The 144,179-nt window shown below is 32.7% G+C and overlaps 7 protein-coding genes, 1 long non-coding RNA gene and 2 pseudogenes across 16 annotated transcripts in view; 4 read left to right on the top strand and 6 right to left on the bottom strand.

The window, feature by feature from the left end:
• LOC144545145 (pollen-specific leucine-rich repeat extensin-like protein 3) overlaps positions 1 to 2,220 on the bottom strand; it is a 2,255-nt gene extending 35 nt beyond the window's left edge. Inside the window, exon 1 of the mRNA XM_078293731.1 lies at positions 1 to 2,220. This exon is cut by the window's left edge and continues 35 nt beyond it. Coding sequence (XP_078149857.1) covers positions 136 to 2,163 — 2,028 coding nt within the window. The 5' untranslated portion in view covers positions 2,164 to 2,220 and the 3' untranslated portion in view covers positions 1 to 135.
• A 13,846-nt stretch (positions 2,221 to 16,066) lies between these two features.
• Positions 16,067 to 23,667, top strand: LOC144544988 (uncharacterized). Its single transcript, XM_078293544.1, has 9 exons — positions 16,067 to 17,112; positions 17,731 to 18,044; positions 19,130 to 20,704; positions 21,726 to 21,916; positions 22,334 to 22,522; positions 22,604 to 22,732; positions 22,819 to 22,943; positions 23,024 to 23,099; positions 23,201 to 23,667. The coding sequence occupies exons 1-9, from the start codon at positions 16,145 to 16,147 to the stop codon at positions 23,384 to 23,386; spliced, it is 3,753 nt and encodes a 1,250-aa protein (XP_078149670.1). The 5' UTR covers positions 16,067 to 16,144; the 3' UTR covers positions 23,387 to 23,667.
• A 7,696-nt stretch (positions 23,668 to 31,363) lies between these two features.
• LOC144544987 (senescence-specific cysteine protease SAG39 pseudogene) lies at positions 31,364 to 32,929 on the top strand (annotated as a pseudogene).
• An 11,043-nt stretch (positions 32,930 to 43,972) lies between these two features.
• On the bottom strand, positions 43,973 to 67,927 carry LOC144544904 (uncharacterized). 4 transcript variants are annotated; one of them, XM_078293451.1, is made up of 8 exons: positions 67,438 to 67,927; positions 51,549 to 53,114; positions 50,796 to 51,043; positions 45,042 to 45,227; positions 44,835 to 44,963; positions 44,620 to 44,750; positions 44,464 to 44,539; positions 43,973 to 44,365 (listed from the first exon to the last, which is right to left on the bottom strand). In XM_078293451.1, the coding sequence occupies exons 1-8, from the start codon at positions 67,925 to 67,927 to the stop codon at positions 44,168 to 44,170; spliced, it is 3,024 nt and encodes a 1,007-aa protein (XP_078149577.1). In that variant the 3' UTR covers positions 43,973 to 44,167. The 4 variants fall into 4 exon arrangements, with proteins under 4 accessions (XP_078149577.1, XP_078149574.1, XP_078149575.1 ...); XM_078293448.1 differs by lacking the exon at positions 67,438 to 67,927 and adding an exon at positions 54,537 to 56,811; XM_078293449.1 differs by lacking the exon at positions 67,438 to 67,927 and adding an exon at positions 54,552 to 56,811 and having other exon boundaries at positions 51,549 to 53,117.
• A 6,382-nt stretch (positions 67,928 to 74,309) lies between these two features.
• On the top strand, positions 74,310 to 76,488 carry LOC144544985 (senescence-specific cysteine protease SAG39 pseudogene; annotated as a pseudogene).
• Positions 76,489 to 78,048: 1,560 nt separating this feature from the next.
• On the bottom strand, positions 78,049 to 129,390 carry LOC144544903 (uncharacterized). The gene is made up of 12 exons (XM_078293447.1): positions 129,236 to 129,390; positions 128,296 to 128,986; positions 107,557 to 107,664; positions 84,131 to 85,428; positions 83,855 to 84,100; positions 80,854 to 82,437; positions 79,716 to 79,954; positions 79,177 to 79,353; positions 78,970 to 79,098; positions 78,755 to 78,885; positions 78,599 to 78,674; positions 78,049 to 78,499 (listed from the first exon to the last, which is right to left on the bottom strand). The coding sequence occupies exons 2-12, from the start codon at positions 128,931 to 128,933 to the stop codon at positions 78,296 to 78,298; spliced, it is 4,830 nt and encodes a 1,609-aa protein (XP_078149573.1). The 5' UTR covers positions 128,934 to 128,986; positions 129,236 to 129,390; the 3' UTR covers positions 78,049 to 78,295.
• LOC144544906 (putative ubiquitin-like-specific protease 1B) lies at positions 99,542 to 101,604 on the bottom strand. The gene is made up of 6 exons (XM_078293452.1): positions 101,204 to 101,604; positions 100,667 to 100,843; positions 100,460 to 100,588; positions 100,240 to 100,370; positions 100,084 to 100,159; positions 99,542 to 99,985 (listed from the first exon to the last, which is right to left on the bottom strand). The coding sequence occupies exons 1-6, from the start codon at positions 101,432 to 101,434 to the stop codon at positions 99,875 to 99,877; spliced, it is 855 nt and encodes a 284-aa protein (XP_078149578.1). The 5' UTR covers positions 101,435 to 101,604; the 3' UTR covers positions 99,542 to 99,874.
• LOC144544762 (zinc finger BED domain-containing protein RICESLEEPER 2-like) lies at positions 103,786 to 107,519 on the bottom strand. Its single transcript, XM_078293323.1, has 4 exons — positions 106,145 to 107,519; positions 104,634 to 105,352; positions 104,037 to 104,321; positions 103,786 to 103,857 (listed from the first exon to the last, which is right to left on the bottom strand). Exons 1-4 carry the CDS (start codon positions 107,517 to 107,519, stop codon positions 103,786 to 103,788), a joined length of 2,451 nt encoding a protein of 816 aa, XP_078149449.1.
• On the top strand, positions 112,946 to 117,863 carry LOC144544761 (senescence-specific cysteine protease SAG39-like). Its single transcript, XM_078293322.1, has 3 exons — positions 112,946 to 113,366; positions 113,917 to 114,511; positions 117,683 to 117,863. Exons 1-3 carry the CDS (start codon positions 112,946 to 112,948, stop codon positions 117,861 to 117,863), a joined length of 1,197 nt encoding a protein of 398 aa, XP_078149448.1.
• Positions 129,391 to 133,069: 3,679 nt separating the features above from the next.
• On the bottom strand, positions 133,070 to 135,213 carry LOC144545177 (uncharacterized). 6 transcript variants are annotated; one of them, XR_013508418.1, is made up of 5 exons: positions 134,582 to 134,856; positions 134,439 to 134,485; positions 133,989 to 134,070; positions 133,465 to 133,507; positions 133,070 to 133,184 (listed from the first exon to the last, which is right to left on the bottom strand). It is a non-coding gene; the product is annotated as an uncharacterized LOC144545177 (long non-coding RNA). The 6 variants fall into 6 exon arrangements; XR_013508415.1 differs by lacking the exon at positions 133,070 to 133,184 and adding exons at positions 134,945 to 135,057; positions 135,166 to 135,213 and having other exon boundaries at positions 133,362 to 134,070; positions 134,582 to 134,742; XR_013508416.1 differs by having other exon boundaries at positions 133,465 to 134,070; positions 134,582 to 134,861.
• Between the last annotated feature and the right edge of the window lie 8,966 nt (positions 135,214 to 144,179).

The following is a 144,179-nucleotide window of genomic DNA, read 5'->3' as shown; positions in this document are numbered from 1 at the left end:
ATCCTTTCTGCCATTACAATTCATTGCTACAAAATCAAGAACAAATTAAAACAATTGCAGCAATAATACAAGAGTTCTAAGAAAACAAAACCCCAAAAAAAAAATTACATGGTACTTTAATTTTACTTAAATTTTCTAATAATTAGGAATTGGTGGGGGTGGTGGCGATGCATATGATATTCCCATCACCGGTGGAAACGGCAATGGTGGCGCATTCTTCGGTGGTTTACCGTCACCACAATCTGAGCCCGGCGGTGATGGGTTTGATCCAGAGCCCGGCGGTGAACTCCACGGCACATTTGGAGTAGGCATTGAGGGGTTATTTGGTGGAGGCGATGAAGGGTGTGGATGTTGATTACCTGGCATCGAAGGGTTGTTATTATAAGGCGGCGGTAAAGTCGGTTGGTTATGGGACTGTGATGGAGGAGTGCCGTAAGAAGGCTGAGGTGGTGGTGCTGCGGTTTGAGGTGATGGTGGGGTACCTGTGCCAGGGTAAGGTTGATCATAAGGTGGTGGTGGGGCCAAGCGACTACCCGGTTCATCACTTGAAGAAGGCGGTGGTGGGGCTTGTACCGACGTTGGTACATTAGGAGGTGAGTACTGGTAATGTGGTGAAGGTAGATATGAACCTGGAGGTAGATATCCAGCAGGAGGTGAGTTCTGGTACGGTGGTGACGTCGGTACAGATGAGCCGGGTGGTGAGTATGGATTTTGAGGTCTCGGTACAGACGAACCGGGCGGTGAGTACGGGTTTTGCGGTGATGGCACCCATGAACTGGGTGGTGAGTATGGGTTTTGAGGTGACGGCTGAGACGAACCGGGCGGTGAGTATGGGTTTTGAGGTGTCGGTACAGATGAACCGGGTGGTGACTTAGGGTTTTGAGGTGTCGGTACAGATGAACTGGGTGGTGAGTTCGGGTTTTGAGGTGTTGGTACAGATGAACCAGGTGGTGAGTACGAGCTCGGTGGTGATGGCACAGATGAACCAGGTGGTGATGGCACAGATGAACCAGGTGGTGCGATTGGATTATGTGGGGCTGGTGTAGGACCCCGCCTAGTAGGCGTGCGTGCACCAGCCTGGCATTTCGCCTTGGCACAATCAAACGGGTGAGCCGCAACAGCAGCACACTGACCCGGTGACCGCTGTACCGGCGCACCTGGGATGCAATTGTACCGGGTATCTGAAGCCGAAGGACAGCTCGGAGGGGCTGAGGTGAAGAAATTGTACGCGTAAGTAAAGTTGCGAAGCCGGGGAAGAGCACAAACTGCAGCTGGTATTGACCCCACCAGCTGGTTGTGGGCCACATCCAACTGTTCAAGATCAGACATGCCAGATATAGAAGCCGGTAAAGGTCCCATCAAATTGTTAAAACTAACATCAAAAACCGTAACCCGGTGCAATAACCCGACTTCCGGTGGAATGCAGCCGGTAAGGTTGTCGTTGATAAGCACGATTTGATTGAGCGTCTCGGCCATGTTACCAATGGAGCTCGGAATACAACCACCCAATTCATTGTTCGCAAGAACCACAACCGAAGCCGGGGAGTTACCGAGGTTTGCCGGGATGGGTTCCCGTAACCTATTCGAGTTCAAAAAGATTGCATCTAAAGGCCGGTTAAATAGTTCATCCGGTATCGGTCCTTCGAACTCGTTAAACCGGAGATCGAGGTACTTCAACGACGGCATTGCAACCAAGGCTTTAGGAAATGAGCCGACAAATCGATTATTACTCAAATCGAGTTCATGTAAAAGATAAAGATGTACGAATGAATCCGGTACGGTGCCACAAAACCGGTTCGAGTTAAGATGCAAAAGGGCCAAATCAGGGAGACCATGCGGGAGATCATCCGGAAGGTACCCGGCTAAGTCGGCATGGTTGAGATCAATGCCAGCTACAACTAACACGGAAGGATCACTCAGGGAAGCAGTGCAGTAAATGCCGGAGTAAGAGCAGACATTGGGTCCCACCCAGTTAGTCGTGACATTGTTCGGGTCGGAAAAAATGGCGGTGTGCTTCCATGTTTGGAGAGCAATGTAAGCAGCTCTGAGACGGGGATTAGGGAAGGTCCAGCTTGGAGGTGGGTTGAAGGAGTTGCCTGTTTGTGCAAATGTCACGTAGGATTGTAGTAGTAGTAAAGTTGATAACAAGAAGAGGAATCTCATTGTAGTAGTAGTATCAAGCTCATTCGAGTAGCAATGGAGGGAAAGAGAAGAGGAGGGAGGAGATGTATTGATTGGGAGAGGTGGGAAATGAAATGAGAAATGGAGAAACGGACAGAGGCACATGAGAGTCACATGGGGAGGTGGGAGATGCTCAAACACTGAAGTAATACAAATGTTGAGATCAAATCAAGACCGTTGGAATACTTTCATATTCATGCATGGAATGATCTGATGGTCTGGATCTGAAGGTAAATTTGAAATACTTCAGGGGATGTGAATTCGGGGTTGCTTGGGGTTCTGCGACTGCAAACTGCAGCTAGCACAGCAGAAGGAGCGTTGTTAATGGGGGTTGGTCGGCTCACTAATCACTTCTCTCAGTGGATTCTCTCCAATGGACTTTTATCAGATTTCATCCATCTGACAGATATATCCGTTCGATTTGAGCCAAGATTTCATCTACACGAATCTTGATGTATATTGGACGGGTATAGAGGCCACTTTTTATAATGTCTGTACAAAGTACTTTGGACGAGAATCCCACACTCCTCACTTCTTCAGTCCTCACTCCTCACTCATTACTCCTACCAATTGGGTTTTTCCAATGGGATTTGTACAGATCTGCATCAAGATTCGTGTCGATGGATATTATAGCGTTTTCAATGTTGATTAATGTTAATTTAATGGAGCTTTGGTTTCAGTAATTTTGTCATATATCAGAATTGCATTCTTTTTATGGGGGTTATTATAATTGTGTTTGATTTTATTATTTATTTAACTATCTACTCAAGTACTCAGGGTGCCTTGAATAGTTAAAATAATTATTTATATTATTATGTTAAAAAAATTTCCAATGTGCACTGGATTAGGTTGTATTTAGTGATAATTGATCCCTCTATTTCCTTATATTAGATATTTTAATGATCTATGTTTTTTTTAACTATTTTATTAAACTTCAATGTAGCATTTATTTGTAAAGAAATTGTTGCTCTTATTTGTAATTTACAATTCATACAAGTGATCAGGTTTGAAATCATTTTAGTCATATCACGTTACGTTCAATATTAACCATTCCCTTTATTTATCTTGATCTAAGAACTCGCTTATTCTTATTTCTCTCTCCTTACTTAAAAATTGTAATTATTGAGTTTAAAAATTATGAAATTCTTAAAATAGTTAAACTTTTTTGTATTACTTTTCATAGATTCTCATGAAGCTTATTGTGATGTTTTTTTACTATTTTTTATTATAGATAGTTTAAAAATTATATTGAATTTTTCAAAAGACTAAAAAATCAAGTAAAGAAAATGTAATTTGGTCCATTAAATGTAAATAAATCAGATCAACAACAATGTTTAATAACCTTATATCAAGTTCAAATTCAAATAAAAACAATCTGAGTTGTTAAATCTGAATCATATGACTAGGAATAGCAAATCTTACATCCATATAATAAATTTGAACATATTTCAATGAATTTAAAAATTGCTCTCGTAAAAATTTATAAACTTGACTTCTGGTTGACGCTACTACCAAAGTTTGATCAATAGAAACAATTTAAAAAAATATTCAATCAATTAAAACTTGCTTTGGGCATTGTAATTTGCTGCAGTATTACAAATAAATGGTGAGCATTTTTAGACATGATATAGTTTGCATTTAATGCACTTCCCCAACCCCCAAATCTTATCCTTTTTTAATTATTTATTTTTTATAACAACTATTTGTGCACACAGGACACAGCTGTTCCTAATTTCCTATACAAGCTATACAGCTAATTAAATTGAAATTTCAATTTAGTTCATGCTGAAATTTAATTTTATTAATTTATATCTCAATTAATTTCATTGTTGTTTTATTATATATTGAGTTTAGAGGACTGAAATAATAATTTTATAACATAAATATAATACAATATTATAAATTAAAAAATATATATATTAGTTCTCGTAATATTTATGACGGAATATTGTAGTCTCAGATCTCAATAAATCTCCAATTTTTATTTAGTAAAGTTTCAAAGGCTGAAGAATGAGACATCATTTGTTTTAATGCGGCATGAATTTTGGCGAGGCTCATAAATCTAAGGCAGATCCGTATAAAATTTGATTCAGTTGTTACTCATACGCACTCTGAATCTCTACTCCTACATTAATTTTTATTATACGAAACTATGACAGTGTCACTAAGCCATATCTTCATGACAAGTTATATATTTTGTACTACTAATTAAGTTTATCTGATCAAAATAGATAAATAAAAACTTTTCATTTAGATCAAACAATTTAATTTTTTTTATTCATATTCAAATTATCAATGAAATAGTAAATAATTAGACTATATTCAAACTATTTGTTCCTAAACTCACAATAGATACACATATCTAGTCTAGTAAGACTGTAAGAGTAAGACCAATAAATTGGGGATAAATTGGGGACATCATATATTTTTCTACATGAATCTACGAGAGCCAATAACATCTAATTAAACCATGAGAGCTGATCAACATCACTAATGATAATTCAAAGCAGCTAACAAAAACCAACAATCACTATCAGGTCCCTCCAGACAAGTAACTCTTTTGCAAATTAATACTATTAATAAAACAAAATTATGAAAGAGATGGTGCAAGATGCACAGTTTTATTTTAGAAAAGAAGTTAATTTTTTTTACAAAATAGAAAGATGACAAATTAGTGCTATTACTTTGTGAATTTGTAAGAAAAATGATTGACCACGTATAGAGATTTTCAATAGTTATTTTATTTTATTTTGAAAAATTTTTACAGAAGTTGTAAAGTTCTGAGGAGGAATCGCATTCTTGACCTTTGAATAACTAATAGTCTTAGAATATTTTTCCTAATCAATCCAATAATTATCTTTAAAGAGAAAAGAGAAAAGGGAGGTCACATGGGGCAAAAAAAAAATAAACACAAGGGAACTCCATTAAATATGTATTTTCTTTATGAATGAGATTTTATGTAATTATTAAATGGATGGTGTTGTGACACATTAAGAAACTGCATCAAATATATATTTTTTTAGAAAATTTATTGAGAAACTTTTTTTATGATAGCCAATAGGCTCTATCCACACACATATTCATACGCTCAATTTTTACGCTATGCAGAATTGAAACATTTGTTCTCTCAGATGAAGACTTATGTCACTATCAACTGCACTAAATAGTGGTGACACTAAGAAGCTTAATATATTTGTTAAATCCATATTCTCTAATTGACAATTTTTTTTTTAGGTTTGGACTGGACCGTTTGATTAGAAATCCAGACCAATCTAATTCAAGCTGGAATGCACATGACTCCTTTAATATATCGATGCAAATGATCTAATCAGATCGTCCAGATTTAAACAAAACTTTTTTTGTACCTTAAGGCTCTGTTCGGCAGTAAAAAGAAAGTTATTATTCACATGAGAAAAAAAAAATTCACTCAGACTGAATTTTTTTTTTCCACGTGAACAGTAAAAATCAGTTCAAAAATTTTTATTCCTATTTCTTGTTGGACTGCCGAACAGGACCTAAGCAAAATAAATTCAAATCTGTTGCAATTCCTTCTATGATATCAAAAAATATCATCATCTTTCTAATCCAGTAAAAAAAATATATTTTCTTAAAGATAAAGTAAGGCTAGTTGCAAATATAGAACTGGAAGGATCCGGTACAACTTTTGAAAGTCACAAGTGGAAGTGGGACAAGCATCATATGAAAAGTGTGTTGTTATGAATTATGATGCGCTTGTTTTGATGATCTAAACCAAGTACTTGAAGAGTGCGTATCCTCTGAGATATCTCATATTTTGCATGACCGACGTGTCCGGTGCCTATTCGGCGATAGCGCAGGGGGCAGTATTATTTGATATTTGAGATTCGTGTAGAAGTATTTGAACGGTTCTGATTTTCCGAAAAGTCACGCAAATTTTGAGATATCGCAGAGGATGAGAATCTGTACTTGAAAGGTGATCCAATCTCCGTACAAAGCAACTTTCAAGGGTGTTTCTCTAAAGTTGCTTTGCTTGTTCAAGAAGGGTTGGTTTTAGGTTTTTTTTTTTTTTTTTTTTCTCCAGTTGTATGAATTTTATATTTTATTAGAGAATTTCAATTGAATTTGTATTGCTTGAATTACATGAGAAAATTAAAAATAATTTTGATAGTATATCTTTTTGTCACAGGTTAGTTTTGATTGATTTTAATTAAATTTATTTTAAATTATACGAATTTATGTAAACAACTCAAATTTGAGAAGTTCAAAAATAATTGTTTTGAACTAAAATAGATAACTTATTATTCATTTTAATTCGTACAAGCATTGGATCTAACATAATCTACCATGTATGTATTATGACATGATTAAATGTGCAGAAGTTACCTGAAAAACTGTGAAAGATATCTAAAATTACAATTTGCATCCGATGAGATAAAAAATTTATTAGATAACCCCCCATTAACTAAAATATTATACATTTGCATCCCATGTTATAAAAAAAATTGTGGGTCCGGATGCTTGATGTGACTAAAGAAAAAATTATTACATGTGATGACACGCTATTAGCAAAGACATTATATTATAAAACAATGAAGACAGAATAATTAACTTTTCCCAAACAAAAGGATAAATCCACAAATGATCTCAAGAAAGGAGAAAAAATGAAAATAATTTTTGTGAACAAGAAATAACAAAATCATTAAGAGTATGTATGCAGATCTCAGTTTTAGCCACAAAAATGTCTTATATGCATACAAATTTTAAGAAACCGGATTAATGATTCGGTTCTAAATTAACTGAATCAATAATTTGGTTTTTCTATGGTATATATTTCATCTTTCTATTTATTTAATAATATTAATGCATTTCTATAAATAAAAAAAATATGAAAGATCTCTATAAGAAGATGCAGTTGTACTTAATTATTTGACATGACAAAGCATTAGGAGACAGATGGTTAGGTACAGTCTCAGTGCTCACTAGTGATAAGTGGTGGTGTTAATAATATATTGGTTGTAGCTAGCTGTTGACAGATTTCAAACCAAGGTTTTGTTTTGGCCTTAATTTGGGAAAATATAAGAGCGTGTTGTTCGTTGGCAAATTGGGAATTGGGAAGGGTGCAAATGGGACAGCACTAGTTTTTCTAATGTAACTTCTTATTTGTCTTTTTTGGTAAAGGTAATATTAATTACACTTGGAATTTTATGGTTAGAAATTAATAAAGAAGTCACGTTATGATCGGATACGTTATAGAATGACTAGATATGTCACGGCATAACTAAGCACGTCATTGCACAATGTGCATAGGTGTCATAATTTGTGTTTCGTATGATTCATTCGTGTGTCATGACTATTTTTGAAAAAAAAAATAATATGGCACATTATATGAACTAGTCTAATCATGCCAAGAAATGACACATTATGTGACCATGTACATGTTTTTACATTTTCTTTATATATTTTTTTTATATTTTTATGATTTTTTCTTTGTTAAACAAACTTAAAAGTTAAAAAAAAAGTTAACATGATTAGATGTAACTACTGTTACAAAAATATAAAAATATGACCAATCACATCATGTTTGATCACTTTGGATATATAAAAATTACTAATATGTCTTAATAAGTCAAAATGCGAATTCAAGAAGTCTTAATATATACCTAAGATGTGTATCTCCAATTTAGGAAAATTAAAGATACAGAGAAAGAAAAAGGTAATTGGTAGAGCTCATTTTTTGGATGATCCAACACAATTTGTAATTAAAATTTAGAGTTTATACTAAACATTGAACTTTGAAAATAATATATGAATCTATGTATAGTATGCATATTATCTGAGAACTAAATTTTAGTTTAGTGTCAAAAACACAGTCTCTATCATTTATTATAATAACAAGGATATTAAATCCATCTGAGTAATCATTTATTATAATAACAAGGATATTAAATAGTTGGATGACTTGATATCTAACTTTACTAAAAAAAATGCATATTACCAATAAAATGAGTTATAATAGAAAGGACAATTAAATAGGTAAATTTGTATGTTTTTGAAGTTTAAAATGATAAATATAACATTATGAAGTTTAGAAGGAGAAATATGTAATTTTTTAAGGAGTATACATGAAATTCTTTTTTTTTTTTCTTAAAAGAATATTGAGCCTTATATTTAAAAACCGGTATAACATGGAAAAATGGGATAAAATTAAAAGGGATGTGTTGGAGAGTCGGTTGGTGGGGTACAATAAGACATACATGCAACATTGCAATCGCCGAAATTTTAGGTTGGAATTAAATAAATGTGAGATTCTGAATGATTGATTGCTTTCTAATTTGAATGGTGAAATGTAGTTATGTTAGGGAGCTAATTAATTAATTAATAAATTCAACTGTTCAAAATAATTGTTAATTTAATTTTAGTTGAAATAACAAAACAATTAAGTTAGTGACTAGTATACAAAATATTTATCCCTTTTTTTTATGAATGAACATATTAAAATAAAAAAAAAAACTATTTATAGAATGAGTAAAATACTATTTGCATTTTTTTTAATTAACGCAAAATATTTATATTACTTTAAAAAAAAAATATAAACACATCTGAAGTATAAATTAAAAAATAGTGCGATAAAGTCAAACGAGGTCATTTCAAAAAAATAATTCTTAATTTACAACTTAAAATGTGGAGACTCGGATACTGTGACTTGAGATCATTAATTTAATTAAATAAGTTTGAAAGACAACCTGGATCATACGCTCTTAAAATAAAATTCAATAGATATATTTACCAAATCCCAAGTCAAGGGTCAGATTTATTTTTTGTGGCTCACGGTTTTATTTCTGTGATTCTGTCTAACAAATTGCTTTATGTATTATTATAATAATAGGACCTTACAATCTATAGAAAAATTGTTCTTTATCCAATTTGAATTCTTAATTTTATGTATTATCATAATGATGATAATAGTTGTAATATTCTAAATTATTCACATTTAATTTTAAATTTTTATCATTTTTTTACAATAAAATCTGTAAAATTTCTGAATTTGAACGTACAAAATAAATAAATTAAGCAGTATTTAATTTGTAATTAATTAAATGCAACTAAAAATATTATAAAGTATTTTTTTGTAAATCGAATTGGTTCTAATTAAAGTAACCCCTTTTTTGAGTTTGCCTAAAATCAAGTCGGATTGAGAAAATAAATCTGATTAAAATTAGACAATTTTAGCATTCATGTTATTTTTTCCTATTAAAACAACTTTAACATTCATACTAATTTGTAATTTATAATTTATAACGGACGACTACGATTAAAACGCAATTTTTTAAGTTATTTTATATGGATCTGAATTTAGAATCTAGAAGCAAGTGGAGTTCTAGCTTACCAAAGTACAAACTACAAAATAGTGTTGTAAATAATAATATGCGTTGGTCAGATGGAATAGTTACCACTGAACAATTAATCGAAAATAATCAATTATAAATTCATAATCGACCAATTAATTGAAAAAAACCGTAATAATTTGATCGCTGCTAATGACTTATTAGTCGATTAATAGATCTATATGGTCGTCAAAGACCAGAACCGGTGCTTCTCGCTCATCTTTTTTCTCTAGGCAAGCTGTGCCGATAAGTCGATTATTTTTACAACACTGGTACAAAGTGAGTCCACATCTTCTGCGTTAACTCAGAAGAGTATCTTTTGAGTTATATATATCAACTGTTCGATTGTAAACGGAGTCCATCCGACCCTCGTCTAAAACATAGGAGTCTTTAATATTAATACGGATTTAATTCGCACGAATTTTAAAACTAATCGGCCAGTCTAGATATATTAACTCAAAAAATTTATTTTTAAGTTAACGCAGAGGATACGAATTCGTACAAAGTAGCACCGATTTAATTTTGATTTATTTATTTTGAATTTGGAATTGGAATTTGCACCGACATGTTATCTATATAGAATAAGTGGGGTTCCAGCAATAATATGAGATTGAGGGGTTGGGTTAGATGGAGGCATGCAATAAATGAGGCTGCATCCAACAGCTGTCTCTACGCGTAAGACACCACTAAAGCTTTTTTTGGCAGCAAGCACCCTCTCTCTCTATTTTTTTTTAAATTTTTTTTTAAATAAAATTTTAAATTTGCACCTCTAACATTTTAAAATATTTTATAATTTCTTCAAATTTCAAATTTCAGATGTTAAAATTTGATGCTTTGAGTTATTAAATAATATTAATATTAATTTTGTTTTTATGAAAATAGATAATTAGAAAAATCAAGTTTAATAATACTAAAAATTTCTAAATTATAAATATTGAGTACAAATATTAAAAACATTAAATTTTCTAAATATCATATAATATACATCCATTTTCTTAAATAGTTGAAAGCTCTTCTAAACTATTTTTGTCCATTTTTTTATCTGTAGCATATAAAAAATAATAATTTAAACTTGTGACGTTACTATGTTGCATAATTTTTACAAGTAATATTTACACGCAGGAATGGGTCCAATTTGAATGACTGAAACACTGTTCGTGTGGGAAAAAAAAATTCACTCTGAGTGAATTATTTTTTCCTCACAAAAAACAGTAAACGAACAGGACCTAAACGTTGTCATTGATATCATTTATGGATGAAATGTTGTCAATGACAATTTATTTATTTATAGATGTTATAGGTAAAAATTTGGCCAAAATAAGAAGTTTGTTAATTTTCTAAAAAAAAGGACATTTTAAGTAACTATAAAAGTTTGGTTAGAGGGCTAATATGGTCTTAAAAATGGTGAACAAAGTGACTTCCTTGTCGCCTTTTTCCCTGGGACAAAGAAAGCAACAGAAAAAAGAAAGAAAGATTTTGCTTTTGACATTGAGATGTCAATTCATGCATATTTTGTTCTGACTTTTGGTTTGTCCTTAACCAACCACAAAATTTAAATATGAAAATAGCAAAGGAATCCTCCGTGCAATTTGACAACCAAATCAGGTGCTTTTTTCAGGCTTTTTTTTCCACAAAAGCCCAAAAACAAGTCCATTGGGAAAAACACAGATTCACAGTATTGATTTGAAATGGAACTATTATTATTTATAATGTTTAAAATTTGGAAGCTGTTTAGTCACAGTTTTTTTTTAATCACAACTATAATTTTTAAAACATGAAAAATATTATTTCTGCCAAAAAGATGATGTTAAACCTGATTTTCTCACTTATTAAGAAATTATCAGGACGAGATGGTGACACATGGCGAGTTTACGGGTGTGGTCGGAATCGATTTTTTCTCTCTTTAAAATGGAAAATAAAATTTTCGTTTTCTAAAATTCTCTGATCGGAACTCAAAGTGAGACTGGAATTGATTTTATTTGAGGAGATTTAGGGAGAAATTTGAATTCATATCACCTAATGTAACAAAATATTTGTGTTTATATCTTGACCGTTGGATCAGAATTTGCACGAATATTAAAGGATTCTGTGCATTTCATTAGTTCAGGTTCTAATTGAACGGTCAGGATCTAAACAAAAATATTCTATCACAGGATATTGACTCTTGAAAAAATAGTAAAAAAATGCACCTCTATTAAATATTAGCACAATCCGGGCCGTATAGACTTGATCAGTGGGCTTAAAGTAATGGAATTAGAATTGCAAATAAATTATTGGGCTTTTCTGTGTTGCTCTATTCATTAACTTTGGTGAATGGAATTAGAATGGTATGGGCCTTTTAGTAATTGTACAGAATTGTATGGGCCTTGTGAATCAAATTACATCCATTTTTACCGACATATAAAAACAGAGGGAGAGAGAGAATTCCTCTGCCATATTTTTGTTTTTTAAAGGAGGAAGAGAGATTCCTTAAAAGGAAGAATTTCATGTATACCCTTCAAAAACTTTGAAATTAAGTACTTCTTCCTCTAAAATTCATAATATAATGTTTAGCTTCCTAAATTTCTAGAACTCACCAATTTACCCAATTTAATGCCTTTTCTGTTAAAACTCTAGATTCATAAAATATCCAATTTACCCTTAAGAGAAATATCAGTTACAGATTGTGAGAAAAATGATTATTTTCTCAATTGTGAGTTGTAACACAAATAAAAATATATGCTTGCATGCTATTGTGTATATGTCACAAAATGCAAGTAGACAAACAAATTATTTGCTCTACCATTTAATGACTGAATATTTTACTTGTACAAATACATATTTTAATTCTTTTAATAAAGGATGAAATGAGTATTTTATAAATATAAAATGAGTTTTAATACAAAAGACAACAAATTGAGTAAACTAGTAAGTTTTTTAAATTTATAAAAGTAAATATGATATTATAAATTAAAAAAGGAAACATATTTAATATTGACGTTTCAAGGATTATACATGAAATTTTCCCTTTTTGAAAAGAGAAAGAGGGGCTTGCTGTCATGTTTTTTCAAAGGGGAGTGCTATTCTACACGCAACAATTCTAATAACGAGCGCTCAGACAAATTTTCCCTGTTTTACCCTCCCTACGCTCTCTTTCTTCAATTAATGCTGATTCTCTCTCTCCCCGATTGACTCATTCCAAAAATGAAAATGCTCAATTTGCACATTGCAGTTTCTTTCTTTTTGATTGATCAATCTGATATTCAATTCTTCATCCACAAATGGAAATAAATCAAATTAAGAAGTAATTTATAACCTAAAACTATATCCTCTATTTACAATACAAAAATCTTGTATATTTTCTTTTAGCACTGTGTACTATCTCATTGTACATCGAAGTATCTAAGCTACTGCCTTTCTACATCCCTTTATACATAATCTTGTGTTTCCTCTTTTACCCTTGTACATTGTCCCTTTATACATCCAAGTATCAAAGCACTACACAATTTAGAATACATATAGTTCGTGGTTTTAATATGCTTCATTGGACTTCTTCAAGCCTCTATTTGTAGCAGCATCTGATACAAGTATGCAGCAAGTAACCGGCTGGTATGCATAAAAGGATTTGTTCTGCAAGTATGTCAAATTGTGCTTGCACTGGTACGCATCCTCGGCATAGCTGTTGATCTCGTAGTGGTTGTAACCGGCTTATGTTAGTGTTTTAGAAGCCATCTTATAAAAGTCAGTTGATAGGACATCAGTTCGCAGAGAGAATACTCCCTGTGTATATCTGAAAAGCCAGAACATAGCATTTTGATTTAGTACCAAAAATATTACCAATAAAACATCCATTTTAAGGATTTCATTGTCTGTAAGATCAGAGACAATCTATGCCAAGAACTCGGTGACGGCAAAATGTCATTATATTTACTGGGCACTAAATATAGTAGTACAATAGTACATGATTATAAAAGCAAACTTAGCCCTTATCTATCAAATTTTCAATATCATTAGTAATTAATATTTTTTATGGATTGAATATAGTATGTTAAGTTTGTCCAGCTAGCCTTGAATATTTAATAAATAAATTGTCTATTGTTGTTAGTTCATTTTGTGTCTGTACTTGATTTGGCTCTCTGAATTTGACTGCGCTGGTAAAATGAAGAAGACATCATTCTTTATTCAATATATCCTTTTGAGTTGACATTGAAAAGTACCAAGACCAGAGAACAAAACTGTAGTTTAGACTAGCATATATCTGAAGGAAAAAAACAATAAGTTCCTAGGATATAAATGACATATCTTACAATGATCTCGTTTTGGCCCATCCAGTTCTAATCAGATGAAAACTTCACCTTGTCGATGCTTTCTCCAATGTAGCGCTCTTTTGAGTGGATTCTTTAGCTGTCGCCTCAACTATTCGAGCTAAATTATCCATCTTTTCTCAAATAAGGTTCTATATATCCAATAAATAAGCTGTTAATTTATCTTGTTTTGAGTGGATTTCAATGTGATTATTTTAATTACAACTGATAGGCAAAGTCTGGGACCACATAGTTAATCACATTTCTTTTACTTGTGAATAATTTATTTTTCCTACATTTTCAAGGAGGAATTGAGTGCATATGCACCAATTTTAGGGTGGATATCAGGTTCCTAACACTTTCAATTTCTGAAATTTGGTATTTAAAATTTCCAATTATTTACTCTGTACGTTGTTAAATAATATACCTAACAAGTATATCATCACAATTGTACCTGTAACATGAGATCAATTTAATGGATTTCTTGGCTTGAACTTATGTGTTATCCCCAAATTAAACTCTGACACTTGTATGAAACTGAAGCACTAACTAAAACCCAAAAATGATGAATGGATATCAAAGTTTCCAGTATCGGCTCAGTACCAGGTGTTAGATGACCTGGCTGGTACCAGAGGCGATTTGGACAAATAAAAAAAAATTGCAATTGGGACCAACTGTGCAGTATAGTCTCAGCAACGATGAGAGAGGAGATGGGTGGGAGAGAGTGGAGAGGAGGTAATCTGTTGAATGGTCTAAATTGTTAATTGTATTTTGGAAGATATGAATTTGAGCAGGAGGTCAAGAAGAGAAGGGGAACTTTTTATTTTCTGTGTTAATTGAAGCGTTAATTGAAGAAAGAGAGTGTTGGAGGGTAAAATTGGAATTAAGTAAAATAAAATTCTCTGAGCGCTCATTATTAGAATTGTTGCGTGTAGAATAGCACTCCCCTTTTTCAAAATAGAGAGCAGCCGCTGCTTAGCTTAAGAGATAGAGATGGAGAGATTGAGATTAAAAAACACAATTTGGACAATTCCTGCCTCCCTCCCTTTTCAAAGGTCAAAAGAGAGAGAAGACAAAGGGTAGGCTTCAAAAAAAGAAGAGAGAAAGAGAAACTCTTGGCAACCAGAGGCTCTGTCAAGCTTTTTGAAAGAAAGAGAGAGAGAGAGAGAGCGGGGCAGCCGTTGCCAAGCTTTTGGAGAGAGAGAGTGTGTGTGTGAGAGAGAGAGATAGATTACTAACACAATGTGTGTGAGAGAGAGGCCGTAGTAACACAATATGTATATACATCGATGATGGCGGAGACTCGCGTTGACCGTCTCTACTACTCCTTTGTGGATCGCCTCTCCTTTGATTACAGTTGTGATGTCAACTCACTCTTAAATTTGATTAGGATTTTTTCTTTCTTTCTGTTTTTGTCAAAACTAAGTGTTGACTTTTGAGCCTTCGCCTGGATCTGATTGTTTTCTCATAATTTTGTAAACTGTGTATGTGAAATCCCAATTGGCAAAAGTGCTTGTTCAAGTTTCACTGTCTATGATGAAATGAGTCACTAATTTGCTTACTTAGAAATACAGAAAAAGAATATTAATATGAAAGGGTAAGTTGTTAGTTTTAGGAGGTATGGTAGTTCTTTTTTTTTTGTTTTTTTTATTTTTTTTATTTTTTTGTTTTTTGTTTTTTTGTTTTTTGTTTTTTGTTTTTTTTGTTTTGTTTTTATCTTTCTTTCTTTCTTTCTAATTTAGTCTTACCATCTGTACCCTTTTATTATTCCTCTCTTTTTAAAATATCTAGTTTACATTTTTTTTTTTTCTAATAAGAGTTAAGATGCTTATCTCCTTTTCTTTTTAATGGTTACAGAACAACCAAGAAGATCTTTTTCTCCAATCAACTCTGCTGCTATAATCTAGATCCGAGGATCAGATAACATTCACAGAGTACAAATCCAAAGCGGTACGTTCCATTAATTTTTTTTTTTTGTTTTTTTTTGTTTTTTTTGTTTTTTTTGTTTTTTTTGTTTTTGTTTTTTTTTGTTTTTTTTGTTTTTTTTGTGTTTTTTTTTTGCTAGTTTATACTGATAATTTGATTCCGTGATATGAATTGTAGTAAAGAAACTTAGATCTAGTGATCAAGAAAGATATGGTGCTTTCCAATGTTCTCTACATACAAATTAGTGTAGTGTATAGCTATATTAATTATTAAATCAAATGTGATTTGTTCACTATAAGTAGCTACTACATATTTTGATTCATAACTTATGGAACAGGTTGCAATTCCATTATCATTTCAAACATCGTGCAAAATAAGATTTCTGATAGTATGTTGAACAAAGGAAAAGAAAAGGTTCAAGAGAGACCGTCAAAGAAAAGGTCTCCTGTCTGGGATGGTTTTACTGAGGTAGAACTGCCTGATGGAAATAAAAAGGCAAAATGTAACAATTGTAAAAGCCTCCTAAGTTGCAATGCCAAGAAACACGGAACGTCTCATCTTCGGCGACATCTCGAATGTTGCCTTGGTACTGAGCCCCCAAAGAAGGATGCAAGAACTACTCCACCATCCTACTCTTCTCAAAACAGAGAGAACCCTTTGGGATATGTCCAACCAACAAACACAGAACCTTCTGGATCCCAAGAGAATAATTTAGGGGAGAACAATTTGGGATATGTCCAACAAACAAACAAAGAAGCTTCTGGAAACAGAGAAAACCAATTAGGATATCCCCAACAAATAGACACAGAACCTTCTGGATCCCAAGAGAATAATTTTGGAGAGAACCATTTGGGACATGTCCAACAAATAAACACAGAACCTTCTGGATCCCAAGAGAATCATTTGAAATATGATCCGAAAAAAAACCAAGAGCTTTTTGTGAAAATGGTAATTGATAACAAAAGCATGTTGGAACATGTGGAGAATCCTTTTCTAGAAGAGTTTGCAAGCTTCCTTCAACCATTGTATAGCCATGTAACTCGGAGGGCTGTTGAGGAAGAGTGTCTCACCTTTTATAAAAATGAGAAAGCCCAGTTGAAAGAGAAAATCACCACGCTAACTTCTAAAGTCAGCCTTAGTGTGGTGCAGTGCGATAATCCAAAAGACCAGAGTAAATATTTATGTGTTTCAGCACATCTTATCGACAATGATTTCAAATTGATCAAAATAATAATTGGGTTTGTGGAGTACAATGAAGAAATGGGATATTATTATGATCGGAGAATCCTGAAGGATTGGGGACTTGGTGAAAAAGTTTTTGCATGCACTAGAAAATATTACATTGAAAGGGAAGAACTGTTTTTCAATCAAAAATTGGACGTGACGTGCATTATGTATGATTTTCGTTCAATAGCTTTTGATATCTGTTACATTGAACTTGGACCAGACATAAATTGTATTAAAACAATGATGAAGGACTTGAATGAAAATTCAGAAAAAATGTGCTATTTCAAACAAATTGCAGCAGAACATACTCTTGATCCTAAATTTGAATTTCTGCTTGATAACAATAAAGAACTGGATACTAATCTCAATATTTTAAATGATGCTTGTACCTATAAAAGTGTTCTTTGCACACTTGGGGACATGAAAGTACGATGGAGCAAAGTGGAGAAAGTTGTTGCCCTTCTAAATAAAATAAATGATGTGGTTGTGAAGCTCTCTTCCCCTGATTTTCCAACATCAAATTTACTTCTAAAATTTGTTTTTGAAATCAGTGATATCCTATCAAAGTCTACTGTTTTATCTGGTAGTACGAAAGATAATATTAATTTACTGGATGATTATTTGATTAATTGTGATAAAATAGTGTTGATTGCTTTCTTGTTGGATCCACGATTTAAGTTCAAATTACTGGAAAGCTACTTTAAAAAATTTGGTGACAACGAACATTTTTAAAAAAAATTCTTATGCAGATTGTGCAATGAACATTATCAAACTGAGGGCACAGAGATAACAGAAATTAATAATTATTGGGAAGGAAGTTCGGTGGACGAGGGGGATGAGAATTTTGATGTGTTGGTGTGGTGGAAGGATAATAAATCAGAATACCCGATTCTTTCTAGGATGGCATGTGATATTCTTGCTATTCCCATTTGTTGCTCACTTACTTCAGACACAGAACCTGTGAAAGAAATTATTGAAGAGATTTTGGATTCTACAGTCGATATAGGGATGTCCAAGGTCTTGATTTGCTGCAACAATTGGTTGAGATCTGGCTGTAATGCTGGTATGGCATCCATATATATACCCTTTTTTTACTTGATTTTCTTGTGATTATATATCTACAAAATTTTCAGGCCCAAATTGTTGCTTCTATTAATAAGTGTTTTTGTAGAATTGCGTACTTGCATTATGTTCTTTTTTTCCTTAATGAATAGTTGATAAAATGAAATATCCCTCAGCAAATTTCATATTCCGTTGTAATTTTGAGCCTGTTTACCCATTACAGTTTCTTGAGGTTTTTTTGTTGATTTGGTTGACCTTTTAGTTGTCCGCGCAAACTAAATTTCCATATTCTGTTGTTAAGAAAAATTAAATTCATTTACTAGCGCTTTGTCTACTAAGTAATCTGCTTTTTATTTTTATTTTTTATATATAGATGTTGATATGATGTTTACTCAATTTACCTGTTATTATTTATCTACAAAATTTGCAGATCCAAATTATAGTTTCAATTAATAAGTTCTTTATAGTATTGTGTACTTGTTTTTTTGACACCTGCTAGCCTATAAAGTTTACTGCAGCTAATTTTGGCTCATATAGTTTCTCCTTCCCTACATGAATGGTAGACAAAATGAGATATCCCTCCACAATCCAGTTTTCTTTTAGATAGTTCCTTTTAGAGAGTTGATAAATAGCACTTTGTTTTTCCCATATCTTAAAATTTTGAGCTTGTTTACAGTTTCCTGAGTTTTGTTATTGAATTTTTCAAATATCTAGTAGTCTGGTCGAAGTCAATTTCCATATTCTGATGTTAAAAGAATTATATTAATTTACTACGGCTTCATATACTGAGTAATATACTAATATGCCTTTTCAGTTCTGTTATCAGAAAATTATTGTTTTCTATTGCACTTTTACTTTACCAGCACAAAGATTTTTTAAGTAGAAATAATAGTTGGCATTGATAATAAGAGAAGAATGAATACAAATATAATAAAAAATAATGAATACTATCATTCTTATGCACTTTGTATACATTGGTTTTTCCTGGAACATAACTTGGAATAAATAGAGTTCTTTTTAGATAATTTGAAATAAACAAAATTGAACACTAAAAAATATTTATATATTATTTGTGATGTGAAGCAGGTAAGTCTGACGTGGTTGGCATAGAAAACATTGAGAAGAGGCATGTCGATCAAGCTTTCCCTGAACACTCGAATAAAAGTAACAGTTGTGTATATGATCAGATAAAATGCCTAGAGTTGCTTGCTAAGCTGGTAATCTCAAGTGAACTTCCATTCGATTTTGTACAGAGTACTTGTTTCATAGAATGGGCAAAAAACCTTCAGCCATTGTACACTCCGGTTGATCTGGCTACTATTAGGTCAAAGTGCCTAGGTTTATATCAAATAGAAAGAGGAAGGTTTAAATATCTCCATGAAAACACCTTTGTAAATTCAGCCCACCTAGAAAGAGTTTCCTTTAGTGTCTACACAGTCACTCAGTATGTCTGTGTTACAGCACACTTTATTGATAAGGACTTTAATTTGGTTAGAAGAATAATTGGTATAAAGGTCATAAGCTATCGGACATCTCCGGAGATAATTGCACAAGTACAAAGATGCATAGACAGTTTGGAGCTTCCTAAAAAGGTACTTGCAGTTACAACTGAAAAATTTAGTAATGAGAATCATGAGAAAATTATAAATTGGATTAGTTATGGTGTTGGGGCAATTAAGTTGGATTGCAATGTGCAGGGGTTCTTCGGTGAACTATTGAGATATATATTGAATGAACTGCATCAAGTATTTGGATCTATTAGGAAGATGATAAAATTCTTTGCTAGAGCTCCTAACGGGATGGATACTATTAATCAAATTGCCATTAACCTTAAAATTAAATCCCCAAAATCATCTCTTCAACTTGATGATGAGAGAAGGTGGGACTCTACATTGAACATGTTATCTGATGCACTTGCATACAAAGATGTTTTTGTTGCATATAAAGGTTATAATAAGAAGTTCCCTTTATTTAGAAATTGGAATAAAGTGGAAAGTGCTATCAAACTTCTGAAACCAATTTATGAAGCAATTATTATTCTATCTTCCTCTCAATATCCCACGTCGAACTTGTTTTTGAAAATTGTTTTTGAAATCCATGATGTGCTGTCACAAGTTGATTTCAATACAAATAATGTTATCGATAAAGGAAAATTCTTAGAGTGTCTGAAGAAAATTTCAGATAGTTATTTGAAAGATTGCAATAGTATACTTCTAGTTGCCTCTCTATTGGATCCTCAATTCAAGTCGACCTACTTGGACCGTTGCTACTTAGAACACATATCTAACATATCTAACATAGAGGAAATTAAAAAATGTATTGGGGATCTTTGCATTAAGTTTGAAATTGAACATCGTCCGGGAATGCTAGAACTTGATAGATACTTGCAGGAAGACCACGTGGAGGTCAGAGATGGTATTTTTGATGTTTTGGCATGGTGGAAGAGTAACCAATCAAATTATCCCCTTCTTTCAAGAATGGCACGTGATATTCTTGCTATCCCTGTTTCTTCACTACCCTTCGAGTGGGCTTTTTCCACTGATTTCATTACGGGATACAATAAATTTTTTAGGTTCAGAAAACTTGGGAATAAATTGGGTCCAAGGACATTGGAAGCTTTGGTGTGCTCTTACAATTGGATGTCAGCTGCAAGCAGTAATGGTAAGCAACCTTCATCCTGTTGTGCTTGTATAATGTTACTTTAAAATCATTCATTTACTTTTAACGTGCAGATAGAGCATAACTATATACTTACCATTTTAGAAAAGATGGTTATTTTCGATAACTATTATCATCTTTATGAAATAAAGATCTGTTCCAACCCAAATGAGAATAAAAGGATCTGCCGGAATTTTTATTCATAGGAAAACCCAAAAAAAATAAAAAAAATAAAAAACAAGAACAGTTGCATGACAATTTTAAAAATAGGAAGGCAGTAATGGGCCATGGTGTACCTGCAGGACGCCATGACACATCTCAACCCTGTGAAAAAAATAAAAAAATAAATTTCGAAAGTAGGACGTCATGGGACAATCCAACAAAGGGAAAAAAAATGTGGGACGCCATGAAACAATCCAACCCAGGAAACAAGTCCTCAACTCTGGAAATGAGAAAAAGAAACAGTTTTTGGATTGAATTGTCTCATGGTGTCCCACTTTTTTTTTTTTTTTTTTTTCAATTCCATTTCTTGGATTGGGTTGCCCCATAGTATCCCGCTTACGAAATTTTTTCTTTTTCACAGTCTTGAATGTGCCATGGCGTCCCGTAGGGACGCTATAGCTCCCTACTGCCTTCCCATTTTTCAAATTCCCACACGACATTTCCTATTTTTAATATATATATTTTTTTTTTGAGAAAGATTTATTTTTTATTTTCCTATGTATAAAAATTGCGGAAGGATCTGTTTACCATTTAGATTCATAGCTTTTTCTTATTTTGGTTGGAACAATTCTCTGTCTCTATTTGTTAAGTCTGGGCCAGTAGTATACATACCAATAATGGATGTTTGAAAATAAAATTTGGTCTATAGTTGGGTTCCTACGATGGAAACATGAATTGTGTGGTTTCCACATTTGATCCAGATTAGTTGATTATTTAACAACACAAACTTTTTGTTAATGCCATAGCTATTCATCCAGTTTAGTTGATTATTGTCCTTTTTTTTCTGATGAATTAAAACAAGGAATATGCGTGCAAAAAGAGGCAGCAAATGACTGTCACATCAGGTCCTTAAGTTTTCTTAAGCATGGTTTGAAGGGAAGGATGTCAGAAGAAATAGTAGCTATTGGTGATACCAGATTGACTGCTGAGAAGATGCAGTGTCTCATCAAGTCAATTGAAGATGATGAAGTTAACAGATGGATTCCTGATGATGTACGTTTGTGTTATGTACAATGAGAAATTTAAATTCCAATCTCAGCAGTGCTTGGTGGGGTCCAGTTCCAAAATTTCTTAGCAATAACAGTTCTAATTTTTCTCATTAATGATGTGCGGTATAGAATATGCCGGGATAATCAAATATTGCACATGCGGGTGTATCCACCCTGTTACCTGTTTTCCATTTCCTTGATTTATGTTTTCACATTTACCAATTCCATAATTCTGGACCAGTTGAAGCAAATTAAGCATAAATTCATTCATGGATAGTTGTATACTTGAATGTTTAATCGACATTCATTCCAAATGGTGACAATATGTGCTGCTAAGCCAATATTTTGCAAACATTTGATTGTTCACTCTCTCAGTTTCAATCATCAGTTGACTCTAACTACAAATGGATACATTTCGCAGGTTATCAACTGCTATATTGGTATAATGAACAATCAAGAAAGTACATCAGGTAAAATCCTAAGACTTAGCACATTCGATAGTCAGCTATTGCTGTTATGGGCATTGCCAATGGAAAAAAGAGAGGAACTTTGTGAACGCACTTTGTCTAACATCGTTGAGAAGGGCAACGGTTTCCTTAAAAATGACCTGGTAATTTTCATTAGTATATGAGCTGTCCTTACAACTTTCACTTCTTACTTGTTGGAACTCACAACCATATAAAATTTGTAGGTGTTCTTGCCAATCCATGAACAAAACCATTGGTTTGTTGGGGTTTTAAATGCTTTTAAGAAGGAATTCCAGATATTGAATTCCTTGAACACAAGGGACGATCCTCATAAAGAAACAATTCAAAAGCTGGTACATCTTTTCTCAAATAAGGATTGCTTGCATATTCTATTATACGATATAATGTTTATCATATATATTTGCATTTTTCTATTTAGTTATTAGGAATCCAATTGTGTATTGATGCTGCACTTGACCCTCAAGGTACTTCACAAGCATGGCGACCAAAGATCAATGATTGGCCTATATCTGTTATTTCGAATTTACCACAACAAAAAGACGGGTATGATATATTACATTATTTTTCATTTGATATCTGTTGAAATTATTTCATTTGATTGTGTTTCCCTATTGGTGTTTTAGATGTTCTTGTGGTCTATTTGCACTCAAGTACATGCAATTATGGGATGGATCAAAGCTTGCTACTGAGTTCACACAGGTGTGCTATTATTCTTAATAATGGTTTATCTTGCAATTTGTATAAAAGAAATAAATTTATTGTTCAATGTACTTATATAAATGATGTATTCAACTTGGCAGAATGAGATTGACTTGTTTAGGAAACAGCTAGTTGGTGAGCTGATCTTTTCAGAGCTCAATGAGAAGAAGAATATTCAAGAAGAAATTAAGAATACAATGTTCTTTACACAAAAACCAACAGAATCAGAAGAATCAGAAGAATCCGAAGAATCTGAAGAATCCAAAGAGTCCGTTGAATTAGCATAACTTGAAGAATTATAATAATTAGAACAATTAGCATAATCACAAGGATCACCAGAATAAAATATCAACAAGAGGTGATATCATTAGTGTCCCAAAACCTCCTCCAAATCATTTGGTTTTGTTTTACTTATTTCAATTTAAACAATAAAATTAATTAGAAAAACTTCTATGTCGTTCTTGTACATATGACCCACACAAGAAGTTTTTGGGGCACAATTATGTGGAACTTATTAATTATTGTAAACTTACCTAGAGACGTGCATGAAATTGTTCTCTTAGTACAAGTTAGTACCTTACAATTACAAGTACAAAGCCCTTTTGATGTGTGAGAAAAAAATTGAAAAAAAAAATAAAAAATATCTACAATTAATTTCACTACATTTTTCGGCAAAAAGTTAGAGAAAATATTATAATTAATTGCTTTCATTAATGAGAATGACCGGCAAACATATCTTTTGAGTAATTGCATTTTTTCATTCAAAAAATAAGGCTTTGAAGCACTAACTTGTATCAAGACCCAATATTATGGGCCTTTAAAACAAAAGACTAGGCCTTAAATTAGTGGAGTAATTAGTAGCCTAACAGATCCAAACGCAAATTAGTGGAGTTATTGCCCCTACTCATTCTATAATTGATATTCTAGAATTAGGTGATATGCTATGGATAGTTAAGTGGCATGTTGTGATATGATTTAAAAAATCTATCTGGTATGTATTAAATAACAAATTCAAATTGTAAAAACCAATTTACTTTACGAGTAATGCGTTTACATGCTAAATATGTAAAATTTTGAATTCATTTAATACAAAGTCAAGCGATAAAAAATGACGAAAAATGAATGCATTAAAATTAACTTATAAATAATCTTCATTTTTTGACAGCTTGATCTTGTGCTAAATGAATTAAAAATTTATAAACCTTGTATGTAAGCATATCACTTGTAAACTAGATCGATTTTAATGGTTTGAATTAGCTGTTTGAAACATCTCCAATAAATTTTGAAGCGATAACATGGCATGCCATTAAACTACCCATAGCACGTTGCTCCTCTGTATAATTAATATTGATACGGTTTCCACGCAAAAGAAACGAAAAACGGTTGTTAATGAAAATCACTTCTTTTAAAAGAAGTTACCTATTGGTTTATGATTACAAAAATTAAATAAAATTCGATTCTGAATTTTATTAAATAAATACAGAAGTACAACTTAGTAAAATTAGTATGTTATCTTGACATTTTACTGTTTAAATAATAACTCGACCATTGTTAGTAGTAGTTGAAATATGCTATATTATTCACATATCACAGTAATAGTCTATAATAGCAGTAATAATAAAAAAAAACACCTCTATTAATTCAATCCAGGTCGTATAGACTTGATCGATGGGCCTTAGAGTATCTACATCCCTGAAACTCTTGGAGTTTCTAATCTGATGTGGCAGTTTCTAAACCAGTTTCAGAGATGCAGATGAGTTTCTTATTTAGCAACTTTGCTCCAAAGTTTCTTAATAATAAACCGTTTATAAACTCTGATGTGGCCAAATAATTTTCTGAAATTTTTCTCTCTTGTAATTTATTTGCTGATGTGGCAATTAAGAAACTCTAATTTTAGTTTCAGGGATGTGAGAATTTAGAAACTTTCAGAGACAAAATTTCTAAAAATTAGTTAATAGTTATTTAGAAACTCCAAGAGTTTCACGGATGTAGATGCTCTTAGGCTTTTCTGCTTTGCTTTATTCATTATAATTGTATGGGTCTTTTTCGGTAATTGTAAATAAATGGAGCAATTAGCGGGCCTTCTATTGGATCAAATTATGTCGTCGGAAGTTAGATATAGTACGTAATCTTATTAAAAAACACAGAGATTCCTCTTCCAACTTCATTTTTTTAAGACAAAGAAAGGGAGAGAAAGAGAGTTCTTTAGGCAGCCACTAGGCCCACTACCAAGTTTTTTGAAAAGAGAGAGAGAGAGCTTGGCAGCTTAGCCAAGTACTTCAAGAGAGAGAGAGAGAGACATAGAGATAGAGAAGCCGCTGCCAGCTTAAACCAGAGAAAAATCAAGATTAAAAAACATACTTTGTTATCATCTCTGCATCCCTCTCTTTGATTGTTGAGGTCAGCTCACTCTTATTTCTCCCTGCGTCTTAATATTAGGATTTTTCTCTTTTCTATTTTGACAAAATTATGTATATGATTTTTCTATTTTCTCATTTATGAGCAGGTTAGTTTTAACCTATTATTATCTTACTTTTATAGCTCTGATTATTTCTTTGTATCATAATATTATAAAATTACAGTTTAATGTGAAAACTTTATTCAAGGGACATAGAAACAGTCCATGTAACAGAACAAGTACGACCAATTGGAAGATCTCTCTTTCCAATCAACTCAGTTGGTCTCATCTAGATCTATGCCCTTTTGCATCAGCATAGATCCGAGGACAAGATTACATTCACTGTACAAATCCAAAGCAGTACGTCCAGTAATCTTTTTTTTTTAATTTTTTTTATGTAATAATAAATAATTTGCTTAAACCTATGATTTCATCTTACTAAATTATCAGACAGCTTTGGAGAATATTCTATCCTTTATAGTTTTCCGTAGTTTTACTTAAACCTATAAAATGCTTGTTGCATTATTAATTTATGAATTAGTTATCCAAACCAAAAGATTTAATATATTCCACTAAAAATGTTTTATGTACATCTTTACAAATTATTATTGAACTACAAGGCACATCGAGTCCATTTCAGTTAACGTCCAACGAAAATGTCATATATTAAAAAAAAAGGGGCACATTTTGTAATTGGCAGTTGGCACAAACTATAGTTGTTTTTTTTTCCTTTTTACAATGTCAAAATATTGATAAAAGAGGCGGCCAATTTGGTTGTTGGCACAAACTATCAATTTCTTGTGCAAATTGGTTTGACAAAGCCTACTTATACATCAGAATTAAGAGTAGAATTAACTAGGGTGTTCTTAAGTTCACCAAGTCACTTGCTGAACTCAAGCCTAAAAGCCGTCAAATCGGTTTCAAATAACTAATTCGAACTGTTGAAATTAATTTTGTATATAATTTTACATCAGAATTACGAGTGATGTGTCTACATATAATTTTTTTAAAAATAATTTTGCATAGAGTCAAGTGGTCAAATACTGCTCAAAAAATAAATGCATTAAAATTAATTTATTAACCTTCTAATTTGACTACCACTTGATTTTATACTAAATTAATTTGAATGTTTAAAATTTTCACATGTAGACGCATCACTCGTAAGGTAGGCGGGTTTCAATAGTTTGGTTTTATCATTTGAAGCCGATTTGATAGGTTTTAAACTTGAGTTCACCAAGCGATTTAGTGTACTTAAAAACACCCTAGTTCTACTCCAGAATTAATATTTTTCTGATGAGGTTGACTATTGGACAGAGTGGCTGCCCTTGCTATATAAATAGAGGTCACAGTAAAGTTGGATATATCAATATATCATCCATTTATCTATCGAAGCGACCTTCACCCACATATAAACATTCGGACGTAAAAGAGCACAAGTAATATGGAGGTAACGATCCGTAATATCAAGGGGCTAAAAATTGAGGAGAAGCTTCCTTTAAGCCAAGAAGGTGGTCTAAGAAAGAAGTCCATAGAGAAGGAAAACAAGAAGGATAAGATCATGGTAACCAAAAAGCAGGCAGAGAGTGAGGGTAAAAAGAAGAAAAACAAAAGGGATAATATCATGGTACACAACAATCGACCCGAGAGTGCATGTGGGGATAACAAGAAGGATAAGATCATGCTACAAAAAAATCAGGCATCGAGTGGAGATAGCAAGAAGAAAATGATGAACAACAATAAGGATAAGATCATGGTACACAACAATCGGGTAGAGAGTAAGAATAACAACAACAAAATGATGAACAACGATACAGATAAGATCATGGTACAAGTACACAGCAATCCGTCAGCGAGTAGCAATAAAGATAAGATCATGTTAAACAATAATCAGGAGGTGCAGGATGTTGAGGTGGTGGAGGAGGAGTGGGTGGAGGATGAGGAGGATGAGGGGGAGGTGGAGGAGGAGCAGGAGGAGGAGATGGAGGAGGAGGAGGTGGAGGAGCAGGAGGAGGACATGGAAGAAGAGGAGATGGAGGAGGAAGATGGGGGATGGGTGAAATTTGCAACTCAGTTTTTTAGTAGTAATTAATTAATGCATGATGACAATATGATCACATATATTTTTTTCTTTTCTTGTAACTTTTGTATGTTCTTGATTTCATGCATGTTTTTGAGTGAATACTATGTTATGTTAACTTTTGTATGCTCTTCATTTCATGCACTGGCTGGTTTCCTCGTAGTGCTTTCTAAGCGCGATCGAGTTTGGTTGTGTAAATGTGAAATTGTATGAATGTATTTGCAGGGGTTTGAGTATTTCACTTTACTTGATATCCGAATTTTAGTTCATCACATTAATAGTTTAATTATTTTAATTAATTTTAGAATGTTTTAATCTTTATAATTTCAATTAAGCTTACGTGATAAAAAGAATGAATGAAAATGAGTTATTTTCAACTATTTTTAAAAAAAAAAAGTTCTAAAAAAATGAAATTTTTTGTTTAGAAGAAAATTTTCTTATAAAAATCATGTTAAACAGTTCAGATTGACTATATAAACTTTTAAAATAACATATTAATCTTTCATATGGATCAATCTGCATATTCATAGTAGCATTACTTGTGAATCTTTAGTATGACCAAACAGTCATTTATGATAAATGATCTGTGTTGTCACATGAGATCTTTTAAATTATTTTAAATAATATTCGCTCTCAAACTGATATTTAATTATTTCTAGACAGTTGATATATATCATCCAACATGATCTCTATATGAAAATATACCCACACTTTTTTTTCTAGAATCATGTGACTTTTTTTTTTCATGCCATATGCTTCGGATGATGATTTTTATTTTGTTTCATTTTCTCATACTATCTCTTAAACTTGGTGTAATAGGGCCAACCGTCATTTGCTTCGGTACGAAAGTCATTAATTTTAATAAAATTATTCTTGAGTTTCGACTTTCGACTCACCACTTTTAATATATGTTTATCTTGAATCATAGATCTACATAGATGGTATTGAAGTTTGCATTTTTATGAAAAATGCAGATTCACCTTTTTAATTTTGTTAGTATTCGTGAATACTAACAATAATAATAATATGTTTCTTGCTTTAGAAAAAAACAATTTGAAAGGAAAAAAAAAAGATGGTGTACACAACCCCACTTAAACCTATGATATTATATCTTACTAAATTCTCTGACGCCATTGGAGAATATTATATGATTGTGTAGTTTTCTCGTAGTGTTGAATTATATTAATTTCTGAATTAGTTATCTAAACCATAAGATTTAATATATTCCCCAATGATGTGCTATGTATATCATAAAAAATAATTAATAACAATAATTTATCTTAAATGACGCTTTCTAAGATTGTTGACTAGGCATATATATTTAAAGTGGGACTCCAACTTGGCTAATGTCGATATATATATATATATATATATATATATATATATATATATATATATATATTATAGAGATAGGCTAATGTGCTTTCGGTAGCATATGGGCTGAAATACACATGGTCCAAATTTGAAATTTCAAAATCCAAACGGTCGATCCGAACCGTTCATCTTATTCTCCATATTAATATCTGCTTGGAGACCAAATTTTACATTTTTCTGAATTTTTTTACTATTTATTAAGTATTTTACAAAATTATTGATCCAACAGTGGCTGTACAAAACAGTAAAACCGTTGAATTAGTGATTTTCAAAGTGGCTTAATAAATAGTAAAAAAATTCAGAAAAATGTAAAATTTGGTCTCCAAGCAGATATTAATATGAAGAATAAGATGAACGGTTCGGATCGACCGTTTGGATTTTGAAATTTCAAATTTGGACCGTGTGTATTTCGGCCCATATGCTACCGAAAGCACATTAGCCTATCTCTAGAAATATATATATATATATATATATATATATATATATATATATATATATATATATAGAACGGCCCATTTAGTTGTTGGCAATTGGCACAAATTATATTTTTTTTTAACACCGTCAAAATAGGTTGTTCACAGTTTGCACAAACAATAAACTATTGACCATATTCTTTGACAAGGCTGGCTATTTGAACAGAGTTGCTGCTCCTGTTATATTTGAGAAAGTTGGAGGTGAAGTCACCGAACTATTTAATACCCTTGTTATTATAATAAATAATTTCTCCTATCTGAAATTCGAACCCATTATCTTCTACATAGAAATTATATGTCTTTGCCACTAGACCAAATGTTAGTTCTTGTTACTCCTGCTATATAAAGAGGGGTTCTAGAAAAGATGGATATATCATTCATCCAACTATCCAAGCGACCTTGACACACATACCCACAAACAAAGTATAGAGTAAAGAGATAATAATATGGAGGAAACGGCCGAGAAGGGAGGAGATGCACCATTGGAACGAAATTATGGAGGGAATGAAGCACTTCAAGTAGGGATCAGGATCTGTGGTCCCGTCAGTAGTTGATCACTTTTGCTTACACATTTTCATAAATGAAGATATTTTTTTTTTTGTAACTAAAAGAAAACATGAATTGACAATGACTCGTGATGCAATCCACCCCAGGATTATAAGATCCTGAACCTTATTTTACTTATCGGTGGGTGTATCTTGATTTTGTCCATTCCATTTTTTTCAGTAGTGTCGTATGAAAACTTGCATACTTGTACAAATCTCGTATATGGGCCTGCCACATGTTTTTCTCAAACCTAAAAAGTGGTAATTAAAACATTTCAAGAGCTATCTTGCTAAATGCTTCTGCAAAATAATCATGTTCTGAGTAAACTACATCATAAGTCCAAATTAAATCATATTGTCACATAATAACAGTTTTGCTCTATGATCCGTAACATTCATCTGTCTAGATTATAATTCGAATAAATATACGTCATAACTACAATCAAAATATGTTGTTCTTTCTATGATATCATAACCACTATCATATCAATTACAGTCGGATTTAAGAAGATGAAAAGTGCGGTGATAGTTTTTTTAGGAACTCAAATGTGATTGATTTGGTATGTTGACGATGGATGGAGTGGCTTAATTTGTTGGAAGTCAATTTTATTATTTTGTTCGGTAGTTCCTCTTCGGAAACACTTTAGTCTAAGACGATAAAATATTAATGTCTGTTGTTTGTCCCTTCGTTAATGGAAGATTAATTTATTATTCCTCTCTTGAGAGCTCCTAAATACAAGCCTGGTTTTGTTCACTTTTTTTTTATTATGTTTCTTGAATAAGTGAATTCAAAGCCTCCTCATGTTTTCAGTTATGCTTGCGGAACTTATAAAACTGACATTGTTGCTTCTTTTAATTAAAAAAATGGTGGAATTAAAGCTTCTCATTGTTTGAGGTTTTGTATATTATTTAATTGGAACAAAATTATTTAACTACAATTATATAGATTAACAAACTACTAGCTGAAAGAAAGCCAATGGGACGCTCGATCTCAAGTAAATTATTCAAAACCATATTGGTACTTGTACATCAGAACAAACATTGATAATGCCAAAAACAATGATCGACCCAACTAAAAAATCATATGCAACTTGATTTGTGCAATGGGTGATTTGACTCGAGTGGTCTTTCATTATTGTACTTTCCAGTGCAGTGTGTTATTTCTAATATCTTTGGTTTGCTCCAAACAAATGAAAAAAAAAATAGTTGTGTTTGAATATAGTTGGATTGTGAATATTTAATAAAAGAAGCAACATGGTTAAGCAGAGACTGTGTGCCATTAACGAAAATGACATGAGGTGGAAACATCTATATAAGTGATTGTTGTTCTATAATCGCTCCAATCTCGCAAGCATATTAAGTCCCCTACTTTCCTAACTCTGTATAATATATTTGTAATGGTTACCTTCCCAACCACTATTCTACCCTTATTTGCTGTTCTACTTCTCTTCGGGGCCCTAGTTTTTGTTGCCGCAGCTGAGGATCCAGTGTTGTCGGCTCATGAGAAATGGATGAGTGATTTTGGACGTGTCTATGGTAGTGACACTGAAAAACAACACCGTTTCGAGGTGTTTAAGGCAAACTTTGAATTTATCGAGTCGACGAACAAGCAACCCGCTATGACATATACTTTGGGCCTCAATGAGTTTGCAGACCTTACTAATGAAGAGTTTGTGATAAAGTACACTGGGTTCAAGAGCCCTAGCGGTCCAAAAAAGGCCACTCCATTGAAGTATGCAAATTTGATCGCAGCTCCTACTTGCGTCAATTGGCGAACTTCTGGTGCTGTAACTCCCGTGAAGGATCAAGGCAATTGCAGTGAGTTAAAGCTAGATTCATGCACTTGTCATGTTTTTACATAATGACTTCACTAATTCAAAACTGAGAATTTGAGATAATGATTGCTTAAATCTTTCAAAAATGTAAACTAGTGAAGGGGACCTCTATCTCTGTAGCTCGTTTGAGTTTTCAGACTACACCAATATGTCTTCTTCTAGATTTAAATCCCAGCTCCTAAAAATAAAATTTAAGGAAGTGACAAGTGCATAACTTCTACAGCTAATTATCAAGTTTTGATCACTTTTGTTTGCAAATTTTCCTAAATGAAGATATTTTTTTTTTGTAACTAAAAGAAACATGAATTGGCAATGACTCGTGATGCATTCCACCCCAGGATTGTAAGATCCCGGACCTTATTTTTCTTATCGGTGGGTGTATCTTGATTTTGTCCATTCCATTTTTTTCAGTTATGTCTTTTGAAAACTTGCATACTTGTATAGATGTAAAGAAACTTCAATATTCTCTGGATGAAATAATGTATCAAAATCATAGACGGAATTAAAAACTTTTACAAATGCTCAAAATGCAGGTAGTTGCTGGGCATTTTCTGCCACCGGCGCAATGGAGGGTATAAACAAAATCAAGACAGGAACATTGTTGAGCTTATCCGAGCAAGAGCTAGTGGACTGTGATTTTCGGTGCTCTGCATGTAATGGAGGATACATGGACTATGCCTTTCAATGGGTGATTTGGAATGGCGGCATAGCGACCGAGTCAGACTACCCTTATACTAGTGGTTCCACTGGTTCAGCGGGCTCCTGCAACTATCCTAAGACCTACCACTATGCAGTTTCACTCTACTCATACCAAGACGTAACGCCTAATTGTGAGTCTTGTCTCAGGAATGCTGCAGCCTATATCTGTTGCCATCGAGGCAAGTGGCTCTGATTTCCGATTCTATAAAAGTGGTATTTTCACGGGGCCATGTGGGACCAATCGAGACCATTGCGCCTTAGTAGTTGGATACGGCCCTTGCTCAACTGGCACACCCTATTGGCTGGTGAAGAATTCATGGGGCACTTCATGGGGGCGAGTCTGGCTACATCCGCATGCAGAGAAATGTCGCTAGCACTGCAGGCCTGTGCGGTATCGCCATGGAGTCCTCCTACGGTCCTACCCTCTAATGTAAATTTGACACGAATAATTTGTTTTGTAAAATTAACACACGTGATCACTTGCTTGTGCATTTAATAATGACATATTATCATTTTTTTTTTTTTGAGTAAGACATATTATCATTTCGTTGTGCTTACTCAGGAGCACAATTTATTTGTTGCATGTATCTTGAATAATAATATACTTCTGTGAATTCAGAAAAACAAATGTTAAATTGGGAGTTCACTTTTGACATATTTCTACTACTAGAAATGGCATGTTAGATCTGATGGTCCCGAAAATTTTACTGTTTTTTACTGTTTACAGAAAAACAGCAATTTTAAAAAATGCTTAATAAATAGTAAAAAATTTTTCCAAAAAATGTAAAATTTGGTCTCCAAGCACATTTCAATATGGATTAAACATCTAACGGTTCGGATCGGTCGTTTAGACTTTCAAAATAAAAATACAGCGTGAAGTAGAAATGTGTTTTACTTCGCAACTCACCGTAGCCCATCTCTCTCTCTCTCTCTATATATATAGGAATATGCTAGCATGGTACGCGTAGCATACCCTCCGTGCAACGGTTCAATATTCGACTTTTCAAAATCCTAACGGTCGATCCGAACCATTCATCTTGTTCTCCATATTAATATGTGTTTGGAGACCAAATTTTACATTTTTTGGAATATTTTTACTATTTTTTTAGATTTATTGAAAATCGCTATTTTCAGCAAATCTGGACCATAAAAAAACAGCGATTTTCAATAAATCTAAAAAAATAGTAAACAAAATTTCAAAAAATGTAAAATTTGGTCTCCAAACACATATTAATATGGAGAACAAGATGAACGGTTCGGATCGACCGTTAGAATTTTGAAAAGTCGAATATTGAGCCGTTGCACATAGGGGAGGTATGCTACGTATGCGTACCATGCTAGCATTGTTAGTTTGTAATAATCTAGAAGTCAATAATACGATAAATTATCATAAAGCTTTGTTCATGAATTGAATGTATATCATTTTGTTGCCTTGAGTATTATTGCATTTATGGATCATTTCGAGTTCATGACTGAAATTGTGAAACTCCATAATATAAATGATATATACTCTTAAAAGGTCACTGACCAAGGTAATTAGCAGGAACACTAATTACCGCTACAAGGTTAGTATGTGGATTAAAAGATGGTTAAGTTTTACAAACCACCTGACACGAGATGTCATTTTAATCACATAGATACATGTTCTAGGAACATGGTATTTGACAGACCCCGAATGAAACATTAAATAGAATTGTGTTCATGTCATTAATGTTTTCATTCAGTGTCAAGTTCTACAGTATGAGGTATTTATCGTTTCCACTAAGAAATATGTATGTGTGAGTGTTATCTAACGCTGTCCGTAAAAAGCAGTCATAATGATAGCATTTCCATATGTATAGCTTAGCTGAGGAAGTGATAGTCTGCCAAGAATACTATTTGTCCCTCGTATCTCTATAGGAGCTATAGCATCACTGGGCCCCTTGGTAGAGTTAGATTATCTGCATGCGGTATAATTACAAGAGTAATTATATTTGATAATCTACTCAAGATCAAGAAAAGATACAGTTAGCAAGGATGACACACATCTACCTTGAAACTGATCTGATAGCTATGAGACAGAAGAACAGACACAAGTAAATTGTTTACTGGATCGTGATATTGTATAGTACATCATCATCTGTGTAATTGGATGGTCATAGTGTATACTGCCAGATGCCTCCTATGATTATAGAAGTTAAAACAGTTTTAACTCTATTTACCAACATAACACAGATCCTATTGGGTCACACCATATAGGAGCTATTCGGAGAATCTTACTGATTAATTATAAATTGATTGTAATTAATATTAAGATGGTTATAATTAATTATACGTGTTATAATTAAATTATATTTGTCATGTTAAAAATGACAAAGCAAAAACTAATGGTTATAATTAGTTATACTTGGTATAATTAATTATAATTAATTGTACGTCATTTAGAATGACAAACAGAAACACTGGTTAGTTTATAAACGTGTTTGACATGTTGCATAAAAATTACCAAACGAAAACCGTAGACGAATATAATTGTACATGACAATTATACATATTTGATTTGGATATTTACTATTCATAATGAGTTTGGGTTAATGGGTTTAGAATCCATTAAACTAATCTAACCAATATGAAGTTGCAAAATCAAATTTGAATGCCAAAATGGCATTTTGGTAATTTTGGCAACTTCGGGGGTATTTCGGTCTTTTGCAAACCTCCTCAAATGCCTATAAATAGAGGGGCATAGGTGAAAGAGAAAACTCACTAATTCATGTGTTAATCTGATTACTTTGTTAATTGGAATTATCTCTTTCTCTGTTTACGGTTTTTTGATCGGTGAATAGTGTTTTACCGAATTTTCGCGGTATTTCAGATTTGGTTTAATTAGCAAATCTGATTAAAATGAATTTTTCGGTGAATAGTGTTTTTGCAGAATACCGCGGTTTATAGTATTTCTGGAAAAAGAAATAAACCGCTCTCTGGTTAGTCCTGGTGGATAACCAATGGAGGTATCACACGTGTGATACTCCGAGTCGATTCCTTCCCTGGTGAGGCTCTACTCGCTCGGTCTGCATTCCAACTGTGATTTGGAAACAAGGTATAAACATGTTATATTAATCTATTTAATTGATAAATAGATTTAATGTTTTAGAAAATCAATTATGGAGTAGATCTGTAAATAGGATTAAACGGATCTTCTTGATTCGTTTAATCCGTAGCTTAAGGTAGATGTAAAAGTTTTGTTTTACTCTTTCCGCACCTTAAGCATATAAATGGGTTTGAACAGTCAAAACCCCAACATAATTAATCAATGGGTTTGAACAGTCAAAACCCCAACATAATTAATCAATGGGTTTGAACAGTCAAAACCCAACAAGCATATTCCTATATGAGTATGAGTGCTATGGGTTGCATAGAGGACTACAGTGCTACGGTTCAATATTCGAGTTTTCAAAATCCTAATGGTCGATCCGAACCGTTCATCTTGTTCTCTATATTAATGAGTTTGGCTAATATAACATTAGTGTCATTTTAGCCTATATAACACCAACTCTAAAACGGTAAATCCAAACTGTTCAAACCGATTTACATTATGAGTGATGCGTTTACATACAATTTTTTTTATATTTTCGAGTTATTTTAGTATTACATAAAGCGGTAAAAATATTGAAAAACTAATGTATTAAAATTAACTTAAAAACTCACACATTTGACCGCTTGACTTAATACTAAATAAATTCGAAAAGTTATAAATTTTGCATGTAAACGCACAACTAGTGAAGTAGATCGGTTTGAACGGTTTGGATTCACTGTTTAAAGTCGATTTGATAGGTTTTAGAGTTAGTGTTATATAGGTTGAAATGATATTGATGTTATACTAGCCAAACTCTATATTAATATGTGTTTGGAGACCAAATTTTATACTATTTTTTTAGATAGGTAGAAAATCACTTAATCTAAAAAATTCTGCACCATTCAGATATTTGATTTTCTACCTATTTAAAAAAAAGTAAAAAAAAAATTTCCAAAAAATATAAAATCTTCTTTACATATTTATAAAAAAATTAGATACGATCTATATTATTTTCTTTACATATTTATAAAAAAATTCTCACTTTTCAATTTTGTTTTTATATAAATCAATAAGTTGAAAATTCAACGTCCATAATTTACCCATATCAATGTATTTTTATAAACACTTGATATCGATCAAAATAATATCGAAATATTATAATTTTTTATATTTAAATCGAAAAAATGATATAAATCTAATATGATGGTTTCCTTTTGATATGTCGCCTTTTTACCAGAATTCATAGCCTCTACATTAACGGAATGTGTGGTAATATATCTGAATCGTTCAATTGAGATCCGCACTAATATTAAAGGGTCCTTTTTTTTTCCACAAAACCTCAAAAACTAGGCCACTGAGGAAAGCACATATCACAGTACTAATTTGTAATGGAACAATTATTTATTATTACAATTCTTAAGCCGTTTAGTCACAAAAAAAATTGAAATAACAATGAAACTTCAGCAGAATGGTTTGTTAAACCTTACAAGGAAGAACTAATTAAAATACAGTCTATTCTATTTTTGATTTTATTGGGACAAGACTGACACATTGATCAGTGATGAGTTTATTGGAATTGATTTTATCTGAGGAGATTTAGGGAGAAATTTAGGCTCAGCTACAGTAATTGTCTATAGCAGCGGATAGAAAAAAAAAAATGCACCTCTATTAAACACAATCAGGGCCGTATATTTGGTTGGTGGGCTTGAAGTAACAGAATTCAAATATTGGGCTTTTCTGCATTTCTCTAATTTTATTAATTTTGGGGAACGAAATTATAAATGTACGGGTCTTTGGTAATTGTTCACTAATTCTGCCCCCATTATGCACACTTACGGTCGCTTTGCACTTTGCGCACAAACTCTTTTTGTTTTCATCATTTTAAACTGTAATAAATAAAAGTAATGCCTTCATATATATTTGATCATTTTTTTTATATAATTGTAATGTATCCTGTTAATTTCTTATAAAATTTTACTACAATTGTGACTAAGTTTTTATTAATAATGCTTTCACCGAGTAAGAGATATGTCTAAAGGTTAATTAGCATAGGCTAACTACTCCTATAAATTAAATATTAATAAAGCAACTACTATAAGAGGAGGGATACACTTATAACATTTATAAGGTACAACATCATACAACAATTCAGTTTTGCGATTTCAAACAGTTGATCCAAACCGTTCAACATTATATCTATATTGAAATATGTTTGGAGATAAAATTTTATATTTTTTTGAAATTCTTTACTATTTATTTTACAAAACTGTTATTTTTTAGTGGTCTAGAATTGTATAAAAATAGCAGTTTTTTAAAATACTTAATAAATTGTAAAAAAATTAAAAAAATGTAAAATTTTATGTCCAAGTATATTTTAATATAGATATTATGTTGAACGGTTTGATCGATTGTTTGGACTTTAAAAATCGCAAAATCAAATTATTGTAAGATGTTATAACTTATAAATGTTATAAGTGGATCCCTCCTCCTACTATAATTCAAAATATTTTTCATATGATAAGTAAAAAAAAAAATTATTTCCCTTAGCGCAAATGAAATTCAAGAGCACGTCCATAATAAAATTTAATTTGGCGAAAAAAGGACCTAAATTATTATGAAGCCTACATTAATTATAACAATGAAGACCATAAAGGAAGTTCATCGGATACACTAGTGTCCTCTTTGAATTGTTTTCAGATGACAAATTCAAAATGTTGACTTCATCATGACACGAATTGTGTGTACATACAAATTTTTAAAATTTTCAAAGTCATTTCCTATGCTGGTCAATTCACCATATTTCAAACTAAATTGAAGGTTCAGGTAGTGTCATCAATATTCCTGTATAGTCAATTCACACTTTTGTGCCTCTTATGTGATGTTTGACTTAGTCAAAGCCAACAAGATCTTTAATTGAATAAAGGTCTGGCATGTGGGACCTATCAGGCAGAGAGATGAAGTTGATTCGGAGAAGAATGAAACTCATTGGAAAACAGGGGCCCTTCAGTCAGAGAGATATATAGAGCGCCGGTTTCATTGACTTGGGTGCACTTGGAGTACGCGAACTAAATATTTGGTTTGTGTGAACCGCGTGCACGGAGACGAGATGAAAATTGAATTTCTCAACCATCCGGTGCTAGTAGAGCCGCGATATTTCCTCATAAAGGCTTTTGGTGAAACGTATTTATTCAAAATAAACAACAAACGTCAGGGACTGCGTCCCGGGTCCCTCAATTTACATATTTAATATTATTGTTTTAAATTTATCTTTTTTAATGATATATATAAAATTAGCAAAAAAATAATGAGTTTGTTGTTGAATAAGGAGTTTGTTTTATTTTCAAAAAGGGACATTGTAAGCAACTACATTAATCTGGGAAGAGAACCAAGGTATTAAAAAAATGTGAACATAGTTAGGAGTGTTCATCGGTCCAGTTTAATCGGTCTCTTAACATAATTGAGAGGATTTAGATTAAACAGTTCAGTTTTTTCGGTTAAATGGATCGGTTTGTTTCATTTTAAAATTGGCTTAATTATTCAATTCGGTTCAGAAATTTTTATAACCAGTTAGACTGAACTAAACAAAATTTTCAAACTCATCCCGTAACCAAACAAAATATATTTAAAAAGAATTCAAAAATTATAACATAATGTATATTGCTTGGATCGGTTTAATACCAGTAAGACCAAACCAAATATATTTTTTAAATCCATCTTAAAAAATTCAAAATATTAATAAAAAAATTTATTTATTTTTATGATTAATTTTCTTATTTCAATTCAACTGATCAAATTGAAATTTAGTTCGGTTTGATTTTAATTCGATTAATAAGTTTATTTCGGTCAATTCAGTTGTATTTTTAAAAGCCTGATAAAATTTTAATTTACCTATCTTATTTTAATTTTAATCGATAATGTCATCCTTTTACCCAGGACAGAGAAAGAAAAGAAACATTTGTCAATTGGCATTGAGATGATGTTAATTCGTGCATATTTTGCTATTGACTTTTTTTTAAAAAAATTTTAGAAAACTCCCTTAGGCTTGTGTTTCCGAAATTTTTATAAATACTCAAAAAAAAATATATATATATATAATTACGGAATCTACCCACTGTTTGAATGAAATTCGAAAAATATCCAATCCGGTTATCCAATAACCAGATTTGTGACAAATTTTCGGTCAATGGATTCCCGGACTCAAAACAATATATCCGGTTAACCATTAACCGGAAAGTTGTATTTTTTTCGAATTTATGAAAAGTTGTATCTATTTTGAGAATTCTTTTTGAATAACAATTATTAAATAACTTAAAGTTTTTGTTTTTTTTTTCTAAAATAGATACAACTTTTCATAAATTAAATGTACTACAAGGATCACAATATTTTCTAGATTACATAGAAGTGACTTTTGAACCGGGATCAATAACTCAGAATCTAAGAATTTGTTTTTTTCCAATAACACATAAATAAATATATTAATTTTTCTTACAGCCACGAAAAATCCGGCCTGAAAAATATTAATCCGGGTTATTTGTTGCAGTCTTTCTAATAAATCAAATTATATTGTATTCCATTTATTTTTAAAGAAATATATTCAACATTTATAATATTTCAATACAAAAAATAAAAAAGTTTCTGTTTTAAACAAAAAATAAAAAAATACAACTTTTCAACCGGATATGTTGTTTTTTTTAAAAAAAAAAAATACAACTTTCCGGTTAACCATTAACCGGATATATTGTTGTGAGTCCGGGAATCCATTAACCGGAAATTTGTCACAAATTCGGTTATTGGATAACCGGATGGATATTTTTCGAATTTCATTCAAACAGTGGGTAGATTCCGTAATTTTATATTTTTTTTGAGTATTTATAAAAATTTCGGCTTGCGTTTAGTAGGTGAAAAATTCTTACAAATTCCTAATTTTGGAAATAGAATTGCTCTAATGGGACTGGAATTTATTTTTTTATTTGATGAGATTCAGGGAATTTGTCTATTAACTCAATCAATGCGTTGTTCTATTTATTAATTTTGGTGAAAGGAATTAATTAGAATTGTATGGCCTTTCTGAACAAACTCTTTTTTGTTTACATCATTGTAAATTGTAATGAATGGAAACAATACCTTCATCTTTTAAATTTCTTATATAATTAATAATTGTAGAGTAAGGCTAGGGTGTGACGTGCTCACAGGACCTCTTCAGTGAGCAGAATTCTTCTGCCGTCAGATTCTTTTAAAATTCGTGTTCACAGATTCTTTTTTCTCCGTTAGTCTTCCTTCTCTCCGTTTACAACCCTCCGCTTCTCTTCTTTCTCCATCCCCTGCATCTTCGCCTTTCTGCCTCTCGAGTCTCGACGCTCTCTCGCCTCTCCCTCGCCGGAGTTCGTCCCACAAATCAAAAAGTCCCAATTTGCTTGCTTTACTCACGAGGTTGGATTGAAGCTCGCAAACCCTAAGTCAACTAGTTGCCCTCCTCACCAGGTCAGATATCCTCTCTCGTGACCTCCATCTCAACAGAATTAAATAAGAGTTTGTTTTTAATTAGTTCTATTAATCTTTTTAATTTTAATCACATGTTGCTTGCATGCAAAAGAATGGTAATTCAATTATTTTACAAAATTGCCTTCAAATTGCCTTCTCCCTGACAAATTGTGAGAGAAATAACTCAAACATTTTATTTCTGGTAAAGATTCACTGGTTTGAGCACAATTTTAACTATTTTTGTTTGACAATTTGAATAATTCATGTCACACAGTATCTCAGAAATGACCAAAAGAACGAAGGTGATGTATTAGAGAATAAAAGTGGGGACCCTGAGAAGGATCGAGAGAATGAAGGTGTCATTTTCATAGAATGCAAAAGGATGATGCAAAATTCTCAAATTGATGCTTCTACCTATATATCATTACTCAATCTTGTACCTATCATTCTTTTTTGTGTAGTCGCTGGTTTTGTAATACTTTTTTAAAATTGTAGTTCTTGTTTTAAATGTTCTAATTTTTTTAGAAGCAAAAGGAGAAAAGAAATCAATATGTGGAGTAAGTAATTATCAATTGAGTAATGTTCTTGCAATTTTGATTTTCAAGTAATGTATCAAATGAGTAATGTATAAATTCAGTAATGCATGAATTACGTGGGCATCTTTAATTGGCGTTAATATGAAACAGAGAAGAAAAACAATAGTGCAGTTTAGTCTAACACACAAAATATACGTTTATTAAGCAGAAAACAACAATTTAGTTTACAAAAAAATGACAAAACATCAAGATTGCTGAAAAAGTACTCGTTATATCAACTAAGCTATTGAAGACAAAACAACAAGCTGCACCAAAATATATCACAATATAATCCCAAATTTTACCTATACCAAAATATAACCCCACAGTTAAGTAGCTTTACAAAAGGATCTAATTAATTACGACCTAACCAGTCTTCAATTTTGTGTCATGTTTCAAGTTTTGTACTAGCAATGACGTACAATTCTAAGGGCCTCCAAAATCATCAACAATCTTCATGGCCATCATGCAAAGATAATCATATCTATGAAAATAAAACTAAAATAAATATGTGATAACAAGAACATACAAATTGGAGAAATATAAGCATAAAATGCACAAGACATATTACCTCTCAGTGTCAGATCGTATGGCTTCGACATATCTCATATCAATTTGATTTTTCTTCAAACCTTGATTCGCTTCTTTGGTCCACCTTGGCAGCACATAACAATATTGAAGGTGCATCCCAAGGGTTCTGTATGACCGTTATGGAATGTGAACATAGTCGACCTTGAAATTCAAACCCCTTGCAATTGCAACTACTTCGTTGTTGGCTTTGTTCACTCCTTAAACGAAATCATGCTACTTAAGGACATCAAATGACAATGTTCGTGCAACATCCATTTTTCCTATATTAAGTCGGTACGGTACAGCTTTCAGGTTTAAAGAATGAATGAAACATGCAGTTGATATCAATGCGTATTTTTAGTTAACTTGTTTATTTTTGTCTTTATATATTACAATTTATTCAAAGGTATTGGCTAACCTATATCCCTATTTAAGTTCCTAAAATAGATTTTACATTCTTTTAAAAAATGTTGTATCAGTACTTTACTGAATATACTTATGCACACCAAAATAGAAAATGTGCATCACTTCTTTTGGTACTTTACTGAAAACTATGTTTCAGTAAATTTAATCCGTGCACCCTCAAACTCAGAAAGTTAGGTTTTATTAACCCTCATGTACCAGCTACGATATCAGTACCAGATATTCAATATTGAGAGAGAGAGAGAGACCTTACCTGAGTTGAGAACTCAGAGGCCAACGATTTGATTGTTCGAAAATTAGGAAATCGAGGTACCAGCTCGAAGGACGGCAGCGGAAGGAAATGAGAGATAGCAGCAGAGCTCGCCTTCAACAAATGGAGAGTCGGAGAGAGAGGCGATGACGGTGAGAATCTCCCTTCTCTCTTTGTTCGTCGCCTGAGAGAAATAAGTTCTCCGCCTGACAGAATCGCAAGGGAGAAGCAAAGACGGGGATGGAGAAAGAAGGGAAGCCAAAGGTTGTAAACGGAGAGAAGAGAGACTGACGGAGAAAAACAATTAAAATTTCCGTCCTATTTTCTTTATCAGCGAATCTGTGATAACACTAATTTTAAAAAAAATCTGACGGCAGAAGAAATCTGCTCACTGAAGAGGTCCTGTGAGCACGTCACAGCCCTAGCTTTACTCATAATTGTATGCTGTTAAATTTCTTATAATATTTTCTAATATTGTGGCTATTTTTTTTTTTAATAATGCCTTCACTGCAGTAAGAGACGGATTTAGTTTATTAATAATAAGTGCTTCCACCTCTATAAACTAAAAATTCAGAAGGTTCCTATAATTCAAAATATTTTCATTTTATAAGTAAAAAAGTTATTTCATTTTGAGCAAGTTGAAAATAGTATTTAGAGCACTATATTTATTAGTTTGATGAATAAACGGCTTCAAAGAAAACCTTCATCAAATAAAAAAAAAAGGAAAAGAGACGCACACAATAAAATTCGGTCCAAGCGATTAGGCGCATAAGATAAAGCCCCTCTAAGCTAATTAGAAAATATGATTTTTTTTTTTTACAATCAAATTATGTGAATAGAATCTTTAGAAATATAAAAGAAATCGACCAATTGGCGGACCCTCTTGTGGTTGTGGATCAAATTATGTATTCGGAAGTTAGATTAGGGGCATATTATTTTTTTCTCTTTTTAGAAATTAAGAAATGAAATCTTTGGGGATTTTTTTTTTTCGGAAAATAGCTGAGACCACACAATTCTCAATGTAAGCAATTGCAATGTTTTCTCAAACTTTTTGCCGAAAAATTTAAGGAAATAAATTGTAAGCAATTACTCTGTAGTAACTTGTGCCAAGATGAGAATAATTTCATGCATAAGCTTACAATAATAAGTTTCACAGTTCCACACAATTGTGCCCCAAAACTTTTTGTGTGGGCCATTTGTACACATAACGACATATAGAAGTTTTCCAAATTATAATTTATTTCTCAAATTGAAATAAGTACAACAAAACCAAATCATTTGAAGGAGGATTTGGGGCGCTAATTCTTGTTGATATTTTATTCTTCAGATTCGTATGATTCTTCTAATTCGTCTGATTCTTCTGTAAATAAAATTTCCTGTAATTCTTGAAATACTATTGATGTTTCTGTATATAATTTTCTTTTCTTAATTTCATTTTGAATATCCTTCTTCTCATTGAGATCTGAAAAGATTAACTCGCCAACTAGCTGTTTCCTAAACAAGTCAATGTCATCCTGCCAAGTTGAATACATCATATATAAGTACAATGAACAATAATTTATTTCTTCTATGCAAATTGCAAGATAAACCATTATAAAGATTAATAGTGTACCTGTGTGAATTCAGTAGCAAGCTTTGATCCATCCCATAATTTCATGTATTTGAGTGCAAATAGACCACAAGAACACCTAAAACACCAATTGGGATACTCAATCGAATGATATAAGTTCTACCGAAATCAAATGAACAATGATGTAAAATATCATACCCGTCTTCTTGTTGTGGTAAATTCGAAATAACAGATATAGGCCAATTAAGTACGTTGATCTTTGGTCTCCATGCTTGTAGAGTACCTTGGGAATCAAGTGCAGCATCAATACACACTTGAATTCCTAATCTCTGAATGGAAAAATGCAAATATATGATAATCATTACATAGTATGATAGAATATGCGAGCAATACTTATTTGAGAAAAGATATACCAGCTTATGAGTTGTTTCTTTATAAGTAGCGCCCTCTAAGTTCAAGGAATTCAATATCTGGAATTCCTTCTTTGAAGCATTGAAAGCCCCAACAAACCAATGGTTTTGTTCATAAATTGGCAAGAACACCTACAAATTATGAATGTGAGTTCCAACTAGCAAGAATTGAAAGTTGTAATGTGTAGCTCATATACTAATGAAAATTACCAGTTCATTTTGAAGGAAACCCTTCCCCTTCTCAATGATGTGTTGATGAAGTTTATCTCGTTTATCTCTTTGATTTATTGATGATCCCCATGACTCCAATAGCCGACTATCAAGTGTGTTAAGTATCAGGATTTTACGTAATGTACTTTCTTGATTGTTCATGATACCAATATAGCAGTTGATAACCTGCGAAATTTATTCATTTGTAATTAAGAGTGAAATATAATGATTGAAACTCGAGAAAGCGGACAATAAAATATCGTAAATATTGTGCTTAGTAGTGCCTTTGGCCAACATTTGGTATGAATGCCAGTTAGGCATTTAACTATACAACTATCCATGATTAAATTTAAGCTTAAAAATTAAGAACACAATTTGATTCGATTGCCCAGAATTATACAACTGGTGTTGAGAATGAAGGATAAAATTGTATCAGACCCGTTAAGCTTCAAACCCATTTAGGAATCCATTTGTAATTAAAGAAGAGCAGCTATAACTTTTAGATGCATAGGCACCCGTTAGAATTAATAGGGATTAGGGAGCTGTTATGTTTTCCAACAGCTATATTCACTTTAGCCTATAAAAGACCCAACACTGTACAATAAAAATGTAGAATGAAATATATTTTTCTCATACAAATTTCTCTGTCTCTATCTCAAAAACTCAACATGGTATCAGAGCATGGATTGAAATCCTAACTCAAAACAGAAAAATCAGCAACAACACAAGCAGCTGTAAAACCAAAGAACAATTAGCAACAGCACCAGCAGCTGTAAACCAGAAAAATAGCAACAGTACCAGCAGCTGTTATTCTGCAAATTCCACAATCAGCTAAGGAAGAACTGCAAGTAATCCAATACTGAAAAAAAAAACTCTCAAAGAGCTGCACAAACATAGCAGCCACTCAAGGAGAGGGTCCTCAAATTGAAACCAACGTCTCAAATAGAGCAAGCGCCATAAAGGCCACCAGAAAATCAAATCCAAAAAACTGATACAAATCAAATACCAGTAAAATCGAAAAACATGCCTCAACTTGATTTCTCAAAACTCATAAAGGAATTAAAAGAGTACCTTTTCCCAATCTCAGACCCATTGCTATCCTCTAATCTTCACGACTTTGCAACAGTAGTGACCATGAATAAAACAGAAGAGCCATGACAAGTAGCCGTGAGCGGTCCACAAGCCGATGGCGAGGGACACAAGGCTCTGGCACTCACTGTGATTAACAATTCTAAGGTCGTAGGTCGAACACACCGAAACCCTAACTCCAAAAATCAAGGCGAGCGATGTACAAATTGCAAGAAGTCGGGGCATACCCGTAACAGATGTTGGTACCTCTGTCACGTCCCTGGCATGAACGGGTCAATTCCGACCCGGTTATCTCTGGAATTGGGCCCGCACTTGTCAGTAATGGAGGCGAATCAACTGGAGACTGGACAGATACGCTCTTCGTGCAGCACCAGTGCTGATGCATCAAGCGGATGATTAATTGAAGGATCCAATCGATGGATCAGATTGATTCCACTTAGATTGTCATCGTCTATAAATATAGGATTAGTTTGCTGGATTGAATAATGAGGATTGATTTCTGAATTTTAGAATTTCTTATACCTTGCTTCTTCGTTCCTTTGTATCTCTTTTACCAGTTTAATAAAATTCCAGAATTCCTTTTTTCCAAGCTTTCTTTCAATTTCTGTGTTTCTTAACTTGTCTGCACTAAGGGTCGTCACACGTGGTATCAGAGCCCTCAAGATTGCATCTGGAGTAGCAAGAATCGTGACAGCCAAGAGAACTAGACGACCACTAATGCCGATAACTCGCAGCACCGTAAGCAGCGACGAGTTGACCATGGATTTAGAGACACTGATGACTAGGTTCTTGCAATCAGAATCAGTGCAACATGACATGAGCAACCGTTTAGGCCAGCTTGAGCATCAGACAGCAATGGCGAACAAGCAACTCCAGGCCAATACTCAAGCTACTAGCACCAACACTCATGTCATTGCCGTAATGGATCAGAAGTTAGATGCCATGTCTCAGGCCCATTCTCAGCAATTCAAAGAGATAAGTACTAATATGGGTGAAATGGCTCGACTGATGACAGCAATTCATGCAAGAATTGGGGGTTCCACACCCGACAATCCAGAGAGTAGCAACATGGGCCACCACACAGTTGTGCAACCGGAAGTTCATGATACGGGCAACCCAAGAAGAAATGAAATTCCCATCCAAGGTGTAATCTTGGAGCAAGAACAACCAAGAAGGGGCGAAATACGCCAAGAAGGGAGGCAATCTGAACAAAGAGTGAACCTGCCTCGAATGGATTTCCCTAGTTTTTCAGGAGTCAAACCGACGTCTTGGGTAGAGTGTTGCAATTTCTACTTCGACATGTACCAAATTCCTGAGGAGTATAAGTCAAGAATGGCCACTATGCACTTCACAGGGCCAGCTGAAGACTAGTACAGGTGCATGAAGTCTGATGCAAGGAGGGATCTTGGTGGTTCTGTGAACAACAAAAAGAAAGGATCTGGTTTGATAGAGAGCCATATGAAGATTATTAGGAGGAAGAATCACGACCAATTTCTCAAATTGGTACAAAACCGAAAAAGTTACTTCAAACTGTACCAAAGATGTGAAGTTTACAAAGTTAGATTGAGGCCAAAGGGTGGGTTGTGTGAGTTAAGTCAACAGGAAAAAGGAATTCCAAGAGTGGCGACATCAGTCAAGAATGACGGGTCAATTCATGGGTTACAAGCATCTACACCCCAAATTGATTGCCTCAGTGAAGATAGGAGTATCAGAAATATGCGAGAAATGAATCTCGAGGACGAGATTGATTTGAAGGGGGAGAGATTGTCACGTCCCTGGCATGAACGGGTCAATTTCGACCCGGTTATCTCTGGAATTGGGCCCGCACTTGTTAGTAATGGAGGCGAATCAACTGGAGACTGGACAGATACGCTCTTCGTGCAGCACCAGTGCTGATGCATCAAGCGGATGATTAATTGAAGGATCCAATCGATGGATCAGATTGATTCCACTTAGATTGTCATCGTCTATAAATATAGGATTAGTTTGCTGGATTGAATAATGAGGATTGATTTCTGAATTTTAGAATTTCTTATACCTTACTTCTTCATTCCTTTGTATCTCTTTTACCAGTTTAATAAAATTCCAGAATTCCTTTTTTCCAAGCTTTCTTTCAATTTCTGTGTTTCTTAACTTGTCTGCACTAAGGGTCGTCACACGTGGTATCAGAGGAAAACTCAACATTGAGCATTTACGAATTTTTGGTTGCACATGCTATGTACACAAAAATAAACAAGATAAGTTAGATTATACCTCAATTAAGGCTATATCTGTGGGTTATTCATCACAAAAAAAGAGATACAAATGTTATGACCCAATAAATAAAAAATTATACATCTCTAGAGATGTAACTTTTTTTTAAAATGAGTCATATTACAAAGAAAAAAGTAATGATGAAAATATTATAGAACCTCTTAAATTTTTTGCATTGCCTCATCTTAACTCACCAAGAGAAGAGGTAAGGCCGATAGAAAATGAGGTTGCACCCGAAAATGAAAATGAAGAGGAGATAGAAGAAATTCTCTCAAATGATAGAGATCAAAACATGGAAGAAACACCATTGAGAAAGTCGGTTCGAACAAGACAACTTTCAACAAGGCTAAGAGATTTTATAACCTACAAGGTACAATACCCTATTCAAAATTTTATTACATACGGTAATATCTCTTCCAAACATAAATAATTTTTGACCTCAATTGCAAAAGAACAAGAGCCAAACAATTATGAGGAAGCCATAAAAAATTCTACATGTACCAAAGCCATGAAAGAAGAGTTAAAGGCTCTTGAAAAAAAATGAAACTTGGGTTATTGTGCAATTACCAAAAGACAAAAAATCCGTAGGTTGTAAATGAGTATATAAAATTAAGTATAATTTCGATGGTACCGTATAACGGTATAAGGCTCGCTTAGTTGCAAAAGGGTATACTCAAACCTATGGTATAGACTATCATGAAACATTTGCACCCGTGGCCAAAATAAATATGGTGAGAATACTATTTTCTATTGCAGTTAACCAAGATTGGAAACTATATCAAATGGATGTCAAAAATGCATTTCTTCAAGGAATACTTGAAGAAGAGGTATATATGACTTTACCACCCGGTCATGAAAAAGAAAGAAACCATGAATTAGCTTGCAAATTGAAGAAATCAATCTATGGATTGAAGCAATCTCTAAGGGCATGGTATGGCAAACTAAGTTCTTATTTAAAATTTTGCAATTTTAAGATTAGTAGTGCTGATCATTCCTTATTTACTAAAATTGAAGGAAATGACACTACCATTATCTTAATATATGTAGATGACATTATAATCACCGGAAATAACCAAGAAGAAATTAATAAAATAAAATTTCACTTGAAGAAAAAATTTGATATCAAAGACCTTGGTTATTTAAAATACTTTCTAGGAATAGAAATAACACATTCCAAAAATGGTCTCTTTATTTCTCAAAGGAAATATACCCTAGATTTGTTAAAAGAAACCGATAAATTAGATTGTAAATCAGCCTCAACACCAATAGATGGTAGACATAAATTAAATAGCGAAGAAGGTGAACCATTAGATGATATAAATCGATTTCAAAGACTTGCTGGAAAATTAATATATTTAACGGTAACTCGACCGGATATATCATTTTCCATTAGCCAAATTAGTCAATTTATGTATGCTCCAAGAACACCCCATTTGGAGTCAATAAATAGAATTCTAAAATATATAAAAAGGACAACCGGAAAAGGGATTTTCATGAAAAATAACAATTCTAATAAAGTGTGTAGCTATTAAGATGCAGATTGGGTTGAAAGTTTTGATAGAAAATCGACAACCGGATTTTGCACATTTGTAGGCGGAAATTTAGTCACATGGAAAAGCAAGAAACAAGGTGTCGTGGCAAGATCAAGCGCCGAGGAGGAATATCGAGTCATGGCATCCACCGCAAGCGAGCTAACTTGGATCAAACAACTCCTTGTGGATATTGGAATTAAAATTGAAGAACCAATAAAAATATTTTGTGATAATCAAGCGGCACGACACATAGCAACTAATCCGGTGTTTCACGAAAGAACGAAACACATCGAGATGGATTGCCACTTCATTAGAGAAAAGATTCAAACAAAAGAAATTGAAACTCCATTTGTGAGAAGTGAAGAACAATTAGCGGACATCTTCACAAAAGGTTTAGATCCAAAACCGTTTGAAGGAAATCTAAGCAAGTTAGGCTTAATTGATATCTACAAGCCTAACTTGAGGGGGAGTGTTGAGAATGAAGGATAAAATTGTATCAGGCCCGTTAAGCTTCAAACCCATTTAGAAATCCATTTGTAATTAAAGAAGAGCAGCTATAACTTTTAGATGCATAGGCACCCATTAGAATTAATAGGGATTAGGGAGCTGTTATGTTTTCCAACAGCTATATTTTCACTTTAGCCTATAAAAGACCCAACACTGTACAATAAAAATGTAGAATGAAATATATTTTTCTCATACAAATTTCTCTCTCTATCTCAAAAACTCAACAACTGGTAGATACGATAACATAACAAATCAAGGAAATGGAAAACGAGGAGCAAAACTATTAGAACTATTGTTGCATTATGGAACTAGACCCCACCAAGCATTGCTGAGATAGAAGGTTTCTCATTATACATATATAACACAAACGTACCTCATCAGGAATCCATTTGTCTTCTGTATTAGGAATCCATCTATCAATTGGTTTGATGAGACACTGCATCTTCTCAGCAGTCAATCTGGCATCACCTATAGCTACTATTTCTTCTGACATTCTTCCTCTCAAGCCAAACTTAAGAAAACTTATGGACCAGATGTCACAGGCTCGTAATGGGAATTTGTATGATGGTGGAATGTGCTTCTCTACCAAGTCAATTGCTGCCTCCTTTTGCGTAAATTTCCCTTAATTTTATTCATCAGAAGAAAATGGATAATAATCAACTAAATTGGATGATTAATTATTGCATCAACAAAAATATTGTGTTGTTAACTTGTTACATAATCAAATAATCGGGATCAAGCAAGGACACTACACGATTCATATTTCCATTACAAGAATCCAATTATAGACAATTTTTTTCAAACGTCCATTATTGGTGTGTAACAGCTGGCCCAGACAAAACAAATAAAGATTTTAAATCTAAAAGGTAAGCAGAGCTTTTTCGCATTTGGGTTGGAACAAATATTTTTTTAAATAAAGATGAAAATAGTTGTCCACAATAACCATCTATTAGAAAATTTAAATTACAAAGTTATGCTCTACACGTTCAAAGTAAATGAATGACTTTAAATATTGCTAAATGCTGGAAAGATTTCTTTATATTAAAAGAAGTTGTGCTGGTACAGGTTTCAATAAAACACTACAAAATTAAAATTATACAAGCATAACAAGATGAAGGTTGCTTACCATTACTGCTTGCATCTGACAACCAATTATGAGAGCACACCAAAGCTTCTAATGTCCTTGGACCCAATTGATTCGCAAGTTTTTCGAACCTCATAAAAATACTGTCTTGGTTCCAAGTAAATCTATTCGAAAAAGCTGACTCGGAGGGTAGTGAAGAAACAGGGATAGCAAGAATATAACGTGCTATCCTTGAAAGAATTGGAAATTTTGATTTTTTATCCTTCCACCATCTTAAAATGTCAAAATCATCACCTCTGATATCCACACAGCCTTCTTGCAAGTATGTCTTAAGTTCTAACATTCCCCGATCATGTTTATTTTTTAACTTAATGCATAGGTTCCCAATAAATTTTTCAATTTTATCTCTGTCAGAGATGTGTTCCATATAACAACGTTCTAGGTAGGTCGATTTGAATCGGGGATCCAATAGAGAGGCAACTAGCAATACATCATTGCAATCTTTCAAATAGTTGTCTGAAACTTCCCTCAACCAATCTAAGAATTTTTCTTTATCGTATTGATTATTTGTATAGAAAACTACATGCGATAGTGCATCATAGATTTCAAAAACAATTTTCAAAAACAAGTTCGACGTGGGATATTGAGAGGAAGAGAGAATGGTAACTGCTTCATAAATTGGTTTCATAAGTTCGACAGCACTTTCTACTTCATTCCAATTTTCACATAAAGGGAACCTCTCATTATCACCTTTATATGCATCAAAAACATCTTTGTATGCAAGTGCATTAGATAGCATATTCAATGTAGTGTCCCACCTCCTAGGATCATCAAGTTGAAGAATTTTAGGTTCAATGGCAGGTTGATTAATAGGATGCATCGCCTTAGGATCTTCTACAAAGAATTTTATCATCTTCCTTATAGATTCAAATACTGTTTTCAGTTCATTCCTTATAAAGTTCAATAGTTTATTGAACAACCCATTGATAATGCAATGTAACTTGATTGCCCCAGCACCCCAAGTCAACCCATCTAAAATTTCCTTGGAAGACTCAATATTTATTATTTGATCAGTTGTAAATGCAAGTACCTTTTTAGGAAGCTCCCAATTGTCTATGCATCTCTGTACTTGTGCAGTTATCGCCAAAGGATTCCAATCGGTTATAATATTTATACCAATTGTTCTTCTGACCAAATTAAAATCATTATCAATGAAGTGTGCTGTAACACAGACATAATCGGTGGGGTCTCCTCTTGCTAGGTGGGCACTAAAGCAAACTCTTTCTAGGTGGGCTGAATTTACAAAGGTTTTCTTATGGATATTTTTAAACCTTTGTCTCTCTGTTTGATAGAAACCTAGGCACTTCGTCTTAATATATGTCACATCAACCGGAGTGTACAATGGCTGAAGGTTTTTTGCCCATGCTATGAACCAAGTACTCTTCACAAAATGGAATGGCAGTTCACATGAGATTACGAGCTTAGCAAGCAACTCTTGGCATTCTATCTGATCATATACACAACTATTACTTCTATTTGAGTGCTCAGAGAAAGCTTGATCAAGGTGTCTCCTCTCAATAATGTTTTCTATGCCAGCCATAGAATTACCTGCTTCAAATCACAAATAATATATAAAAATATATATTAGTGTTAAATTCTATTTATTAATTTCAAGTTATCTAAAAAGAACTATGTTTATTTCATGTTATGTTCTAAGAAAAAACAATGTATACAAAGTGCACAAGAATATTGATAATGAAATGTGGCTCTTATTTAAACTATATGAAATTCTTTACAGCAACCATACATTCGTTGTTTATGATCATATTTTATATAAGACCTCGACATATTCATGCATTTGAATCATATATAGTTTTCTTTGCTTGCTATATGTGGCACCAATTAATTCTAATTAGAAACTCTTTGTACTAGTAAAGTAAAAGTGGAATTGGGATTGGTCACTTGGTTGGAGAATCAAAATCGGGTGAATCGGTCAGAATCGTCTGAATCGGATCGGAAACTCGGATATTTTTGACAAAAGTTTGTTTTGTACTAAAAATAATAGAAAAAAATTGATAAATAAAATAGTTTTGATTTCTAAATGAAATAAATATATAGAAGAAAAATAGAGGAAGAAAATCAAACAGAGGGGGGTAGAAAATATGAAAAAACAAACATAAAAATGTAAAATATTGTGGAAATGGATGGCTCCAATGAAGACCGAAATGGAGACAAGAAGTAAAAATTAAATGCAGCGCTAAATATGTCTTAAATCTTGTAAGTGGCCCCATCTCTCAATAAGAGTGTTTTCGTTGCTTGGTTCATAATGGACCAACTACTTTTTCTATCTATGTACTTCATGGACTTGTACACTGAGTCCATTTAAGATGTGTCTATTGGCCTTTCTTCTCCACAGGTGCCAATCTTCTTCCTTCCCAAATCAACTACGCTTTCTTCCGATAAACCCAAATTGACGCAAATAAAAGGCAGAATCGGCTTATCTTGGAGAGAATCGCCTCCAAATCACCACTATTTAATCTGGTTTTTCTATCAAAAATTGGTGACCGTGTAACTCGGTCAAAAATCGGATGGGCATCGTCTGATTCCGGTCCGGCTCGGCCGAGTTTGCATACTATGCAGATTACTCAATATATGAAGCCCTAATAAATGACTTTAATTTTTTAACAGCAGAATATGGAAATTGACTTCGCCCTGACTATACTAATAGTTTGAACAATTCAACAACAAAACTCAGGAAAGTGTCATGGCTAAACAGGCTCAAAATTTTAAGATCCGGGAAAAACAGAGTGCTATTTATCAACTCTCTAAATGGAACTATCTAAAAGAAGAAGAGAAGAAGAAATTGCATGAGCCAAAATAAGCTACAGGAACTGTTATAGGCTGTAGCATGTGTCAAATAAATAAGTACTCCATCACTATTGTAAATAACTTATAGCTTGTGACAAAGTAAATCAAGTAAACATCATATCAACAACTATAAAAAAAAAGGTATATATATGGATGTCATACCAGTAGTTCTTCGACTAGCTCTCAACCAATTGTTGCAGCAAACCAAGACCTTGGACATCTCTTCGTCCACTGTAGAACAAAAGATCTCACGAAGAATATCTTTCATAGGTTCTGTTTCTGATGTAAATGAGACAGAAGTGGGAATAGCAAGAATATCACGTGCCATCCTAGAAAGAATCGGGTACACTAATTCATTATCCTTCCACCAACCCAACACATCAAAATTCACATCTCCCTCTTCCACCCGACCTTTCAAATACTTCTTCAGCTCTGGTATTTGAGATAAACGGTCAAATTTGTCTATCTCTGTGCTCTCACTTTGATATTTATTGTACAAACTGCAGAAGGATTTATCAAAATCTTCTTCTTTGCCAATGAACTTCCCAATGCAGCGTTTATGGAATCTTAATTTGAACCGAGGATCCAACAATGAAGCAATCAGCAGTATATAATTACAACTAGCCAAATACCTATCCAATTTTTCTAGCGACTTCTCAATAGCATCTTTGGTACAACCAGATAAAACAAGTGAAGCCTCTGATAGGACATCAGTGATTTCAAAAACATATTTTAGAAGTAAATTTGATGTGGGAAATTCATGGGAACAGAGCATCACAAGTGCATCATTTATTTTATTTAGAAGGGGAACAACTTCTTCCACTTTGCTCCATGATGCATTCATGTCAAAAAATGTGCAAAGAACATTTTTATAGATACAAGCTTCATTTAAAATATTGAGATAAAAACCCAATACTCCTTTGTTAGTAAGCACAAATTCAAATTTACGTGCAAGATTATGTTGCACTGCAATTTCGTTGAAATAGCACATTTTTTCTGGAAATTCATTCAGGTCATTCATCATTCCCCTAAGATAATCTATGTCTGAATTAATTGCCATGTAGATTTGAAGAGCTATTGAACGAAAACAGTTCAGAATGCACTTCACCTGAAATGTTGGACTGGACTTCTCTGCACTTCCAATGTAAGAATCTTCTGACGATGCAAAAACTTTATTACAAAGTCCCCAATCATTTAGGACTTTCTCATAATCAATTTCTTTTATTGACCATGGATCATTGTACTCCACAAACCCAATTATTTTTTTGAACAACTTGAAATCATTATCAATAAAATGTGCTGCAACACATGATATAAAACATGGGTCTTTTGGAATATAGAACCTCTTCACACTAAGGCTGACTTTAGAAGTTAGCTTGGTGATTTTCTCTTTCAACTTGGCTTTCTCTTTTTTATAAAAGGTGAGGCAGTCTTCCTCAACATCCCTCCGAGTTACATGTCTATACAATGGCTGAAGGAATCTGGCAAACTCTTGCAGAAAAGGATTCTCCACATGTTCCAACATGCTTTTGTTATCGATTACCATTTTCACAAAAAGCTCTCTGTTTTTTTGCGGATCGTACTCCAATTGGTTCTCTCTGTTTCCAGAAAGTTCTGTGCTTATTTGTTGGACATATCCCAAATGGTTTTCTCCCAAATTATTCTCTTGGGATACAGAAGGTTCTGTGTTTCTTTGCTGGGTGTTTCTCAAATGGTTGTGTCTGTTTCCAGAAGAGTAAGATGGTAGAGTAGTTCTTGCATCCTTGTTTGAGGGCTCAGTAGAGTTGCAACTATTGAAATGTCGCCAAAGTTGAGATGTTCCGTGTTTCTTGCTATCGCAACTTAGGAGTTTATCACAATTGTTACATTTTGCTTTTTTAATACCATCAGGCAGTTCTACCTTGGTAAAACAATCCCAGATAGACCTTTTGTTTGACGGTCTCTCTTGAACCTTTTCTTTTCGTTTCTTCAGCATACTATCAGAAATCTAATTTTGCACGATTTTTGAAATGATAATGGAATTGTAACCTGTTTCATAAGTGATGTAAATCAAAATACTAGCAACATAGATTGACTGAATCATATTTGATTTACTAACTAATATGGCGAAATACACTTTTATAATCATGTAGACAATAATTTGTATGCAGAGAAGATTGGAAAGCACCATATCTTTCTTGATTACTAGATCTAAGTTTCTTTACTACAATTCATAACTGGGAATCAAATTAACAGTATAAACTAGCAAAAAGAAAAGAGATTACTGGACATACCGCTTTGGATTTGTACTGTTAATGTTATCTGATCCTTGGATCTATGCTGATGCAAATGGGCATGGATCTAGATGACAGCAACTGAGTTGATTGCAGAGAGATATCTTCTTGGCTGTTCTTAACAAATCTGTGAGACTCAAATAAAAATAAAAAATAAAACAAACCTGTTCAGATATGAGGTAGATACTTAAATTTGACAACAAAATAGAATGAGCTGACCTCACAACTGTAAAAGCACCGCATGGATCTCACACATCACTCGATCTTCTTGGCTGTTCTTAACAAACCTGTTCTCTCTCTCTCTCTCTCTTTGCTTTTGGAAAAACCAAGTTGGAGGCAGAGGCTGGTGCCTGGTACCAACGCTCTTTCTTTTTCTAAAGCTCTCACTTTACTTTTCTATTTTCTTTTTCTTTTTTGAAAAAGCTCTCTCTCACTCTCACTTAATTTTTTTTTTTTTAGAGGAAAAAAAAACGTTTTCTCTCTCTTTTCGAAAAAGCGAGCTCGACTTTTAAAAAAAAAAGGAACATGGAACGAGAACTCTGTCTCTCTGTTTTTCTGTGGCATATGGTTAGTTTGTATTTAGAAACGGGTCGGTCAGAAACCAAAATTGATGTAATATGTGAATGTGCCTAATTGGTTCAGAAGAAGACTCTTATTGGTCCATTTATTTTCAATTTCTTAATATTTTATCAACATATTTGACCAATGTTCGGTTGCAGTTGCCGAATCACATCAAGATTCGGTTTAAATATTGAATCAAATTTGATAACATAGTTAAAAGGATGCTACATGTTTTATTGTGCTTCTCTTTTCATTGTTTTAATTAATAATTTGTTTTATTTGAACTTCTTTATTCACCAAACTAATGCAAATACTTTAAGTACTATGGTGGTGTTTGGTTGTGAACTAAAGTTAAGGAAGCTTAAATTGATTATTCCAACTTAAACCGGTCTAAATTATTAATACTTGGTTGAGGTCTAAAGTTAAATCATGGTTTAAAGGAGAGAGGGAAGAAGAAAAATGGGCTAAAAAATAGAAGGGGGCCAGTGGTTGGACGTAAAGGTTGGGATAAAGAATTGCGGTAAAATATAAGAAAGTAGATCTCAATCAACAAATAACTTTATCCTTAATAACAAAATTACAGCATATAGAACTGACTGACACATAATAACAAAATTACAAATTAAAATAATAATTAACTATCGCCAATACCAATAACTAAACAAAATTAAGAAAATAAGCATAATAAGAGAAGATAGTTAAGGCATCCAACAACCCAAATCAATTTATGAAGAGTAGAACTAGGGTGTTCTTAAGCTCACAAATTATTTGGTGAAGTTACAAAACTTATCATAATGACTTCAAATGATGAGCTCAAACCCAGTGTTGTAAATAACAGTATGCGGTCGTCAGACAGACAGGATACTGCCAAGTAATTAATTAGAAATAATTGAGAATAATCGGTCATAATAGGAAATAACCAGCCGATTAGTCGGAAAAATCCATAACGGTTTGATCACCGCTAACGACTAATCGGCTTAAACGGACGTTTTTTACAACACTGCAAAAACCATTGAATTAATATTCTTCATGAATGATGTGTTTACATGTCTTTGCATATGTCTTTTCAGAAATAATAAAATTTAAATGCTGCACTTTTTTATTTTATGATTTTAAATCGAGAAGAAAGATGACAAACACATATATAACATATGTAGAATATCTTAAAACTAAGAATTTTCCGTTCATTGACTACATAGTTTTTCTTTAATAATTGTAGACAATATGCATATGAATTTAATTATATATTAGATATAAAGCTCTGCGTTTCTTGGTTCATTCATTGAATATATTTATAGCTATATATTTTGAACTATAAGATAGTTAAAAAATATATATATAACTAGTAATGATTTTAGCTTATATAAACTCGCGCTGTTTTTTATATATTTATCAAATTGAGTTAAAAACAAGGGCAATATCAAAAAGATAAAAGAAGGAATTTAATTAACATCTTAGATTCAATCCAATTATATCTTATTGAGCAGGTAAAGTTACCGGAGACTGACTTGATGCTTACCATTTAAATTCTCCGTTTTATGGCTGCAGTTTGTGTGAAAGAAAGTAAAGTGAACACGTACATAATTATTTATTAATTAAAATGTAGAAAAAGATTAAAAGACAACACCACCTCTCTCTCTCTCTCTCTCTCTCTCAAGTCTGAACACTCTAACGGAGAATCAAGACTAATTTAAGCCAAGGCGGCTGTTTTGGCAAAGAATCTGCATTAAAATATAATTTACGGTACAATCATGTTGGAAAGTTTGTTCAATAATTGTCTTTTGTTGAAAATTGTTACACCCGTAATGTGTAAGACAAATACCAAATACCAAAATTATTGTCTTCTGTTAATTGGTTCAATAATAAACAGAAGCCAGAATTTCATTTGTTTATTATTATAAACAAAATGATCAAATAAAATATTTTATTTCCCAGTTAATTAATTATTACTAACAAATTAAGAGAAAAATTGTCCAAGAAATTAATTAGTTGTTCAAAATTTTAGTTCAAAAATTGTTAAAACATTGTTATTAATAATTCATGAAAATTTGTTAAGTTCTTGTACAACTATATCTATATGGCATTTATTTTAAAATATGATTAAAATTCTCGGTACAGACTAACAGTTATAATTTGTGTCACAATGATCTAATTCTCGTGCTCTATTATTAATTAAGTATCTATTGTTCTATGCATGATTGTCGTTTTTATGTTTATTTCCTCCAACTAATTAACATAATGAAAGTAATTCGTGAATTGAAACATATTAAGGTTTTATAATAAGTAATTAGTAAGAGTGGGTAGTCTAGCTAATTTAGTACTAAATGGTGATTAGTATAATTAGTACAATTGCAATTATGTTTCTTTTTTGTCAACAGTTATCATTTGAGCATTGAGAGGAGTAGGTTGGTGTCTAAATTAATTAGACCAATCAATGCTTGATGCTTCTCTACTAGGTTGGTTGGGTGGTTAATGATGTCAGATCTTACACACACAGGTTGCTATAATTACCTTATACACACAATTCCAAACTCTCACTAACTCTTCCATCCACTTTAGACGGGTCCAATTTGGGTTAGGATCTGTTAGCCTGCTTATTGTCCATTAATTAAAGCCTAGTCTATTGTTATAACAGGCCAATGTTATTGGGTCTAAAAGTATTTTAACAACCGAGCCCTCCAGTATATATCATGGAGGCAGGTGGCTCTGCTTTTCGATTCTAGCTATGAAAGTGGTATTTTCACGGGGATACGGTCCTTGCTCTCTATTGGCTGGTGAAGAATTCATGGGGTACTTCATGGGGCGAGTCTGGCTACATCCTATTATATTTTATTTTGTCTGCATATTTATTAAATTTTATTATTTTTAGTTTTATTTTTATATGAATCAATCAGTTAAAAAATGAACATCCCAAATTTACCAATATCATTGTATTCTTACAAGCCCTTCAGACTGGTCAAAACAAAGTTTAAATGTCATTATCTTTTGTATGTGCGTCCAAAAATAAAATATGATGGTTTAATTTTAATATTTAAATTTTAAATTATTAACATTTAAAACGTAAATACATAAAATAAAAAAATTGAATCCTCTTTTTGAGTAACCATTTAAACTCGGGAGATCTAGGGACAAATTAATTAGGCTCAGCTAGTGTTTGAATAAAACCCGTTAAGGGTATACCCGCCCGTACCCGCCCGTACCCGCCGGCTAGGGTATCCGTGCCCGAGCCCGGGTATGGGTCGGGTACTCGGGTACACGGGTACGGGCAAAAACCGGACCGGACCCGTTATTTTAGACCAATACCCGAGTTTACCCTACCCGAGTTTACCCGTACCTGACTAAACCCGTACCCGACTACCCGTACCCGTATACCCGAGTACTGTTCATCACAGTTCAAAATTCAAAAAATTTGATTTTTCCCCCCAAAAAAATAAGAAAAAAACCATAAAAAACCAGAAAAAAAAAAAAAAAACAAAACCAGAAAAAAAACAGCAAAAAAAAAAAAAAACTGCGAAAAAAAAAAAAAAAAAAAATACCCGTACCCGCCCTACCCGTCAAGGGTACACGGGTACGGGTATAGGACGGGTAGGGTATGGTTTTTGAAAACTATACCCGCCATACCCGTACCCGAATACCCTTCTACCCGAGTATACCTGTACCCGAGTCGGGTATACCCGGGGTACCCGTACCCGCCCGAGTATAAATACTCTAGGCTCAGCTATAGTAATAGTGTATAGCAGGCTAGCAGCGGATAGAAAAAAAAAAAAAAAAATGCACATCGATATGATTGATGGACTTAAAGTAACAGAATTCGAATTGCAAATATTGGGCTTTTCTGCATTTCTCTATTATTAATTTAGGGGAACGAAATTAGAATTGTACGGGCCTTTAGAAATTGTTCACTAATTCTGGCCCATTAGGCCCACTTAATTGGCCACCGCACAAACTCTTTTTGTTTTCTAAGCACTTAACGGTCATTAATTGTAATGTATCCGGTTAATTTCTTATAAATTTTTTTATATAATTGTGACTAATTTTTTTTATTAATAATGCTTTCACCGAGTAAGAGACATATCTAAAGGTTAATTACGATAGCCTAACCACCCCTATAAATTAAAAATAAATAAAGAAACCACTATAATTCAAAATATTTTTCATATGATAATTAACAAAAAAATTATTTCACTTAGCGCAAATGAAATTCAAGAGCACGTACATAATAAAATTTAGTTGGCGAATAAAGGACCTAAATTATTATGAAGGCTTCATTAATTATAACAATGAAAAGAGACCATTAGGAAGTTAATCGAATACACTAGTGTCCTCTATGAAACTACGCAAGCGGATTGTTTTCAGATGACGAATTCAAACTGTTGATACTGATTTACTTCACAACATGAGTATTGTGTTTACATGCAAATTTTGGAAATTTTCAAAGTCATTTTCTATGGTGATCAATTCACCATATTTCAAACTAAAATTAAAGGTTCAGTAGTGTCATCAATATCCCTGTATAGTCAATTTACACTTTTGTGCCTCTTTTGTCATGTTTGACTTAGTCAAAGCCGACAAGATCTTTAATTGAATAAAGGTCTGGCGTGTGGGACCTATCAGGCAGAGAGATGAAGCTGATTCGGAGAAGAATGAAACTCATTGGCGAACAGGGGGCCCTTCAGTCAGGGAGATATATAGAGCGCCGGTTTCATTGACTTGGGTGCACTTGGAGTACGCGAACCAAATATTTGGTTTGCGTGAACCGCGTGCACCGCGAAGAGATGAAATTTTTGTTGAATTCCTCAACGGTGTTTTTCTTGTCTTAATCCGGTGCTAGTAGAGCCGCGATATTTCTTCATAAAGGCTTTTGGTGAAACGTATTTATTCAAAAATTATCTTTTTTACATATTTAATATTATTGTTTTAAATTTATCTTTTTTAATGATATATATAAAATTAGCAAAAAAATAATGAGTTTGTTGTTGAATAAGGAGTTTGTTTTCTTTTAAAAAATATACATTTTCAGCAACTACATTAATCTGGGAAGAGAGCCAAGGTATTAAAAAAATGTGAACATAGTTAGGAGTGTTCATTGGTCCGTTTCATCGGTTTTTTAACATAATTGAGAGGGTTTAGATTAAACAGTTCAGTTTTTTCGATTAAATGGATCGGTTTGTTTCATTTTAAAATTGGCTTAATTATTCGATTCGGTTCAAAAAATTTTATAACCAGTTAGACCGAATTGAGCAAAATTTTCAAACTCATTCCCTAACCGAACAAAATATTTTAAAAAAAATTCAAAAATTAGTTTAACACCGGTTAGACCAAACCAATATATTTTTTAAATCTATCTTAAAAAAAATTAAAAATTAATAAAATATATTTATGTTTATGACTAATCTTCTTATTTCGATTCAACTGAACAAATTGAAATTTAGTTCGGCTTGATTTTAGTTCAATTAATAAATTTATTTTGATCAGTTCAGTTGTATTTTTAAAAACTTAAGAAAATTTTAGTTTACCTATCTTATTTCAATTTTAATCAAACATAGCGACTTTCTTATTGTCATCCTTTTACCCAGGACAGAAAGAAAAGAAACATTTGTCTTTTGACATTGAGATGTTATAAATTCATGCATATTTTGCTCTTGACTTTTTTTTAAAATTTTTAGAGAAAATGCCCTTAGGAAATAGAATTGACGTTTTCTTAAATCATCTAATCGGAATTCAAAATCAAACTGAGACTACTGGAATTTATTTTTTATTTGATGAGATTCAGGGAATTTGTCTATTAACACAAACAATACCTTCATCTTTTAAATTTCTTATATAATTAATAATTTATGCTGTTGAATTTCTTATAATATTTTCTAATATTGTGGCTATTTTTTTTTAATAATGCCTTCACTGCAGTAAGAGATGGATTTAGTTTATTAATAATTAGTTCTTTCACCTCTATAAACTAAAAATTCAAAAGGTGACCACTATAATTCAAAATATTTTCATTTTATAAGTAAAAAAAGTTATTTCATTTAGAGCAAGTTAAAAATAGTATTTAGAGTACTATATTTATTAGTTTGATGAATAATCGACTTCAAATGAAACCTTCATTAAATAAAAAAATAAAAAAAAAGAGACGCACACAATAAAATTAGGTCCAAGGGATTAGGCGCATAAGAGCATCTACATCCGTGAAACTTTTAGAGTTTCTAAATAACTGTTAACTAATTTTTAGAAATTTTATCTCTGAAAGTTTCTAAACTCCCACATCCTTGAAACTAAAATTAGAGTTTATTAATTGCCACATCAGCAAATAAATTACAGGAGAAAATAATTTCAGCGAAAACAAGGAGCAAAACTATTAGAACTATTGTTTCATTATGGAACTAGACCCCACCAAGTATTGCTGAGATAGAAGATTTCTCATTATACATTTATAACACAAACGTACCTCATCAGGAATCCATTTGTCAATTTCATCATCATCAATTGGTTTGATGATACACTGCATCTTCTCAGCAGTCAATCTGGCATCACCTATAGCAACTATTTCTTCTGACATTCTTCCTCTCAAGCCATACTTAAGAAAACTTATGGACCATAAGTCACAGGCTCGTAATGGGCATTTGTATGATGGTGGAATGTGCTTCTCTACCAAGTCAATTGCTGCCTTCTTTTGCGTAAATTTCCCTTAATTTTATTCATCAGAAGAAAATGGCCAATAATCAACTAAACTGGATGAATAATTATTGCATCAACAAAAATATTGTGTTGTTACATAATCAAATAATTGGGATCAAGCAAGGGCACTTCACGATTCATATTTCCATTACAGGAATCCAATTATAGACCATTTTTTTTTTCAAACGTCCATTATTGGTATGTAGCAGCTGGCCCAGACAAAACAAATAAAGATTTTAAATCTAAAAGGTAAGTAGAGCTTTTTCGCTTTTGGGTTGGAACAAATATTTTTTTGAATAAAGATGAAAATAGTTGTCCACAATAACCATCTATTAGAAAATTTAAATTACAAAGTTATGCTCTACACGTTCAAAGTAAATGAATGACTTTAAATATTGCTAAATGCTGGAAAGATTTCTTTATATTAAAAGAAGTTGTGCTGGTACAGGTTTCAATAAAACACTACAAAATTAAAATTATACAAGCATAACAAGATGAAGGTTGCTTACCATTACTGCTTGCATCTGACAACCAATTATGAGAGCACACCAAAGCTTCTAATGTCCTTGGACCCAATTGATTCGCAAGTTTTCCGAACCTCATAAAATCACTGTCTTGGTTCCAAAGTAATTCAGCCAAAAAAGCTAACTCGGAGGGTAGTGAAGAAACAGGGATAGCAAGAATATGACGTGCTATCCTTGAAAGAATTGGAAAATTTGATTTTTTATCCTTCCACCATCTCAAAACATCAAAATCATCACCTCTGACATCCACGCAGCCTTCTTGCAAGTATGTCTTAAGTTCTAACATTCCCCGATCATGTTTTTCTTCTAACTTAATGCATAGGTTCCCAATAAATTTTTCAGTTTTATCTCTATCAGATATGTGTTCCACATAACAACGTTCCAGGTAGGTCGATTTGAATCGGGGATCCAATAGAGAGGCAACTAGCAATGCATCATTGCAATCTTTCAAATAGCTGTCTGAAACTTCCTTCAAGCGATCTAAGAAATTTTCTTTATTGTATTGATTATTTGTATAGAAAACTACATGCGATAGTGCATCATAGATTTCAAAAACAATTTTCAAAAACAAGTTTGATGTGGGATATTGAGAGGAAGAGAGAATGGTAACTGCTTCATAAATTGGTTTCATAAGTTCGACAGCACTTTCTACTTCATTCCAATTTTCACATAAAGGGAACCTCTCATTATAACCTTTATATGCATAAAAAACATCTTTGTATGCAAGTGCATTAGATAACATATTCAATGTAGTGTCCCACCTTCTAGTATCATCAAGTTGAAGAATTTTAGGTTCAATGGCAGGTTGATTAATAGGATGCATCGCCTTAGGATCTTCTACAAAGAATTTTATCATCTTCCTTATAGATTCAAATACTGTTTTCAGTTCATTCCTTATAGAGTTCAATAGTTTATTGAACAACCCATCGAGAATGCAATGCAACTTGATTGCCCCACCACCCCAAGTCAACCCATCTAAAATTTCCTCGGGAGACTGGTCATTTATTATTTCAGTTGTAAATGCAAATACCTTTCTAGAAAGCTCCCAATTGTCAATGCATCTCTGTACTTGTGCAGTTATCGCCAAAGGATTCCAATCGGTTATGATCTTTATACCAATTGTTCTTCTGACAAAATTAAAATCATTATCAATGAAGTGTGCTGTGACACAAATATAATTGGTGAGGCCTCCCCTTGAAAGGTGAGCACTAAAGCAAACTCTTTCTAGATGGGCTGACTTTAGAAAGGTTTTCTTATGGAGATTTTTAAACCTTTGTCTCTCTATTTGATAGAAACCCATGCATTTTGCCTTAATAGATGCCAGATCAACCGGAATGTACAATGGCTGAATGTTTTTTGCCCATTCTATGAACCAAGTACTCTGCACAAAATGGAATGGCAGTTCACATGAGATTACCAACTTAGCAAGCAACTCTTGGCATTTTATCTGATCATCATATATACAACTATTACTTCTATTTGAGTACTCAGAGAAAGCTTGATCAAGGTATCTCCCCTCAATAATGTTTTCTATGCCAGCCATAGAATTACCTGCTTGAAATCACAAATATATATAAAAATATATATTAGTGTTAAATTCTATTTATTAATTTCAAGTTATCTAAAAAGAACTATGTTTATTTCATGTGATGTTCTAAGAAAAAACAATGTATACAAAGTGCACAAGAATATTGATAATGAAATGTGGCTCTTATTTAAACTATATGAAATTCTTTACAGCAACCATACATTCGTTGTTTATGATCATATTTTATATAAGGCCTCGACACATTCATGCATTTGAATCATATATAGTTTTCTTTGCTTGCTATATGTGCCACCAATTAATTCCAATTAGAAACTCTTTGTACTAGTAAAGTAAAAGTGGAATTGGGATTGGCCACTTGGTTGGAGAATCAAAATCGGGTGAATCAGTCAGAATCGTCTGAATCGGATCGGAAACTCGGATATTTTTTACAAAAGCTTGTTTTTTACTAAAAATAATAGAAAAAAATTTATAAATAAAATAGTTTTGATTTCTAAATGAAATAAATATATAGAAGAAAAATAGAGGAAGAAAATCAAACAGAGGGGGGTAGAAAATATGAAAAAACAAACATAAAAATGCAAAATATTGTGGAAATGGATGGCTCCAATGAAGACCGAAATGGAGACAAGAAGTAAAAATTAAATGCAGCGCTAAATGTCTTAAATCTTGTAAGTGGCCCCATCTCTCAATAAGAGTGTTTTCGTTGCTTGGTTCATAATGGACCAACTACTTTTTCTATCTATGTGCTTCATGGACTTGTACACCGAGCCTATTTAAGATGTATCTATTGGCCTTTCTTCTCCCACGGGGGCCAATCTTCTTTCTTCCCAAATCGACTACGATTTTTTTCCGATAAAACCCAAATTGACGCAAATAAAAACCAGAATCGGCTTATCTTGGAGAGAATCGCCTCCAGATCATGAGAATTGGTCGAGACTCGCTTGATTCGGCCGAATTACCACTATTTAATCAGGTTTTTCTATGAAAAATTGGTGACCATGTAACTCGGTCAAAAATCGTATCGGCGTCGTCCGATTCCGTTCTGACTGGGCCGATTCCGGTCCAACTTGGCCGAGTTTGCATACTATGATTACTCACTATATGAAGCCCTAATAAATGACTTTAATTTTTTAACAGCAGTATATGGAAATTGACTTCGCCCTGACTATGCTAATAGTTTGAACAATTCAACAACAAAACTCATCCTAAGTGTCATGGGTAAACAGGCTCAAAATTTTAAGATCTAGGAAAAACAGAGTCCTATTTATCAACTCTCTAAATGGAACTATCTAAAAGAAGATGAGAAGAAGAAATTGCATGAGCCAAAATAAGCTACAGGAACTGTTATAGGCTGTAGCATGTGTCAAATAAATAAGTACTCCATCACTATTGTAAATAACTTATAGCATGTGACAAAGTAAATCAAGTAAACATCATATCAACAACTATAAAAAAAAAAGGTATATATATGGATGTCATACCAGTAGTTCGACTAGCTCTCAACCAATTGTTGCAGCAAGCTAAGACTTTGGACATCTCTGTGTCCACTGTAGAATCAAAGATCTCTTTAATAATATCTTCCTCATATTCTGTTTCTGATGTAAATAAGACAGAAACGGGAATAGCAAGAATATCACGTGCCATCCTAGAAAGAATCGGGTATACTAATTCATTATCCTTCCACCAACCCAACACATCAAAATTCACATCTCCCTCTTCCACCCGACCTTTCAAATACTTTTTCAGCTCTGGTATTTTAGATAAACCATCAAATTTGTCTATCTCTGTGCTCTCACTTTGATATTTATTGTACAAATTGCAGAAGGATTTATCAAAATCTTCTTCTTTGCTAATGAACTTCCCAATGCAGCGTTCATGGAATCTTAATTTGAACCGAGGATCTAACAATGAAGCAATCAACACTATATAATTACACCTAGCCAAATACATGTCCAAAATTTTTCGGGACATTTCAATAGCATCTTTGGTACCACCAGATAAAACAGGACAAACCTCTGCTAGGATATCACTGATTTCAAAAACAAATTTTAGAAGTAAATTTGATGTGGGAAATTAAAGGGAAGAGAGCATCACAACCACATCATTTATTTTATTTAAAAGGGGAACAACTTCCTCCACTTTGCTCCATCCTACATTCATGTCAAAAAATGCGCAAAGAACATTTTTATAGGTACAAACTTCATTTAAAATATTGAGATCAATACCCAGTACTCCTTTGTTAGTAAGCACAAATTCAAATTTACAAGCAAGATTATGTTGCGCTGCAATTTCATTGAAATAGCACATTTTTTCAGGAAATTCATTCAGGTCATTCATCATTCCTCTAATATAATCTATGTCTGATTTAATTCCATTGTAGATATTAAAAGCTATTGTACGAAAACACTCCAGAATGCACTTCACATCCAATGTTGGACTGGACTTCCCTGCATCTCCTATGTAAAATTGTGGTTTTGACCATGCAAAAACTTTATTACAAAGTCCCCAATCATTTAGGACTCTCTCATAATCAATTTCTTTTATTGACCATGGAGGATCTTGCTCCACAAACCCAATTATTCTTTTGAACAATTTGAAATCATTATCAATAAAATGTGCTGCAACACATGATATAAAACGTCGGGCTTTTGGATTATCAAAGGGCGCCACGCTAAGGCTGACTTTAGAAGTTAGCTTGGTGATTTTCTCTTTCAACTGGGCTTTTTCTTTTTTATAAAAGGTGAGGCAGTCTTCCTCAACATCCCTCCGAGTTACATGGCTATACGATGGCTGAAGGAATCTTGCAAACTCTTCCAGAAAAGGATTCTCCACATGTTCCAACATGCTTTTATTATCGATTACCATTTTCACAAAAAGCTCTCGGTTTTTTCGGGGATCATACTCCGATTGGTTCTCTTTGTTTTCAGAAAGTTCTGTGTTTATTTGTTGGACATATCCTAAATGGTTCTTTCCTAAATTATTCTCTTGGGATCCAGAAGGTTCTGTGTTTGTTTGCTGGAGATATCCCAATTGGTTCTCTCTGTTTCTAGAAGGTTCAATGTTTATCTGTTGGACATATCCCAAATGGTTCTCTACTAAATTATTCTCTTGGGATCCAAAAGGTTCTGTGTTTGTTTGCTGGAGATATCCCAATTGGTTCTCTCTATTTCCAGAATGTTCAATGTTTATCTGTTGGACATATCCCAAATGGTTCTCTACTAAATTATTCTCTTGGGATCCAAAAAGTTCTGTGTTTGTTTGCTGGAGATATCCCAATTGGTTCTCTCTGTTTCCAGAAGGTTCAATGTTTATCTGTTGGACATATCCCAAATGGTTCTCTACTAAATTATTATCTTGGGATCCAAAAGGTTCTGTGTTTGTTTGCTGGAGATATCCCAATTGGTTCTCTCTGTTTCCAGAAGAGTAGGATGGTAGAGTAGTTATTGCATCCTTGTTTTGGGTCATAGTACAAGCAACACTTTCGAGATGTCGCCGAAGATGAGATGTTCCATTCTTGCTATCGCCACCTAGGAGTCCTCCACAAATGTTACATTTTGCCTTTTTACTACCATCAGGCTGTTGGTCCTCAGTAAAATTATTCCAGATTTTAGACCTTTTCTTTGACGGTCTCTCATGAACCTTTTCTTTTCCTTTCTTCAACATACTATCAGAAATCTTATTTTGCACAATGTTTGAAATGATAATGGAATTGCAACCTGTTTCATAAGTGACTTGAATTAAACTATGAGCTACTTAGAGTGACTGAATCATATATATTTGATTTACTAATTAATATGGTGAAATACACTTTTATAATCATGTAGACAATAATTTGTATGCAGAGAACATTGGAAAGCACCATATCTTTCTTGATTACTAGATCTAAGTTTCTTTACTACAATTCATAACTGGGAATCAAATTAACAGTATAAACTAGCAAAAAAGAAAAGAGATTACTGGACATACCGCTTTGGATTTGTACTGTGAATGTTATCTGATCCTTGGATCTATGCTGATGCAAATGGGCATGGATCTAGATGACAGCAACTGAGTTCATTGCAGAGAGAGATCTTCTTGGCTGTTCTTAACAAATCTGTGAGCATCAAATAAAAAATAAAAAACCTGTGAGCCAAGATTTCACATACTTTGTTAAAACAAACCTGACCAGATATGAGGTAGATACTTAAATTTCACAACAAAAAATAGAAAGCTGACCTCACAACTGTAAAAGCACCGCATGGATCTCGCACATCACTCGATCTTCTTGGCTGTTCTTAACAAACTTGCTCTCTCTCTCTCTCTCTCTCTCTCTCTCTCTGCTTTTGGAAAAACCGAGTCGGAGGCTGAGGCTGGTGCCTGGTGTCAACGCTCTCTTTTTCAAAAGCTCTCACTTTACTTTTTCTTTTTCTTTTTTGAAAAAGCTCTCTCTCACTCTCACTTCATTTTTTTTTTATTGGAAAAAAAGCGCTCTCTCTCTCTTTTCGAAAAACCAACCTCGCCTTTTCAAAAAAAAAAAGAACATGGAACGGGAACTCTGTCTCTCTGTTTTATTGGTCCATTTATTTTCAATTTCTTAACATTTTATCAACATAACTTGACCAATGTTCGGTTGCAGTTGCCGAATCACATCAAGATTCGGTTTAAATATTGAATCAAATTTGATAACATAGTTAAAAGGATGCTACATGTTTTATTGTGCTTCTCTTTTCATTGTTTTAATTAATGACTGTTTTATTTGAACTTCTTTATTCATCAAACTAATGCAAATATTTTAAGTACTATGGTGGTGTTTGGTTGTGGACTAAAGCTAAGGAAGCTTAAATTGATTATTTCAACTTAGACCGGTCTAAATTATTAATGTTTCGTTGAGATCTAAAGTTAAATCATAGTTTAATGGAGAGAGGAAAGAAAAAAAAAATATTTTCTTAAGCTCATCAATATTTTGGTGCGCTTAATTCTGAAACCTTTCATAATGACTACAAATGAAGAATCCAAAACAGTTATCCCAGAAATCTTTTGAGAAATAATGATATACAAATGCCACACATTATTTTATTTAATGATTTTGAATTCGATAAGAAATAGAAGCATATATACTACGCAATTAGAATATTTTAAAACTAAGAATTCTACGTTCAATGACTACGTAGTTTTTCTTTGATTTGTGGACAATGCATAATTATATGAATTTAAATATATATTAGATATGACGCTCTGCGTTGCTTGGTTCATTCATTGAATAATTTTCTACTATATATGTTTCATATATTTATCAAAATGAGTTCAAAAAGAAGGGACAATATCAAGTATTTCTTAGAAAATAAATATATAGCAATATAAAATGCATGTTAGTAATTAATAGTATCATTAATTATTTGATCAAAAAATATTTATGTTTTTATTATATTTTCGAAAAAAAATACATCTCAGTTACTAAAATGCTACTGTATTATATATTGCACTAACAATTTCAATATATACGGTTCCAAATAAAGTTATATAACTACGAATTAATTATTATAAAATTCACTACAGATAAATTTATAAGTATCAATTATCTTAGAAAATAACAATATTTATAAAATAGTTGTTATATAGATTTTAATTTTAATAAGATAATCACATGTTTTCTTATTCATACTTTTGCCCGATTGAATTGCGTCGTCGTTGGATAGTTACCAGTGTTGTACATAACAGTATGTGATCGTCGGACGGACAGGATACCGTTCAGCGATTAATTGGAAATAATATAAAATAATCGGTCATAATTGGAAATAATTAGCTAATTAGTTAGAAAAAAATTATAACGGCTTGGTAACCGCCAATGATTAATCGACCAATTAATCAGTCTAAATGGTTGTTTTTTACAACACTACTTGTCACATGTCAAATAGATAAACGAAGGAAATTAATCAATTAACATATTATTGAGTAGGTAAAGTTACCGGAGAGTGATCATACCTACCATTTAAATAATTAGGTGCGGCCAGACTTTCAGTGTAAAAGAAAGTAAAGAACTAAACACATCAATTATTTAATTATTATTACCTAGCAAAAGCTTAAAACACACCACTAGCTCTCTAAATACTGTTCCAGAGAATAAAGAATAGATAAAGCCAAGGCGGCTGTCAAGACAATTTTTCTTGATGTTTTGTGGGGTTGTGGTGGTAAAGAATCTGCATTCAATAAAAATTTGTTCAATTATTATTTTGCCGAAAGTTGGTACGCACGCGATGGGTAAGACAAATACCAAATTGCTGTTTCTTCCAAGTCATATCACGAAAGAATTTCATTCTTGTTCAAGAAATTAGTTGTTCAAAATTTTAGTTGAAAAATTGTTAATTTCTTGTACAACTATGTCTATATGACTTCTATTTTAAAGTAGGATTAAAATTCTTGGTACAATTCTCATTCTTTATGAAGTATATATTGTTCTATGATTGGTCTATGTTATCAGTGTTGCCTCCACCTAATTAACTTCTCAAAGAAAGAAATTAATGAATTGAAACATTTTATGGTTTCATAATAAGTAATTAAATTAGTACGAGTAGCTTCCCAGGTAGTCTAATTTAGTATATAATGGCAATTAATATTAGTACATTTTTTTTTATTTTTTGAGAAACTTAGTAGTAACTACTAAGTGTTTAATATTAGTACAATTTCAATTATGTTTCTTTGTCACCGGTTGTCATTTGAGAATAAACGTAGGTTGGGAATTCACATCATCTGCATTAACGTATCATTTGAGTTTAGATCTGATCCGTCTGTTATATATATATCAGTTTGAATCATAAAGAGTCATACATACATTACAAGCGTAGACCAGATCGACGATCCAGATCTAAACTCAAACAGTTTATTACTGCAGAGGATTCCTACTTACAGGTTGATCTCAAAATTATATCAACCAATTATTCCCCACTAGGTATCTAAGTTGTTAATTAATGAGGTCAGATTTTACACACAATGGTTGCTATAATTAATTCATACGCAAAACCCAACAGGGGGTCAACTTCATGCAACTTTTGACGGGCCCAGTTTGGGTTAGGATCTGTAAGCCCACTAATTGGTCCATTAATTTAAGGCCTAGTCTCTTGTTATAACAGGCCCATGTTATTGGGTTTAAAAATATTTTAGCATCCGAGAATCCATTATCTTGATACAAGTTAATGGTTGAATCCTTAAATTTTTTTGAATGAAAAATTGCAATTATACTTAAAGATATGTTTGCTGGTTATTCTCGTTAATGTAAGCAATTACAATGTTTTCTCTAACTTTTTATTTTCTTTTCTTTTTCTCATACATCAAATGGGTTGACCCCTGCAGGTACTAAGTTGTACTCGGAGAATAACTTCCTGCATAAGAAAAATTGAAGATGGAATATGTTCCACACAATACTAATGTCTGTTGTTTGTCCTTCACTTAATGGCAGATTAATATATTGTTCCTCTCTTGAGAGCTCCTAAATACAAGCCTGGTTTTGTTCACTTTTTGTTTATTTTATAAGTTTCTTGAATAAATGGATTGAAAGCCTCCTGATGTTTTCAGTTATGCTAGCTTCAGATCTGGGACTTATTAAACCGACATTATTGCTTCTTTTAATAAAAAAAATGGTGGAATTACAGCTTCTCATTGTTTTACATTGTTTGAGGTTTTGTATATTATTTAATTGAACAAAATTATTTAACTAGAATTTTATGGTTTAACAAACTACATGATGAAAGAAAGCCAATGGGACGCTCGATTGCAATTTAATTTTATGAAGTTTAATTTTCTTGATTCCAATTTAATCCACGAAGATGAGCCACACACATGTCATACATTAATTTTATCCGTAAATATTCTTTGATGTATGATTGTAAAAGATTTTATTATGCGTCTATTTCTGGATAATTTGTGGAGTTTTTCCTTTCTTAAATTAAAATAAATTTTTAATGAAATATTTCGTAATTTCATGCGTCTGACTATTGAAAATTAAGCTGAAAGTAATAGATGGTGTGCAGTATGTATGGGAAAAATAGTAGTTGTTGTTTTTTTTGTGCATCTCGATTGGTCTTAATTATTAATTTATTATACATTCCAGTGCAGTGTGCTATTTTTAATATCTTTTGTTTGTTCCAAACAAGTGAAAAAAAATAGTTGTGGAAGGTCTTTTTCGTCCATTGTATTTGAATATAGTTGGATTGTGAATATTTAATAAAAGAAGCAACATGGTTAAGCAGAGACCGTGTGCCATTAACGAAAATGACATGAGGTGGAAACATCTATACAAGTGATTGTTGTTCTATAATCGATCCAATCTCGCAAGCATATTAAGTCTCCTACTTTCCTAACTCTGTATAATATATTTGTAATGGCTACCTTCCCAACCACTATTCTACCCTTATTTTCTGTTCTACTTCTCTTCGGGGCCCTAGTTTTTGTTGCCGCAGTTGAGGATCCATCGTTGTTGGCTTATGAGAAATGGATGAGTGATTTTGGACGTGTCTATGGTAGTGACACTGAAAAACAACACCGTTTCGAGGTGTTTAAGGCAAACTTTGAATTTATTGAGTCGACGAACAAGCAACCCGCTCTGACATATACTTTGGGCCTCAATGAGTTTGCAGACCTTACTAATGAAGAGTTTGTGAAAAAGTACGTTGGGTTCAAGAGCCCTAGCGGTTCGAAAAAGGCCACTCCATTCAAGTATGCAAATTTGACCGCAGCTCCTACTTGCGTCAATTGGCGAACTTCTGGTGCTGTAACTCCCGTGAAGGATCAACGCAATTGCAGTGAGTTAAAGCTAGATTCATGCACTTGTCTTGTTTTTACATAATGACTTCACTAATTCAAAACTGAGAATTTGAGATAATGATTGCTTAAATCCTTCAAAAATGTAAACTAGTGAAGGGGACCTCTATCTCTGTAGCTCGTTTGAGTTTTCAGACTACACCAATATGTCTTCTTCTAGATTTAAATCCCAGCTCCTAAAAATAAAATTTAAGGAAGTGACAAGTGCATAACTTCTACAGCTTATCAAATTTTGATCACTTTTGTTTACAAATTTTCATAAATGAAGATATATATATATATATTTTGTAACTAAAAGAATACATGAATTGGCAATGACTCGTGATGCATTCTACCCCAGGATTGTAAGATCCCGGACCTTATTTTTCTTATCGGTGGGTGTATCTTGATTTTGTCCATTCCATTTTTTTTCAGTTATGTCTTTTGAAAACTTGCATACTTGTATAGATGTAAAGAAACTTCAATATTCTCTGGATGAAATAATGTATCAAAATCATAGACGGAATGAAGAAATGGAGGGTATAAACTGTGATTTTTTTCTGCCACCGGCTCAATGGAGGGTATAAACCATATTTTTTTCTGCCACCGGCGCAATGGAGGGTATAAACAAAATCAAGACAGGAACATTGTTGAGCTTATCCGAGCAAGAGCTAGTGGACTGTGATTTTTGGTGCTCTGCATGTAATGGAGGATACATGGACTATGCCTTTCAATGGGTGATTTGGAATGGCGGCATAACGACCGAGTCAGACTACCCTAAGACCTACCACTATGCAGTTTCACTCTACTCATACCAAGACGTAACGCCTAATTGTGAGTCTTGTCTCATGAATGCTGCAGCAAACCAGCCTATATCTGTTGTCATCGAGGCAGGTGGCTCTGCTTTCCGATTCTATAAAAGTGGTATTTTCACGGGGACATGTGGGACCAATCTAGACCACGGCGTCTTAGTAGTTGGATACGGTCCTTGCTCAACTGGCACACCCTATTGGCTGGTGAAGAATTCATGGGGCACTTCATGGGGGCGAGTCTGCCTACATCCGCATGCAGAGAAATGTAGCTAGCACTGCAGGCCTGTGCGGTATTAGTAGAGTGAAACAGCGATTTGGACTCCAAGTACATTTTAATATACTTTCAAGTGATTTTGTACCCATCTTAATAAATAGCATTAAAAATTCTGCGCTGTTTTTATTAAAATTCTGCACCATTAAAAAACAGCGATTTTGTACCCATCTTAATAAATAGCAAAAAAATTTCAAAAAATGTAAAATTTGGTCTCCAAGTACATTTTAATATAGATTGAATATCTAACGGTTTGGATTGACAATTTGGACTTTGAAAATGAAAAAAATAGATGTTGTAACTTTGTTGTAACTTGATCCCTCCTCTTATAATATATTTCTCCAAACTCTAAAAAAAAAAAAAAACCGGGCCACAGAAAAAATCTGCGCTCGGAATAAAAAAATCTAAAAAAAAAAAAAATTTCGGAGCGCAAATTTTTTCTACGCCTCGGAATAAAAATTCCGGAGCGCAGAAAAAATCTGCAGCCTGGATATTTTTAAAATTTCACTCAGAACCTAGTTATTTTTAATAAAATATATTTTTTTGGGTATTTTAAAAAAAATCGGCAGTAGAGCCGCAATATTTTCTCATAAAGGCTTTTTGGTGAAATGTTTTTATTCAAAATAAACAACAAATGTCAGGGACTGCGTCTTGGGTCCCTCAATCTACATATTTAATATTATTGTTTTAAATTTATCTTTTCAATGATATATATAAAATTAGCAAAAAATAATAATGAGTTTGTTTTATTTTCAAAAAGGGACATTTTAAGCAACTACATTAATATGGGAAGAGAATCAAGGTATTAAAAAAAATGTGAACATAGTTAGGAGTGTTCATCGGTCCGGCTTAATTAGTTTTTTAACATAATTGAGGGGATTTAGATTAAACAATTCAGCTTTTTCGGTTAAATGGATCAGTTTATTTCATTTTAAAATTGGCTTAATTATTTGATTCGGTTCATAAATTTTTACAACTAGTTAGATCAAATTGAGCGAAATTTGCAAACTCATTCCCTAACCGAACAAAATATTTAAAAAAAATTCAAAAATTATAACATAATGTATATTGCTTGGATCGGTTTAACACCGGTTAGACCAAACCAATATATTTTTTAAATCCATCTTAAAAAAAATAAAAAATTAATAAAAAATATTTATGTTTATGATTAATCTTCTTATTTCGATTCAATTTAGCAAACTGAAATTTAGTTCGGCTTGATTATTAAATTTATTTCGATCAATTTAGTTGTATTTTTAAAAACCTAAGAGAATTTAATGCACCTATCTTATTTCAATTTTAATCGAACATAGCAACTTTCTTATTGTCATCCTTTTACCCAGGACAGAAAGAAAAGAAACATTTGTCTTTTGACATTGAGATGTTAATTCATGCATATTTTGCTCTTCATTTTTTTTTTTAGAGAAAATGCCCTTAGGAAATAGAATGACGTTTCCTTAAATCATCTAATCGGAATTCAAAATCAAACTGAGACTACTGGAATTTATTTTTTATTTGATGAGATTCAGGGAATTTGTCTATTAACACAAACAATACCTTCACCTTTTAAATTTCTTATATAATTAATAATTGTATGCTGTTAAATTTCTTATAATTAATATTTTCTAATATTGTGGCTAATTTATTTTTTTAATATAATGCCTTCACTGCAGTAAGAGACGGATTTAGTTTATTAATAATTAGTGCTTCCACCTCTATAAACTAAAAATTCAAAAGGTGACCACTATAATTCAAAATATTTTCATTTTATAAGTAAAAAAAGTTGTTTCATTTAGAGCAAGTTGAAAATAGTATTTAGAGTACTATATTTATTAGTTTGATGAATAATCGACTTCAAAGAAAACCTTCATTAAATAAAAAAAAAAAGGAAAAGAGACACACACAATAAAATTAGGTCCAAGGGATTAGGCCCATAAGATAAAGCCCCTCTAAGCTAATTAGAAAAGATGAAATTTTTTGACAATCAAATTATGTGAATAAAATCTTTAGAAATAGAAGAGAAAAGGACCAATTGGCGCACCCTCTTGTGGTTGTGGAACAAATTATGTATTCGGAAGTTAGATTAGGCGCATATGATTTTTTTCTCTTTTTAGAAATTAAGAAATGAAATCTTTGGGGAAGGATTTTTTTTCCGGAAAATAGCTGAGACCGCACAATTCTCAATGTAAGCAATTGCAATGTTTTCTCAAACTTATTGCCGAAAAATGTAAGGAAATAAATTGTAAGCAATCACTCTGTAGTAACTTGTGCCAAGAGAACAATTTCATGCATAAGCTTACAATAATAAGTTTCACAGTTCCCCACAATTGTGCCCCAAAACTTTTTGTGTGGGCCATTTGTACACTTTACGACAAATAAAAGTTTTCTAAATTATAATTTATTTCTTAAATTGAAATAAGTACAACAAAACCAAATCATTTGAAGGAGGGTTTGGGGCGCTAATTCTTGTTGATATTTTATTCTTCAGATTCGTATGATTCTTCTGATTCTTCTGAATCTCCTAATTCTTCTGATTCTTCTGATTCTCCTAATTCTCTTGATTTGTATAATTAATTCTTCTTCGTAAAATTTTATTTTCTTAATTTCATCTTGAATATCCTTCTTCTCATTGATATCTGAAAAGATTAACTCGCCAACTAGCAGTTTCCTAAACAAGTCAATGTCATCCTGCCAAGTTAAATACATCATATATAAGTACATTGAACAATAAATATATTTCTTCTATGAAAATTGCAAAATAAACCATTATACAGAATAATAGCACACCTGTGTGAATTCATCAGCAAGCTTTGATCCATCCCATAATTTCATGTATTTGAGTGCAAATAGACCACAAGAAAACCTAAAACACCAATTGGGATACTAAATCGAATGATATAAGATCTACGGAAATCAAGTGAACAATGATGTAAAATATCATACCTGTCTTTTTGTTGTGGTAAATTCGAAATAACAGATATAGGCCAATTAAGTACGTTGATCTTTGGTCTCCATGCTTGTAGAGTACCTTGGGAATCAAGTGCAGCATCAATACACACTTGAATTCCTAATCTCTGAATGGCAAAATGCAAATATATGATAATCATTACATAGTATGATAGAATATGCGAGCAATACTTATTTGAGAAAAGATATACCAGCTTATGAGTTGTTTCTTTATAAGTAGCACCCTCTGAGTTCAAGGAATTCAATATCTGGAATTGCTTCTTTGAAGCATTGAAAGCCCCAACAAACCAATGGTTTTGTTCATAAATTGGCAAGAACACCTACAAATTATGAATGTGAGTTCCAACTAGTAAGAAGTGAAAGTTGTAATGTGTTGCTCATATACTAATGAAAATTACCAGTTCATTTTGAAGGAAACCCTTCCCCTTCTCGATGATGTGTTCATGAAGTTTCTTTCTTTCATTTATTGATGATCCCCATGACTCCAATATCCGACTATCAAATGTGCTAAGTATCAGGATTTTACCTAATGTACTTACTTGATTGTTCATGATACCAATACAGCAGTTGATAACCTGCGAAATTTATTCATTTGTAATTAAGAGTGAAATATAATAATTGAAACTTGAGAAAGAAGACAATCAAATATCGTAAATATTGTGCTTAGTAGCGCCTTTGGCCAACATTTGGTATGAATGCCAGTTAGGCATTTAACTATACAACTATCCCTGATTAAATTTAAGCTTAAAAATTAAGAACACAATTTGATTCAATTGCCCAAAATTATACAACTGGTAAATGAGAAAACATAACAAATCAAGGAAATGGAAAACAAGGAGCAAAACTATTAGAACTATTGTTGCATTATGGAACTGGACCCCACCAAGTATTGCTGAGATAGAAGGTTTCTCATTATACATTTATAACACAAACGTACCTCATCAGGAATCCATTTGTCAATTTCATCATCATCAATTGGTTCGATGAGACACTGCATCTTCTCTGCAGTCAATCTGGCATCACCTATAGCTACTATTTCTTCTGACATTCTTCCACTCAAGCCATACTTAAGAAAACTTATGGACCAGAAGTCACAGGCTCGTAATGGGCATTTGTATGATGGTGGAATGTGCTTCTCTACCAAGTCAATTGCTGCCTCCTTTTGCATAAATTTCCCTTATTTTAATTCATCAGAAGAAAATGGACAATAATCAACTAAATTGGATGAATAGTTATTGCATCAACAAAAAGATTGTGTTGTTACATAATCTAGCTAATAATCGGGATCAAGCAAGGACACTACACAATTCATATTTCCATTACAAGAATCCAATTATAGACAAAAAAATTTCAAACGTCCATGATTGGTATGTAGCAGCTGGCCCAGACAAAACAAATAAAGATTTTAAATCTAAAAGGTAAGTAGAGCTTTTTTGCTTTTGGGTTGGAACAAATATTTTTTTGAATAAAGATGAAAATAGTTGTCCATCTATTAGAAAAGAGGAGGGTTCAAATGCACCCAAATTTTTGTGCACCCAAATGCACCCTATCTTTTAAATCTTTTTTCTCCGTTTTCAAAGTCTGAATAGTCAATCCGAACCGTTAGATGCGATCTATATATTAAGTTGTGCTTGGAGACCAAATTTTACATTTTTTGGAATTTTTTACTATTTATTAAGCCACTTTGAAAATAACTGATTTTACATTTTCTGGACCATTGGATCAGCGATTTTTCAAAGTGGCTTAATAAATAGTAAAAAAATTTCAAAAAATATAAAATTTGGTCTCCAAGCACATCTTAATATATAGATCGCATCTAACGGTTCGGATTGACTATTCGGACTTTGAAAACAGAGAAAAAGGATAGGGTGCATTTGGGTGCATTTGAACCCTCCTCATTAGAAAATTTAAATTTCAAAGTTATGCTCTACACGTTCAAAGTAAATGAATGACTTTAAATATTGCTAAATGCTGGAACGATTTCTTTATATTAAAAGAAGTTGTGCTGGTACAGGTTTCAATAAAACACTACAAAATTAAAATTATACAAGCATAACAAGATGAAGGTTGCTTACCATTACTGCTTGCATCTGACAACCAATTATGAGAGCACACCAAAGCTTCTAATGTCCTTGGACCCAATTGATTCGCAAGTTTTCCGAACCTCATAAAATCACTGTCTTGGTTCCAAAATTTTCCGAACCCAATTGATTCAGCCAAAAAAGCTAACTCGGAGGGTAGTGAAGAAACAGGGATAGCAAGAATATGACGTGCTATCCTTGAAAGAATTGGAAAATTTGATTTTTTATCCTTCCACCATCTCAAAACATCAAAATCATCACCTCTGACATCCACGCAGCCTTCTTGCAAGTATGTCTTAAGTTCTAACATTCCCCGATCATGTTTTTTTTCTAACTTAATGCATAGGTTCCCAATAAATTTTTCAATTTTATCTCTATCAGAGATGTGTTCCATATAACAACGTTCCAGGTAGGTCGATTTGAATCGGGGATCCAATAGAGAGGCAACTAGCAATACATCATTGCAATCTTTCAAATAGCTATCTGAAACTTTCATCAACCAATCTAAGAATTTTCCTTTATCGTATTGATTATTTGTATAGAAAACTACATGCGATAGCGCATCATAGATTTCAAAAACAATTTTCAGAAACAAGTTTAATGTGGGATATTGAGAGGAAGAGAGAATGGTAACTGCTTCATAAATTGGTTTCATAAGTTCGACAGCACTTTCTACTTCATTCCAATTTTCACATAAAGGGAACCTCTCATTATAACCTTTATATGCATAAAAAACATCTTTGTATGCAAGTGCATTAGATAACATATTCAATGTAGTGTCCCACCTTCTAGTATCATCAAGTTGAAGAATTTTAGGTTCAATGGCAGGTTGATTAATAGGATGCATCGCCTTAGGATCTTCTACAAAGAATTTTATCATCTTCCTTATAGATTCAAATACTGTTTTCAGTTCATTCCTTATAAAGTTCAATAGTTCATTGAACAACCCATCGATAATGCAATGTAACTTGATTGCCCCAGCACCCCAAGTCAACCCATCTAAAATTTCCTTGGAAGACTCAATATTTATTATTTGATCAGTTGTAAATGCAAGTACCTTTTTAGGAAGCTCCCAATTGTCTATGCATCTCTGTACTTGTGCAGTTATCGCCAAAGGATTCCAATCGGTTATAATATTTATACCAATTGTTCTTCTGACCAAATTAAAATCATTATCAATGAAGTGTGCTGTAACACAGACATAATCGGTGGGGTCTCCTCTTGCTAGGTGGGCACTAAAGCAAACTCTTTCTAGGTGGGCTGAATTTACAAAGGTTTTTTTATGGATATTTTTAAACCTTTGTCTCTCTGTTTGATAGAAACCTAGACACTTTGTCTTAATATATGTCACATCAACCGGAGTGTACAATGGCTGAAGGTTTTTTGCCCATGCTATGAACCAAGTACTCTTCACAAAATGGAATGGCAGTTCACATGAGATTACCAGCTTAGCAAGCAACTCTTGGCATTCTATCTGATCATATACACAACTATTACTTCTATTTGAGTGCTCAGAGAAAGCTTGATCAAGGTGTCTCCTCTCAATAATGTTTTCTATGCCAGCCATAGAATTACCTGCTTCAAATCACAAATAATATATAAAAATATATATTAGTGTTAAATTCTATTTATTAATTTCAAGTTATCTAAAAAGAACTATGTTTATTTCATGTTATGTTCTAAGAAAAAACAATGTATACAAAGTGCACAAGAATATTGATAATGAAATGTGGCTCTTATTTAAACTAGATGAAATTCTTTACAGCAACCATACATTCGTTGTTTATGATCATATTTTATATAAGGCCTCGACACATTCATGCATTTGAATCATATATAGTTTTCTTTGCTTGCTATATGTGCCACCAATTAATTCTAATTAGAAACTCTTTGTACTAGTAAAGTAAAAGTGGAATTGGGATTGGTCACTTGGTTGGAGAATCAAAATCGGGTGAATCGGTCAGAATCGTCTGAATTGGATCGGAAACTCGGATATTTTTGACAAAAGCTTGTTTTGTACTAAAAATAATAGAAAAAAATTGATAAATAAAATAGTTTTGATTTCTAAATGAAATAAATATATAGAAGAAAAATAGAGGAAGAAAATCAAACAGAGGGGGGTAGAAAATATGAAAAAACAAACATAAAAATGCAAAATATTGTGGAAATGGATGGCTCCAATGAAGACAGAAATGGAGACAAGAAGTAAAAATTAAATGCAACGCTAAATATGTCTTATATCTTGTAAGTGGCCCCATCTCTCAATAAGAGTGTTTTCGTTGCTTGGTTCATAATGGACCAACTACTTTTTCTATCTATGTACTTCATGGACTTGTACACTGAGTCCATTTAAGATGTGTCTATTGGCCTTTCTTCTCCACAGGTGCCAATCTTCTTCCTTCCCAAATCAACTACGCTTTCTTCCGATAAACCCAAATTGACGCAAATAAAAGGCAGAATCGGCTTATCTTGGAGAGAATCGCCTCCAAATCACCACTATTTTCTGGTTTTTCTATGAAAAATTGGTGACCGTGTAACTCGGTCAAAAATCGGATGGGCATCATCCGATTCCGGTCCGACTCGGTCGAGTTTGCATACTATGCAGATTACTCAATATATGAAGCCCTAATAAATTACTTTAATTTTTTAACAGCAGAATATGGAAATTGACTTCGCCCTGACTATACTAATAGTTTGAACAATTCAACAACAAAACTCAGGAAAGTGTCATGGCTAAACAGGCTCAAAATTTTAAGATCCGGGAAAAACAGAGTGCTATTTATCAACTCTCTAAATGGAACTAACTAAAAGAAGATGAGAAGAAGAAATTACATGAGCCAAAATAAGCTACAGGAACTGTTATAGATTGTAGCATGTGTCAAATAAATAAGTACTCGATCACTATTGTAAATAACTTATAGCATGTGACAAAGTAAATCAAGTAAACATCATATCAACAACTATTAAAAAAAAGGTATATATACGGTTGCCATACCAGTATTTCGACTAGCTCTCAACCAACTGTTGCAGCAAACCAAGACCTTGGACATCTCTGTGTCCACTGCAGAATCAAAGATCTCTTCAATAATATTTTTCTCATATTCTGTTTCTGAAGTAAATGAGATAGAAACGGGAATAGCAAGAATATCACGTGCCATCTTAGAAAGAATCGGGTATAGTAATTCATTATCCTTCCACCAACCCAACACATCAAAATTCACATCTCCCTCTTCCACCCGACCTTTCATATACTTTTTCTCTTCCACCCGACCTTTCAAATACTTTTTCAGCTCTGGTATTTGAGATAAACGGTCAAATTTGTCTATCTCTGTGCTCTCACTTTGATATTTATTGTACAAACTGCAGAATAATTTATCAAAATCTTCTTCTTTGGCAAAGAACTTCCCAATGCAGCGTTTATGGAATCTTAATTTGAACCGAGGATCCAACAATGAAGCAATCAGCATTATATAATTACAACTAGCCAAATACTTATCCAATTCTTCTTGCGACCTATCAATAACATCTTTGGTACCACCAGATAAAACAGGAGAAGCCTCTGATAGGATATCACTGATTTCAAAAACAATTTTTAGAAGTAAATTTGATGTGGGAAATTCATGGGAAGAGAGCATCACAACCACATCATTTATTTTATTTAGAAGGGGAACAACTTCTTCCACTTTGCTCCATGATACATTCATGTCAAAAATTGTACAAAGAACACTTTTATAGGTACAAGCTTCATTTAAAATATTGAGATCAAAACCCAGTACTCCTTCGTTAGTAAGCACAAATTCAAATTTACGAGCAAGATTATGTTGCCCTGCAATTTCATTGAAATAGCACATTTTTTCTGGAAATTCATTCAGGTCATTCATCATTCCTCTAAGATAATCTATGTCTGATTTAATTGCAAAGTAGATATGAAAAGCTGTTGAACAAAAACAGTTCAGAATGCACTCCACATCCAATGTTGGACTGGACTTCTCTACACCTTTAATGCAATCATCATCTTTTGACCAAGCAAAAACTTTATTGCAAAGTCCCCAATCATTTAGGACTCTCTCATAATCAATTACTCTATTGAACAATTTTAAATCGTCCTGCACAAACCCAATTACTCTTTTGGACAATTTGAAATCATTATCAATAAAATGTGCTGCAACACATAAAAGTAGATTGTCGTCTTTCGGATTATAGAAGGACGCCACACTAAGGCTAACTTTAGAAGTTAGCTTGGTGATTTTCTCTTTCAAATGGGCTTTCTCTTTTTTATAAAAGGTGAGGCAGTCTTCCTCAACATCCCTCCGAGTTACATGGCTATACGATGGCTGAAAGAATCTTGCAAACTCTTCCAGAAAAGGATTCTCCACATGTTCCAACATGCTTTTGTTATCGATTACCATTTTCACAAAAAGCTCTCGGTTTTTTTGGGGATCGTACTCCGATTGGTTCTCTCTGTTTCCAGAAAGTTCTGTGTTTATTTGTTGGAAATATTCCAAATGGTTCTCTCCCAAATTATTCTCTTGGGATGCAGAAGGTTCTGTGTTTCTTTGCTGGGTGTTTCTCAAATGGTTGTGTCTGTTTCCAGAAGAGTCAGATGGTAGAGTAGTTCTTGCATCCTTGTTTGAGGGCTCAGTAGAGTTGCAACTATTGAAATGTCGCCAAAGTTGAGATGTTCCGTGTTTCTTGCTATCGCTACTTAGGAGTTTATCACAATTGTTACATTTTGCTTTTTTAATACCATCAGGCAGTTCTACCTTGGTAAAAAAATCCCAGATAGACCTTTTGTTTGACGGTCTCTCTTGAACCTTTTCTTTTCGTTTCTCCAGCATACTATCAGAAATCTAATTTTGCACGATTTTTGAAATGATAATGGAATTGTAACCTGTTTCATATATAAGTGATGTAAATCAAAATACTAGCAACATAGATTGACTGAATCACATTTGATTTAATAATTAATATGGCGAGATGCACTTTAATTATAATCTAGACGTTAATTTGTATGTAAAGAACATTGGAAAGCACAACATCTTTCTTGATCACTAGATCTAAGTTTCTTTAGTACAATTCATATGAAGCAGAATCAAATTATCAGTATAAACTAGAAAAAAGAAAAAAGATTAATGGACATACCACTTTGGATTTGTACTGTGAATGTTATATGAAGCAAAAGGGCATGGATCTAGATGACAGAAACAGAGTTGATTGGAGAGAGAGACATCTTCTTGGATATTCTGTAACCATTAAAAAGAAAAAGAGAGAAGCATCCTAGTTGTTATTTTTTCCCAAGTGAAACTTGAGATCCAGCAGAAGGCTCAAAAATCAATACTTGATTTTGAGAAAAGCAGAGAAAAAAATAATCCAAAAAATTAAAATACCTGACCTCACAACTGTGTCATCAAAGGAGATGCTATCGACAAAGGAGAAGCAGATCGAGACGGCCTTCTTGCACCAAGACAAATCTCTCTCCCTTTTATTTTGACAAACTTGCCAGCTGCCAAGTAATCTCTCTCTGATTTTCTGTGGCGTATGCTAATTTTGTATTAAGAAATGGGTCAGAAAATTGGATGGAATATGTGCCTAATATAACTTCCCAGGACTTCATTTGAGCCACAAGGGGTGGAGCGTGCTAATTGGTCCATTTCTTTTTTATTTCCTAACATTTTATGGACATAATTTGACAAGGAATCGGAGCGGTCCAATGGACATCAGACCAATTTCGGTTCAATGTCCAATTAGATGGCTCTAATATGACAATGATCAAATTTTATCTGATATGTATCGGACAGCCCTCAACTTCATTTGACAAAGCTCAGTAATTAATTGTCAAAAAAAATATATTTTTTTTTAATTATCTTGGAGGGGCTTTTTAAAGTAAAAACTTTTAAAAAAGGCATGTCATAAAACTTTAAAATAATGCTACATATTTTATTCTGTGTCTCTTTTCATTGTTTTAATTAATGAAGGCTTTATATTTGAGGTCCTTTATTCATAAAACTAATAGATATCTTCAAATAATATTGTGTACTTGATCCTGCATTTCATTTTGGCTAAATGAAATAAAATTTTGCTACTATAATATAATTGATGTTATAAATTAACCTTTACACGTCTCTTACAACGGTGAAAGCATTATTAATAAAAAAAATAGCTGCAGTATTAGAAAATTTTATAAAAATTTAACAGGATGCATTAATTTCATTCATTAAAATTTTCAATGACGAAAACAAAAAAAAAGTTTATACAAAGCGACCGTGAAGTGGGCATAATGTAGGGGAGTGCAAACGGATCGGATAGTGGTAAAATCATATCCGTATCCGATTTTATTTTTAGGATAAGGATAAAGATAAGATATTAGACAGATACGTATAGATACCGATTAGATATCTGTAAATATATACCTAAATATTTACATAATATATATAAATTATATAGTATATATCTACTATTTGAATATGGATAATTAAAATTCAAAATCACATTTGTGTATGTATCTACACGGATATTGGTCCGTATTTAATTTTAGAATATGGATCTAAATATGAATGAACGAAGAATATGCGATCCGTTTACACCCCTTGCATAATGGGCCAGATATTAATTGTTGCCTACTTGCATTTATTCTCTCTGCAGCATTTCTCCACTACATACCAGCACCAAGGCAAATCTCTCTCTTCTTTTAAGAAACATAGCAGTGGCTGTTCAGGATGATAAATATCTCTCTTTCTCTCTCTATTTTTCTGTGGAGTATGGTCATGTTGTATTATGAAACGGGTTGGGAAAATGATGGAATATATGCCTAATCTAACTTCCGAGGATTTAATTTGAGCCCCAAGATAGCGCTCTAATCAGTGTTATTAAAACCGGATCGGACCGGATGGTTCAACTAAAAAAAACCGGACCCGGTTACCAATTCGGTTTGGTTCACTGAAAGGACCGTTTATGCTAGGGGTGTAAACGGATTGGATATTATCCGATAAACGGATCCGAATTCGAAAAATTACCTAAATTATCCGATCCATATCTATATCCAAGACTATCCATATCTGAAAATTTTTAATGAATAAGGATACGGTAAGACTTTTAACTATCTGTATCCGACTGTTTACATTTTTAAATCACAACAAATATGTTATATGTTCTTAAATTGATTTATTAAATTGCATATTGTACAAATAATTTATTAAATTGCATATAGATATATATATTTTGATAAACAATATAACACTATAACATAATTATTGACTAATATTTTAGTAACATAATTATTGACTAATATATTTTGATAAAAAATTATAATGAATACAGATACAGTAAGACCACTATCCGATCCGTATCCGATAGTTTACACCCCTAGTTTATGCAATTAAACCAGTAAAATCCGGTTCAATTGACCGGTTTTTATAAAAAAAACACGGCTAAACCATCCGGTTTTGTGCACTTTGTACTTTTCTTTTGTTTCTCTGCTTTCGATTTGGGTTTTTTTTTTTTTAAGATGCACTTCTCCGAATGCATAGCTTGTAACTTTTAGTCAATCTAAGAAATTTATACATCAGCTTTAGTTATAAATTTATTCATTATATTAGATGAAATGGAACATCCAGTCAGTTCCAACTTCCAAGTGAATTTTTGAATCTTATTAATTAAAACATTATTAAATGCTGCTATAAAATTTACGAACTTGACTTCCAAAGTGAATTTTGAATCTTATTAATTAAAGAGTTATTAAATGCTGCCATAAAAGTTACGATCATAATTAACTATATTTTAATATTTTAAAAATAATTTAGCTACATGTTTTGCTGAATCAGATACTAAATTATTTCCTAGAAAGAAAAGAGTGAAATAGTCTTTTTAATAAAAGGAGTGAATCAGCATAATATATTCAAATTACTTAGAATGTTTTAACAAAAACTGCTTGAGAGGTCGTATTGATTGGTTGGAAGGTCAGATAAAAAATATTATTCTAAAAATAATTCTACTTATTGGTACTGAAAAATACTCATTATTTATTTTGTTGTTGTTTATTTAATTCAATTGTCAACAACGTGTGAAAACATTTTTTCCTTCACTGTTTTGATGAGCTTGAACGTGGTATGGCCATGTTAAATGTATCAAATATAGAGGAGAGATCAAGCTACAACAATTATTTTCTACATTTTCAAAGTCCAAATCGTTGATCCAAACCGTTAGATGTGATTTCCACAATAAAATGTCCTTGAAGACCAAATTTTACATTTTTTGAAATTTTTTTACTATTTATTAAGATGTGTACAAAAACTAGTAAAATTCAGACCATTGAATTTTATACCCATCTTAATAAATAGTAAAAAAAATTCAAAAAAAATGTAAAATTTGGTCTCCAAGCACATTTTATTATGGAGATCACATCTAACGGTTTGGATCGACGATTTGGGATTTGAAAATATAAAAAATAGTTGTTGTAACTTGTTGTAACTCAAAAATTGTTGTACTTAGATCCCTCCTCCAAATATATTGCAATAAATAATATTTTTGGTATTCATATTATAAATTAATAAATTGTAATTATTTAAAAAATTAGCGGTCCAACCGGTTGACCCACTGCTCCAATTAGTAAACTGTTGACCCAGAGGTTAACCAGTTCGATGTCCGGTCCGGTTCTGATAACATTGCTACTAATTGGTCCATTTGTTTTCTATTTCTTAAGATTTTATTCACATAATTTGACAAAGCGCAGTCAAAATTAATATTGTCAAAGAATTCAATCTTAGAGGGGGTTTAATCAAATGAAAACCTACAAAGCGTGACTGTCATAACATAGTTAAAAAAGAGTCGTACATATTTTACGTACAAAATTAAATCTCTTTGACCAAATTTGAAGCTTATTGTGTCTCTTTTCATTGTTTTAATTAATGAAGGCTTCAAAATAAAGTCCTTTAATTCGCCAAACTAATATATATACTCTAAAAGTAAAAAAAAAAATAACTATAAAACATAATACAAATAAGTTCCTAAGTTAATGGGAACAAAGTGTACCCTTTGTCATGAACAAATCCTTGCTCAATTAACTATTAATTAAGTATTAACCACCTTTTGTAATATATTAAAATCGTGCATAATTTTAGATGATAATAAGGTTCCTTTTGAAGAACACGGTCCTGAAAGAAGTAGATGCTCAACACAGACACAGTCCAGGTATTTTCTAAACCCTATGTTAAGATGAGAATTCCAGTAACTAATACATCAATTTGAAGGAAAGAAATTTAGAAGAAGACTGTATCTTTCAACGTATCTCTAAATTAAAGTGGCGATCGGACAGAGTACGTAGGCTGGAGAAAGGTTGGCAATCGTGGTCACAAATGGGTCAACTTTGAGCGGTGTCGATGGAGATTGGTAGATCAAGCGTTGGCTTAGAGAGAGAGAGAGAGAGAGAGAGTTGTGTTTATGTGATACCGATGGACAAGAAAAAACGACAAAAGGTTGCAAGGAAGAGCGAAGATACTATTAAAGAAAGCAGTCCCTTTTTTTTTGCTTTTCAGAAACAATAATTAGAGACTAAAGAGTACCTGTTTATTATTTATAAAGACTCATTTTATGCAATCAAACAAGTGAAACCGGGATACTTATTTTATATATATAAAAAAAAAAACAAGTTGGAGGGAGGCTCTTCGCTGCAATCATTTTTTTGTTGAAATTGGTACGCACGTGATGCGTAAGACAAATACAAAATTGTTATTTCTTCCACATTAGAAGTGAGAGTTTCATTTTCTTATTATTAGAAACAAAAATAATGTTTTTTATGTTTCTTTTCTCAATGATCATAATTCATATTTTTCTTTGGCAGAGAAAATTATCAAGGAAAATATTTTAGCAACCCAGCTTACCATTATTTTGATATAAAAAATATCTACGTCGTCAACATTGAGAATTGAAATCGGCTGTTATTTTGAGAGAATAACAGGATTTTGTTATTCCTGACCTCCTCTCTCCAAACTTTGTAAGGAGAGAGGAGATGAGAGATAACATGTTTTTGGAGGAAATACGTAAATTTTTGAGTAAATTTTAATATAATAGATAATCAAATGGGTAAATTTTTTAGTTTTGAAATTTAAAAATGTAAATATGATATTATGAAATTTAAAGGAGGAAATACGTAAATTTTGAAGTTTTTGAAAGGTATTACATGATATCATAATTGATTGCTTTCTAATTTGAATGTGAAATGGAGCTAACTAATTAATTCAGCTGTTCAAAAGAATTGTTAATTTAATTTCTAGTTGAAATAGCAAAACAAATAAGTTAGAAACTGGTATACAAATATTTATCACTTTTTCTATGAATGATCATAACCTTTTTATTTAAAATAATTATTGAATGAGTAAAGATACTACTTTCAAAGTTTTTAATTAACTTAAAATATAAATATTACTTAAAAAATGTAAACACATCCTAAGTATAAATTAAAATCCGGATAAAGAATTTTAAATAACAGAGTAGAACTAAGGTGTTCTTAAGCAAACACTTTCACCAAAGTGTTTGGTGAGCTTAACTCCAAAATCTATTAGATTTGCTTGAAATAATAAATCCAAACCTTTGAAACCGATTTACTTTGCGAGAATGAATTTACATGTAAAGTTTTTTTAATTTTGAATTAAATTTGTATAAAGTCAATTGGTCAAAAAATGTTTAAAAAATGAATACACTCAAATTAATTTATAAAAATTTTAATTTTGACCGCTTGACTTTATACTAAAATAATTTGAAAACTTAAAATATTTGCATGTAAATTCATCAATTGTGAAGTAGATGGGTTTCAATAACTTGAATTTATTGTTTGAAACTGATATAATACATTTTCGAATTAAGCTCACCAAACACCTTGATGAGCTTAAGAGCACCCTAGTTTTACTCTAAATAACATATACATAAGTTATCACTCCTTCAAATTATTTTTCTCTTCTCATGATCCCTGCTTATTGTCAAACTAAAATTCAGTCCTCTTCTTCGTACACCCGTCTTTCGAAGGAGTTTTCCGCTGGTTCGCCTCTCCCTAAATTGTATCTAGGCATCCAGAAGGATCTGTGTTTGTTTGCTGGGAATTTTCCAAATGGTTCACTCTGTTTTCAGAAGAGTAAGATGGTATAGTAATTCTTGCATCCTTGTTTTGGGGCTCAGTACCACCGCAACTTTTGAGATGTCGCCAAAGTTGAGACGTTCCGTGTTTCTTGCTATCGCAACTAAGGAGTATTTCACAATTGTTACAGTTTGCCTTTTTACTACCATCAGGCAGTTCTACTTTAGTAAAACAATCCCAGACAGACCTTTTCTTTGATGAGATCGAATCGTCTGTTCCCCGGGGGGCAGGAAATTCCTGCCCCCAGAGTCATTGCTGGTGGACCCTCATTTAAAAACAGTAACAGTACTTAAACCCTTCAACAGTAACCGGTCCCACTCCGCAATAACTCTGGGGGCAGGAGATATGGTTCCTTTCTTTGATGGTGTCTCTTGAGCCTTTTCTTTTCCTTTGTTCAACATACTATCAGAAATCTTATTTTTCACGATGTTTGAAATGACAATAGAATTGCAACCTGTTCCATAAGTGATATGAATCAAAATATATACTAGCTATTTATAGTGAGCAAATCACATATGATTTAATAATTAATATAGAAATACACTAGTACACTAATTTGTATGTAGAGAACATTGGAAAGCACCAAATCTTTCTTGATAACTAGATCTAAGTTTCTTTACTACAACTAATATCATAGAATCAAATTATCAACATAAACTAGCAAAAAGAAAAAAAGATTACCGGACGTACCACTTTGGAATTGTAATGTGAATGTTATATGATCCTCAGATCTATGCTGATGCAAAAGAACATGAATCTGTAATACACAGAAAAAGGCACAAAGGCGAGCTCAAGCAAAATTGCATTTAGATGTTAGCAACATAGTTGATTGGAGATAGAGACCTTCTTGGCTGTTCTGTAACAATTAAAAAGAGAGAGAAAATAGCATCTTAGTTGTTTTTTCCCAAGTGAAAATTTAACAAGCAATTTTGCCTTGGGTACATGGACTGTTTCTCTGTCCCTTTTGAGTGAAGATTTCAAACACACTGTTACTTTAAAATATTATGAGAGAAAGCAATACTCAGTGCAATACAAACTAAGATAATAGGTTAAAACAATTCTGGTGAGAAATGAAATCCAGTGGAAGGCTCGAAAATTTTAATACTTAATTTTGACAACAGCAGAAAAAATATATTTAAAACTAAGCCATTAATGGGAAAAAATAGAGTGAGTTGACTTCATAACTGTAAAAGCACCGTGTGGATCTCGCGCATCCGTAGTCAAAGGATACGCAATCGACGGAGTAGTAGAAATGTTCAACACATGGTCCCATTTGTGTTAATAATCTCACAATCTCTCTCTCTCTTAATATATATATATATATAGAGAGAGAGAGTTGGACTAAGGTGAGTTGCGAAGTAAAGTTATTATTTTATTTCACACTCATAGTTTGCGATTTGAAAATCCAAACGACCGATCCGAACCGCTCAACATGATCTCCATATTGAAATGTGCTTGGAGACCAAATTTTATATTTTTTGGAATTTTTTTACTATTTATTAAGCAATTTTGAAAATCGTTGATCTGATGGTTCAAAAAATTTTACTGTTTTTTTACTGTTCATAGCAAAATAACAGTTTTCAAAATTACTTAATAAATAGTAAAAAAAAATTCAAAAAATATAAAATTTGGTCTCCAAGCACATTTCAATATGGAGATCACATATAACTGTTCGGATCGATCTTTGAACTTTCAAAATAAAAATACAGCATGAAGTAGAAACGTGTTTTACTTCGCAACTCACCGTAGCTCATCTCTCTCTATATATATATTGAGAGAGAGAGTTGGCCTACGGTACAATGAAATTGGACTCTAAATCATTGAATTCAAAGTTCAAAAATTTAATTGGAAGCTCTAAATTTGTTCTCCATATTAAAATATATTTTAAGACCAAATTTTATATTTTTTGAAATTTTATTACTATTTATTAAAATGGATACAAAATCTTTGTTTTCATAAAAAATATGTACTACAAAAAAACACCGATTTTCAAAAATTCTAAATGAATTGTGAAGAAATTCCGAAAAATAAAGAATTTGATTTCCAAGCACATTTTAATATAAATATCACGTTAAACGGTTTGAAACGACTGTTTGAACTTTGAATCAAACGATTTACCATCCAATGCACAAGATAATCTATACATTGCAAAGATCCTTGATGCAGTTATTGCTTTTATAATGGGGGCTAACAAGTATAAATACTTATAAATTAAAATTAGAAAATATAAATGACAAAACTGCTAATTTTTAATTTATAGGGATGGCTAAGTCATCCCTATCCAATACATGGACATGGATAGGCTCCTGGTCTCTTTGTCCCTGTGAGTGAAGAGTAATCTGTACAATAATTCAATTAAAGCTGTACCATGAATGAAGTAAAAATGTACCAGAATTATGGTAAAACTGTACTAGAACTTATAAAACTGTAACAGATCTAAATTGAGACCGGCCGGTACTATAATAACTAAAAAATAATTCTAAAACATATACACATAAGTTCATAAGTTAATGAGTGAAAGTAGGCATGGATCCTTGGTGGGGTAATTGCTTTTTTCCTTAGTTCATAAATTAGGCTTGGATCTACTCAATAATTAGTTCATTGCCTGTCACGAACAAATCCTTGCTCTACTAACTATTAAACATCTTGCAATATATTAAAATCTTGCATATTTTAAGATGCTATTGATGTACCTTTCAATTAAAACACTTTGTAAGTAGATGCTATTGAGATGGAGGTCCTGAAAGAATTAGATGCTCCACACAGACACCGAGACACGGTCGAGGTCTTCTCTAAATTCTAAACCCTTTCTGTTAAGATGAGAAATCTAGTAAATTAACCAAAATATACATCAATTTGAAGAATTAGAGAAGTTGTGAAGGAAAGAAGAAGACTGGATCTTGTAATGTACCTCTAAAATGTAATGGCGGTCGGAGAGAGTAGACTTGAGTGGACTTGTCAATACCTGATAAGGGAATCTTTTACAATTACTAGATCTGAACCGTTCTTTTTAACTTGGCACGATTCTCAAAGTCCAAAAATACTGTGAGGAAAAAGGACAAATAGAGAAAGCAAGAGAGAAACAAAATAACAGGCGGAGTGAGTAAATGAAGTTGTATGGGTGGATTTATGTACTCCGGAGTAAATTCCCTTGCTCCATACACTACATTTTACTTGGTACATTCCACATTTGACTGTTTCTTACAAAAAGAAGTATTCGAATAAAATTTATTCATGCTTTTCAGTACAATGATTTTAATTAATTTATAATATATAATTTTATATAAACAAGTAAAAGTTTATATAAGATAAAACTTTTCCTTTTGCGTTTTTTTTTTTTTTTAAATCTTTGTAGAGACCACCAAATCGTGAGAAAGAATCGAACTCTCGATCTTAGGACAACCAACCGTCTTAGAATTTTTCATAGCCAAATGTAATGCCTTTTCTTTGAAACTTTTCCTTTCGTAAATTCATTAATTCGATTTATTTAAATTTTGTTGTATTCTTATTTGAAAGACTAGTCTTAGAATTATAATTCTTAAGTTGAGAATTAGAATTATAATTCCTAAGTTGATAATTTCGTAAAGTCATTAACTAGAATTATAATTCCAAAATCAAAATATTTAATAATTTAATTAAAATTAGCATGAGACTAATTACATGAGGGTAAATAAAAAAAAAATGTAAAAATTGAGAGGTAAATAAAATAAATAAAGTCTTCAAAGATAAATAAGAAACTACACAATTGAGAGATGTACATAAGAAATTATCCCTATCCAATAAAATTTGGTAGAAAGGCTAATATGGTCTTAAAAATGTGAACAGAGTGACTTCGCTGTCGCCTTTTTCCCCTGGACTGAGATGTCAATTCATGCCATATTTAATTAAGTCTGCCCCGCCATGTGCTTTGTTCCACAAAACCCCAAAAACTAGCCCACTGAGGAAAGAATTCACATCCCCTCAGGTTACCGGACTGAGTATAATTGAATCGGACGATCAAAAATTGTTCTTTTTAACATGGTACGAATCTCAAAGCACAAATAATACTGCCCCTACATCATCCTGAACGCACACCGACTGAGAGTAAATCTGGACCGTCTATTTCAATTGTATTGAGTCAGGTACCTGGGAGGATACGGATCCCTGAGGAAAGCAGATATCACAGTACTAATTTGTAATGGAACACTTATTTGAAATCACAATAAATTAAACTTCTGCAGAATATATGGTTTGTTAAACCTTATAAGGAAGAACTGATTAAAATACAGTCTGTTCTATTTTGCTTTTATTGGGACAAGACTGACACATTGACCAGTGATGACTTTACTAGAATTGATTTTATCTGAGGAGATTTAGGGAGAAATTTAGTCTCAGCTACATCTATAGCATTAGCAGCGGATAGAAAAAAAAAAAATGCACATCTATTAAACACAATCAGGGCCGTAGATTTAATTGGTGGGCTTGAAGTAAAAGAATTGTATGGGCCTTTAGTAATTATTCACTAATTCTGGCCCATTATGCCACTTTAACAGTCGCTTTGTACTTTGCGCATTAACTCTGTGTTTTCTTCATTATAAATTGTAATAAATAAAAATAATGCCTTCATCTATGATCATTTTTTTATATAATTGCAATGTATCCTGTTAATTTCTTATAAAATTTTACTAAAATTGTGACTGAGTTTTTGCTTTCAAGAGACATCTAAAGGTTAATTAGGATAGGCTAACCACTCCTATAAATAAAAAATTAATAAAGAAACCACTATAATTCAAAATATTTTTCATATGATGAGTAACAAAAAATTATTTCACTTAGCTCAAATAAAATTCAAGAGCTCGTACATAATAAAATTTAGTTGGCGAATAAAAAACCTAAATTATTATGAAGCCTTCATTAGTTATAACAATGAAAAGAGACCATAAGGAAGTTATCGAATACACTAGTGTCCCCTAGGAAACTATGTAAGCAGATTGTTTTCAGATGACGAATTCAAACTCTGTTGATACTGATTTACTTTATGACACAAGTATTGTGTGTACATGCAAATTTTTAAAATTTTCAAAATCATTTCCTATGCTGATCAATTCACCATATTTTCAAACTAAATTAATGGTTCAGGTAGTAACATCAATATCCCTGTATAGTCAATTTACACTTTTGTACCTCTTTTGTCATGTTTGACTTAGTCAAAGCCGACAAGATCTTTAATTAAATAAAGGTCTGGCATGTGGGACCTATCAGGCAGAGAGATGAAGCTGATTCGGAGAAGAATGAAACTCATTGACAAACAGGGGCCCTTCAGTCAGAGATATATAATTGGTTTGTGACGAACAGCGCCGGTTTCATTGACTTGGATGCCCTTGGACTTGGAGTACGCGAACCAAATATTTGGTTTGTGTGAACCGCGTGCACGGAGAAGAGATGAAATTTTTGTTGAATTCCTCAACTGTGTTTTTTTTTTGTTTTAATCCAGTGCTAGTAGACCCGCGATATTTCCTCATAAAGTCTTTTGGTGAAACGTATTTATTCAAAATAAACAACAAACGTGAGGGACTGCTTCCTGGGTCCCACTATTAAGCATTGATTCATTTCCCCAGTATAGTACACTTCCTTGTATCTCCCTTCTTCCCTTTTCTTCATTTCAAACGCATTGTAGATCTCCATTTCAGTGCATAATGGCTACACCCATTTCCCTTTATTCTTATTCCTTTTTTTTTTTTTTTGCTCTTGTTTTTTATTTTGCGGAAATAAAAATAATGTTTATTTTTGCTTTCTAATAATCAACAAATAAAAATATTGCTTTCTCTTAGTGCACAATGGCTAGATCCAATTTCCTTTATTTTTGGACTGCGTCCTTGGTCCCTCTTTTTACAGATTTAATATTATTAGTTTAAATTTATCTTTTTAAATGATATATATAAAATTAGCAAAAAAATAATGAGTTTGTTGTTGAATAAGGAGTTTGTTTTATTTTCAAAATGGGTCATTTTAAGCAACTACATTAATCGGGGAAGAGAGCCAAGGTATTAAACAAAATGTGAACATAGTTAGGGGTATTCATTAGTCCGGTTTAATCGGTTTTTTAGCATAATTGAGAGAGTTTAGATTAAACAGTTTAGTGTTTTCAGTTAAATAGATCTTTGTGTTTCACTTTAAAATTGGCTTAATTATTTGATTCGGTTCAGAATTTTTTAAAACCATTTAGATCAAACTAAGCAAAATTTTCAAACTTCATTCCCTAACTGAACTAAATATTTAAAAAAAAAATTCAAAAATTATAATATAATGTATACTGGTTGGATCGGTTTAACACCGGTTAGACCAAACCAAATATATTTTTTAAATCCATCTTAAATTTTTTTAAAAATTAATAAAAAAATATTTATGTTTATGATTAATCTTATTATTTCGATTCAACTAAACAAACTAAAATTTAGTTCGGCTTGATTTTAATTCGATAAATAAATTTATTTCGATCAGTAGTATTTTTAAAAACCTAAGAAAATTTTAATTTATCTACCTTATTTTGAATTTTACCTAGGACGTCAGAGAAAGAGAAGAAACAACATTTGTCTTTTGACATTGAGATGTTAATTCATGCATATTTTGCTCTTTACTTTTTTTTTTTTTAGAAACCGCCCTTAGGCTTGCGTCTAGTAGGTGAAAAGGTCTTACAAATTTCTAATTTTGGAAATATAATTGACGTTTTCTTAAATCATCCAATCGGAATTCAAAATCAAACTGAGAATACTGGAATTTATTTTTTATTTGATGAGATTCAGGGAATTTGTTTATTAAGTATTAACACAATCAATGCGTTGCTCTATTTATTAATTTTGGTGAAAATAATTAGAATTGTATGGGGCTTTTTGCACAAACTCTTTTTGTTTTCTTCATTGTAAATTGTAATGAATGGAAACAATACCTTCATCTTTTAAATTTCTTATATAATTAATAATTGTATGCTGTTAAATTTCTTATAATATTTTATAATATTGGGCCAATTTTTTTTTTAATAAAGCCTTCACTGCAGTAAGACGCGGATTTAGTTTATTAATAATTAGTGCTTCCACCCCTATAAACTAAAAATTCAAAAGATGACCACTATCATTCAAAATATTTTCATTTTATAAGTAAAAAATGATATTTCATTTAGATGAAGTTGAAAATAGTATATAGAGTACTATATTTATTAGTTTGATGAATAAACAACTTCAAAGAAAACCTTTATTAAATTTTAAAAAAAAAAGAGAGACGCACACGATAAAATTCGGTCCAAGGGATTAGGCGCATAAGACAAATCCCCTCTAAGCTAATTAGAAAAGATGAAATTCTTTGACAATCAAATTTTGTCAATAAAATATTTAGTAATAGATAAGAAATAGACCAATGGCAGACCCTCTTGTGGTTGTGGATCAAATTATGTATTCGGAAGTTAGATTAGGTGGATATGATTTTTTCTCTTTTTAGAAATTAAGAAAGGAAATCTTTGGGGAAGGATTTTTTTTTCGGAAAATAGTTGAGACCACACAATTTTGAATGTAAGCAATTGCAATGTTTTCTCAAACTTTTTGCCAAAAAATTTAAGGAAATAAATTGTAAGCAATCACTCTGTAGTAATTTGTGCCAAGAGAACAATTTCATGCATAAGCTCACAATAATAAGTTTCACAGTTCCACACAATTGTGCCCCAAAACTTTTTGTGTGGCCCATTTGTACACAACAACATATAGAAGTTTTCCAAATTATAATTTATTTCTTAAGTTGAAATAAGTACAACAAAACCAAATCATTTGAAGGAGGGTTTGGGGCGCTAATTCTTGTTGATATTTATTCTTCAGATTCGTATGATTCTTCTGATTCTCCTAATTCTTCTGATTCGTCTGATTCTTATGTATAAAATTTTCTTTTCTTAATTTCATCTTGAATGTCCTTCTTCTCATTGAGATCTGAAAAGATTAGTTTGCCAACTAGCTGTTTCCTAAACAAGTCAATGTCATCCTGACAAGTTGAATTTATCATATATAAGTACATTGAACAATAATTTATTTCTTCTTCGCAAATTGCAAGATAAACCATTATAAAGATTAATAGTGTACCTGTGTGAATTCAGTAGCAAGCTTTGATCCATCCCATAATTTCATGTATTTGAGTGCAAATAGACCACAAGAACACCTAAAACACCAATTGGGATACTCAATCGAATGATATAAGTTCTACTGAAATCAAATGAACAATGATGTAAAATATCATACCCGTCTTCTTGTTGTGGTAAATTCGAAATAACAGATATCGGCCAACTAACTATGTTCTCTTGGAGCCATGGATCTAGTGGATTACCTTGGTAGTCAAGTGCAGCATCAATACACACTTGAATTCCTAATCTCTGTTTGGAAAAAAAGAAGAAGCAAATATGATAATCATTACATAGTATGATAGAATATGCGAGCAACACTTATTTGAGAAAAGATATACCAGCTTATGAGTTGTTTCTTCATAAGTAGCGCCCTCTGAGTTCAAGGAATTCAATATCTGGAATTCCTTCTTTGAAGCATTGAAAGCCCCAACAAACCAATGGTTTTGTTCATAAATTGGCAAGAACACCTACAAATTATGTATGCGAGTCCCAACTAGTAAGAAGTGAAAGTTGTAATGTGTAGCTCATATATGAATGAAAATTACCAGTTCATTTTGAAGGAAACCTTTCCCCTTCTCGATGATGTGTTCATGAAGTTTCTCTCTTTCATTTATTGATGATCCCCATGACTCCAATAGCCGACTATCAAATGTGCTAAATATCAGGATTTTACCTAATGTACTTCCTTGATTGTTCATGATACCAATGCAGCAGTTGATAACCTGAGAAATTTATTCATTTGTAATTAAGAGTGAAATATAATAATTGAAACTTGAGAGAGCGGACAATCAAATATCGTAAATATTGTGCTTAGTAGTGCCCAACATTTGGTATGAATGCCAGTTAGGCATTTAACTATACAACTATCCATGATTAAATTTAAGCTTAAAAATTAAGAACACAATTTGAATCAATTGCCCAGAATTATACAACTGGTAAATGCGATAACATAATATATAAATCAAGGAAATGGAAAACAAGGAGCAAACCTATTAGAACTATTGTTGCATTATGGAACTGGACCCCACCAAGCATTGCTGAGATAGAAGGTTTCTCATTATACATTTATAACACAAACGTACCTCATCTGGAATCCATTTGTCAATTTCATCATCATCAATTGACTTGATGAGACACTGCATCTTCTTTGCAGTCAATCTGGCATCACCTATAGCTACTATTTCTTCTGACATTCTTCCACTCAAACCATACTTAAGAAAACTTATGGACCAGAAGTCACAGGCTCGTAATGGGCATTTGTATGATGGTGGAATGTGCTTCTCTACCAAGTCAATTGCTGCCTTCTTTTGCATAAATTTCCCTTATTTTTATTCATCAGAAGAAAATGGACAATAATCAACTAAACTGGATGAATAGTTATTGCATCAACAAAAATATTGTGTTGTTACATAATCAAATAATCAGGATCAAGCAAGGGCACTTGACGATTCATATTTCTATTACAGGAATCCAATTATAGACCATTTTTTTTTCAAACATCCATTATTGGTATGTAGCAACAGGCCAAGACAAAACAAACGAATATTTTAAATCTAAAAGGTAAGCAGAGCTTTTTCTCATTTGGGTTGCAACAAATATTTTTTTGAATAAAGATGAAAATAGTGTTGTTCGTGCAATAATCTTTTTCATCTATTTGACTTGCAAAAACATACAATTATTGAATTTTATGATTTTTTCTATTTTTGAAAGATATGTAGATTCAAGTCAAATGGAATTACATTATGAAATATTTGAACTGAAGAAATCATGAAGACCTTTATCAAGAATACAAATTGTAAAATTAGATATTTGGTAAAGTAAGTTTAAGACTGTTTTAACAGAGGTAAAACGTTGGTAACGCTTGTAAAACGTTATAACGTTTTAAACCTGTCAGAAACACTGAAGGAATAGCTTGATCAAACTCAGAAACAACTTAAAACGTTGTAACATTTTTACAAAATGTTATAATGTTTTAGGATTGTCAGAACTATTGAAGCACAGCTGTACAGAAACAACTTGAAACGTTGTAACGTTTTAAGAATTGTCAGAATAAATACAGCTGTATCAAAGCTAAAATTCAAATTGTAAACGTTGTAACGTTTCACAAAACGTTATAATGTTTTAATTTGAATATGAGCTTCAAACAATTCCTATTTTTGATCAAAATTTTACAGAGCCAAACGTTATGTAACGTTTTACAAACGTTGTAACGTTTACTAAGCTGTCAGAAAGTTAAAAACCCTAAATCGCATTTTGAACTAAAACGTTGTAATGTTTTAGCTCATTTTTGAGCTGTTTCTATAAATAGGTTTTGGGCTCTCTTCCCAAATTATCCCAACCGACCCTAAATCTCTAAAAGGCAATTTTCTGAGAGCTTAGCTTACTCCATTGTTGTGAGAGCTTAAAACTTTAAAATTCCTCAAACAATCTCAAATCCACTTCACTAATCTTAATATAGATTAGGTTAGAGTGATATATTGAGTGTTTCTCTTGAGTTTGTAGACAATCGAGACCTTGTTCTCATCTCTTTGAGTTGGCCGTTTGACTTCCCGCTTGGCATGTAAGGACTCAACGGTTCACAAGTTGTAATCCTTTCATGTTGGGTAATAGAAAGACGCACCACTTGAGGTTGCGAAGCCCCGGAGACGTAGGCCTTTGTTTTGCCGAACTTCGTTAACATCCCGCGTGTCAAATTTCTCTAAACTAATCTATTTACTTTCAATTGCAATTTAATTTCAGTTTTTGAGCAGTTAGAGGTGCCCCTAAGTATAACAAATAGTTGTCCACAATAACCATCTATTAGAAAATTGAAAATACAAAGTTATGCTCTACCCCCATGTTTGATTGTGGCCTAAAGCTAAGGAGCCTAAATTGGTTATTCCAACTTAAACCGGTCTAAATTATTCATGTTTGGTTGAGGCCTAAAGTTAAATCATAGCTTAAACTATTCCTTGTTTGGTTAGAGTTGGTGGAGGACTAAAGTTTTAAAAGCCTAAATTGGTTAATTATTTATAATAAGATACTAATTATATAATATTAATATATTAATAATAACTGTAATATATATATATATATATATTATAAAATTTATTTAATATATTAACAATATAAATATTAATTATATATTAATAATAATTATTAATAATAAAATATTAATTATATAATATTAATATGTTATAATATTATTATAATAATTATTTAATATATTAAGAATATAGGGTATTAATTATATAATTATATATTAATAATAATTATTAATAATAAGATACTAATTATATAATATTAATATATTAATAATAAATATAAAATATTATAATATTATTATAATAATTATTTAATATATTAACAATATAACATATTAATATATTAACAACATAAAATAATAATTATATAATTATTTATTAATAATAAGATTAATAAAAGGATATTAATTATATAATATTATTATAATTATTATTTAATATATTAACAATATAAGATATTAAGTATATAATTATATACTAATAATAATTATTAACAACAATATACTAATTATATACAAATAAAATATTATTATAATCATTCAAGTTAGACCACGAGGTGGAATAAAAGTTAAACCATCATGTGAGTTGGCTTAATTTAGGCCGGCCTAAAGATCAGCTTATGCTATCTTAGTCCAGCTCAATTAAGACATGTTTGGTGGAATAACGAGGTCTAAACTCTTTATTTCATCATTTAGGCCACAACCAAACATGACCTACACGTTTAAAGTAAATGAATGACTTTAAATATTGCTAAATGCTGGAAATTTTTCTTTCTGTTTGTGCTGGTACAGATTTCAATAAAACACTGCAAAATTAACAGTACACAAGCACAACAAGAGGAAGGTTGCTTACCATTACTGCATGCATTTGACAGCCAATTATGAGAGCACACCAAAGCTTCCAATGTCCTTGGACCCAATTGATGCACAACTTTTTCGAACCTCATAAATTGTTCTCCATACCACCTAATTTTATCATTATAGGTCGAATAAAAATGATTGACAGAAGCTGACTCAGAGGGTAGTGAAGAAACAGGGATAGCAAGAATATGACATGCTATCCTTGACAGAATTGGAAAATTTGATTTGTTATCATTCCACCATCTCAAAACATCAAAATCATCACCTCTGACATCCACAAGGCTTTCTTGCAAGTATCTCTTAACTTCTAACATTCCCTGATCATGTTTATATTCTAACTTAATGCAAAGGTTCCCAATAAATTTTTCAATTTCATCTCTGTCAGAGATGTGTTCCATAAAACAACGTTCCAAGTAGTTCGACTTGAATCTGGGATCCAATAGAGAGGCAACTAGCAATACATAATTGCAATCTTTTAAATAAATATCTGAAATTTTCATCAAGCAATCTAAAATTGTTTCTTGATGACAAATATTATGTATAACATGTGATAGCGCATCATGGATTTCAAAAACAATTTTCAAAAACAAGTTCGACGTGGGATATAGAGAGGAAGAGAGAATGCTAACTGCTTCATAAATTGGATTCTGAATTTCATCGATAAAACTATCCAAATCTTGCCAAACTCCCCAATTTTCCATTATAATTTCCCGATCTTTCCATAAAATTTTCAATAGTTCATTGAGCAACCCATCGTTAATGCAATGCATCTTGATTGTCCCAGCACCCCAAGTCAACCCATCATAAATTATTGGAGTTGTAAATGCAAGTACCTTTTTAGGAAGCTCCCAATTGTCTATGCATCTCTGTATTTGTGCAGTTATTGCCGAATCCTCCCAATTGGTTATGATCTTTATACCAATTGTTCTTCTGACCAAATTAAAATCATTATCAATGAAGTGTGCTGTAACACAGACATATCTGGGATCTTCTCCAACTAGATGGGCACTAAAGCAGACTCTTTCTAGGTGGGCTGAATTTACAAAGGTTTTCTCATGGAGATTTTTAAACATTTGTCTCTCTATTTGATAGAAACCTAGGCACTTTGTCTTAAAAGATGCCAGATCAACCGGAGTGTAGAATGGCTGAAGGTTTTTTGCCCATTCTATGAACCAAGTACTCTTCACAAAATGGAATGGAAGTTCACATGAGATTACCAGCTTCGCAAGCAACTCTTCGCATTCTATCTGATCATATACACAACTGTTGCTTCTCTTTGAGTGTTCAGAGAAAGCTTGATCAAGGCGTCTCCTCTCAATAATGTTTTCTAGGCCAGCCACAGAATTACCTGCTCCAAATCACAAGTAATATATAAATATATATATATATATATTAGTGTTAATTTATGTTTATTTCAAGTTTTATAAAAAGAACTCGTTTTATTTCATGTTATGTGTCTGGAAAAAAAACAATGTATACAAAGTGCACAAGAAAATTGATAATGAAATGTGGCTCTTATTTAAACTATATGAAATTATTTAAAGCGACCAGTATACATTCGTTGTTTATGATAATATATTATACAAGACCTCGACAAATTTGAATCATATATAGTTTTCTTTGCTTGCTATCTGTGCCACCAATTAATTATAATTAAAAACTCTTTTTACTGGTAAAGTAAAAGTGCAATAGAAAACAATAATTTTGGTATAACAGAACAGAAGAGCAGATAACTCTGTATATAAAGCCCTAATAAATTAATTTAATTTTTTAACAGCGGAATATGGAAATTGACTTCGCCTGACTACTAATAGTTCGAATAATTCAACAACAAAAATCAGGAAAGTGTTATGGGTAACCAAGATCAAAACTTTAAGATCCAGAAAAAACAGTGATATTTATCAACTGTCTAAAAGGAACTATCTAAAAGAAGAAGAGAAGTAGAGAATGCATGAACCAAAATAAGCTACAGAACTGTTATGGGCTATAACAGGTGTCAAATAAACCAGTACTCACTACTATAAAGAACTTAAGTTACAATTTGGGTCTGAAAGTTTAGTAGATATATAATCACAAGTAAATTGAGTAAACATCATATCAACATTTATAAAAAAAGAGAGTATATAAATGGATGCCATACCAGCACTACAACCAGCTCTTAACCAATTGTTGCAGCAAACCAAGACCTTGGACATCTCTGGGTCCACTGTAAGATAAAAGATCTCTGCAGTCATATCCTCCATAGGTTCTGAAGTAAATGAGACAGAAACAGGAATAGCAAGAATATCACGTGCCATCCTAGAAAGAATCGGGTACACTAATTCATTATCCTTCCACCAACCCAACACATCAAAATTCACATCTCCCTCTTCCACCCGACCTTTCAAATACTTTTTCAGCTCTGGTATTTGAGATAAACGGTCAAATCTGTATATCTCTGTACTCTCACTTTGATATTTATTGTACAAAATGCAGAAGGATTTAACAAAATCTTCTTCTTTCTCAATGAACTTCCCAATGAAGCGTTTATGGAATCTTAATTTGAACCGAGGATCCAACAATGAAGCAATCAGCAGTATACAATCACAACTAGCCAAATACTCATCCAAATTTTTTAGCGACCTATCAATAGCACCTTTAGTACCACCAGATAAAACAGGAGAGGCCTCTGACAGGACATCACTGATTTCAAAAACATATTTCAGAAGTAAATTTGATGTGGGAAATTCAAGGGAAGAGAGCATCACAGCCACATCATTTATTTTATTTAAAAGGGGAACAACTTCCTCCAATTTGCTCCATTCAATATTCATGTCAAATAATGCATTAATAACATTTTTGTAGGTACAAGCTTCATTTAAAATATTAAGATCAAAACCCAATACTCCTTCGTTAGAAAGCACAAATTCAAATTTACGAGCAAGATTATGTTGCTCTGCAATTTCGTTGAAATAGCACATTTTTTCTGGAAATTTATTCAGGTTATCCATCATTTCTATAATAGAAAATGACCTAATTCGAAAGTTGATGTCGTTAGCTATTGATTGAAAACAATCCAGAATGCACTCCACATCCAATGTCGTTGGACTGAACTTCTCTGCACGTCTAGTGTGATCATCTTTTGACCATGCAAAAACTTTATTACAAAGTCCCCAATCATTTAGAACTCTATCATAGTCAATTTTGTTTATTCCCCATATTCTTTTGTCCTCCAGAAACCCAATTATTGTTTTGAACAATTTGAAATCTTCATCAATAAAATGTGCTTGAACACATGAAAGAACTTCATCCTCATCTCTAGGATTATCAAATGACGCTATACTAAGGCTAACTTTAGAAGTTAGCTTGGTGATTTTCTCTTTCAACTGGGCTTTCTCTTTTTTATAAGAGGTGAGGCAGTCTTCTTCAACATCCCTCCGAGTTACATGGCTATACGATGGCTGAAGGAATCTTGCAAACTCTTCCAGAAAAGGATTCTCCACATGTTCCAACATGCTTTTGTTATCGATTACCATTTTCACAAAAAGCTCTCGGTTTTTTTGGGGATCATACTCCGATTGGTTCTCTCTGTTTCCAGAAAGTTCTGTGTTTATTGGTTGGACATATCCCAAATGGTTCTCTTGGCATCCAGAAGGTTCTGCGTTTATTTGTTGGAGATATCTCAATTGGTTATCTTTGTTTCCAGTAGGTTCCGTGTTTAAATGGTTCTCTCCCAAATTATTATCTTGGCATCCAGAAGGATCTGTGTTTGTTTGCTGGGAATTTCCCAAATGGTTCACTCTGTTTCCAGAAGAGTAAGATGGTAGAGTAGTTCTTGCATCCTTGTTTCGGGGCTCAGTACCACCACAACTTTTGAGATGTCGCCAAAGTTGAGACGTTCCGTGTTTCTTGCTATCGCAACTTAGGAGTTTTTCACAATTGTTACAGTTTGCCTTTTTACTACCATCAGGCAGTTCTACCTTAGTAAAACAATCCCAGACAGACCTTTTCTTTGGTGGTTTCTCTTGAGCCCTTTCTTTTCCTTTGTTCAACATACTATCAGAAATCTTTTTTTGCACGATGTTTGAAATGACAATGGAATTGCAACCTGTTCCATAAGTGATGTGAATCAAAATAAGAGCTACTTAGAGTACTGAATCATATTTGATTTACTAACTAATATGGCAAAATAAACTTTCATAATCATGTAGACAATAATTTGTACGCAAAGAACATTGGAAATCACCATATCCTTCTTGATTACTAGATCTAAGTTTCTTTACTACAATTCATAACTCGGAATCAAATTAGCAGTATAAACTAGCAAAAAGAAAAGAGATTACTGGACATACAGCTTTGGATTTGTACTGTGAATGTTATCTAATCCTTGGATCTATGCTGATGCAAATGGGCATGGATCTAGATGACAGCAACTGAGTTCATTGCAGAGAGAGATCTTCTTGGCTGTTCTTAACAAATCTGTGAGCATCAAATAAAAAATAAAATACCTGTGAGCCAAGATTTCACATACTTTGTTAAAACAAACCTGGTCAGATATGAGGTAGATACTTAAATTTGACAACAAAAAATAGAATGAGCTGACCTCACAACTGTAAAAGCACCGCATGGATCTCGCACATCACTCGATCTTCTTGGCTGTTCTTAACAAACTTGTTCTCTCTCTCTCTCTCTCTCTCTCTCTCTCTCTCTTTGCTTTTGGAAAAAAGAGTCGGAGGCAGAGGTTGGTGCCTGGTGCCAACGCTCTCTCTTTTTCAAAAGCTCTCAGTTTACTTTCCTTTTTCTTTTTCTTTTTTGAAAAAGCTCTCTCTCACTCTCACTGATTTTTTTTTTATTGGAAAAAAAAAACGCTCTCTCTCTTTTCGAGAAAGCCAGCTCGACTTTTAAAAAAAAAGAACACGGGACGGGAACTCTCTCTCTCTGTTTTTCTGTGGCGTATAGTTTGTATTTAGAAACGGGTTGGTCAGAAATCAAAATTGATGTAATATGTGAATGTGCCTAATTGGTTCAGAAGAAGACTTATTGGTCCATTTATTTTCAATTTCTTAACATTTTATCAACATAATTTGACCAATGTTCGGTTGCAGTTGCCGAATCACATCAAGATTCGGTTTAAATATTGAATCAAATTTGATAACATATTTAAAAGGATGCTACATGTTTTATTGTGCTTCTCTCTTTTTTTTTTTTTTTTTGAAGGATAGTTGGCCAATAGCCAGCTGTCGATATATTGAATAAGAAAAATTAATTTACATTTCCCAACTGGAGCTTTTTATCCCAACGATATATTGTGCTTCTCTTTTCATTGTTTTAATTAATGACTTTTTTATTTGAACTTCTTTATTTACCAGACTAATGCAAATATTTTAAGTACTATGGTGGTGTTTGGTTGTGGACTAAAGCTAAGGAGGCTTAAATTGATTATTTCAACTTAGTCCGGTCTAAATTATTAATGTTTCGTTGAGGTCTAAAGTTAAATCATTGTTTAAAGGAGAGAGGAAAGAAAAAAAAAAATATTTTCTTAAGCTCATCAATATTTTGGTGCGCTTAATTGTGAAACCTTTCATAATGAATACAAATGAAGAATCAAAAACAGTTATTTAATAATTGTGAAGTCTTTTGAGAAATAATGATATATAAATGTCACACATTATTTTATTTAATGATTTGACTTCGATAAGAAATAGAAGCATATATACTACGCATGCAATTAGAATATTTTAAAACTAAGAATTCTACGTTCAATGACTACGTAGTTTTTCTTTGATTTGTGGACAATGCATAATTATATGAATTTAAATATGTATTAAATATGACGCTCTGCGTTGCTTTTGGTTCATTCATTGAATTATTTTCTACTGTATAATTTTTCATATATTAAAAAAATGAGTTCAAAAAGAAGGGACAATATCAAGTAATATAGCAATATAAAATGCATGTTAGTAATAGTAGTATCATTAATTATTTGATCAAAAAATATATTTTTATTATATTTTCGAAAAAAAAATATATCTCAGTTACTAAAATGTTACTGTATTATATATTGCACTAACAATTTCAATATATACGGACGGTGCCAAATAAAGTTATATAACTACGCATTAATTATTATAAAATTCACTACAGATAAATTTATAAGTATCAATTATCTTAGAAAATAACAATATTTATAAAATAGTTGTTATATAGATTTTAATTTTAATAAGATAATCACGTGTTTTCTTATTCATACTTTTGCCCAATCGAATTGCGTCGTCATTGGATAGTTACCAGTGTTGTACATAATGGTATGTGATTGTTGGACGGACAGGATACCGTTCAGCGATTAATTGAGAATAATATAAAATAATCGGTCATAATTGAAACTAATTAGCTAATTAGTTAGAAACAAATTATAACGGCTTGGTAACCGCCAATGATTAATCGACCAATTAATCAGTCTAAATGGTTGTTTGTTACAACACTACTTATCACATGTCAAATGGATAAACGAAGGAAATTAATCAATTAACATATTATTGAGTAGGTAAAGTTACCGGAGAGTGATCATACCTACCATTTAAATAATTAGGTGCGGCCAGACTTTCAGTGTGAAAGAAAGTAAAGAACTAAACACATCAATTATTTAATTATTATTACCTAGCAAAAGCTTAAAACACACCACTAACTCTCTAAATACTATTTAATATAGACTCTGGTGGCTGGTACGGGACAAGTTCCAAGGGCATGTAATGAGCTAAGGGGATGGCCTCTTCAAGGAGAGGTAGCCATTCTTTAATTCCCTGCTGGATCCTGACTTTAACATTTCCTGTCTAATAAGAAAGTAATGATTTAATTTGGAGAATTAAAGTTCTAGCTGTTTTAACAACACAATTATTGAAACAACTATCGTTCCGATATTTCTATAGAGTCCAACAGACGGCACAAAGAACAATTAGGAAACAAATTCGATACTATATAAAGTAGACAAGTTACAAGCAAAAATAAAAATGGGCTGCTTTTAAGTCGTACATGCATCTAGCTTTGAAGTTGTGCTTTCGAGGCAAAACAAAGTTTGGTCCCACTAGTTGTAGTCCGATTGCAAGACAATCTCTGCTCACTTTATTTAATCAAATCTTGATATACATCCATCTTTTGATTTTTTTTTTTTTAATAGCTAGCACGACTATTAAAGCATACAAATCTCGTATATAGGCCGGCCACGTTTATTTTATTTTTTTTTCCAACCTAAAATGTAGTAAGTTGAACATTACAAGAACTATTTAGCTAAATGCTTGTGCAAAATAATTATGTTCCGAGTAAACTACATCATATAAGTCCAAATTAAATCATATTGTCATATAATAATAGTTTTGCTCTATCCGTAACATTCATCTGTCTAGACTATATATAATTCAAATAAATATATGTCATAACCACAATCAAAATATGTTGTTCTTTCTATGATATCATAACAACTATCACATCAATTACAGTCGGATTTAAGAAGATGAAAAGTGCGGTGATAGTTTTTTCAAAACAGTATGTCTCACATGCATTCAATCATGAAGGAGGTATGGACTAAAATATATGTGAGGTAGTATTTATATGAACTCAAATGTGATTGATTTGGTACGTTGACGATGGATGGAGTGGCTTAATTTGTTGGAAGCTGATTTTATTCTTTTGTTCGGTAGTTCCTCTCTTCGGAAACACTTTGGTCTAAGATGATAAAATATTAATGTTTGTTGTTTGTCCTTTACTTAGTGGCAGATTAATATATTATTCCTCTCTTGAGAGCTCCTAAATACAAGCCTGGTTTTGTTCACTTTTTATTTAATTTTTAAGTTTCTTGAATAAATGGATTGAAAGCCTCCTGATGTTTTCAGTTATGCTTCTGGGACTTATTAAACTGACATTATGGCTTCTTTTAATTAAAAAATGGTGGAATTACAGCTTCTCATTGTTTTACATTGTTTGAGGTTTTGTATATTATTTAATTGGAACAAAATTATTTAACTATAATTTTGTGGATTAACAAACTACAGGATGAAAGAAAGTCAATGGGGCGCTCGATCTCAAGTAGATTATTCAAAATCATATTGTTACTTGTACATCAGAACGAACATTGATAATGCCAAAAGCAATGATCGATCCAACTAACAAATCCAGTTTTGACCAAAAATAAATTGATAAAGTCCCAAAAATAAGTATTGTTTCTTTTTTGTAAAAAGGAACAAAATTTGAAGGGATAATTAATTAACTCCAATTAATATTTATCGTATGAAATTTCTCAAAATTAAGTCAGACAGTGTATATTGTTAATAAATAATGAAGGCGCCACCATCTCAAAGTCAGGAACCAACTTTATGAAGTTTAATTTTCTTGATTCCAATTTAATCCACGATGATGAGCCACACATGTCATACATTAATTTTATCCGTAAATATTCTTTGATGTATATGATTGTAAAAGATTTTATTATGTGTCTATTTCTGGATAATTTGTGGAGTTTCTCCTTTCTTAAATTAAAACAAATTTTTAATGAAATATTTCGTAATTTCATGTGTCTGACTATTGAAAATTAAGCTGAAAGTAATAGATGGTGTGCAGTATGTATGAGAAAAATAGTAGTAGTTATTTTGTTGTGCATTTCGATTGGTTTTAATTATTAATTTATTCTACATTCCAGTGCAGTTTGCTATTTTTCATATATTTTGTTTGTTCCAAACAAGTGAAAAAAATAGTTGTGGAAGGTCTTTTTCGTCCATTGTATTTGAATATAGTTGGATTGTGAATATTTAATAAAGGAAGCAACATGGTTAAGCAGAGACCATGTGCCATGAACGAAAATGACATGAGGTGGAAACATCTATATAAGGGATTGTTGTTCTATAATCGATCCAATCTCACAAGCATATTAAGTCTCCTACTTTCCTAGCTAACTCTGTATAATATATTTGTAATGGCTACCTTCCCAACCACTATTCTACCCTTATATTCTGTTCTACTTCTCTTCGGGGCCCTAGTTTTTGTTGCCGCAGTTGAGGATCCATTGTTGTCGGCTTATGAGAAATGGATGAGTGATTTTGGACGTGTCTATGGTAGTGACACTGAAAAACAACATCGTTTTGAGGTGTTTAAGGCAAACTTTGAATTTATCGAGTCGACGAACAAGCAACCCGCTATGACATATACTTTGGGCCTCAATGAGTTTGCAGACCTTACTAATGAAGAGTTTGTGAAAAAGTACGTTGGGTTCAAGAGCCCTAGCGGTTCGAAAAAGGCCACTCCATTCAAGTATGCAAATTTGACCGCAGCTCCTACTTGCGTCAATTGGCGAACTTCTGGTGCTGTAACTCCCGTGAAGGATCAACGCAATTGCAGTGAGTTAAAGCTAGATTCATGCACTTGTCATGTTTTTACATAATTACTTCATTGATTCAAAACTGAGAATTTGAGATAATGATTGCTTAAATCCTTCAAAAATGTAAACTAGGGAAGGGGACCTCTATCTCTGTAGCTCGTTTGAGTTTTCAGACTACACCAATATGTCTTCTTCTAGATTTAAATCCCAGCTCCTAAAAATAAAATTTAAGGAAGTGACAAGTGCATAACTTCTACAGCTAATTATCAAGTTTTGATCACTTTTGTTTGCAAATTTTCCTAAATGAAGATATATTTTTTTTGTAACTAAAAGAAACATGAATTGGCAATGACTTGTGATGCATTCCACCCCAGGATTGTAAGATCCCGGACCTTATTTTTCTTATCGGTGGGTGTATCTTGATTTTGTCCATTCCATTTTTTTCAGTTATGTCTTTTGAAAACTTGCATACTTGTATAGATGTAAAGAAACTTCAATATTCTCTGGATGAAATAATGTATCAAAATCATAGACGGAATGAAGAACTTTTATAAATGCTCAAAATGCAGGTAGTTGCTGGGCATTTTCTGCCACCGGTGCAATGGAGGGTATAAACAAAATCAAGACAGGAACATTGTTGAGCTTATCCGAGCAAGAGCTACTGGACTGTGATTTTTGGTGCTCTGCATGTAATGGAGGATCCATGTACTATGCCTTTCAATGGGTGATTTGGAATGGCGGCATAACGACCGAGTCAGACTACCCTTATACTAGTGGTTCCACTGGTTCAGCGGGCTCCTGCAACTATCCTAAGACCTACGACTATGCAGTTTCACTCTACTCATACCAAGACCTAACGCGTAATTGTGAGTCTTGTCTCAGGAATGCTGCAGCAAACCAGCCTATATCTGTTATCATCGATGCAAGTGGCTCTGCTTTCCAATTCTATAAAAGTGGTATTTTCACGGGGCCATGTGGGACCAATCGAGACCATTGCGCCTTAGTAGTTGGATACGGCCCTTGCTCAACTGGCACACCCTATTGGCTGGTGAAGAATTCATGGGGCACTTCATGGGGGGAGTCTGGCTACATCTGCATGCAGCGAAATGTCGCTAGCACTGCAGGCCTGTGTGGTATCGCCATGGAGCCCTCCTACCCTCTAATGTAAATTTGACACGAATAATTTGTTTCGTAAAACACACGTGATCACTTGCTTGTGGATTTAATAATGACATATTATCATTTTGTTGTGCTTACTCGGGAGCACACTATATATATTTGTTGCATGTATCTTGAATAATAATATACTTCTGTGAATTCAGAAAAACAAATGTTAAATTGAGAGTTCACTTCTGACTTATTTCTCCTACCAGAAATGGCATGTTAGATCTGACTTAATTTTCATGTCTTACGTTGAAGATGCATTTGTTGGTTTTGCTAACACAGATCACAGATCCTGATCTAACACAGAAGTAGGAACAAATCAATCTGGACAACTATTGACGGGACCACAGATCGTGATCCCTACCTGAAGTGCCATTATCTAAATTAGCACAACAATTTCAATTGTAAAGAGGTTTCAAAAACTGTTATAGTACGTATTGAATATGACGTTTCCATACCAACCAAAATTAATTATATATATATATATATATCATTAATTGTCGTTAAAATTGGTAGTTGTCGGACTCTCTTCTTGTGGGAGACATAACAAATATAACGAATAACTTCCACAAAAATCACACCCTTTTAGTACAGTGTTTCACAAAAATGGATCTGCTTTTAAGTCGTACATGCATCTAGCTTTGAAGTTGTGCTTACGAGGCAAAACAATGTTTGGTCCCACTAGTTGCAGTCCGATTGGAAGACAATCTCTGCTCACTTTATTTAATCAAATCTTGATATACATCCATCTTTTGATTTTTTTTTTTTTTTTTTTGAATAGCTAGCACGACTATTAAAGCATACAAATCTCGTATATGGGCCGGCCACATTTTTTTTTTTTTTCCAACCTAAAATGTGGTAATTTCAACATTACAAGAACTATCTAGCTAGCTAAATGCTTGTGCAAAATAATTATGTTCCGAGTAAACTACATCATAAGTCCAAATTAAATCATATTGTCATATAATAATAGTTTTGCTCTATCCGTAACATTCATCTGTCTAGACTATATATAATTCAAATAAATATATGTCATAACCACAATCAAAATATGTTGTTCTTTCTATGATATCATAACAACTATCACATCAATTACAGTCGGATTTAAGAAGATGAAAAGTGCGGTGATAGTTTTTTCAAAACAGTATGTCTCACATGCATTCAATCATGAAGGAGGTATGAATTAAAATGTGAGGTAGTATTTATATGAACTCAAATGTGATTGATTTGGTACGTTGACGATGGATGCATGGAGTGGCTTAATTTGTTGGAAGTTGATTTTATTCTTTTGTTTGGTAGTTCCTCTCTTCGGAAACACTTTGGTCTAAGATGATAAAATCTGTTGTTTGTCCTTTACTTAATGGCAGATTAATATATTATTCCTCTCTTGAGAGCTCCTAAATACAAACCTGGTTTTGTTCACTTTTTGTTTATTTTATAAGTTTCTTGAATAAATGGATTGAAAGCCTCCTGATGTTTTCAGTTATGCTTCTGGGATTTATTAAACCGACATTATTGCTTCTTTTAATTAAAAAATGGTGGAATTATAGCTTCTCATTGTTTTACATTGTTTGAGGTTTTGTATATTATTTAATTGAACAAAATTATTTAACTAGAATTTTATAGATTAACAAACTACATGATGAAAGAAAGCCAATGGGACGCTCGATCTCAAGTAGATTATTCAAAATCATATTATTACTTGTACATCAGAACGAACATTGATAATGCCAAAAGCAATGATCCATCCAACTAACAAATCCATTTTTGACCAAGAATAAATTAATAAATTCCAAAAACTAAGTGATGTTTATTTTTTGTAAAAATTCACAAAATCAGAAGTGATAATTAATTTAAACTCCAACATCATTCTCAAAATTAAATCTGACACTTGTTCATTGTTAACAAACAATGAAGGCGCGCACTATCTCACACAGTCAGGAATTAGAATTAGAATTAGAATTCTTAATTTGATAATATCGTTTGTTCATTAATTAGAATTATAATTCCTAAATAAAAATATTTAAAAATTTAATTAAAATTAGCATGAGACTAATTACATAAGAGTAAATAAGAGAAATTAACTTGTAACAGTTGAAAGGTAAATAAGATAAATTAAAATCTTCAAAGATAAATAAGAAATTATCCCTACCCAATAAAATTTGGTAGAAAGGCTAATATGGTCTTAAAAAATGGTGAACATAGTGACTTCCTTGTCTCCTTTTGATATTGAGATGTCAATTCATGCATATTTAATTAGGCTTGCCCCGCCATGTTCTTTGTTCTGGCTTTTTTTTTCCACCAAACCCCAAAAACTAGCCCACTGAGGAAAGCACATATCGCAGTACTAATTTGTAATGGAACACTTATTTATTATTACAATTCTTAAGCCGTTTAGTCACAAAAAAATTGAAATAACAATGAAACTTCTGCAGAATGGTTTGATAAACCTTATAAGGAAGAACTACAATAATAGTCTATAACACTTATTTAATTAGGTCTGTTATATTTTGATTTTATTGGGACAAGACTGACACATTGACCAGTGATGAGTTTACTGGAATTGATTTTATCTGAGGAGATTTAGGGAGAAATTTAGATTCAGCTACAGTAATAGTCTATAGCAGCGGCAAGAAAAAAAAAAATGCACCTCTATTAAACACAATCAGGGCCGTAGATTTGATTGGTGGGCTTGAAGTAACAGAATTCAAATATTGGGCTTTTCTGCATTTCTCTAATTTTATTAATTTTGGGGAACAAAATTATAAATGTACGGGCCTTTAGTAATTGTTCACTAATTCTGCCCCCATTATGCACACTTAACGGTCGCTTTGCACTTTGCGCACAAACTCTTTTTGTTTTCATCATTTTAAACTGTAATAAATAAAAGTAATGCCTTCATATATATTTGATCATTTTTTTTTATATAATTGTAATGTATCCTGTTAATTTCTTATAAAATTTCACTACAACTGTGACTAAGTTTTTATTAATAATGCTTTCACCGAGTAAGAGACATATCAAAAGGTTAATTAGCATAGGCTTAGGTATGAAACCATCTATAAATCAGATACAGTATCGCCTTTTCAAATGGAAACAATTTCCCTTCTAATTGCTGTGCGGGCTGTGATTAATCTGGGTAAAGCCAAGTGTGTTTTTGCACTGATACAGAATTACTAGCTGGGACGTTCAGGCTACCGAAGATGCTGCAACAAATTCAGGCAGCGGATTGGAGAGCTTATGCCGAGCTAATCCAGGTTGCTACATTGCTATGAGATCACCCGGACTACTGTTGCACTCAGATTCCAAGAGAGGAAAATCAAAGAGCAAACCAATTGGCAAATTCAGCTAGAATCAATCAGTTCACATATATAGGATATACATATCCTCTCTTTCAGGATAGATGAAAGCTTTCAGTTTTTTTGCCAGTATAGGCTTCACAGCTCAGATGTTGAATATCTTGATATCTTGATGTATTAGGCTGAGTTTGTAATGCACTTTTACTGGTAAATGATGATGCCTACGGGCTAGTAACCAAAAAAAAAAAAAAAAATTAGCATAGGCTAACCACTCCTATAAATTAAATATTAATAAAGCAACTACTATAAGAGGAGGGATCCACTTACAACATTTATAAGTTACAACGTCTTACAACAATTCGGTTTTGCAATTTTAAAAGTCCAAACAATCGATCCAAACCGTTCAACATTATATCTATATTAAAATATGTTTGGAGATAAAAATTTTTATTTTTTTGAATTTTTTTACTATTTATTTTACAAAACTGTTGTTTTTCAGTGGTATAGAATTATATAAAAATAGCAGTTTTTTAAAATACTTAATAAATTGTAAAAAAATTAAAAAAATGTAAAATTTTATGTCCAGGTATATTTTAATATAGATATCATATTGAACGGTTTGATCGATTGTTTGGACTTTAAAATTCGCAAAACCAAATTGTTATAAGATGTTATAACTTATAAATGTTGTAAGTGGATCCCTCCTCCTACTATAATTCAATATATTTTCATATGATAAGTAACAAAAAATTATTTACTTATGCAAATGAAATTCAAGAGCACGTACGTAATAAAATTTAGTTTGGCGAAAAAAGGACCTAAATTATTATGAAGCCTACATTAATTATAACAATGAAGACTATAAAGGAAGTTCATCGGATACACTAGTGTCCTCTTTGAATCTACGCAAGCGGATTGTTTTCAGATGACAAATTCAAAATGTTGACTTCATGACACGAATTGTGTGTACATACAAATTTTTAAAATTTTCAAAGTGATTTCCTATGCTGGTCAATTCACCATATTTCAAACTAAATTGAAGGTTCGGGTAGTGTCATAAATATTCCTGTATAGTCAATTTACACTTTTGTGCCTCTTATATAATGTTTGACTTAGTCAAAGCCGACAAGATCTTTAATTGAATAAAGGTCTGGCATGTGGGACCTATCAGGCAGAGAGATGAAGCTGATTCGGAGAAGAATGAAACTCATTGGCGAACAGGGGTCCTTCAGTCAGAGAGATATATAGAGCGCCGGTTTCATTGACTTGGGTGCACTTGGAGTACGCGAACCAAATATTTGTTTGTGTGAGCCACTTGCACGACGAAGAGATGAAATTTTTGTTGAAGTCCTCAACGGTGTTTTTCTTGTCTTAATCCGGTGCTAGTCACTAGTGGAAAAAATAGCATCAGAATCGGTTATATACCCATATTAGTAACGGAATACAATCGTTCCTGACCAGGGCGATACAGATACAAAGCTTAATCTGGATCGGTTATTCAACCGATCCTAAAAGTTAGTATCTGGATCGGTTGTTGTAAAAAAGAAATATTAATCTCATACTGCGGTCCATCTGCAATTATAAAACACGACTAACACGTGGTCACATCCTAATTGATACTATCAGGATCGGTTCTAAGCTAGGAACCGATCTTGATACTTTATAATTAGGATCGGTTCCTAGATTACAACCGATCCAGATAGTATCAGGATCGGTTCTAAGCTAGGAACCGATCCTGATACTTAATAATCAAGATCGGTTCCTAGCTTAGAACCGATCCTGATAGTATCAGGATCGGTTCCTAGCTTAGAACCGATCCTGATAGTATCAGAATCGGTTCTAAGCTAGGAACCGATCTTGATAGTGCATGACCTGTGATTTTATTAGTTTTTAGTATCGGTTTTAGTTTTAAAACCGATCCAAATAGGTATTAGTATCGGTTGGTTAGTACACCCGATACAGATAGACCGATCCTGATTCCAGTTTTTCCACTAGTGAGTAGAGCCGCGATATTTCCTCATAAAGGCTTTTGGTGAAACATATTTATTCAAAATAAACAACAAACATCAGGGACTGCATCCCGGGTCCCTCAATTTACATATTTAATATTATTGTTTTAAATTTATCTTTTTTAATGATATATATAAAATTAGCAAAAAAATAATGAGTTTGTTGTTGAATAAGGAGTTTGTTTTATTTTCAAAAAGATACATTTTAAGCAACTACATTAATCTGGAAAGAGAGCCAAGGTAATAAAAAAAATGTGAACATAGTTAGAAGTGTTCATCGGTCCGGTTTAATCGGTTTCTTAACATAATTGATAGGATTTAGATTAAACAGTTCAGTTTCTTCGGTTAAATGGATCGGTTTGTTTCATTTTAAAATTGGCTTAATTATTCGATTTGGTTCAGAAATTTTTATAACTAGTTAGACCAAATTAATCAAAATTTTCAAATTCATTCTCTAACCGAACAAAATATTTAAAAAAAATTCAAAAATTATAACATAATGTATATTGCTTGGATCGGTTTAACACCAGTTAGACCAAACCAAATAAATTTTTTAAATCCATCTTAAATTTTTTTTTAAAATTAATAAAAAATATTTATGTTTATGATTAATCTTCTTATCGATTCAACTGAAAAAACTGAAATTTAGTTCGGCTTGATTTTAATTCGATTAATAAATTTATTTCGAAGAGTTCAGATGTATTTTTAAAAACCTAAGAAAATTTTAATTTACCTATCTTATTTCAATTTTAATCGAACATAGCGACTTTCTTAATATCATCCTTTTACCCAGGACAGAGAAAGAAAATAAACATTTGTCTTGTGACATTTGAGATGTTAATTCATGCATATTTTGCTCTTGACTTTTTTTCTTTTTTGTTTTTGTTTTAGAAAACGACTTTAGGCTTGCGTTTAGTTGGTGAAAAAGTCTTACAAATTCCTAATTTTGGAAATAGAATTGACGTTCTTCTTAAATCATCTAATCGGAATTCAAAATCAAACTGAGACTACTGGAATTTATTTTTTATTTGATGAGATTCAGGGAATTTGTCTATTAACACAAACAATACCTTCATCTTTTAAATTTCTTATATAATTAATAATTGTATGCTGTTAAATTTCTAATAATATTTTCTAATATTGTGGCTAATTTTTTTTTTTAATATAATGCCTTCACTGCAGTAAGAGACGGATTTAGTTTATTAATAATTAGTGCTTCCACCTCTATAAACTAAAAATTCAAAAAGTGACCACTATAATTCAAAATATTTTCATTTTATAAGTAAAAAAAGTTATTTCATTTAGAGCAAGTTGAAAATAGTATTTAGAGTACTATATTTATTAGTTTGATGAATAAATGGCTTCAAAGAAAACCTTCATTAAATAAAAAAAGGAAAAGCCCCTCTAAGCTAATTGGAAAAGATGAAATTTTTTGACAATCAAATTATGTCAATAAAATCTTTAGAAATAGAAAAGAAATGGACCAATTGGCGGACCCTCTTAATTTCATTAGATTAGGCGCATATTATTTTCTCTTTTTTTGAAATTAATAAATGAAATCTTTGGGACCGCACAATGTAAGAAATTGCAATGTTTTCTCAAACATTTTGCTGAAAAATGTAAGGAAATAAATTGTAAACAATCACTCTGTAGTAACTTGTGCTAAGAGAACAATTTCATGCATAAGCTTACAATAATAAATTTCACAGTTCCACACAATTGTGCCCCAAAACTTTTTGTGTGGGCCATTTGTACACATAACGACAAATAGAAGTTTTATAAATTATAATTTATTTCTTAAATTGAAATAAGTACAACAAAACCAAATCATTTGAAGGAGGACTTGGGGCGTTAATTCTTGTTGATATTTTATTCTTCAGATTCGTCTGATTTTTCTGATTCTCCTAATTCGTCTGATTCGTCTGATTCTCCTGATTCTCCTGATTCGTCTGATTCGTCTGATTCTTCTGATTCTTCTGATTCTATTGGTTCTTTTGTAAATATTTTTTTTTTCTTAATTTCATCTTGGATATCCTTCTTCTCATTGAGCTCTGAAAAGATTAGCTCACCAACTAGTTGTTTCCTAAACAAGTCAATGTCATCCTGCCAAGTTGAATACATCATATATAAATACAATGAACAATAATTTATTTCTTCTATGCAAATTGCAAGATAAACCATTTTAAAGATTAATAGTGTACCTGTGTGAATTCAGTAGCAAGCTTTGATCCATCCCATAATTTCATGTATTTGAGTGCATATAGACCACAAGAACACCTAAAACACCAATTGGGATACTCAATCAAATGATATAATATCTACGGAAATCAAATGAACAATTAAGGATGTAAAATATCATACCCGTCTTTTTGTTGTGGTAAATTCGAAATAACAGATATAGGCCAATTAAGTACGTTGATCTTTGGTCTCCATATTGGTAGAGTACCTTGGGAATCAAGTGCAGCATCAATACACACTTGAATTCCTAATCTCTGAATGGAAAAATGCAAATATATGATAATCATTACATAGTATGATAGAATATGCGAGCAATACTTATTTGAGAAAAGATATACCAGCTTATGAATTGTTTCTTTGTAAGTAGCGCCCTCTGAGTTCAAGGAATTTAATATCTGGAATTGCTCCTTTGAAGCATTGAAAACCCCAACAAACCAATGGTTTTGTTCGAAAATTGGCAAGAACACCTACAAATTATGAATGCGAGTTCCAACTAATAAGAATTGAAAGTTGTAATGTGTAGCTCATATACTAATGAAAATTACCAGTTCATTTTGAAGGAAATCCTTCCCCTTCTCGATGATGTATTTCTTTCTTTCATTTATTGATGATCCACGTAACTCCAATAGCCCAGTATCAAATGTGCTAAGTATCAGGATTTTACCCAATGTACTTCCTTGATTGTTCATGATACCAATATAGCAGTTGATAACCTGTGAAATTTATTCATTTGTAATTAAGAGTGGAATATAATGATTGAAACTTGAGAAAGTGGACAATCAAATATCGTAAATATTGTGCTTAGTAGCGCCTTTGGCCAACATTTGGTATGAATGCCAGTTAGGCATTTAACTATACAACTATCCATGATTAAATTTAAGCTTAAAAATTAAGAACACAATTTGATTCAATTGCCCAGAATTATACAACTGGTAAATGCGATAACATAATAAATCAAGGAAATGGAAAACAAGGAGCAAAACTATTAGAACTATTGTTGCATTATGGAACTGGACCCCACCAAGCATTGCTGAGATAGAAGGTTTCTCATTATACATATATAACACAAACGTACCTCATCAGGAATCCATTTGTCTTTTGTATTTTTTTCTGGAAAAATGAGGTAGTACCACCAGCTAGGACTCCATCTGTCAATTGGTTCGATGAGACACTGCATGTTCTCAGCAGTCAATTTGGCATCACCTATGGCTACTATTTCTTCTGACATTCTTCCACTCAAGTCATACTTAAGAAACCTTATGGACCAGAAGTCACAGGCTCGTAATGGGCATTTGTATGATGGTGGAATGTGCTTCTCTACCAAGTCAATTGCTGCCTTCTTTTGCGTAAATTTCTCTTAATTTTATTCATCAGAAGAAAATGGCCAATAATCAACTAAACTGGATGAATAATTATTGCATCAACAAAAATATTGTGTTGTTACATAATCAAATAATTGGGATCAAGCAAGGGCACTTCACGATTCATATTTCCATTACAGGAATCCAATTATAGACCATTTTTTTTTTCAAACGTCCATTATTGGTATGTAGCAGCTGGCCCAGACAAAACAAATAAAGATTTTAAATCTAAAAGGTAAGTAGAGCTTTTTCGCTTTTGGGTTGGAACAAATATTTTTTTAAATAAAGATGAAAATAGTTGTCCACAATAACCGTCTATTAGAAAATTTAAATTACAAAGTTATGCTCTACACGTTCAAAGTAAATGAATGACTTTAAATATTGCTAAATGCTGGAAAGATTTCTTTATATTAATAGAAGTTGTGCTGGTACAGGTTTCAATAAAACACTACAAAATTAAAATTATACAAGCATAACAAGATGAAGGTTACTTACCATTACTGCTTGCATCTGACAACCAATTATGAGAGCACACCAAAGCTTCTAATGTCCTTGGACCCAATTGATTCGCAGGTTTTCCGAACCTCATCAAATTATTTTCTGGGTTCCAACGAAATTGATCAAAAAAAGCTAACTCGGAGGGTAGTGAAGAAACAGGGATAGCAAGAATATGACGTGCTATCCTTGAAAGAATTGGAAAATTTGATTTTTTATCCTTCCACCATCTCAAAATGTCAAAATCATCACCTCTGACATCCACACAGCCTTCTTGCAAGTATGTCTCAAGTTCTAACATTCCCCAATCATGTTTATTTTTTAACTTAATGCATAGGTTCCCAATAATTTTTTCAATTTTATCTCTATCAGTGATGTGTTCCTTATAACAACGTTCCAAGTAGGTCAATTTGAATCGGGGATCCAATAGAGAGGCAACTAGCAATACATCATTACAATCTTTCAAATAGCTGTCTGAAACTTTCATCAACCAATCTAAGAATTTTCCTTTATCGTATTGATTATTTGTATAGAAAACTACATGCGATAGCGCATCATAGATTTCAAAAACAATTTTCAGAAACAAGTTTGATGTGGGATATTGAGAGGAAGAGAGAATGGTAACTGCTTCATAAATTGGTTTCATAAGTTCGACAGCACTTTCTACTTCATTCCAATTTTCACATAAAGGGAACCTCTCATTATAACCTTTATATGCATAAAAAACATCTTTGTATGCAAGTGCATTAGATAACATATTCAATGTAGTGTCCCACCTTCTATGATCATCAAGTTGAAGAATTTTAGGTTCAATAGCAGGTTGATTAATAGGATGCATCGCCATCGGATCTTCTACAAAGAATTTTATCATCTTCCTTGTAGATTCAAATACTGTTTTCAGTTCATTCCTTATAAAGTTCAATAGTTTATTGAACAACCCATCGATAATGCAATGCAACTTGATTGCCCCAGCACCCCAAGTCAACCCATCTAAAATTTCCTTGGTAGACTCAATATTTATTGTTTGATTAGTTGTAAATGCAAGTACCTTTTTAGGAAGCTCCCAATTGTCCATGCATCTCTGTACTTGTGTAGTTATCTCCCAAGGCGTCAAATCGGTTATAATCTTTATACCAATTGTTCTTCTGACCAAATTAAAATCATTATCAATGAAGTGTGCTGTAACACAGACATAATCGGTGGGGTATCCTCTTGCTAGGTGGGCACTAAAGCAAACTCTTTCTAGGTGGGCTGAATTTACCAAGGTTTTCTTATGGATATTTTTAAACCTTTGTCTCTCTGTTTGATAGAAACCTAGGCACTTTGTCTTAATATATGTCACATCAACCGGAGTGTACAATGGCTGAAGGTTTTTTGCCCATGCTATGAACCAAGTACTCTTCACAAAATGGAATGGCAGTTCACATGAGATTACCAGCTTAGCAAGCAACTCTTGGCATTCTATCTGATCATATACACAACTATTACTTCTATTTGAGTACTCAGAGAAAGCTTGATCAAGGTGTCTCCTCTCAATAATGTTTTCTATGCCAGCCATAGAATTACCTGCTTCAAATCACAAATAATATATAAAAATATATATTAGTGTTAAATTCTATTTATTAATTTCAAGTTATCTAAAAAGAACTATGTTTATTTCATGTTATGTTCTAAGAAAAAACAATGTATACAAAGTGCACAAGAATATTGATAATGAAATGTGGCTCTTATTTAAACTATATGAAATTATTTACAGCAACCATACATTCGTTGTTTATGATTATATTTTATATAAGACCTCGACACATTCATGCATTTGAATCATATATAGTTTTCTTTGCTTGCTATATGTGCCACCAATTAATTCTAATTAGAAACTCTTTGTACTAGTAAAGTAAAAGTGGAATTGGGATTGGTCACTTGGTTGGAGAATCAAAATCGGGTGAATCGGTCAAAATCGTCTGAATCGGATCGGAAACTCGGATATTTTTGACAAAAGCTTGTTTTGTACTAAAAATAATAGAAAAAAATTGATAAATAAAATAGTTTTGGTTTCTAAATGAAATAAATATATAGAAGAAAAATAGAGGAAGAAAATCAAACAGAGGGGGGTAGACAAGATGAAAAAACAAACATAAAAATTGCAAAATATTGTGGAAATGGATGGCTCCAATGAAGACCGAAATGGAGACAAGAAGTAAAAATTAAATGCAACGCTTAATATGTCTTAAATCTTGTAGGTGGCCCCATCTCTCAATAAGAGTGTTTTCGTTGCTTGGTTCATAATGGACCAACTACTTTTTCTATCTATGTACTTCAAGGCTTGTACACCGAGTCCATTTAAGATGTGTCTATTGGCCTTTCTTCTCCACAGGTGCCAATCTTCTTTCTTCCCAAATCGACTACGCTTTCTTCCGATAAACCCAAATTGACGCAAATAAAAGGCAGAATTGGCTTATCTTGGAGAGAACCGCCTCCAAATCACCACTATTTAATCTAGTTTTTCTATGAAAAATTGGTGACCGTGTAACTCGGTCAAAAATCGGATGGGCATCGTCTGATTCCGGTCCGACTCGGCCGAGTTTGCATACTATGCAGATTACTCAATATATGAAGCCCTAATAAATGACTTTAATTTTTTAACAGCAGAATATGGAAATTGACTTCGCCCTGACTATACTAATAGTTTGAACAATTCAACAACAAAACTCAGGAAAGTGTATTTATCAACTCTCTAAATTTTAAGATCCGAGAAAAACAGAGTGCTATTTATCAACTCTCTAAATGGAACTATCTAAAAGAAGATGAGGAGAAGAAATTGCATGAGCCAAAATAAGCTACAGGAACTGTTATAGGCTGTAGCATGTGTCAAATAAATAAGTACTCCATCACTATTGTAAATAACTTATAGCATGTGACAAAGTAAATCAAGTAAACATCATATCAACAACTATTAAAAAAAAGGTATATATATGGATGTCATACCAGTAGTTCGACTAGCTCTCAACCAATTGTTGCAGCAAACCAAGACCTTGGACATCTCTTTGTCCACTGTAGAACGAAAGATCTCTTTAATAATATCTTCCTCATATTCTGTTTCTGAAGTAAATGAGATAGAAACGGGAATAGCAAGAATATCACGTGCCATCCTAGAAAGAATCGGGTATTCTAATTCATTATCCTTCCACCAACCCAACACATCAAAATTCACATCTCCCTCTTCCACCCGACCTTTCAAATACTTTTTCACTTCTGGTATTTTAGATAAACCATCAAATTTGTCTATCTCTGTGCTCTCACGTTGATATTTATTGTACAAATTGTAGAAGGATTTATCAAAATCTTCTTCTTTGCTAATGAACTTCCCAATGCAGCGTTCATGGAATCTTAATTTGAACCGAGGATCCAACAATGAAGCAATCAGCAGTATATAATTACAACGAGCCAAATACCCATCCAAAAATATTTGGGACTTTTGAATAGCATCTTTGATACCACCAGATAAAACAGGAGAAGCCTCTGATAGGACATCAGTGATTTCAAAAACATATTTTAGAAGTAAATTTGATGTGGGAAATTCATGGGAACAGAGCATCACAACCACATCATTTATTTTATTTAGAAGGGGAACAACTTCTTCCACTTTGCTCCATCCTACATTCATGTCAATAAATGCGCAAAGAACATTCTTATAGGTACAAGCTTCATTTAAATTATTGAGATCAATACCCAGTACTCTTTTGTTGGTAAACACAAATTCAAATTTACAAGCAAGATTATGTTGCGCTGCAATTTCGTTGAAATAGCACATTTTTTCTGGAAATTCATTCAGGTCATTCATCATTCCTCTAATAATCTCTATGTCTGATGCAATTTCATAGTAGATATTAAAAGCTATTGAACGAAAACACTTCAGAATGCACTCCACATCCAATGTTGGACTGGACTTCTCTGCATATATTGTCAAAATTCCTTCTGTTGACCGTGCAAAAACTTTATTGCGAAGTCCCCAATCATTTAGGACTCTCTCATAATCATTGTACTCCACAAGCCCTATTATTCTTTTGAACAACTTAAAATCATTATCAATAAAATGTGCTGCAACACATAATATTATACTTCGGTCTTTTTTATTATAGAAGTCTGCCAGACTAAGGCTGACTTTAGAAGTTAGCTTGGTGATTTTCTCTTTCAACTGGGCTTTCTCATTTTCATAAAAGGTGCGGCAGTCTTCCTCAACATCCTTCCGAGTTACATGGCTATACGATGGCTGAAGGAATCTTGCAAACCCTTCCAGAAAAGGATTCTCCACATGTTCCAACATGGTTTTGTTATTTATTACCATTTTCATGAAAAGCTCTCGATTTTTTTGGGGATCATACTCCGATTGGTTATCTCTGTTTCCAGAAAGTTCTGTGCTTATTTGTTGGACATATCCCAAACGGTTCTCTCCCAAATTATTCTCTTGGGATCCAGAAGGTTCTGCGTTTGTTTGTTGGAGATATCCCAATTGGTTCTCTCTGTATCCAGAAGATTCTATGTTTATTTGTTGGACATATCCCAAATGGTTCTCTTCTAAATTTTTCTCTTGGGATCCAGAAGGTTCTGTGTTTGTTTGTTGGAGATATCCCAATTGGTTCTCTCTGTATCCAGAAGATTCTGTGTTTATTTGTTGGATATATCCCAAATGGTTCTCTTCTAAATTTTTCTCTTGGGATCCAGAAGGTTCTGTGTTTGTTTGTTGGAGATATCCCAATTGGTTCTCTTTGTTTCTAGAAGAGTAAGATAGTATAGTAGTTCTTGCATCCTTGTTTTGGGGCTCAGTACAATCAACACTTTTGAGATGTCGCCAAAGATGAGATGTTCCATTCTTGCTATCTCCACCTAGGAGTTCTCCACAATTGTTACATTTTGCCTTCTTACTACCATCAGGCTGTTGTTCCTCAGTAAAACTATTCCAGATTTTAGACCTTTTCTTTGACGGTCTCTCATGAACCTTTTCTTTTCCTTTCTTCAACATACTATCAGAAATCTTATTTTGCACAATGTTTGACTTGATAACTGAATTGAAACCTGTTTCATATATAAGTGATGTAAATCAAAATACTAGCAACATAGATTGACTGAATCACATTTGATTTAATAATTAATATGGCGAGATGCACTTTAATTATCATCTAGACGTTAATTTGTATGTAAAGAACATTGGAAAGCACCACATCTTTCTTGATCACTAGATCTAAGTTTCTTTAGTACAATTCATATGAAGCAGAATCAAATTATCAGTATAAACTAGAAAAAAAAAAAGATTGATGGACATACCACTTTGGATTTCTACTGTGAATGTTATATGAAGCAAAAGGGCATGGATCTAGATGACAGCAACAGAGTTGATTGGAGAGAGAGACATCTTCTTGGATATTCTGTAACCATTAAAAAAAAAACAGAGAGAAGCATCTTAGTTGTTATTTTTTCCCAAGTGAAACTTGAGATCCAGGCTATCCAGCAGAAGGCTAAAAAATCAATACTTGATTTTGACAAAAGCAGAGAAAAAAATAATCCAAATTTTTTTGGCTAAATGAAATAAAATTAATAGATATCTCCAAATAATATTGTGTACTTGATCTTGCATTTCATTTTGGCTAAATGAAATAAAATTTTGCTACTATAATATAATTGATGTTATAAATTAACCTTTACACGTCTCTTACAACGGTGAAAGCATTATTAATAAAAAAAAATAGCTGCAGTATTAGAAAATTTTATAAAAATTTAACAGGATGCATTAATTTCATTCATTAAAATTTTCAATGACGAAAACAGAAAAAAGTTTATACAAAGCGACCGTGAAGTGGGCATAATGTAGGGGAGTGCAAACGGATCGGATAGTGGTAAAATCATATCCGTATCCAATTTTATTTTTAGGATAAGGATAAAGATAAGATATTAGACAGATACGTATAGATACCGATTAGATATCTGTAAATATATACATAAATATTTACATAATATATATAAATTATATAGTATATATCTACTATTTGAATATGGATAATTAAAATTCAAAATCATATTTGTGTATGTATCTACACGGATATTGGTCCGTATTTAATTTTCGAATATGGATCTAAATATGAATGAACGAAGAATATGCGATCCGTTTACACCCCTTGCATAATGGGCCAGATATTAATTGTTGCCTACTTGCATTTATTCTCTCTGCAGCATTTCTCCACTACATACCAGCACCAATACATACCACTGATACCAGCACCAAGGCAAATCTCTCTCTTCTTTTAAGAAACATAGCAGTGGCTGTTCAGGATGATAAATATCTCTCTTTCTCTCTCTATTTTTCTGTGGAGTATGGTCATGTTGTATTATGAAACGGGTCGGGAAAATGATGGAATATGTGCCTAATCTAACTTCCGAGGATTTAATTTGAGCCCCAAGATAGCGCGCTAATCAGTGTTATTAAAACCGGATCGGACCGGATGGTTCAACTAAAAAAAACCGGACCCGGTTACCAATTCGGTTTGGTTCACTGAAAGGACCGTTTATGCTAGGGGTGTAAACGGATCGGATATTATCCGATAAACGGATCCGAATTCAAAAAATTACCTAAATTATCCGATCCATATCCATATCCAAGACTATCCGTATCTGAAATTTTTTAATGAATAAGGATACGGTAAGACTTTTAACTATCCGTATCCGACTGTTTACATTTTTAAATCACAACAAATATGTTATATGTTCTTAAATTGATTTATTAAATTGCATATTGTACAAATAATTTATTAAATTGCATATAGATATATATATATTTTGATAAACAATATAACACGATAACATAATTAATTATTGACTAATATTTTAGTAACATAATTATTGACTAATATATTTTGATAAAAAATTATAATGAATACGGATACAGTAAGACCACTATCCGATCCGTATCCGATAGTTTACACCCCTAGTTTATGCAATTAAACCAGTAAAATCCGGTTCAATTGACCGGTTTTTATAAAAAAAAACACGGCTAAACCATCCGGTTTTGTGCACTTTGTACTTTTCTTTTGTTTCTCTTCTTTCGATTTGGTTTTTTTTTTTTTTTAAGATGCACTTCTCCGGATGCATAGCTTGTAACTTTTAGTCAATCTAAGAAATTTATACATCAGCTTTAGTTATAAATTTATTCATTATATTAGATGAAATGGAACATCCAGTCAGTTCCAACTTCCAAGTGAATTTTTGAATCTTATTAATTAAAGAGTTATTAAATGCTGCCATAAAAGTTACGATCATATATAATTAACTATATTTTAATATTTTAAAAATAATTTAGCTACATGTTTTGCTGAATCAGATACTAAATTATTTCCTAGAAAGAAAAGAGTGAAATAGTATTTTTAATAAAAGGAGTGAATCAGCACAATATATTCAAATTACTTAGAATGTTTTAACAAAAACTGCTTGAGAGATCGTATTGATTGGTTGGAAGGTCAGATAAAAAATATTATTCTAAAAAGAATTCTACTTATTGGTACTGAAAAATACTCATTATTTATTTTGTTGTTGTTTATTTAATTCAATTGTCAACGACTTGTGAAAACATTTTTTTCATTCACTGTTTTGATGAGCTTGAACGTGGTATGGTCATGTTAAATGTATCAAATATAGAGGGATCAAGTTACAACAATTATTTTCTTCATTTTTAAAGTCCAAATCGTTGATCCAAATCGTTAGATATGATTTCCACAATAAAATATGCTTGAAGATCAAATTTTACATTTTTTGAAATTTTTTTACTATTTATTAAGATGTGTACAAAAACTAGTAAAATTCAGACTATTGAATTTTGTACTCATCTTAATAAATAGTAAAAAAAAATTCAAAAAAATGTAAAATTTGGTCTCCAAGCACATTTTATTGTGGAGATCACATCTAACGGTTTGAATCGACGATTTGGACTTTGAAAATATAGAAAATGGTTGTTGTAACTTGTTGTAATTCAAAAATTGTTGTAACTTAGATCCCTCCTCCAAATATATTACAATAAATAATATTTTTGGTATTCATATTATAAATTAATAAATTGTAATTATTTAAAAAATCAGTGGTCCAACCGGTTGACCCACTGGTCCGACTAGTAAACTGTTGACCCTAACCGGTTCGACGTCCGGTCTAGTTCTGATAACATTGCTGCTAATTGGTCCATTTGTTTTCTATTTCTTAAGATTTTATCTACAAAATTTGACAAAGCGCAGTCAAAATTAATATTGTCAAAGAATTCAATCTTAGAGGGGGTTTTATAAAATGAAAACCTACAAAGCGTGACTGTGATAACATAGTTAAAAAAGAGTCGTACATATTTTACGTACAAAATTAAATCTCTTTGACCAAATTTGAAGCTTATTGTGTCTCTTTTCATTGTTTTAATTAATGAAGGCTTCAAAATAAAGTCCTTTAATTCGCCAAACTAATATATATACTCTAAATATTTCAGTGAAGGGAGGATGTCTGAAATAAATGCATTGGTTTTCATTTTTTTTTTGTTATTGTTATACGAATTTCTAGAGTTTTTTTTTTATGTTTTGGGTTATAAAAGTAGTCTTATGTTATTATGTGAAAGAATATTAAGAGTTGATAATAGAAAGAAGTTTGTTTATTATTATTTTCTTTCTCTCCCCTAAAAAAAAAATTGTTGTATCCATAATTTATTTTTAACATTAAAATTGTACCAGAATTAATTTAAACTCACTACAAGAAAACTGCCCTTTCCCGGCACTTACAAATGCCACCAAATGTGCTGAAAAACGCCACCATTGACCTTTCCCGGCGTTTCTCCAAGTGCCGGAAATACAAGTGTCGGGAAAAGTTTTTCCCGGCGCTTTGTCTATGTTTTCCCGGCATTTACAGAGCGCCGCCCGAAATTTTGGTTTTCCCGGCGCTTACGGAGTGCCGCCATACTCATTTTGGTTTTCCCGGCGCTTAAAAAACGCCGGTAAAACCCACAAAAAATATAAAAAAAAAATAATAATTTAATATTTCCAGGCGTTAGAAAACGCCAGTAAAAACTACAAAAATATTAAAAAAAAAAATACTTGCGCAGAAAATCCATAACAATAATTATATATAACATTTCACTTGTACAGAAAATCCAAAGATCACTTGTGCAAATGAAGTATTGAATTATTGTACACAGGTTCATCAACATTATAAATCTTATGTCTTTTTGAACTAGCAGACTCATGCCATTGCTCCTAGCCTAAAGAAAATTAGAAAAAGAAATTCAATGAGATGGTAAAGGGAACATAATGTTATTTCATAATTCATTCTTGGAGAAAATGAAGATTCCAAATACAAATAACTCTTCAGTGAGTCTAGTCTGGACAATTTATACCGTTTATTAAATGGTCTGGTCCCAACACGCATGGGAAAGGAAAATTTTAAATGGTCTGTCTAAAGGTATGATATTGATAAAATATTTCAAACAATTATTAAGAAATAAAGAATTCTGAACTACAAGTGAGAGATTAATAATTTACCGTCAGCCTTAACTGTGCATCACGGGCTTGAAGCTCATCAAGCCTGCTCATAGACAACACATCCACATTTAATTTATAATTAATTAATAAATGTTTCTTATTAATTTACAACTACAAACAGATATTGTACAATATTAAGTCCCAACAAGTTCAACATTTTCTTTGCCAAATTGCCCAGAGTACCACTTACTGCAAAAACAAACAAAACCTTCCAAATTTTCCGAACATATCATCAACCGCTGCATGTCGGAAACATATAACAATCCCAAAAATGTGTGTATTAAATACCAAAAATCCTCTCCGAGCTTCAGAAAAGAGTGCCCAGACTATTCATCCACCTCACTGCTTGGCAATGAGCAGATAAAGAACAAATAGTTTGTCCATTTTCTAAAGAGTGAGGTATTGTAAGGGCGATAGGTTCTCATTCTGTGTGAAGTGCCTTGAATATTTAGCATTGTCAGGATTAGGTGGATATTTTGTAGTTTTGCAGTTGTTTGACAGAAAAAGGAACAGTGGATGAATACCTTGACAAGAGGTTGCTATTTTCTTCAGTCAGAGTTTGAATCAAGTTGGGTCAAATGAAGCCATGGATCCCGCTTCTGCATCCTGATGGTGATATTAAAAAGTTAAACAGCACATATCAAGATGAATAAACTATACGAAGAAGTTGTAAAGGACAGCAAAGAAGTTGTAAAACTGATGTACTTGTAGGCCATAAAGGCATTAATAAGAAACTCTTACACAGGCATATCCTACTTTATTTGAACTATGTTCCCAGCTTTTGGCATACAGTTTTTATTAAATTTGCAATCTAACATAACTAATACGGCATGTTTCCTCCTAGGTCATGTGTACTAAATGTACTATTCTTCACATTTTGGTTTAAAATTTATTACTATTCATCCTTTTCTCATATCACAAAGTTACTAATTAGAAGAAAAACAGATTTAGCAACAATGCACAAATGGAATTACCTCCCCTTGTGAATTAGCTGGTGGCACGTTATCTTCTTTGTCATCATCTATTTTAAAAGACGTATGTAATAAAAATCAAATGATCATAAAAGACTAACTAATGCTAAATAATAAAGCATTATCAGGAGAAACATAATTCTAACCTAAATTAGCTCCGCGGGGTATATTCCTAGATGGGTCCCCTCCTACATGCACGGATGGCATATTTGCTCTCTGGGCTTTCTAAGGTTGTGCCTTCTGTGGGGATGCTTTTGTACTTTTACCAGTTGAGCCTTGGTAACCTATCAAGTGGCAATTATCCTTCCTATATTACATTCAAACAGTTCCAGGTCAGATCTCATCATTGAATGTCTTCATATCAGCATCACAATTCCAAGATAATTACCACCAGCAATTAAACATTTTAATGTAATGCCACATTATATTATTAACTAAAAAGGGGACCTTTATTTACAACTCCAAAGCAACAAGAGCAAGAAATAAATAAGTAGTAAGAAAATCTTTACCAATAGTCCACAAGAATTTGTCTCAGCTTAAGACTCAAGATGGATGAAAAGTGGAGTTCGCTCAAAATCTTGCTTGTCATGAGCCAGTTCTATAAAATTAGCCTCAAGAACACCTTCATATTTCTATAAATTTGATAAATAATTGCTCGTTAACATAATAAAGATTGTTATAACCATTGAGGTGATTGACAGTTAACAAAAACAGCAATGTTAAATAATACCTAGAACACTCCTCCCTCTACTAGACGCTTCTTGAAGAACTTTCCAGACTGAACTTTCCAGTATGGATAATATGACTCAGTTAAGCACCAAGTCTACAATTATGTCTCAATTTAGTCAAATTTCAAAAACAGTGACTAACAATTGTGATCATGCTCACTTAGTACTAATATAAGCGCAAGCTTCACTTAAATTGAAGGCGATCAATTATTATAGGTACACATAAAATTATTGAAACTGGCACAGAGATATATAGGTATAGTAATTCTAAGTATATGACACAATTGTTATCATATAGTACAGATCATAAGAGAAATTAAGAAAAGAAAAGCACAAAGGTTACCACTATAATCATCGAGCTTTAGCATACCAAATACATTTAACTTTTGCAGTTTCACCCCTGAAGAATGTCTCTTGCACACTCATGCCTTTTATTCCCACATCTGTTTCTTAAGCAAGACATTTAAAACCAACATATAATGGTGAAAACCACCAAGATAAAGGGAACAGATAGAAATCAGATAAATACATAACCAGCAAGATATCTCATAAATACATAACCAGCAAGAAACTCTTTTAAGTTTACATGCATAAAATTAAGATGAAATATAACAGATAGTACCTGAATGGGATGAAGTACCAGCTTGAATGCCAGCTCGGCTCTCCATGTCAACCAGAAGTCACCATTTAATGCTCAATTTCTATTTTATTTTCTTCCTAATTCATACCCCTTCATTAGCACCAATCTACCAATTATAATATAATCTATGTTTCTTTGAACAATATCACGCTTCCCGGGGACAAAAGAGAGACAACACACCGATTGAATTGCAATTCAGTTCTAACTTCTTAACAAAACTAAAACCCCTAAATCTCCCTCAATTAAGTCTCAACGTCTTCTCATTTTTTACAAGGAAGTCAATTTAACTCTAATTCTTCATTTCTCGTTTACACAAATCGAATCAAGACAGTGTAAGCCAAAAGACTGACCAATCAAGGAAAGGGCGAAACCCTCCGTTGAAGCCAGCCGGTACCAAGGTTGTGGATAACGACTTCCCAACCCTGCCTCTCGACTGTCTCCGAGTCCAAATTCACGAATCAGCAGGGCACCCTTTTGATTTTCTATTTCCAGCCTCGTCATCTTGCAAATGGATGAGGTGGAACGGAAGAGAAGAGAGGAGGAATGGTAAGCGTAGTCTCCCGCGCAGACTCTCTAACAGCGAATCGGAGAGGAGAGGCGGAGTGGAGAAGAAGAAGGCGAGAAGAAGGGAGAGGCGGAGTGGAGAGGAGAGGCATGGTAGGCGGGGGTGTAGGGTTTGGGTCTGGGTTTGGACTCGGGAGGGAGGCGGAAAGATCCAGGAGACTGACTCGCGCAACTTATTGGGTTTGGTCTCTTTTTTTTTTTAACAAAAACTTTGAGCGATCCCGGCGTTTGCGTGATCGAAAATTCCACAAGCGCCATATGCTGGCGTTTCTTCTAGCGCCGGATAGATTAACGCCGGGAATTAGTATATTTGTTGTAGTGACTGTACTTGATCCAAATTGAGACCGGTACCATAATGACTAAAAAATAACTATTAAACATAATACAAATAAGTTCCGATCCTAAGTTAATGGGAACAAAGTGTACCCTTTGTCATGAACAAATCCTTGCTCAATTAACTATTAATTAAGTATTAACCACCTTTTGCAATATATTAAAATTGTGCATAATTTTAGATGCTAATAAGGTACCTTTTGCAGAACAAGGTCCTGAAAGAAGTAGATGCTCAACACAGACACAGTTCAGGTATTTTCTAAACCCTATGTTAAGATGAGAATTCCAGTAACTAATACATCAATTTGAAGGAGAGAAATTAAGAAGAAGACTGTATCTTTCAACGTATCTCTAAATTAAAGTGGCGATCGAACAGAGTACGTAGGCTGAAGAAAGGTTGGCAATCGTGGTCACAAATGGGTCAACTTTGAGCGGTGTCGATGGAGATTGGTAGATCAAGCGTTGGCTGAGAGAGAGAGAGAGAGAGAGTTGTGTTTATCAGTTTATGTGATACCGATGGACAAGAAAGAACGACAAAAGGTTGTAAGGAAGAGGAAGATACTATTCAAGAAAGTAGTCCTTTCATATCACATGATTCCATTAATTGCTTTTCATAAACAATAATTAGAGACTAAAGAGTACCTATTTATTATTTATAAAGACTCATTTTATGCAATCAAACAAGTGAAACTGGGATACTTATTTTATATATAAAAAAACAAACAAGTTGGAGGGGGGCTCTTTGCTGCAATCATTTTTTTGTTGAAATTGGTACGCACGTGATGCGTAAGACATACAAAATTGTTATTTCTTCAACGTTAGAATTAACTTAGAAGTGAGAGTTTCATTTTCTTATTATTAGAAACAAAAAGAATGTTTTTTATGTTTCTTTTCTCAATGATCATAATTCATATTTTTCTTTGGCAGAGAAAATTATCAAGGAAAATATTTTAGCATCCCAGCTTACCATTTTGCATGTAGTAGTTTCCCTCCTATACTAAATATATAATGCATCATCTGTTTGGAGTTGGAACTCAATTACTTTTGTGCTAGAATTCTAGGACTAGTTTCTTATTTCATTGCCCAAGTATTTGTTTTGTCAACTTCATATTTACACAAGTAACACCTGTGTTATTTTAAATTTATTTTATGAGACTGGTGATATAATTAAGAACTAAGAGAACAGAAGCAATTCAACCACAAGTTGACAAGCTGAAGGAACGAATGAGTCCCTTTCAATCTTGGGTTAGTACATTATAATACACCCTGAGTCATATGATTATTAAATATAATAAACCCAAGTCGGATGATTATTAAATAAATTTTGCTCAACTGTGACAGTATAGTTATATATATATATTTTTTAATTGATGTCTCCTTAACAGGAATTGTTGGAATCTCATTTTAAATATAAGGAGTGTGACTGTTACCAGTTACCAGTGTATTTGATGTTATTTTTTTTTCTTTTTTAATAGTTGTTCTTGTTTGAAGCAATAATTTCTAATGAATGTGAGAATTGCATGGGAAGAGAAGAAGGGAGGGAGAAGGAGAAGAGCATAATTGATATTTTATAAATTTAAAATGAATTTTAATAGAGTAGATAATAAAATGGATAAGTTTGTCGGTTTTTAAAATTTAGAAAGGTAAATGTGATATTATGAAATTTAAAGGAGGAAATATGTAATTTTGAAGTTTTTGAGGGGTATAAATGAAATTCCTTTCAAAAAAATAAAATAGAAAGATATATAACAAAAGTTATCTGGTGTGGTTTCTTAATGTATCGCAGCGCTACACAGTTGGTCAAGCAATCTGTTGTCGGGGCGGATTCAGAAATTTTGTCAAGTGAGGGCAAAAAAATATCAAATCGGATTTAAATAACTTATCGGATTTAAATCCATTAACTAATTGGGTACTCAATAAAAAAAAACAATGTTTTGACTTATATTTTTCAATGTCTTGACTTATAATTTCTGATCCTATAACTTATAATTAATATTATCAATCATAATTCAAAAAATTTATTTTTATTTTAACACTAAATTTAATCCGAATTACAAATTAAACATCCAGAGAGGGGACAAAAAAAATTCTAGGGAGGGATAAAATTGATTGATACCAACAGATCACCACTCAGAGGCGGACCCAGGATTTTCGTCAAGGAGGGGCAAAAAAATATTGAATCGGATCTAAATAGCTTATCGGATTTAAACCCATTAACTAATTGAGTACTCGATAAAAAAAATAATGTTTTGACTTATTTTTTCAACACTTTAACTTATAATTTCTGATTCTATAACTTATAATTAATATTACCAATCATAATTCAAAAAAATTATTTTGATTTTAACACTAAATTTAACCCGAATTACAACTCAAACACTCAAAGGGGGGCAAAAAAATTTTCAGGGAGGGGCAGAGTCGACTGGTACCAATAAATCACCACTAAAACTCGAAATCCAAGGAGGGGCGGCTGACTCCCCCTGTGCTACAGTAGATCCGCCCCTGTCACCACTAAAACTCCAAATCCAGAAGAAGCAGTCGCCCCGTGTGCTGTATATAGATCTTCCCCTGTCTGTTGTTGTTTCATAGGAATGGAATATCAATAGCCGTTCTTTATATTGATTTTCGAAGAAAAGAAAAGAAGAAAGAAGATAGAGAAATACATGGTCGCACGGTGCAAAGGTAGAGCAAATCGAACCAAATCAATTATACGGTAACATTCAAAAATAATAATTATACGGTTCCTTTACAAATAAAATATTTTGTGCCTACTGATCAACGGATGGCGTTGTAATTATGTGGTAAGAAACGACACCAATTAATTACGTGGCTCTTTCTATGTCATCAAAAAATTATCACCATCTTTCCACTTCTTTAAAAATATTTTTCTTTTCTAGAAGTAAAAATTCCAAATTCCAAATAGAAGAATCTGGTACAACTTAAAAAGTCATAAGTGGCATAGTGACAAGATTCGTGAATTATACTCGAATTATATCTGAATAATTCGTTTTTTGGGTGATGCTGAACCGAATGCCGAATTATTCAGTTGATCAAACTTTGACCGAATTAAATCCGAATAATTTCAAAATTTTACAATTTTTTCTCTGAATTATTTCTGAATTTTTTCCAAAACAATTTTTCTTTTTTCATTTTTTCTTTTTGCTCATTTGCAGGACTGAAATTTCTGATCTGAATAATTTCAAATTATTTTCAAATTATTTTCAAATTATATTCGGATTATTTTCAAATCACAAATTTTTAACTTCGTCGAACCGAATCTTCTTTTTTTTTTTTTTTTTTTTTTTTTTTTTTTTTTTGCTTTCCTGACGGCCCGTAGGCCTATTACAAACATGAACTCTCCTGTAAATCAAAAGTAGAAACATCTCCCTGCACATTTGCACCCGCTAATCTACTCTCATTTGCCAGACGATGAGCCAGTCCGATGCATCCATCTTGTCTCGATTTGTGCATTGTTCTGACAGTGCCTGGAGCTTGGTTTTGAATTCTCCATGCTTCCCACATCTCCTTACTAACTCTCCAATCCGGTACGACCGGTAAGCCTTGAGATAGAGCATTGACCAGCTCCAGTGAATCGGAGCACACAGTCCCCCCTTCACCCGGTTGATTGGCAACGATCTGCAAACCTTTGCATATTGCTAGAACCTCAGCATGAGTTGCATTTATAGCCTGTACCGGCCACTTCTCCATCTTAAGCACCGTACCATCTCGTACCAGCACCACCCCTATTCCCGCTCTCCCTAACGGATCCCAGGATCCATCCACATAACAATAAAGCCCTTGTTCCCTGTGATCCTGCTGGAGACTTGGGCAGCTACCCCGATCCATCCCTATCTCCTTAGACAAGAAACTCGTACCGCATGCCAGGATTGCTGAATCCTCTAGGGCCCTTTCCCAGTAACTTTGACACACTCGAATGGATTGCTTCTTACCCGCATACATGGCTTCATTCCTACTTCGCCACACCGCCCAAGCAATAGACATGAATTTAGGAAACTGATGATCTCCTATATCCGTTCTGACTGATCTGATGATTTGAAGGAAATCACCATAATAAGTGGGACAAGCATCATTTCAGAATTCAGAAGAGTTATGAATCACGAACAGAGCCGTATCGGAAATGTCACAAGTAGGACAAGCATCATAGCAGAAACGACAGCCGTGAGCTGTACCGCATCCAGAGAGAGACCGAGCAGAGAATCTAATTAAAAACATATCCGACCGTATTCTAACCGTGCATCGCTGGAGTGCGTATCCTCTGAGATATCTCAACGTGTCCGGTGACTATTCGGAGGTGATGTAGGAGTCAGTTTTATGTGTGCATTGAGATTCGTGCAGAGCGAATTTAAATGGTTGGGATTTTCTATAAATCACGCAAAATTTGAGATATCTCAGAGGATACGAATTCGTATCGCTGCGTTTCAATCCCTATTGGAGACCAGAAGTTATTAGATACACCACCTGATATATTGGCTATATATCGGAGACGTATCCAACGTGTATCAGTATCTGATATTATAGTGATAAATGAATAATTCGAATTCGGTTTGGTGGGGTTAAAAGCTCATGATTCAAAAATAATTCAGAAGTAATTTAAAAATGATTCGGTACCACATGGAAGAAAAAAAAAACCAAAAAAAAAAAATTGTGATTTTTTTGCATTTTATTCGCGAATAATTTGTATTTTATTTGATGTTTGATTCCGAAATATAAAAAACAAAAACAATTATTATAAGCGAATTATGTTACTATGTCTGATAGACTGATACGTATTAACCCTATATAGAGGTATAGGTCTATATAGGGTTGAAACTTTGAAAGCCCATACAATTCTAATTCCTTCCATTGTAATCTTTTGGGCCGGAACTAGAATACAATTATCAAAAAGCCCATACAATTATAATTCCTTTCATTGAAATTAATGAATAGAGCAACGCAGAAAAGCCCAATACTTTATTTGCAATCTTAGTTTCGTTACTTTAAGCCCTCAGGCATAATAGTTTCATTTCAAATCAATAGTGTGACATTTTTTTTGAGGAAAATATAGTGTGACATGTGCTTTCTCGAATGGAGTAGTTTTTTTGTGGGAAAAAGACAGAACCAAAGACCTGGCTTGGCTGTGAATTTGCACGGAGGAAGCAATCATAGATGGCAATACCATGGATCTCCCATCGTGGAGAGCAGCAGAGACAGTGGGGAAATGCATACAGGCTTGCCAGAGGAACCATCACAGTTTACGCATTATGCATGTGCCAAGAGTGGTGGTGCGGACTCCACACCGATTGGCTAATTGGGCAAGAAAAACTGGAAAGAATGGAAGTGGGACAGCAATACAGTGCTATCTCACGCACCTGGAACCGGAGCAGAGGTTAAATGATCAGGAACACTTTAGCATTGGGGATATGGGCGTGTAATGGATGTAATGCTTCTCTTTTATTAGTAGTTTACTGTTTTTCAAATTTTCCCTAAAGTGCGAGTTCAAGCACAATGTAATGTAGAACAATCTTATTTTCAATCAATACATGCCTACGGGATTCTCTCAAAAAAAAAAAAAAAATTTGCACGGAGGATTGCTTTGCTATTTTGATGTTGTGGTTGGTCAAGTACAAACCAAAATATCATAGCAAAATATGCATGAATAGTTAGTTAAAATATCTCAATATCAGAAAGCCAAATGTCTCTTTGTTTCTTTCCTAGTCCTTCTCTTCACAAAATAGTTAGTTAAAATGTTCCCTTTAGGATAAAATTATTTTGTTGCGTGATGTGGCATTGAGTTGATCTAGGGATGTCAACACATACAATACGAATAGGGTGAAAGTATTTATATTCGTACCTAATAAGCTAATAAAAAATATATTATTCATATACATCTTATCAAATACAATATAGATTGAATAAATTAATAAAATAATTTCATTGACATCTCTAGGCTATGCTCCATAGGGGTGTCAATGGCACCCTTTTATCCTTAACCTGACTTATATCGTATCCGATAAGACGGGTACAGGTAAGATTTTTTTTTTTTTAACTTATCGGGTACGGGCACATGTAAAGATTTATTTTCATTATCTAAACTGGTTAGGACATGGATAAAGCCTATCTTGTACCTGTTACTCAATCGGATAATTATACAAAAAAAAGTTATATATATTATATATTAATAAATATTGAAAAGAGTGCTATAATTGGTTTATTTGTGCTTAGCATGATCAGATTTTATTTTCCAATAAAAATACTATACATGTGTTATATGAATGAATGTATATGTTTTAATATTTTATAATAAATAATAAAAATAGTAATTATATTAGTATTAACCATTACTATCCGTTATGCGACAAACATAATGGGTAAGGATAGGATACGGATAAGATAATTTGTAGTGAGTAAAAGTAGAGTATGGATAAGGACAATTTGTAACTAGTACAGATATAGATATGAAAATACTTCCACCCGATCCTTACCGTACATGTTGACACTCCTAATGCTCCACAAAGGAAGAGGAGAAGTGAGGAAAATAAATTAAGAGGATAGAGTAAATAGTTAACCTCCTTTACACCGTTTTGAAGTTATAAAATTTGAGTCGTTTGTATACAAATTCTCTTTCCCTCTATTTCTCTACCTTTCAAACTTTAACGTTTAATTTGTAGTAAAGTAAACATGATCTAATCAGATCCAATTAATAACCCCACCTCTCCCTTTTTGGGGGCACACCTAAGTTGATTCCCTGTTGGGTTGTTGGTTGCATATGATAAAAGGTGATTAAAGCATCCCTGTTTATGTAAGATGTGACCTCATAATTCAACAACCTAATAGAGAAGAACTGATTGATCTAATTAATTTAGACACCAACCTACTTGTCTCAATTCTCAATTGACAACTGGTGACACATTAATTACGAAACATATATTCTGGTGCACAAGCTTTATGCTTGTAAGTATGTTAGATAGATATTTCGTTGCTGGCAAATATATGGTGTCTTTTGGCTATGGTAGTAGCTTGTATAAATTAACTCTGTTTCTTAATGAAACTGGACCAATGGTCTTTTTAACAAAAAAAAAAAAAAAAATTACGAAACATATATAATTGCAATTGTACTAATATTAATAATTACTTGTTATGTACAAAAATAGACTACTCAGAAAGCTACTCTTACTAGTTATTTATTATGAAAGCTTATAATGTTTAAATTCATTTTTTTTCTTTCGTTAATAATGTTAATTATGGAGGCAAGACACATTAGAACGACCAATCATAGAACAATAAAATATTTCATAAAGAAATGGGCCGAAATTTTTATTAATATCCAAAAAAATTAATATATTTCAAATTCTATATCATGTTTGAAAAGATTTTGAAATGTCCAAACCGCAATTTTATTTTACGATTTTGGATTCTAAAATAGCAAATTAAATCAAAGGTTTTAGCCTCTCCCAAACTGCAGAAAAAATCCACGGTTTC

Source organism: Carex rostrata, chromosome 27, assembly GCF_964058835.1.
Source record: "Carex rostrata chromosome 27, lpCarRost1.2, whole genome shotgun sequence".
In the NCBI taxonomy this organism is placed as follows: domain Eukaryota; kingdom Viridiplantae; phylum Streptophyta; class Magnoliopsida; order Poales; family Cyperaceae; genus Carex; species Carex rostrata.
Note: the sequence above shows the minus strand (reverse complement) of the source record. Positions and strands in the feature narration are given on the sequence as shown.

What these genes read in the sequence shown, in the direction of transcription:
- LOC144544904 (XM_078293448.1), bottom strand. Translation starts at nt 56,349, where the DNA reads ATGCTGAAGAAACGAAAAGAAAAGGTTCAAGAGAGACCGTCAAACAAA. An exon ending in ACAAATGGATTCCTGATGAG is followed by an intron (nt 45,228 to 50,795) that starts GTACGTTTGTGT and finishes TAAATTTCGCAG; the next exon opens with GTTATCAACTGCTATATTGG. An exon ending in AAGAAACAACTCATAAGCTG is followed by an intron (nt 44,751 to 44,834) that starts GTATATCTTTTC and finishes TTTTCCATTCAG; the next exon opens with AGATTAGGAATTCAAGTGTG.
- LOC144544762 (XM_078293323.1), bottom strand. Translation starts at nt 107,519, where the DNA reads ATGGTAATCGATAACAAAAGCATGTTGGAACATGTGGAGAATCCTTTT. An exon ending in AAGAGCTGGTTGTAGTGCTG is followed by an intron (nt 105,353 to 106,144) that starts GTATGGCATCCA and finishes GATTTGGAGCAG; the next exon opens with GTAATTCTGTGGCTGGCCTA. An exon ending in CAAGGACATTGGAAGCTTTG is followed by an intron (nt 103,858 to 104,036) that starts GTGTGCTCTCAT and finishes TTAAACGTGTAG; the next exon opens with GTCATGTTTGGTTGTGGCCT.
- LOC144544906 (XM_078293452.1), bottom strand. Translation starts at nt 101,434, where the DNA reads ATGCAAAAGAAGGCAGCAATTGACTTGGTAGAGAAGCACATTCCACCA. An exon ending in ACAAATGGATTCCAGATGAG is followed by an intron (nt 100,844 to 101,203) that starts GTACGTTTGTGT and finishes TAAATTTCTCAG; the next exon opens with GTTATCAACTGCTGCATTGG. An exon ending in TTACCACAACAAGAAGACGG is followed by an intron (nt 100,160 to 100,239) that starts GTATGATATTTT and finishes TTGGTGTTTTAG; the next exon opens with GTGTTCTTGTGGTCTATTTG.
- LOC144544761 (XM_078293322.1), top strand. Translation starts at nt 112,946, where the DNA reads ATGGCTACCTTCCCAACCACTATTCTACCCTTATATTCTGTTCTACTT. An exon ending in GAAGGATCAACGCAATTGCA is followed by an intron (nt 113,367 to 113,916) that starts GTGAGTTAAAGC and finishes CTCAAAATGCAG; the next exon opens with GTAGTTGCTGGGCATTTTCT. An exon ending in GAGCCCTCCTACCCTCTAAT is followed by an intron (nt 114,512 to 117,682) that starts GTAAATTTGACA and finishes GCACTGATACAG; the next exon opens with AATTACTAGCTGGGACGTTC.
- LOC144544988 (XM_078293544.1), top strand. Translation starts at nt 16,145, where the DNA reads ATGTTGAACAAAGGAAAAGAAAAGGTTCAAGAGAGACCGTCAAAGAAA. An exon ending in GAGATCTGGCTGTAATGCTG is followed by an intron (nt 18,045 to 19,129) that starts GTATGGCATCCA and finishes GATGTGAAGCAG; the next exon opens with GTAAGTCTGACGTGGTTGGC. An exon ending in AAGAAACAATTCAAAAGCTG is followed by an intron (nt 22,733 to 22,818) that starts GTACATCTTTTC and finishes TTTTCTATTTAG; the next exon opens with TTATTAGGAATCCAATTGTG.
- LOC144544903 (XM_078293447.1), bottom strand. Translation starts at nt 128,933, where the DNA reads ATGTTGAAGAAAGGAAAAGAAAAGGTTCATGAGAGACCGTCAAAGAAA. An exon ending in GAGAGCTAGTCGAAATACTG is followed by an intron (nt 82,438 to 83,854) that starts GTATGGCAACCG and finishes TGTGATTTGAAG; the next exon opens with CAGGTAATTCTATGGCTGGC. An exon ending in GTTTCCTTCAAAATGAACTG is followed by an intron (nt 79,099 to 79,176) that starts GTAATTTTCATT and finishes CATAATTTGTAG; the next exon opens with GTGTTCTTGCCAATTTATGA.